The 144179-nt window shown below is 36.0% G+C and overlaps 2 protein-coding genes across 2 annotated transcripts; one reads left to right on the forward strand and one right to left on the reverse strand.

The window, feature by feature from the left end:
* Positions 1 to 10119: 10119 nt before the first annotated feature.
* LOC145665682 (uncharacterized) lies at positions 10120 to 19336 on the reverse strand. The gene is made up of 2 exons (XM_081732861.1): positions 18383 to 19336; positions 10120 to 10182 (listed from the first exon to the last, which is right to left on the reverse strand). The coding sequence occupies exons 1-2, from the start codon at positions 19334 to 19336 to the stop codon at positions 10120 to 10122; spliced, it is 1017 nt and encodes a 338-aa protein (XP_081588987.1).
* A 390-nt stretch (positions 19337 to 19726) lies between these two features.
* On the forward strand, positions 19727 to 62560 carry LOC145665785 (uncharacterized). Its single transcript, XM_081732925.1, has 2 exons — positions 19727 to 20939; positions 62334 to 62560. The coding sequence occupies exons 1-2, from the start codon at positions 19727 to 19729 to the stop codon at positions 62558 to 62560; spliced, it is 1440 nt and encodes a 479-aa protein (XP_081589051.1).
* Positions 62561 to 144179: the final 81619 nt, after the last annotated feature.

Below are 144179 nucleotides of genomic sequence, written 5' to 3' on the forward strand. Positions count from 1 at the left end.
TAAACGGAAAGTGAAAGTTAGCAATTCATTTTCTATTTTCTTTTTTAATTTTTTAAAAGAAAAAAATGCTTACAAATATATAGGAAAGGGGGGCAAGAGTACGCAAATTTTAATTAAACTTATATATTTTGGTAAAAAATAGTCACAACGGAAAACTTTTACATGGAACACAAAACTTGAACTCTCCTTTACAAAATGTGAACTCAACTTTTATATACCTCTATTCTTAGAGGAACTAGAACTCATAAAATGAAAACATTCAAATTCGTACTCTTGCCCCTATATGTGGGGCAAGAGTACGAAATCAAAGGGGCAAGAGCACGCACCCAAAAGAGCATTAACTATTATCACAGATGAAGGTGCTTACTCCTTTACATGATGTGCATTGTTCATGCCACCATTCATGGCATCATGCGCACTTGATCCAGTCTTCTATTGGTGGATCACTGTAGATGATATTACATAATGGACACTTGTACACTACTTCCTCACTGACCTGAGGAGTTGTAGCTACAAATTCGGTTGTAGCTTTCCTGGTGCAAGATGATGTTTGCCTTTGCTCGGCGCCGTTTCGGAAGTAAGTTCTGCTTGAAAGGAGATGATGTCAGAATTTCTGACTTCGAGAAGATCAAGATCTACTGGTTGAGTGCTTGGTAGCAGTTGGAGGAGGACTGACAACTACCAAAGGAGTTCATGATGTAGATGGTCCACACGGGCCCCTGCTTACCTCCAGTAAAGATCAGTTTACTGGTTGAAGGTTTGGTAACCGATGAACGAGCAGCCAGCAGAGAAGTGTTTGATGTGGACAATCTGCATGAGCTCCTGCTTGCTTCTAGTGAGAATCCAGTGTTACTGGTTGAAGGTTTGATAACAGATGAATGAGAACGAGCAACGGGCAGAAGAGTATTTGAAGTGGACAGTCCGCATGAGCTCTTGCTTGCTTCTAGTGAGGATCTAGCGTTACTGTTTCAAGGTTTGGTAACAGATGGAGGAGGACGAGCAACTGGCAAAGGAGTGTTTGATCTGGATGCACCGCATGGGTCCCTTTTTACTTCCAGTGAATCATCCGATGAACAATTTTGGGCTCTATTCAGGTCTGATGCTTGATTTGTTGCTTCAGGAATGCTTTCGTCTTCAGATCTGACTTCTACATTTAAGTCTACCACATCCACAATGTGAACACATCTGGATTTAGTAGGACAACTCCAGATTCTTGAAGGCTCGATACCGATGATTGCAGCTTTGTAGTAAGCCTCAGTAAACAAGCTCGCAACTCGGAATTATGTGGGATGGATGATTCCTCATTCATTTATCACACGCTGTTGAATACCAGGATTTCAGCGGGTCAAAAAAGGAGCGATCTAATGGTTTCAAATTATGACTGGGATTTGGCGGTAAACTCAACATCACTATCCCATTTTGCCTGCAGAAATCAATCGCTTCGATTGAAATGTGAGAGGTCTGATTGTCAACAAGTAAAAACACCTTTCTCGTAACCAAATTTGATCGTACATGTTGGTGTAAATAATATAACCATTCTACGAAAAGTTGTGAGTTGATGAACCAGAATTAGATATTCCCACAGAACCTGGCGGCGAGCCATCGAATAATTCTTGTGTCATTTGTTTTGTGGGAAATATCTTGGGAATAAAGGAACCAGATGCACTCCATGAAACAGCTGTTATGTTAACTCCAAAATCACTAGATACAGTTTTATTCACAACTGATTTTTAGTCGACTTTTGAAACTTTTTGAGGAACCGTATTTATGCCAGTTTCGTAGATGTTGTAGATATCCCGTGGATAAAAGCCGTTTTGTCTTACAAGATTTTTAGACAATTAAAAGCATTCAACTTGTGGCTTCTAAAACCACGAGCTCTCCCTAGACCAGTCTTTGAAGGCTGTTGCAAAGCAATTGTTAAATGTCTACGACGGAAAGACTCTGTCCAACCTCTTTCTGCCATTCGATTCACATGGCTAAAGGATATGGGGTAACTAGTTACGTTCAGCAAAATTGTATGCCATTCTTCTTAGATCTTTTAAAGTTAATTCATAGAAGAGTTGATTCAGTAATGTGATATATTCTTCGTTCTCCATTTCTTCGGTAAATAGGCCTACTGGCTTTATTGTACCTAAAGACGTTGCAGATTCTCATTCAAAAAAAAAAAGAAAAAAAAAGAAAGAAAGAAAGAAAAAGAAAAGAAAAGACAAATCCTTAATTCACCTCATATCAGTAATGAGAATGCATAGGATACAAAAAAAAAAATCAGATAATATTTAGACCCTTTATAAAAATATATTTCCAAATTCAGCTTATTCCATCAGTTACAGAATGCTTGTCACCTACGAGGGTAACTCGAGAACTTCTCGACCAATCTTTGATGAAGCTACATATTGTCAAATGTTACGTTAGCTTCATATATCTTTATAGGATCCCATACCAATCATTGGACTGATACCGCTTTATGCAGAGTCGTTTTAACGTATGATTACTAAAGGACTGACTACTACAGGAAACATACGGTAGTCGAACTTTTTAGTATGGCACTAATCACGCGTCAGAACGACTCTGCATAAGGCCCATTGAACTTTCTTACTGAAGACTACTGACATTTAAAATAAAAGAGGATAAAGCATAGCATTTCTGAAACCTGAATAAAATAAGCAAGCGTAACGTTATTCAATAACTGCAGATGTCACTATCTCACACGTTTATCTATTTCGAAAATAAACACCACCTTAGATACTGTTATGTAAGGAATGGTATTTAGAATAAAAATGTATCCCTCGTACATAAGAAAATATCAGGATTCTTCAGAATTAACGTTAGAGGCTACATATGGGAACCAGTATTCGTAAAGTTTGCCGTCAATCTCTATTACAACGGAATCTACATTCTTTTTTGATTGTTAGATCTAAATAAAATTTGATTCTTTTTCATAGAACAGAAGGGGCAAGAGTACGCACGCGTACCCTTGCCCCGTAGGTGTCTGCGTACCCTTGCCCCCTCACTACACAATTGACTTTCCCGTGATGTTGTACAGCCAACTGTTGGAAGAAAGGCAATTTACTCCATCCTGTCAAACAATGGATATGTTAGAAACTAACGCTTTATAGTACTTTGAAATCGTTGTAAAATTGTGTAAGTTATTCATTAACTACTTATGTCCCAATATTATATCAAACTATTAGAAAAACATAAATAATTACCTAGATAGCTTGTAGTTTGCCGCAGCACACTCAAACTTGTTTAGGTTCTAGACGCCATTAACATCAAACTCCACGTGACGCATTATTGCCATACGCGAATATATTCACTTGATTTCAGGGAATCGTATCCTTACCCCCCACGTACTCTTGCCCCCCTCTACTCTACATACGAATGTGATATTTTACTTGCTGCAACTGAGTATATTATTGATCACTAGCATCACTCATGTAGATTTCCCAAAGCAGTCGTACATCATCCAAAGCGATGTCTAGACTGTTAACATTAAGTCTCAGTTGGGATTTGACAGAATAAGGTCTAATGTACGTACATCTCGTACCAAGACCTTGAAAAAGAGTCACAACGGAAGCAGCCACCTATTGTTAAAGCCCTTCTCCACCATTTTATTTTGCGAAGTGTAGTATTGAACGCTACTCAGATTACTGTTTGCATCTATTCCCTATATCTTTCAGTATCATCAGGGAGAGAGAGATAAAGACGTATCTGGGATCTTTTCCATTATAAGATAATTTTATTCTAAGCAGATAAATTAAGCTCTGTGTTGGGTTAAAAATAATTATAATGGATTAAACTAGTTAACTTTTGTATAAACTTCATCTATTCCATAATATTGTATTGAACCCTTTTCCTTAGCGGTATATCTTAGTTGTTTCAATTATACTTTTACCTTAAAACTAGCTGTTAACTAACCATATATAATTAACAACATTTCAGATTATGCTCTAATAAACTTTCATAGTAACTATTCTAGCATTACAGTTGACATTAAGCAACAACTTCAATACATGAATGCTCCCACAACATCCTTTAAACTTCTGCACGAAACTCCGAAAAACTATATACTAATATACTGTATCTACAAACTATCAAGACGCACGGCAGTGCATCAAGCCGAGTTCTCTGAGTAAAGCATGCCATGTGTGTATTATAGTCCGGGGGAGAAGAGGTAATTTTTAGCCTACCATGATTTTTATGTATATAAGAGCAGTTTATATGTATATATATATATATATATATATATATATATATATATATATATATATATATATATATATATATATATATATATATATATATATATATAAAGTTTTTCAGCTGCTCTTATATAATTTTGGGGTGATGATTTCGAATCCGATGAGTGCCACTCTGTAAACCTTGGGAAAACTTCGCAAACGGGGGGTAAAGATGGGTAATGTTCTCTTACTTTTCATGTCTTAAATTACTGGATTATCCCAGCATAGTTTCATTTTCCTCATATCCTATTGACAGTAGAATGCCAATTCATGCATATGTTATAAGCAATCATACCAGTAACCAATTAACGGAATTTGATAATTTTCTCACAAATGTCAGGGTTGCCAACTATCAATAAAATTTACAAAAAATATTTTTACAGAATATTTTATTTTACAAATTTTTCACGTAGAAAATGTTAAGAACAAGAGAAGTATCATATATATTCCAAATATACACTCATTAAACTCTCATATGAGCTATGAATAAAAGCAAGACAATCACTATCTAGAAGGGAAATTGGAAGTACAACTTTTGACTTCTAAATATAATTAGTACAAAAATAACACATTCGGAACAATTCAAATATATATATTTCTTGTAAACTATTTCCAGTTTGTCTCTTTATCATTTGTGAATAGCCTTAAATGTGTTCATTGTGTAGAAATTATACTTCCTCTCTTGAACGTCATAGTTGCCAACTATGACGGAATTATGTTTCTTCGTATTTTTGTCGAGTTTTTTTTAGTGATAAAAACGTAAAAGTTAACGAGATCTACGCAAAGTATATGCAATATTTTTATTTACTCTTCATATAATTTCAGACGAGCAAGGGAGATAAGAAGTTTTGCTTCATTAGAAATTTTGCTTCATCAACGTAGGATTGTTTTTTCTTCTCATGTAGTAACAGAACAATACTAACTTTTTACACATTAAAGCAAACGAAAAGTTTTCAAATTACGAACATGCGAACTTATGTGTTATCTATACGAGATCGTAAACTAATTTATATCTGAGTAGAATCAGATTGGTTCAAAATTCATTGCTGCTGAACACATAGTAAGGCACAAAAAGAGTGTCTGGAATGGGATATGAACTAATCAATTTATCGAAAGTACGTACATGAGATATGGTCATGGACTTGCTGGTGTAACTGGATTTACTGTACAGTCGAAAACGTTAGCCGTATGAGTTCTTTCCTTGACGTGTTTGGTCAAATTCAGAAAGATGTAGAATCTGGAAATGAGGACTTGCTTTTCCATCACAAGGAGGAGATAGGTCCACTATCAAAGCTGACTGTGCAGATCGCGAGACGATTCGTGGATTTTTGTCAACATGTATCGAACCCCTTGATAGCAAAAGCCATCCACTTACGGTCTTAGTTAATATTCTCAGTGTCAAACTTTGTGTAAAAGTGCGCTAAACGTATTGGGCGCTGTTAAAGTGGGAACACAGTAGCTGACTGACTTTGTGTGTAGATGGTCTGGAAGTTTTCACCAAAGTATTTCCAAGAGAACTAAAACAATGTTAGACGTTACGAAGTTAGGCTAAACTGATAATTATAATTGACCACAGTGTTATTTATGCTCGTACAATGGGCATGCTCGTATCATGTCATGATATTAATGGAGATGATATGCTTTACCATAAATTAGCTCCAGTTCCAACTGCTCTGTTTAATAAGGGCGAAATGTGAGAAACCCCAAAAAGTGTGCTTCAACACAAACTTGCCGTAATGAAATCAGCAAGATCGCTAATAAGCACCCATCAAGCTGTCATTCTTGACGGTTCTACAATGCCCTAGCACGTATCATGGCCAACACATCTGGCTAGAGTAGAATCATATGTAGAGACATTTCACAGCAATGGTGGAAAGTGAACTCAAACAAATCCATATTCTGCAAGTAGTATTCGACAGATAGTATGAGAACAGCATCAAAGCAGCAACGCGAAGGAAGCGACAACAAGGAAATTCAAAACTTACATTATCAACTCTTTTCCCCAAAAGAGCGTTCGTATTGACGTCAATGAATACGAAAAAGAACTTACTTCATTGATTACAGAATCGCTAATGGACAATAGCATATTGAACCTCATAGATTGCTTATCACTGGACCACAACAATTCCCCATTGAAGTGGAGGCAGGGCTACAACACAAGAAGAAGGTGACGTAAATATGGTACATATAGTTCTTAGGGAGGCTAAACGTGCTCCTGCCCAATCTATTGGGTGAAGTATGACGATACGGATGAACTAGTTCTGTTTACCTATCATGTATATGTTCAAAAGCTAACTATACCAATCGTAATGAAAAAATGCGCTAGATCCAGAGAAGTAATTGACATAAATGAAGTTGTAAGAGTGCACAGCCCATATATGGTGATTATTATGCAGCCCATACTCGCATGCTCTAACTGTCTGTGATACTACTTCATCTCTTGCTTGCATTGATAAAGGCTGAATGCTGAACATTCTATCGAAGTTTCGAGGCACACTTGAAGCAATTGGAGATCCTCAAGTTGAAGAAAGTCTAATAGCAGAGCAGAGTGATACATTTAGTACTCAGTTATACAGCCCTAGAGAAAAGGTTACCAAAGGATTACGAACTAGACTATGGAAGAAAAACATGGCTAACAAGACATTGTGAGCTAGTGGTCTACTATGCCACGCTTAGTTGCATGCATGGAGAGCATGCCCGCGACCGTTCGGTCTATTTAATGGACGGGTTCCGCAAGAATGGACGGGTTCCCCCACCCGTAGTTCCACAATATACGCTATTGTTGCTCGTGCACGAAGTGCACCGTCAAGATTTGTCCCTTAACCTTGACACCTAAGTGTGTAACCCCCATTCACTGAGGGAGTGGGATATGCCCACTGCGCGGCCAGACCGAAGTCCTGAGTGCCTACCAGTTAACCTACTGGTTGAGGCAGACTGCTAGCGAGTCAGTCCTACCATGCTCTGCAGGCGTGGCGCCCGAGAGTTATAAGGCGAGCTCACCTCCCGCCCGTGTTCACCGTTACCCAGATTCCTGGGATTGGCTCCCACAAGCTACCGAATCCCACGGTATGACCACAGCCCGGCAGAGTCCAACCCAATTCCGGGGCCCCAGGCAATGCCCGAGGGGGCTTGTTTAATCCCGGCCCTGCCTACCTCTATCGTTCAACTGGCAACCGCCTTGTCGTGTAGAGGTACCACGCACACGTCGAGATACTCCCGTATCTCATCCCAGACCCAATGGTACGTGTTGAGTCACCATTTGAGTTTGGTGCCGGCCCATATCCTACAGTTTTTCCTCCCTTTGGCAGGATTAGAACCGTTACCCAGATTCCTGGGATTGGCCCCTCCCCCCACCTCCGTTTGGTCCCACTGCAAGCAGGAGTCCAACACTCCCCTCCCGGTAGGGTCGTCCAAACAATACGGGACTTCCTCTAATTACGGTAGAGGTACACCGTACATTACCAGAGCCAATGACTGACGTAGACCGTTTGCCCAAGGCAGACATTGTCATTTGGTAGCCGTGTCTCCCCTGGTAGGCCAGCCCAAACAATACGGGGCTACCTATCTTTAACGTGTTTAGGTACCACGTACACGTTGTAGTAAAGCTACCTGTCCGAATCCCAATGGTACGTGTAAGCCACCATTAGAAGGGACACCCACACCCTTCCTTCGGTAGGGTCGTCCAAACAATACGGGACTACCTCTTCTTACGAGAGAGGTGAACCGTACATTACCAGACCCAATGGATGATGTAGAATGTCTACCTTTAAAGACAATGTTGTCTGCAAATACACCAATAACGCCTGATGTAGTAATGAACTCAATTAGCTGCTCATGCACAACAGGATGCTATCGTGGTTGTGGTTGCCTTCAAAGGTAATCGAAGTGCACATCGTTCTGTATCTGCCAAAGTGAGTGTATGAATGGACCAGAACAAACACAAGAGAGTGATCAAGAGGAGTCCACTACTTTCCCCGTGCGTTGATTCTGATAAAGTTTTGTACTGTGTTTCTCTTTTCTCCAAACAACACATGTTTATGCTTTCAACATGTAAGTATACAGATACTGCTGATAAAACGTACTTTGGTTTTCGTTTGCTGTACTGCGTGAAAAAAATATACTGTAGGAAAAATATTACTCCATTTTACAAAAGAAACCTTTCTTATATCGCTGTCTCAATTTTAGCTTTCCCGAATAACCAGTTTTCCTACAGTACTTGAAGTGACATGAAGAGTAATAAAAATGTTGCACGTACTTTGCGTAGATCTCGTTAACTTTTACGCTTTTGTCACTAAAAAATCGTCAAAAATAAGAAAAAACATAATTCCGTCATAGTTGGCAACTATGATGTTCAAGAGAGGAAGTATAATTTCTACACAACGAACACATTTAAGGCTATTCACAAATGATAAAGAGACAAACTGAAAATAGTTTACAAGAAATATATATATTTGAATTGTTCCGAATGTGTTATTTTTGTACTAACTATATTTAGAAGTCAAAAGTTGTGCTTCCAATTTCCCTTCTAGATAGTGATTATCTTGCTTTTATTCATAGCTCATATGAGAGTTTAAGGAGTATATTTGGAATATATATGATACTTCTCATGGTCTTAACATTTTCTACGTGAAAAATTTGTAAAATAAAATATTCTGTATAAAAATTATTTTTGTAAATTTTATTAATAGTTGGCAACCGTGACATTTGTGAGAAAATTATCAAATTCCGTTAATTGGTTACTAGTATGGTTACTTATAACATATGCAGGAATTGGCATTCTAGTGTCTATAGGATATGAGGAAAATGAAACTATGCTGAGATAAACCAGTAATTTAAGACATGGAAAGTAAGAGAACACTACCCCTCTTTACCCCCGTTTGCGAAGTTTCCCCAAAGTTTACAGAGTAGCACTTGTCGGATTCGAAATCATCACCACAAAATTATATAAGATCAGCAGAAAAACCTTATATATGTAAAAATCATGGTTCATCAGCTTCTCCCATGGACTATTACACGAAACAACTCAGCCATTGTTCGAACACCCATAATTGAGACGCTTTCTGTTAAAAGGGCGGATGTGCAATAAACAAAATTTTCGGGAAATGACGAAAAAACTGTTTCCCCACGAGTAGGTTTGGTTGATGAAAAAAAAGAAAAATATGTGTAAATGTACATGGTTACTGATTGTTTAGAAGCTATATAGGATGCAACTGAGAATTATTGTTTAATTTACAAAAAAAAAAAAAAAAAAAAAAAAAAAAAAAAAAAAAAACATTAAACTTTGGACACAGTCCTTTTAACAGAAAACATGTTGACAAAATGTGAAACCAGGGGTTTTTCTTAAATATATCTAAATTTTTAGACACTGTTACATTGGTAGTATGTTGAAGAAAGACAGAGATACTAATAATAGTAATTAGTAATAATAATAATTTGAAAGCAAAAATTTTTTTCTCCCAAGAATAATTAAAAAAAATATTTAATCTTTGTCATGATTAAGTTCTGAATTAACAGCTGTCGTCACTGTTTGTCTTACTCCGACTCGTAAAGTAGTTTGAGTTCCATGTTTACCGATATCGAAAAATGCTGAGGTTATTGCTGGAATTTACCTTGACCACTTTCATGCTAAATAAAAATCCTGCATGCAAACCTTAATATTGTGCTAGTATAAAAGGTGAAATTTTCTCACGGTAACTGTGGCGACAAAGCAGAGACTGATCTTCAGCTGGTCTAACACCAAAGTACGCAATTAAAAATTTAAAAGGTTTTTACTTTTGTTGTGCGACGAGACATAGTTGGGAATGCAAGTAAGTAGCATTGCATAATAAAATATTATTTTAATGATAAAATTCTTATTTTTAAACCAAGCGAGTTTTTTTTAAGTTTTATTCCCCAAATTCGAGAGCGTGTGTTCATATTCCAATACAGCTGATAGACCGACCTACAAGGCACATTAATATATTATAATATTATAATAATATAATCATTACATTTAATACTGTGCTTTGCAGAAAGATGTAGTACTAGTACAAACCAGCAGAATACAATATTTTAGGAAGAACAAACAATGCAGTATTCTGAAAGTGCCAACACCTTATAACATAATGTATTTTTTATAAGTCACTCTCCTTAATGTGACTGATTGGAGGGGTAGAATGGCTTACTTAAGTCATATAAATTTTTATGATCATCCAGTATTTAATCCATGCACTTTTCCAAGTCTGGTCTCGTTCATCTTCAAAGGGACAGCTCATGTTCTGTTCAGTTTAGTTTTAGGAAGTAATACAGTTTTCGTAGTGTTGCGTGACATGATGAAAGTGTATTCCATTAGTCCATTAACACTTGGAAAAATCTGTTCATACTCATGAATAGTTTCTAGTATAGAAAAGTGGTGAAGGCTGCTGATCCCAAAAGCTATTTTATTTTATCCTTTCTCTGTTTGTTCCTTGTCTCCAGAGTGGCCACCATGACCTGAAATCTAAAACATCTTCACCACTGAATTGAACAACAGTGAAGTTGTCAGACCAACTACTGTGAATAATCAACTCCGTCAATTCATGTACTACTATGAGCAAAATAAATGACGCGTCTCTTTATTTTGAAGTTTTCTCAAAATATCTCCGTTTTCTTTATATGTTCGAAATTTTGGAAGGTTTCCCCAGCAGGAAACGTTAATAACAAACTCGTTTTTAATATTTGTGTTAGATATTAGCTTAAAATAAATAAATTAGAAGCGAAAAACATTAAATCGACCGAAATTACGGGAATTACCAACTCTGCTAAAGTGGGAATTTTTCAAGAACGCGAGGGAATTCTGCAGTTCAACACGAAGCAACGACATCTATGTCATTGAGAGAAATGTGGATTAGATCTACAAACAAAACTTTTAAAGGAACATTTCTAATATGTCCTATTACGTGCATTATCTCCAAACTCCAAATATATGAATCTATACTAAGTATTAACGTATAGATAGAGCATATAGTGCCTATGGAAAAGGATGAATTGGTAGCACGATCGTAATGAAAAATAATCTTTACCGTAGAACATGTTCAGTTTGCGTAAGAAAACAAATAGCTCAGTTAGTTAAAGCAACGAGTCTGTATGCCGGCAGTAGGTGGTTCGAACCCCACAGAGGTACAGCTGTCATTTTTATCACTGTGGTTGTTTTATTTATTTTTTATGTGGGAAAGAATCAAATTGTAAAACTCATGACGATAAAAAAAAGAAAAAAATGTTGTTGCACTTGCATTAGTGTCCCTAATTTTGTTTGCAAACAGTTTCGTAATTATTTTCCCTGTGCTCACTGCTCACAATATGCTCGCTGGTGCATAATGAATGTTTCCCAGTAAATGCTAATTCTAATTTGGAGATTTTTATAAACTTTCCTGTTTATCATTAAATAGTCTTCTATCTACTTTTTTGGACACTTTGATACCAGATTTCCCTATTAAATGTTTAATTTTCAGAAGATGGTTCATTACGGAAAAGTTTTAGAATGTATTTGTCTTGAATTGAAATTGTTTTGAATTTAGCACATGAGGTAAGTAGCCCGAAGGAACAAAACTGAAATAACTGATATTCTACGTAAAAGCTACCAATTTTAGGTTGATGATGCTTCTTACCTTCAGTACATAATCTTTACGATAGAGAGTCAGAGAGAAAAACCCTTCTCTTTCCTCCCCTTTGACCACTCATCTTAAAGCTCTACATGTAATGATTCGTGTCACATAATTTCGTCTCTCCAAAGACATTCATATAATAATAATAATAATAATAATAATAATAATAATAATAATAATAATAATAATAATAATAATAATAATAATAATAATAATAATAATAATAATAATAATATTTTAATAATAATAATAATAATAATAATATTTTAATAATAATAATAATAATAATAATAATAATAATAATAATAATAAATATTATTATTCCTGAATATGCCACCCTTACATAATGTAGTAACCTTAGACATCTTAGTTTAAAGTGCTTTCTTTAGTAATAATTTGAGCAACTACGTAACAAAAGGACCCCGCACCTATCTTATGGAAAGTGGCTTTCGGCTAATGTTGTTGAAACTTCGGTGGTTGATAGTTCTTAACATGTGGATCAAAAGTCTCAATGGGCACAAAGACCGAAATCCACTCCTTCCCCCCCAAAAACCGCCTCCAAGTAGCTGGGGGGATTGAACTGATTTCAGCATGTAAAACAATTTGTTGTTTTAATCAACTCAACAAGGACCCCAAACAACCACATGTTAGACTATCAAACTACCCCACTTGACACCGCCCTTTTCCCCCCACATATCCCCCCTGCGAATTACGTTACGGATGTTCCATATTATTGTAGTTTATAGTTGCGCGTATCTGTTGAAATACCTACAGTTTTGGTCTCACCGACGATATAATGGGTTTCACGTATCGCTGATTACGAATCTGAGGTGAGAGTTCTAGAATTCAAGATGGAGGATCAATATGGCGGATCAAAAACACGAAACTCCTGAATGTAGCCACAAATAGCTGTTTACTAGGGTATTTTGGATCGTTGGTTACGAATCTGAGGTCAAAATTCTTGAATTCAAGATCGCAGATCCAATATGGTGGATAAAAACGTCGAAGCCACAAATCGTAGTAGACTAGAGTGTTTTTAGATCGCTGTTTAAGTACGCAACATTCCTTGATACTTCAGCCACCATGTAGAATTATTCTGCACCCTTACCAAAACCCACCACAGATATCTTAATGCTGAACGGTGTTAAAATAATTCATCAATTTTCTGTTCATTATTTTCATCATTTCGGTTTGCAGCATATAATGTGGTACTTAGCAATGAGTCATCGGGATATCTAATATTCTGTAAATGTCGTGCATGGCCTAAATACCGCAAGACACTTGCAAGTACGCAACATTCCTTGATACTTCAGCCATCATGTAGAATTATTCTGCACCCTTGCCCTTTACCAAACCCACCACAGATATCTTAATGCTGAACGGTGTTAAAATAATTCATCAATTATCTGTTTATTATTTTCATCATTTCGGTTTGCAGCAGCTAATGTGGTACTTTGCAATGAGTCATCGGGATATCTAATATTCTGTAAATGTCGTGCATGGCCTAAATACCGCAAGACACTTGCAAGTGCACACATGTACCTAATGTACGAGCACCGCTTTGACATATACAGTAGTAACCTTGATTAACATTTTGATCATAATCCTGGTCATCTTCATCATTGGCTACATATGCTATGAAAACTTGATCCTTAGTTGCATTGCGGAACCTTGAGTAGAGAAGTATGCGCAGGAATCCCGGTTCAGTTACGTTTTCGTCAAGCTGGAATTGCTCATCCTTATCTCGTATTAGTTTATCTTGGACGTAAGAGGATGAGAGATCTACTTGATATGTGCCTACAGTCAAATCTCGTAAGTAGTTTAAGTTAAGTACAGAGAAATCAATTAGGCTTTGATCATTCAGCGGTACCCATTGACCGTTACTTCTAATAAGATTATCTACCTCCACTCTTGCTTTAACAACGTTCGGCATGATTGACCTATTTCCCATTTCTCTAGCTAATTCAATGGTTGCATCTTGCATGAAAATAACGGGATGGTATCTGTTCAAAATAGCTCCAGCTATGCGATAGAAACTATTCAGTTTCTTTGCATGTTGCAGATTCAATTTTTGTGCTAGAAACTTAAAAACAGATCTTAGATGCCCGTTTCTTGCCTCGACTATCCATAGACTTTTAGTAACTAGTCGAGAAGTATTCGCATCTTCTGTTGATAGTTGTCTTTCACGTGGTAGTAGGAGTGCGGGCATTCTATGATCAATTCCTAAATATCCCAGTAAAGGAATTGCATCGCGGTATCCTCTGTCTACTAACACAATGACCAGGATTATGATCAAAATGTTATTCAAGGTTACTACTGTACATGTCAAAGCGGTGCTCTTACATTAGGTACATGTGCGCACGCTGCAAATGTCTTGTGCTATTTAGGCCATGCACGACATTTACAGAATATTAGATATCCCGATGACTCATTGCTAAGTACCACATTAGATGCTGCAAACCGAAATGATGAAAATAATGAACAGATAATTGATGAATTATTTTAACACCGTTCAGCATTAAGATATCTGTGGTGGGTTTGGTAAAGGGCAAGGGTGCAGAATAATTCTACATGATGGCTGAAGTATCAAGGAATGTTGCGTACTTAAACAGCGATCTAAAAACACTCTAGTCTACTACGATTTGTGGCTTCGACGTTTTTATCCACCATATTGGATCTGCAATCTTAAATTCAAGAATTTTGACCTCAGATTCGTAACCAACGATCCAAAATACCCTAGTAAACAGCTATTTGTGGCTACATTCAGGAGTTTCGTGTTTTTGATCCGCCATATTGATCCTCCATCTTGAATTCTAGAACTCTCACCTCAGATTCGTAATCAGCGATACGTGAAACCCATTATATCGTCGGTGAGACCAAAACTGTAGGTATTTCAACAGATACGCGCAACTATAAACTACAGTAATATGGAACATCCGTAAGGTAATTCGCGGGGGGGATATGTGGGGGGAAAAGGATGGTGTCAAGTGGGGTAGTTTGATAGTCTAACATGTGGTTGTTTCGGGTCCTTGTTGAGTTGATTAAAACAACAAATTGTTTTACATGCTGAAATCGTTCAATCCCCCCAGCTACTTGGAGGCGGTTTTTGGGGGGAAGGAGTGGATTTCGGTCTTTGTGCCCATTGAGACTTTTGATCCAGATGCTAAGAACTATCAACCAGCGAAGTTTCAATAACATTAGCCGGAAGCCACTTTCCGGGGTCCTTTAAACTGTATGAGGGGCACGACGTTTTATTTTGCCCCTCTATTTTCAGCACCCTCCCAAAAGAAAGTATTTAATTTCTGACAAGCAGGGCAGACAAAATGAATAAGAAATATATTTAGAGCATCCTTTCCTCCGTGAGTGGAATATCACGTAGCATCTTTTATTCTACCGAAGATGACTCTAGACGATTATGATTAGGTAACAAAAAAAAAAAATACGTAATATATTTATAGCGCCCTTTGGCTGTAATATTACCGCTTCTTTATTTGTTCGAAGGCGCCCTACACAACCAAGGGTGACAAAAAGAATAGGAAACGTGTGTAAAGATTATAAAACACTTTATATTTTGTCAGAAGCATGGCAGTGTATGCACAGCATTGCTTTCGTTAACAAGTGTTTCACCCTTGAGTCGCTTATAAAATTAGCCAGAATAAACTTTTGCCGATCGTTGCTCTAGAGGGATTTGTCCAGGATGGTTTGGTATCGGGCTAATAACAATGAGTATGTTCATTTACAACACCGTTAAAGAAATATCAAACTTTCTGAAAGTAACTTACTTAGGAAATATCAAATCCTCCTTATACTTAGCCAGAGCCCATTCTGAAATATTGCATCTGGTGTTCTGGGTGAAAGTTCTATGGGACTATTAGAAAAATATATATTCCCGTTTCCACGCTGACGGTAGAATTTCTGAAAAAGTTATTGAATTACGTTCGAAGCATTGGCGTAAATAGCGTCCCCACAACCCTGTGGCGTGGGGACCGCACAAGCTGCAAAGCCAAAAAATATATAGAAAGTACGCAGGGACGGACCAGGCCAAATTTTGACTTGGGCAAAGTGACTTTATGGCGCCCTCCCCCCTAGTATAAGCCTATATTTTACATTTTATCCTAGTATTTTTAATAGTTTAAACCCATTTTTCAAAAAGACATTCATTACCTAGGAAAACTTCACAAAGAATATGGCCTGCTATAAACAATACGAACACCGCCCCCCAGCTTGGTCTAGTGGCTAGCACGCCTGCCTTCTGTGGTATTTGCACGTATTTGGTTAGAATTATCAGTGACCTGGATCTTTTGCTGACGAACAGAAGATTCTATTACTTCCAAATCCTTTTTTACACAATTGACTTCTTGGATTACATGGTTGTAATTATCCTGGCAATCTTCAGATAATCTTTTTAGCTTTTCATCAAACTGTAATGTGATGTCTCTCACCGCCTGAATAACAGATTGTTTCGTCTCTTCTGATTTTTGATCTATTTGCTCTAATCCTCTACTCAATTCTTCTGACTTTTGATCTATATGCTCTAATCTTCTATTCAATTCTTCTGACTTTTGATCTATGTGCTCCAATCGTCTACTTAATTCTTCATATTGTCTACTTGATTCTTCGGATTTCTGCTGTACCGTCTGTTTTAATTCGTTGGACATCTGAGTCAAATTTTGCTTCATGGCTTCTAAATCGTCTTTTCGGCTTTGTTCCTGTCGCTGTAGTGCCATTAAAATTTTGTCTTCTAATGTCAACATTTCGGGTGTAATGGGAGCTATATTTTGCTCGTTGTTAACACTGTCAACAGTTTCATTTTCTACTATCTCACCGATCATAATTTTTCTTGTGATTACTCTGCCACTTCTGAGAATAGTTGAGTTCGTATTCATGAACCTTCTTACAGAGGTAAATTCACCCTTACTTTAGACTTCGGGATATGAATTTACAAGACTCCCGGGTTTCGGCACCAAAAATTTTACAACGACTCACCAAAGGTAGTCATCAACCCTGGTTCGGCTAATAATATAAGTAAATCTTTAGTGGCAGTAATCGTTTACACCTTAAAATACCTTCCGTAATTATATTCACTAGTATTTATCACCTTTTCTACGGAAATTACAAGTCCATGATAAGTGTTAGATAATTTATTCGTTGATTTCTTTTAACGTATATTCACACAAACTGTCTTGCAATCATACATGTTAATTATATATCCATAAACAACTACATAGCAACCAACTATACAATAATAATGTATATTTCTTACATCTTAAAAACATTCTTCTTTTGTTATTTTTAGTTAACATTTGAATGCCACTCATTCTAGCTTTGGAACTTCTTGTATAAAATAACAGACAAATTCTGACCAAAGCATATATTAACTAATAAATAATAGCGTTACAGTTTCGGCAAATTAACTTTGCCTTCATCAGACACATTATGAAATACAATTTCTAAGATTACAGCTTATATACTTCTTAAAGTGAGAGGAGGTATTCCATGAACCAATCATATTCGTCCTTTCCTTTAGCAATTTTTAATTAATACAAATGCAACTTTTAAAGATCAACTTTCACTTAAGAGCTAAACTTTTAATTGGCACACCTGTGTATGAATAACTTTCACTTTTGAAAAACATAAACTCTTAATTGTCTATCCGTTGTTCAACACACCTGTTTTAACCTCTTCTTTCTTCTCTGTTTTATCCAATATCTTTCTCCATACATCATGTATATTTAGTCCGCTATTCCAATTCATAAGTTTCTCGCTTCCTTCCTTTCTTATCCATTCTGCCTCTTTCCATTTTCTTATAATGCTTCTTTTCTCCTTTTCCAGCCCCTCTACGCCTTCCCAGTCTATTTCATGTCCTGTCTCCCTTACATGTTTATATATAGCGTTACTATCTCTCTTCAATCGAACGTCGTCCTTGTGCTGTTTAATCCTTTCTTGTAACCTCTTTCCTGTTTCTTCTACATAACTCATATCACATTCTTTGCATTTAATTCTATATACAACCCCTTCATCACTTATTTGAATCTCTGTAACCTTCCTTTTCCTCGTTCGCAACGCATTTAACATTCTTCTGCTGCCTTTTCTGTACGTTCTTACTCCTCCTTTTCTCAATAAGTTTTTTAAGACTTCCGTTTTTTCTCCTATGCTCTCTATCCCGAACCATCTTTTCTTTTCTTCTTCTCTATCTTCTCTCACTTCCTTCTGCCTTCTGCCCTCTTCTTTCTTGCTATTCTTCTTCAATATATCCTCACTATATCCATTCTGCATTAATAAAGTGTGAAATTGCTCTATGTCTTCTTTTCTCTTCTCGTCATCACTGTCTATCATTCTTATCCTTCTTTCCATGTTTCTAATAAAGTTCCTTTTAGTTCCTTCATCTACATCACTTCTTCTATGGCAATAAACACCTGCTGAACATTGTTTTCTATACCATGTTGTTTCAAATTTCCCTCCTACTTTCCTTATTGTCATATCTAAAAAGTTTATTTTCCCCTCTTCCTCTAATTCTACCTCCAGGCTTATTCCTTTCTCTTTATCTTCTATCCTTCTCACAAATTGCTCGAATTGTTTCTTCGTTCCTTTCCAAATACCTAAACAATCATCCACATACCTGCAAAACATAATCAGTCTTTCGCCTCCTTCTTCTTTAACTTTCTCTTCCCATTTATTCATCACAATTTCTGATAACACTGGGCTTAGTTTCGATCCTATACTTAGTCCTTCCTTTATTTTCACTAATTTTTCTCCTATCGTACACACACTGTTCTCCCATATCAGTTTTAATGCTTTTATCACTTTATCTTTCTTCCATTTCCTTACTGTTCTATTCTCCATTTCTTCTTCCAATACCTTCAAAATATAATCCCTTCTTAAGCTGGGAAACATTGCTTTGACATCCACGCTGAACATCAGTGTTTTCTCATTTCTTCTTCCTACTTTCTCTATCATCCTCTTGACTTCTTCTGTATTCTTAACTCTATTACTTACTTGTTCTCCCCTTATTTCCTCTGCTATTATCTTTATTTCCTCTTCTAATGGTTGAAAAATATTCTTTCTGCAATCCATTACTGGTCTCAGCTTTACCTCTTTTTTGTGTATCTTTGGGAATAGTTTCATATCCGGAATTCTTCCTTTTTCATCTAATAACTTTCTAAAGCCTGCCTTCTTCGCATTCTTTATTATCTCCTCTTTAACTTCTTCTTTCATCTTTCTCTCACCTATCACCTCGTATGTCTCGTCGCATAATTCATCTAATTTCTCTTTGTACCATTTTTCTTCCATTACTACTACTGCTCCTCCTTTATCGGCTTGTTGTATAACAATATCTTTCCTTCGTCTTAAGCTCTTAAATCCTTCTTTCTCTTCCTTTGTAAGATTCCCTATTTGTTTGTTCATATTCTGCTTGACTATAGCAGCAGCTTTTCTTCTTATCGTGTTCCTTTCTTCCTCTTCTTTTATGTCCATAATTGCTTGTTCCACTGAAAAAACTAATTCCCTTGTATTCGTCTTTTCTTCCTTCACTTTGAACTTGTATCCCAAATCAAGGCACTTTTCTTCTTCTTCCTTTAGTATTACGTTTCCTATCTTCACAACTCTATTTGCTTTTCCGTTTTTTCTTTCTCTCCATCCTAAATTCTTCCCTTTGAGAAGAAAGAATGGCAAAGATTGGAAACGAAAGGGAAGAATTTAGGATGGAGAGAAAGAAAAAACGGAAAAGCAAATAGAGTTGTGAAGATAGGAAACGTAATACTAAAGGAAGAAGAAGAAAAGTGCCTTGATTTGGGATACAAGTTCAAAGTGAAGGAAGAAAAGACGAATACAAGGGAATTAGTTTTTTCAGTGGAACAAGCAATTATGGACATAAAAGAAGAGGAAGAAAGAAACACGATAAGAAGAAAAGCTGCTGCTATAGTCAAGCAGAATATGAACAAACAAATAGGGAATCTTACAAAGGAAGAGAAAGAAGGATTTAAGAGCTTAAGACGAAGGAAAGATATTGTTATACAACAAGCCGATAAAGGAGGAGCAGTAGTAGTAATGGAAGAAAAATGGTACAAAGAGAAATTAGATGAATTATGCGATGAGACATACGAGGTGATAGGTGAGAGAAAGATGAAAGAAGAAGTTAAAGAGGAGATAATAAAGAATGCGAAGAAGGCAGGCTTTAGAAAGTTATTAGATGAAAAAGGAAGAATTCCGGATATGAAACTATTCCCAAAGATACACAAAAAAGAGGTAAAGCTGAGACCAGTAATGGATTGCAGAAAGAATATTTTTCAACCATTAGAAGAGGAAATAAAGATAATAGCAGAGGAAATAAGGGGAGAACAAGTAAGTAATAGAGTTAAGAATACAGAAGAAGTCAAGAGGATGATAGAGAAAGTAGGAAGAAGAAATGAGAAAACACTGATGTTCAGCGTGGATGTCAAAGCAATGTTTCCCAGCTTAAGAAGGGATTATATTTTGAAGGTATTGGAAGAAGAAATGGAGAATAGAACAGTAAGGAAATGGAAGAAAGATAAAGTGATAAAAGCATTAAAACTGATATGGGAGAACAGTGTGTGTACGATAGGAGAAAAATTAGTGAAAATAAAGGAAGGACTAAGTATAGGATCGAAACTAAGCCCAGTGTTATCAGAAATTGTGATGAATAAATGGGAAGAGAAAGTTAAAGAAGAAGGAGGCGAAAGACTGATTATGTTTTGCAGGTATGTGGATGATTGTTTAGGTATTTGGAAAGGAACGAAGAGACAATTCGAGCAATTTGTGAGAAGGATAGAAGATAAAGAGAAAGGAATAAGCCTGGAGGTAGAATTAGAGGAAGAGGGGAAAATAAACTTTTTAGATATGACAATAAGGAAAGTAGGAGGGAAATTTGGAACAACATGGTATAGAAAACAATGTTCAGCAGGTGTTTATTGCCATAGAAGAAGTGATGTAGATGAAGGAACTAAAAGGAACTTTATTAGAAACATGGAAAGAAGGATAAGAATGATAGACAGTGATGACGAGAAGAGAAAAGAAGACATAGAGCAATTTCACACTTTATTAATGCAGAATGGATATAGTGAGGATATATTGAAGAAGAATAGCAAGAAAGAAGAGGGCAGAAGGCAGAAGGAAGTGAGAGAAGATAGAGAAGAAGAAAAGAAAAGATGGTTCGGGATAGAGAGCATAGGAGAAAAAACGGAAGTCTTAAAAAACTTATTGAGAAAAGGAGGAGTAAGAACGTACAGAAAAGGTAGCAGAAGAATGTTAAATGCGTTGCGAACGAGGAAAAGGAAGGTTACAGAGATTCAAATAAGTGATGAAGGGGTTGTATATAGAATTAAATGCAAAGAATGTGATATGAGTTATGTAGGAGAAACAGGAAGGAGGTTACAAGAAAGGATTAAACAGCACAAGGACGACGTTCGATTGAAGAGAGATAGTAACGCTATATATAAACATGTAAGGGAGACAGGACATGAAATAGACTGGGAAGGCGTAGAGGGGCTGGAAAAGGAGAAAAGAAGCATTATAAGAAAATGGAAAGAGGCAGAATGGATAAGAAAGGAAGGAAGCGAGAAACTTATGAATTGGAATAGCGGACTAAATATACATGATGTATGGAGAAAGATATTGGATAAAACAGAGAAGAAAGAAGAGGTTAAAACAGGTGTGTTGAACAACGGATAGACAATTAAGAGTTTATGTTTTTCAAAAGTGAAAGTTATTCATACACAGGTGTGCCAATTAAAAGTTTAGCTCTTAAGTGAAAGTTGATCATTAAAAGTTGCATTTGTATTAATTAAAAATTGCTAAAGGAAAGGACGAATATGATTGGTTCATGGAATACCTCCTCTCACTTTAAGAAGTATATAAGCTGTAATCTTAGAAATTGTATTTCATAATGTGTCTGATGAAGGCAAAGTTAATTTGCCGAAACTGTAACGCTATTATTTATTAGTTAATATATGCTTTGGTCAGAATTTGTCTGTTATTTTAGTTAACATTATATCAGGTATAGTGCTTGTGTAAAAGCACTTTCTGCCCAAGATACAAGTAATTATCAACCGATACAAAGTATCTCGTTGTACGTGGTTCGGATTTCACTATAATCAGTATCCACATTTCCTTTGGCCATTAAGGCATAACCGTGGAACGCTAAACTCAAGCAAACAAACAAACAATACTTACTCCCCCTCCACTCTTTATTCTACATGCCATCTCTCCATTTGTCGATACAGTCCCCTTAGTGCTATGAAACTCTCTTCTTCCATGGTGAAATGGAAAAAGATTATGTAATTGCCGCTACTTTACAAGAATATAAACCTAAAAAGTCAGTAGGAACACATTATAAAATTTACTTTTTGAGGCTCGCTTTGGCGTCCCTCTGACTCTGGTGCCCCGGGCAGTCGCCCGAGTTGCCCGGCCCAAGGTCCGACCTTGAAAGTATGGACGCATAACTAAGGACGGCGGACGTGAGGTTAACCTTCATGTTATGACACTGGTGTTTGAAATGTTCAGTAACTGATCGGTTAGTGAAATAATTTCGACGGTTACTGATATTTAAAGTTTAGCTAAGACAAAGTTACCTAACCAAGTACATTTGATGTCGCGATGTTACAATTTGATTTCTCCTCACATAAAAAAGAGAAAAACAATAGTAATAAAAACTCTTACTCCTATTAGGCTCGAACTAACAACCTAATTGGTACAGACTAGTTGCTCTGACCAACTGAGTTTCGATTTCTTACGCGAAAGAAGTCTGTTATATAACGAGGCATGCTTTTCATTATGATCGTGCTGTTAATTTATTCTTTCGAGAGGTAATTTCCACTCTTTGCTTTACCTATATAAATAAATGTATGGATTCATATATTAAGTGTCTTTGGGTAATGTGTGTAATAATTTCGCGACAAATATACTTGCTTAAATTTATTGTATGCTATGATTTGCCCTGATTGTCTGTTCATATGGTGGTTGGAAAACACAGGTCAAAACTGTTCGAAGTAATACAAACACAGCTTAAGAACAGGGACTGAACTGAATCATCACTCGATTGACCTTGATGGCAAAAAACACCAAAGGGTAGCTATAAACGAAAGTTCAGCATGCATTTCTGTGGAGCTCTGTTCAGTATCACGGTTCTCTGGCAAACACGTTTGTTCTTAGGAGTATATATTACAAACCTAATCTTTCGATAGAACGCATTGGCAGAGAACCAAAGTAAATAAATTCTTGTCCTGGTTAAGTTGGGGTACCACCATGTGCACTAAAAAAATATTGCGTCTCCTTGAAGTGATACTTTATCGAAAATAACTCGTTTTCCTTTACATATTCGAAGTTTCTGAGGGTTTCAAAATGAGGAAACATTACTGAAAATAAGGACGCATTTAGGGGTGGGTTCAGGGGGTCCGGACCCCCTCTGAAATCCCAACTTTTCTGTAAATTTAACCTAATTTTGGGGGTTATCTTTTAAAAAGTATTATAATTTATCCTAATATTGAAGTCGGACTCCCCAGATAACTTTGGACCCCTCTCGAAATAAATTCCTGCATACGTGCCTGCTGACAAATATATTTTCAATATATTCGTTAAATAATAAAGTAAAATAACTAAATAAGGAGCAAAAAGCTTGAACACGGTCCAACTTCTGTCCACTGCCAATATTGTTAGAAGGGATATTAATAGCAAAAACTCCTAGTCAATGCTGGACCTTGGAACTTCATCCCGAACACAAGCATATTTTCGAAACACACTAAGGCCTAGCCAGAAAGCATTGTAAGCGAGTTACGTTTGGCAACATCGCACGGAAACAAATGAATGCTGAATCGCATTGTAACCCGTTCGTACTACTACTATTTTTACTACTAACTTTGCTATGGATCTGTATAGTACAAGGGCAAACTTATTTTAATGAAAGAAGTTTAATGAAATTTTTTTTAAAAAAAATAATTGTTTAATCACTTTTTGAATATTATTTTAAATCTTTCTTTTAACGAAAGAAGTGTTATAAACTTTTTTAAAAATAGTAAAAATAATTCTCCTTAGGAAGGATTTGAACCCACGCCAAAACCAATCTTTCTTACTAGCATGCTGCGCTAGCTCCCTCAGGAACGAGAGCCGAAAGCATTTAGCGTTTACTTTGTGCTATATTCACGTCATGACTCGTGATGTCACCAACAGGATCACGATATAGACGTCATTATTTTTCCTACATTGCAGAGTCCCCCGAGATTCGATCATTGTCTACTCGGACTGGAATTGTCATTTGGAACAAACACTTGAATATGAAGCCGAAAATTCCTTTAAAATAGACAAAAACTTCGAAAGTTTTAAGAATTTTAATATTTTTGCCTTTTCCCATAAGGGGGTCATAGCCTCTAGACCGAAAAGCCCCCCGAGATTTGATCATTGACCACTCGGACTGAAATTCCCATTTGAAACCAAAACTTTAATATGAAGTAAAAAATTAAACTTTTACATCAATTTGAACTGACTGGGTTCCGGTTAACCACACTATTATGTTTAGTTTAGTTAAGTGGTAATTGGTGACAGCTTCACATCATCAAAAGAATCCTTCACTTCCCCCCCCCCCCTCAGGAATCCGTGCTGGATCAGCCACTAGAATCAATAGACACTTTTCTTATTCTTTTTGTCACCCTTGGTTGTGTAGGAGCTCGAACAAATAAAGAAGCGGTAATATTACAATCAAGGGGAGCTATGTATTAGGTATCTCTTTAGTTACCTACCCCTAACCGCACAGGGTTATCTTCGGTAGAATTAAAAATGCTACGTGATATTCCAATCATGAAGGGGAAAGGGTGATATAAATATATTTCTTATTCATTTTGTCTGCCCTGCTTATCAGAAATTACGTAACGTTGTCTCTGTTTGTCAGTAACGTTGTCGTTGTCTGCTGGGAGGGTACTGAAATGAGAAGGGGCAAAAAAACGTCGTGCCGCCTCCCACATGGTTGCTCAAATTATTACAAAAGAAAGCATTTTAAACTAAGATGTCTAAGGTTATTAAATTAGGTAAGTATGGCATATTCAGGATTATTATTATTATTATTATTATTATTATTATTATTATTATTATTATTATTATTATTATTATATGAATGTCTTTGGAGCACCTAAATTGTGTAAGACGAACCATGGTATGTAGAGGTTTAAGATGGGTGGTCATAGGGGAGGAAAAAACAGGATTTTTCTTCATCTGACCCTAACGAAAAGATTATGTGCTGAAGGTAAGAAGCATCACCATTCTACAATAGGTTGCTTTAACGTAGAATATCAGCTACTTAAGTTCTCCTCCTTCGGGCTACTTACCTCATGTGCTAAATTCAAAACAATTTCAATTTAAAACAAATACATTCTAAAACTTTTCCGTAATTAAACATCTAGGGAAAATTAAACATTTAATAGGAAAATCTGTTATCAAAATGTCCAAACAAGTAGATAGAAGATTATTTAATGATAAACATTGTAAAAATTTATAAAATTCTCCAAATTACAATTAACGTTTACTGGAAAACATTCGTTATACACCAGCGAGCATATTGTGAGCAGTGAGCACAGGCAAAATAATTACGAAACTGTTTGCAAACAAAAATTAGGGACACTAATGCAAGTGCAACAACATTTTTTTTCTTTTTTTGGTATCATCATGAGTTTTACACATATGTTACAATTTGATTTTTTCCCACATAAAAAAATGAATAAAATAACCATAATAATAAAAGTGACAATTGCACTTCTATGGGGTTCGAACCAACTACCTCCAGCATACAGACTCGTTGATTTAACTTACTAAGCTATTTGTTTTCTTACAACTGAATCTGTTCTACGGTAAAAATGATTTTTCATTACGATCGTGCTACCAATTCATCCTTTTCCATAGGTAATTTCAACTATTTGCTCTATCTATACGTTAATACTTGGCATAGATTCATATATTTGGAGTTTGCAGATAATGCACGTAATAGGACATATTAGAAATGTTTCGTTAAAGGTTTCGTTTGTAGATCTAATCCACATTTCTCTCAATGACATAGATGTCGCTGCTTCGTGTTGAACTGCAGAATTCCCTCGCGTTCTTGAAAAATTCCCACTTTAGCAGAGTTGGTAATTCCCGTAATTTCGGTCGATTTAATGTTTGTTGCTTCTAATTTATTTATTTTAAGCTAATATCTAACACAAATATTTAAAACGGGCTTGTTATTAACGTTTCCTGCTGGGGAATCCTTCCGAAATTTTGAACATATAAAGAAAACGGGGACATTTTCAAAAAAACTTCAAAATAAAGAGACGCGTCATTTATTTTGCTCATAGTAGGACAGTGTAAAGGCGTTTATGTTTCCTAAGAGTTCGTTTGATGTTGGCGAAACCCCCGTCACATGGAAGGTCGCTGGAATCGCGACCAGGAAAGAATTTTATCACATGTTTCCTTGTGTAACGCTCTTCATTATTATACTCCTGCTTGTCTGATTTTCAGTTAAAAGGTCATATTTGTGGAATTACGCTCTTTTAACAGAAAACACGGATTTTAATGTCCTATATTTTCAAAACGTTTCAAGGAATATACTTCATTTTAACACAAATCGTTGTGTCTACTTCTAAAATACTCAGTTTTGTAAAAAGAAAAGTGAAAATCGTAAAAACATGTTACATACGCCCTATAAAGGTAGTGCAACAAAAAATAGGCTGCATTACTAACTTGCACCGGGTCAGATTCTTTATAAAATTTCAATATTTTTATTTTTTATCATTTACAAGATAGAGGGTCATGAAATTTCCAAAACACCAAATTTTGATATTCACTTATTAAACTCTATGGGCCACTTCATGTAAACATGGAAACTTGAATTTGATTCAAATGTAGTAGAAGTGATACCAGTAAAGAAAAAAATTGAAATTCCCCCTCCAAGGAAGTAAATTAGGGGCAGAGAAAAAATTTGATATAGTTATGTTACTTGTTTCAAAACCTATAAGAAATGGAAATGGAACCTGTGCAAACGGAATCTTTGAAATTTGGCATAAACATATTACTGGTGATACAGATAAAGGGAAAATCCCAAAACTTGAAATTTCCCCCTCCAACTTGGAATATTAGAACGCGAGATCACAATTACATATAGTTACGTTACTTGATTCAAAACCTATAGGGCACTACCAGTAGCTATGGGAACTTGAAATTTGGCATAAATGTAGGATTTGTGGTATAAAGAGAAAAGACAATCCGAAAATTGGAAATTTTCTCTTTTAAGAAGAAACAATAGGTAAAAGGGCAGAATTGCATATTATCCCGTCAATTATAGCAACGATTGTAAAGTTAGATAATATTTTGGCTCCCAAATTGCACATGACGATATTTGCAGAACAGAAAACTTATTTGGTCAAAGTACCAAAAGAGTTTCCACTAACCCTCTGTAAATCGTATGCTAACGGTGGATAGTTTATACCATTCACAGAGTGCCATATGAAATAGTTCACGGGTTTCTGTTCTCGAATAACCATATCATTTTAATTAAATTTTCAGTGAAAAATTCTATCCCATTAAACAGCCTGTTCCCTCTATCTGTTTTACTGAAGTTTCACAGTAAATGGTTCATACTGAATAGTTTATTATTGTTAATAAAGTGTATTAGAAGTTGATAGTGTTTGGAACGCAGAATTAGAGAATATTTTCGAATGGTGAGAATATATTCATCAAACATTGAAATGAAATGAAATTTTTTAGTTTTACGTCCCATGGTTATGCAGGTTAGGCCAAAGGAGACGGTGATGATGAGTAATGACTGAAAACGGTGGAATGAAGAAAGTGGGAGGAAACGGGAGAACTCCGAGAAAACCTACGCACACGGTGTTTTGTCCACCACAAAGTTCACTTGGCGTGAGCAGGGTTTGAACCCGAGACCCCTAGCACCAGAGGCGAACGCTCTACCACTGAGCCACCGCGGCCCCCTCTCATCAAACATTGTCGAGTTGTAATCACCCTCTAGAGAAGACAAAGTGTTACATGAAATTGTAAAATAATTGTAGAGAAAAAAAAATCATATTTGTCGAAATATTTCAATCTCCCTTCCACAAAGAAAATTCAGAACAATCAAATGTTGAGAAAACAAAATTTATCAATTTTGATGAAAGATTTTCCTAGTATCAAAAATTACTCGTACAATGAATTGATAAATAAGATGAAATCTTTTATTTTAATGTACCACGGTATGAATGTGTATGATTATGAAAAAAAAAATGGTGAAATCAGAATATCGGCGAGCAGGATGGGACGAGAGAATAGCGAAGAAAGCGACCACAAATGCATATGACCCCCTCCCACCAGAATTAAACGCTCTACAACTGAACCTCCGTGTCCCTCAATCGGTAAATGAGATATGTTTATTATTTATGAATGAACTTCTGTATATGAGGCATTCAAAGCAGAAGGAAATCAAGTCGAATAAACTAAATTGTTAGAAAAAGAAACTTTAATGTTCGCACTTAATTCTTTAAGTACACGGAATATTTATTTTTTTTTCTCATTACAGGAGTTATTTACAATAGACCTATGTGGATATGAATCTTTTAAGCTCTAACAGGAGCTTAATATACAGATCTTAAATATGTTCACAATTATCAAGTGGACTTGATTCTTTTGTTTAGTGAACGCTTACAAACAAAAGAGTATTTTACACTAGGAACATTCACTAATGAGAGATAACAGGACTATTTCTAAAAAAGCAGAATTCAGTCAGAGCATATGTTCTCATGGTATTCTTCATTTTATTGATTTATTTCTGGAATAAGATAGTTAGAAACCAACACTGTTCCCATTTTCTCTCTAAATTTTAAGAGTTCTATTTTACGAGTTTTCAGCGGACCGGTGGCTCATACTGTTTACATTGTTAGTTTCTGATCGCAATTCAAAGCTAGGAAAAGTTAAACTTTGAGGTTTCTCTGTCGAATGTTCTGGTGAAACTCATTCAGTGGCTGAGAATCAATATCCTCTCTCGTAATCTCCTGTGTTGAACTTCACACGCATATACCTACCGTATGTTTTTCTCTCTAGAAAATGAAATATCCGAAAATTCTTCTCAAGTAACAAAGTTTACGTGTTCCTCCCATACTAGTTTTCTTCACACCAACAGATTTACAGCCAGAGATTCTTCAACCAGTTGAACAACATCATTCAGGCAAATGCATGACAGTGTGATGCTTTGGTTTCGAGAATTTAATTTAAGATAGAACGTGTGAATGAAAATTTTTAAACTCTAGGTTTGCAAGGGTCAGTAGATCAATATGTCTAGTTATTGGAAACTATTTCTTAAGACTGAAACGGATCTAATTTTACTGTAAACATTTGGATTACCTTGTACTAATAAAATGAGAGATATGGTCGAAAAACTTTGTAACTCTCATTGTATTTATCTCATAGGCCTACACTTTTCTCAAGACTCTTCGCTTAGATCACTGTCACTGTTTTGATTTTTCAACGAATAACTTAAAAACACTGAAGAGTATGATAATGTACAATGAGAAAAAACGTATATGGCACACGTAGATTACATTCGTAAATCGTGTAGTTTTTGGACTTAATGAATAACCCTATGTTTCATCCTGCAGTAAATGTAATTCTGTTCTATACACACTTTCCGTATAAGTGATCCGAATAAGGATATTTTCCGTACGAACGAAAGAACACTGGTCAGGATCTCGCCTACAGATGAACGTATATAACTTATACATGTATAGCTAATGTATGTAATATACGGACTGTTGTCAGACATCCTGTAACGGCATGATATAACATCTAAGCGGAAAAGGGCAGTATGTATGTAGCAAATGGATAACGTATGCTCCAAGCAGATTTCCGTAGTGAACATAACCGCTGTCCGGATATACCGCTGTCCGGATAACGGATTTTTCTCAGTGTAGAAAATAAGTCAGATTCAAAATGCTATTATATGAACTAATAATAGCTTTTGAGACCTTTTGTATGGTGTCTAAATTTAGGTGCCCAATACTTATGACGTCATAGACTGCACACTTAAATTTCTGGTCTATAAGAAATGATTTGGAAACTGTTATTAGCTTATTTTTGACAGTGTTTTGTACATATTTCCTGTCCTTACGTTTTACGCATTTCATGTTCTTTGTTGTCACTAAAATTAAAGAAAAGTGAGGGAGGGGAGTTAGTGAACAGGTTTATTAATCATTAATAATTTAAACATGACAAGTTCCTGAGTAAAGGGTATTTAAAGCGGAAAATTCGATCAGGTTGTTAGAAAATTAGATTTTGCAATTACATTTATAATCTCAAACGCCTCTATCCAACACTTTGGTTCTTGTAGGTTATGAACTTTTTCGACCGCATTCCTTAAATTAAATACTTTACCTGAAGAGTGGAAGCCATTTTAAGATCTATATATGGCAGCTATTTTCAATAGACCGATGTATGGTGTAGGAACTCGGTTTTACATTCTGAGAAATACAATGAGGAAAGGGAAGCCAGTGTTGACAGTGTTGACAATGTATGCACAGTCATGGATTCACGAATGATCTGTACCGCAAAACCACGACTACGTAACGTATGTTCTTGATTCTTTGGCACCACTGTCTTTTGTCAGTGTCAGTTTACCTGCCAGTTTCTTCCACCGCTCACTGAGAAGATTAGCAGGAAACTGTGACGTCACAGAGCATTCAGTTGGAAGATGTGATTTTGAGTTTAGCATCCTTTTCAGCAACGAGGTTACATGAGATGTGGGTCTACAGCTTAATGTGTGGTCCGAGCTAAATAAGCTCCCACCTGTAATTGAAACCTGTGTCAAAAGCGCGCAGGCTAAGGATTGAGTTGGAAATACTTGCTCTATAGGAAGATCTTGATACTATTTGAAATTCTATTCTTCACTTGAATATTTGTGTTATCAAACGTCAGGGGGGACAATTATTTTCCTTCCTTGTGTGAACTGCACAACTATGCAAAGAACCAATCAATGTTACTGACTCATATTTTTCTTGTTTGTTGAAATTTAACCTTTCCTTTCAGCACTGAGAGTATGTGAGATTGGACCTACATTTTAAGCTGGAACCACCTCGATGCTTCAAATTTTAATACTCTCCCATCGGAATTAAATCTGGGACTACGTACACCAAAGGAGCACGCATAAGCCATTAGACCAGCGAGGAGGCTTCTTCGTCATTATAATAGGATATTTACGATTACTTATTTAGCAATTGTGATATGCATTGCTGAATCATTCTTGGGGAGTTTGATGTAGCAAAACTCTTTTATATGTTTACCTTGTCTGTCCGTGTGTCTGTCTGTCTGGCCGGGAGACAAACATCTCAAAAACTACTTGATGAATCACCATCAATTTTGGCCAGAATATACAGCGCCAAACGTTGCGAATCGAGTTCGTTAATGATCATACTCAAACCGGAAGTGGTAGAAATCAACCATTGATCACTATAGGACAGAAGCTATAATAGATAGCTAGAAGTGCTTTCCTGCAATCGATTAAGCGTCCCAATAATATATATTATCTCCACTCTAATGTCTCTACTAAATGCAGAAGTTTTAGAAATCTACTACCACTTCCGGTTTCAATACTAATTGAGGAAAAAACATCACCCACACAAAACAAATTCCTCCACGTGGTGTACACGTGACACTTCTGCCTGTTTAACGTATACTCAAAGAAGTGAATTAGTTAGGAGAATTACATAGCAAATGACAGAAGTATGGTGACGGTGCAAACTTTTGGTATTATTATTATTATTATTATTATTATTATTATTATTATTATTATTATTATTATTATTATTATTATTATTATTATTATTATTATTATTAGTTATACAGTTTACAACGAACACTGTTGAATTGTATGTGGATGTGACAGTTCAAATGTTCTAATTGTAAGATAAATAATAAACTATAATGCATCTTTTAAACTAGATGAAGAAATTTCTCCCTATAACTTCTACTTTCAGTTGATATTCGAACGAAGAAGAAACGTTATCAAGATACCGCATTTCTTACAAATTCAAAACCCAAAATAATCTTTAACGCAAACACACATACTGCTCGTGTCACTACAAACACATTAGCAGCTGCAAAGTACTCGTATATGTAGAAAAGTTAAGGAAGATAATAATAATTGTTGCTATCATGAACTTCATAGTTTATTCTAACCATACGTAATTAGTGGAATTTGGAATACCACAACATGCATTTCTGTCACGGAAAAAAGGGAGAAACCACAAACCACAATATTTAGTCTCTCTACAGTTGAAATTTACGCTTTGTGTAACCGCAGGAACGCGTCAACTCTTTTCTATAATGTGAAAGTATGTATGTGTGTGTTTGCGTTTATGTGGGTACATTGTTAAAACATACTTGATCTCTAACCCACATTCTGTAATTATGCAAAAATTTTCATTTTTCATTGCAAGAATTTCTGCGTTAAAACGTATACTTCGAAATCAACGTGATCCTTTCATAAGGTATAAGTTATTTCTCTGTTTTATTTGTAAATGATACGAACTTATGCACAGGTTCTTTGTGGCTATATGATTAGAGTACGCATCTGTGGCGTGAGAGAGTTGAGTTCGATTCTCGGTAGGAGCTCATGAGCTTTGAATCCTATGTTAAGCTGTAAATCCACGTATTATATAATCTCAGTGTTGAACGGAATGCTAAACTTCAAATAAACTAACCAACCAATGGAATACCATGAATAATAGCAGAATGGAAGAGCATTCACTTATGGCCACAGGCTCGACAACAAGCTATGAGAGTTTTGTGCTGAGAAAATATCATTTCAATGCATTTTCTAGAGAGTGTCCATTTTTTGCTACATTAAAATAAGAATGAACTTTTCCATCACCGTCTTTTAACATTCACAGTTACAATTATAGGATTTCGTTTCTAAATTTTATCTTATGTTCATTAAAGCATGATTGAATTACTGTCAGACTGAATCAAGAATAAATTCAGTAAGAATACCGAAAAAAACTACTGCAAAATATTGCTAAATTTCGAGATGCTCGTAATAATGGTGTTGGAATTTGCTGTTAATGTGCATACACGGTAGAATCTCGATGATTTAAGTTGAATAGGACTGATGCTATCTCAGATTATTGAAAACTCAAGTTACGAGAGTCATTTAATGAATAACAAGCAACATTGTTTAGTGAATTGTGCATTCGCAGTAAACGTTGCACATTTCAACTTCATGTTTTGAAACAGGAGGATGTGTGTTTGTGAGGTCTGTAGTGTAACAAGTATTAGAAATGGAGGCTGCAGGTGTTTTGGATATTATGTCTGTTGACGATTAGAGAGTATAGATTGAGACTGAAATTTTATGTGACAAAAACTGACAGAAATACTGTGAGTTTTGCGAGAAGTTTGCTAGAAGCTAACAGAAGAAATAATCCAGTTTTGCGTTGGGCCAGTCGTTTCTTAGTGACCGTATAAGTATAAAGGACGATGCAAGAGCATCATGTTCCCCATGACAACACACTGTAGACAAGCTCAATCACAGGTCAAACAAATTATGACTTTTGCTTATGACCGCTACCGAACCATCGCAACAGAGTTCCATACAGAAGAATTGTTACAGTAGTCCATTACTGTAACTTCGTGCAAGAACTGTGCAGAAAAAAAATACACAAAACACGACAGTCTTTTAAATAATTTCACATATTTTATACAAGTGCAGTGTAGTGTAAAGAAGCTACACTATGTTTATTTTTAAACCAACCGATATTGGAATTTATACATAGCATACCGTTATTCTAAATTCAGTATTGATTTTAAGATATTTGAGATGCCCAATATTATCATAAGGAATATTGAAATGTCGCAGATTTAGAATACACATAATTGATAAGCAGGAGCTCAGTATGTTATAGCATTTATTTAGAGTAGCGTTGTTAGAATAAATTTAAAAAATGAATGTTTCTTTTCGCAATGTTACGCAATATAAAACAAACTTTTAATCCTTGTATCAAAGTCTGTAAGACTCAAGAGGAGCATTAATTTAAGCGTTTATTGCCGAAATGCTTTCATACCTGAAACTACATATATACACTCTTAAAAATTTCCTTGCTCAGAAATGAGAAAAATGCAAGTTCAAAACAAAATAAGTAATGTTTACTCATATTTGAGAGAAAATGCCTCATTATTTTCAAACGCGTTTTCATTTGTGAGCTCAAGGCAAATTTTCAGGTTCCCATTTATGAGATTTTCTCACTTCTTAAAAATGAGAATGGAATAGTGCGTGATTTGCAATATCATAGATGATTAAAAAATATCGGTAACAAACTTACCGAAATAATATTACTATGTTTTACTAAGAAGTAATATTGCTAGGGCTCAATTACTATTCATGAAACGAGATAAAGGATTTCAGCTGTAGCAGAGTGCGAATGGATATGAGTACGCAGTAGGTGATTCAGCTGAGCTGGCGTATGGATACATGCCATGTGACAGCGGCGAGGAGCAGCATACATATCAACATTCGAACGTAAGTTTGGGTAAATTGTAAACATACTACCATAGACTAAAAGTTACTGTAGTACGTTCGTTGGGGTGTAGAACCCTGACCCCCTCATATAGGTTATATAGGCTATAGCAGTCAGGTTGGTTCCTTTATGTATCAAAGCTCAGTACTCAATTCACATAATAGCGAATGCAGCAATAACAAGTGAAGGCGGGTTAAAGCCCCCTAGGGCACGTTGTTTTCTATATTACAATAGAACGAGGAGGCATGTCAATGTTTTACACCCTTCGCCATTCGTTATAATGTGCAAAATAGCTTATGTGCGGAAACAAAGAATACATAAGTCATCTGTGTAGTTAGAAACAGCGTTACAAAACAACGTACGATTTATTATTATGGAATTGTAATACAAAGGTACTTTGTACTGATCACCAGCATAGATTGGCGCCTCCTTTTTTTTCACCACCAATAATCGTTTTAATGACACACGTTTGCAGGTTATTTGTGGCATAATACTGTACGAATTGGCTCTTAATTTTACGTAGAGGCTGCGGTAGCTCAGTGGTAGAGCGTTCACCTCTGGTGCGATGAGGCCCTTGTTTTGATCCCAGGATTCTCAGCTTGCGGCAAGTGGTCTTTCTGGTGGATAAACACAGTGTGCATGGGTTTTCTCGGGGTTCTCCCATTTCTTCCCACTTTTTTCATTCCATTATCTTTTTCATTCTCATCATCATCCTCTCCTTTAGCCTACCCAACACAACTGTGGGAAGTAGAACTCAAAGATTTCATTTATTTTTTAATCCAAAGTCTCACGATTGTGCTCCAAGACTAAGAGTGATAGTGATAGTGATGGATAGTAATGGTGTAATGAAAATGTGGACGTACGTTTCTTGGCAGTTTTCGCATGGCTTTGTGACCTTGTTTCTAATCTGAACTGAATCCTTAGCAGTGGAGTTTCAGCACATTTATGAGGGGAAGAAATGTCGCATGCCCCTGCCGTAATGGAGAAGGTGGAAGGTAGGGGTTGAGTCCTGGAACTCCGGACCTTCCCCTAAATCGCTACTTTTATGTAAATTTTATTTAATTTTAGGGGCAATTTTACATATTTTAATACAATTTGACCTCGTATTGAACTTGGAACCCCTCCGAAATAACTTCCTATGTACGTTTCTTGTAGGAGGAAACTGGAGAATCCTGGAAAATCCCATAAATACGGTGTTTTCTCATGTAGGCATTTTTTTTATGGCAGATAAGTAGGCATATTGGACTGCGATGACTCAGTGGTAGAACTAGCCTCCGATGCATGGGGTTCCTAATTTGATTCCACCTCCGTCAAGTGGGCAGTGTGAGTAAACATCTTATGTGTGTTTTCTCGGGATTCCCTCACTTTTTCATTACACCATTTTCACTCATTATCATAATAACGTCTCCCTGATCTTCGTAGCATAAGCGTGGGACGTTACACTCCAGCAGAAATTGTTGCCGTTATTCTGAAGTAGACAAATTATTCTTGAATCTGACAAGAAGTTGGTACAATCTTGGAGGAAACGGGAGAATCTTGAGTAAACCATGTCGATGAAAAAGAAAAGTATTGAGAAAGTGGACAGTGATAAAAAGGAAAATGTTCAACTGTCTGATGCAGTAGGAATAAGTAACGCACCTAAAATACAAGTCATCGTAGTATTCGTGGAATTTTCTTGAGTTGGAGTGAAGATTTAAATGTGTTATGTTATAAACAATATCTATAACTATAGATGTTTATTTAATATAAATTCTGGGTGTACTAATAGTTTGAATTTTTTTTTCATGTTTATATTTTGTTTATATCCTTTTCCGTTTTCTTGTATATGAGATCTTCGTTTCTGTGCACCGTTTCTCGCTTTTGAGGTAGATATTTCTCAAATATTTTTGAGAAATGTGTTTCTTGAAATTGGGGTTATACGTCTTATTTCCTCAAATGTCACTTTCTCAATTTTAAGAAAAAATACACTTTTTCTCAAATTTGAGAAAGCATTTGCACCCTCAGAAATGAGACGTAATTCCTCGCATTTGAGTCATTATTTCTCAAAATGATTTGAGAAAATCGAAATCTCACTTTTAAGAATGTATTACTCGGTGCACAGGTAAGAAACGGATGTTCTCAAATACAAAGATTTTTTTCTCGAATTTAAGAAACCATTTTTAACAGTGTATATTCCTTTTCAGTGTACACCGAGCAGAAGAACTGTTATGTAATCAAGATCTGTTTGGAGCTTGAAGCAGTATAGTGTGGAATGATAGATAACGTGATGTTTGATCTCTCACGATAGCTTTGTATCCACCAACTGGATCGAATTGAATCTCCGGTCTTGGTTCGGAGTACGTTAACAGTAGGTCCCGTCCTTCATAACCAGTGTTGCATAAAGAGGAAAAACCCAAAAAATCAAATCCAATTTTTAAGAAGTTTCGTCTAGGAAAAAAAAATACTCTTTTATATACTTCGGGCACACCGTATCTCAATGGTAGAACGCTTACCTCTGGTGTGTGGGGTTCCTGATTCGATCTCCGGCCAAGAAAGTTTGAAGTGGACATCATTGTACCTGTGAGTTTTCTCGGAGTACTCCCGTTTGCTCCCAATTTCTCATTCCACCAATTCTTCCATAATTAGCCTAAAGGGGATAATGGTGGGACGTTAAACTGAAGTATTTCATTTTATTTTTCTTTTATATACTTTGTCTGTGCATTCGTGCGTCTGGGAGATAAACAAAACTCAAGAACTACTTTAATAGATTACAATCAATTTTGGTCAAAATATAGTGGGCCAAAGTAAGGGATCACATTCTTAATGGATGTTATTTAAACCGGAAGTAGTAGAAATCAATCATTCCGGTTATAATGATCACTATATAAAACAAAAACGGTAATAGATAGCGAGAAACAATTACTGGATCCGATTAAGTATCCCAAGAACACATACGATCTCCATCCTTAACACTCTACTAAAACCGGAAGTTTACATAAATCCAGTACAAATTCCGGTTTCAATATTGCTGTACACAGAGCAAAAACGATACGCAAAGAGCAAGAAGCTTTTCTCTGTAATCAGTTTAGCGTTTTGAGTATATGTATTATCTTCTATTTTAGCTCCCTATTGAAATCGAAAGGGGCAGAAATGAACAAGTTCTGGTTTTAACGTTGATCGCTATAGACTAAAGGCAGTAATAGGTAGCGAGAAGAGGTTTTGTGCATTCAATTAATTATTCCAGAAATATATTCCATTTCCACTCTAACCTCTCTACTAAAACAGGAGTGTTTAAATCTTCAACCATTTCCAGTTTCCATAGTAATTGAGAAAATATCACGCCATACAGAGCAAACTCCTTCACGTGGATCACATAGGACTTTCAAAAAGCACTTTCACTTGTTTATTGATGTATTTCTTTCCATATTGACCGAAGAACTTCTACTATCCGAAATACTTTGCATGTACTCCTTATATACTGAATGCGTTAGTAAAGAATTTTTCAATAAATTTCCCCATAAGTTTCACAATAAAAATCGAATCTTTACAAATAGCTGCACTCGATATTCATAATAATTATGCGCATTTTTTTCTCTACACCATCTCGTAATGATATCTTACTTTTTGGGAACTCTGACAATATTTTCTATAAAGGTTTATCTTTGTTTCTTCATTACCTTCTCTTAGTATTTCTAATGCACTTTTTTTCTATTTTCTCCTGGTTTCTTGTTTTATACTTCTAATAGAATATGTAAGTTCTCTCCTTACAGAATGGAGGTACATTTTGCTTCTTTATATCTTTTAATTTAATCTCTCGGCTCCTTCCATACTAGATTATACGTACATTGCTGCAGAACTGTTAAACCTTCTGTAGTATTTCTTCGTGTTTTTAATGGTTATAGACTTATAGTAACGTCCACTTCTAAGGTCTACTTCAACATTTTATATTATACATTGTGTTGAATTTTATATCATGATGCTGTTGTTAAATATCCTTATATAGAAAATACAAGGATATTATTTTCTTATGATTCTTTTCTCATCTTGTAAAATTGAAAAAAGAGAAACTTAGGTTATATATTTCAGTCCGCATTCTCCTTCTTTCTTTTTTCTTTTTTCTTTTTTAATCTTACGAAGTACAGTGCTTTTATGATACTTTCTTCTTACTCTCCTTATTCGTACTAGTTCCAATTCGTTTTAGCTATAGCCATCAAGACCTTCCACTTTTTTTTATTATTATTATTAGATGATGCAGATGCTGTAAGCATCTGCAGAAAGTTCAGCTCATACATTCCTCATGTCATTTTCAAAGCACTTTGTACAGACAGTTGTTCACAAACAAAGCATTGACATGACATGTCAAGTCACTGACATTGACAAGACATAATTGACAAACAAACACTTACACAATGGTGTTGACCAAGGATTCCGTAATAAGAGTTTTCACTACATACAGTGTGGTTCGGAAGTGGGCGTATCCCTAATTGGTGTTTTCTGACGGTTTTACATTTTACCCACATTTGTTTGGTAACATTGCTTGGCATTGTCTGGCATAGGCGCCGACTTGAAGAAAATATTGGGGGGGCCAAAACAATGAATAAATATATAATCATATTCAGCCGTTTGCTACCAACTGCTGGATAAAGGCTTCCTTCCCTCCACATCTCGGTCTGCTGCATCGGCTCCGCTGCTAAATTTATGACCTAAGTTAAATTTGTGTGAACGCATTAAAACAAATTCAAGTTCAAATTCTGGGAACTTCACTGCATCAAATTGATCTTCACTTCTCATATCAGTGTTACCATAGTGTTGATTGAAGCTTCAGTGCTCTATTAACTCTTTTAGGATTTTTGGTAACTTTTGTTATCATGGCGTACTGTGGTCTTTGACCTCTTATTTAGGTTCTATAACAGGTACTTAAGTCGTTTTTTTATTAGTCAAGTCAAGGATGGATCAATAAGCACCACAGATGCGTTTTGAACCAGATGATCAACTTGGCTGCGTCAAGTGGGTGCGGAAGGGCGTGACTTTTTAATTTTTCTTAAGTCAAATTTCAAAAATTTTTCACGCCTGTAGTTTTCACGATATCAGATTGGATTTGTATGTACTTTGGATATTTTTCAAAATTTTCTCAGATCTCTACGTGAAGCCGAGTCCGGGCACGAGGGCCGCAAATGTTCCGAGGGGCTGATTTTTTAAAGAAAAAAATCAGTTTTCCCGATTTTTCCCGTTCAGGAATGCGATACGTACCTGTGTGTGGCGCCGTTGGAAAGGGCTTGTTATACTAAAGAAAATAAAGTTTAAGCCATGACTCTAGTTTAAATAGTAATGACGCAGTAAATTTTTATAATAAGTATATACGTATGTGTGTGTATAAAGAGAGAGCCTAAATTCAGACTTTCAACAATTTTTCTGCCCTTTGTTTTTAAGATACAAGATTGGAATTTGCACACGTATTATGTACATAACAATGTATTTTTAGAAAAGAATTCAGATCCCTACGTCAACCCAGGCCTAGGCCAGAGGGGCAAAATGTTTTGGTTGGATTTGCAAAAATACTTCCGAGTTTTTTCCTAATTATCTGGTTTAGGTGTATGATACGGACATGTGAGTGATACCGTTGGAAAGGGCTTATTATGCTGAAAAAAAAATGGCGTTTGAACCATGACTCTAGGCTAAATAGGAATGACGCAGTACATTTTTAAAAATATTTTATATCTAGGTATATATAGAGGAAGTTCTGGTATTATGGAATACCATTTTTGTTTCGCTTGTAACTCAGTTAATAATTGCACATTGAAACAAAAAGGAAAACAAGTACACGCCTTACATATTTGGCTTTATTTATGTATATCTTGATAAAGAAGTTTCGTTACAGGGGTGGGTAAAATGTATAATTTATAAAGAAAGAACTTTGGAGAGTAATATGAAATAGTCGGGTAATATGGAATACAAATGCTATATAGAAAAGAAAAAAAAATTCTGTTGAACATACAATGAATATAGTGACAATATATGAAAATTCTGAATGCCAAGCCATAACTGATTGTGATTACTTGCAAAAGTCATAAATATAATACTCTGCTTCAGGATCGGCACAGTCATTGTGTGCTCACATTAACATTAAACATGATGAACGCTGGACCCAAGCTAACCCCTTGTATCATCAGACAATTTGCTGTAATAAAAAATACACTTAGCATTGTTGTCATCATAAATGTATGTTTAATTGCCCAATACCGATAGATATTTTTGTAATTGGAATACCATAAGGAATACGGAATACCATGCTTTTCTTGCGGGCATTCCATATTGACCTCCACCCCAGCTTGGAAACGAAAGAGCTGTTAAACGCATTCGAAGGCGTATAGGATAATGGCGCTTATCAAACTACCACTCTGTATATCCAACGTCATAGTAAATAAAGAATTGTTGTTCTATTACATTTCAATAGGAAAATACAGGTTGTAAACCACTTACCTGTAAAAGTATTCCTGAATAAGAAATCAGATTTTCACGTCTACCAACACAACGAATGTCACAATCACATGGAGACTGACTGTAGAGCATCATGGGGACGTAAGGTAGTAGTTTCTTTCCCCTCCGTTTGGAAGCAACACATCACAGGCGAGCTAATGAGGTATTTCATATTATCCAACTATTCCATAATACCCGAACTTCCTCTATTTATATACATATATGAAAAGATGGGTCACCTTCAGACTTCCAAAAATTTCTCCCGACCTGTTTTAAAGATACAAGAACGACATTTTGCGCACGTATTATGTATATAACAAGATTTTTTTTAAAGATTCAGATCCCTACGTGAACCCAGACCCGGGCCAGAGGGGCACAAAAATTTCGATTTTTTCGAAAAATCTCGTTTTTTTTTTAAATTTTCTTATTTCTAGTATGCGGACAAGAGAGTGGTACCGTTGGAAAGTATGATCTATCCTGAGAAAAACGAGGTATGAACCACGATCCTACGATAAATAGTAAGGAAGCAGTAGCTGTTTGAGTGAAAGTCTAAAATTTACCTCAAAAAGTGGAAATCCTAAAAAGTTTAAACGCCGATTTGAAACGGTGCTTTTTATCGAATAAGAAGGCTGTTCCTAATATTGAATTAAAGGCACAACGTAATTTACGACAGAAATTCTTGCTCCTCTTTGGTAATTCTTCCTCAACTGGATTATATTGGGGGGGCGACGACCCCACCTTTAAATATTGGGGGGCCAAAAGTGCCCTGCCCCCCCAAAGTCGGCGCCTATGTTGTCTGGCATAGGATGGAGCACCAGCGTACTTCGCGATTCACGTGCACAATTACGCGAATCAGATGTTTCCTGGCCGCTGGATTGAAAGAGGTTGTACCACCAGCTCCCTTTGCCTGGCCTCCAAGAAGTCCCGATCAGACGACACCCGACAATGCTCTCTGGGGTTTCATAAGCAACAAGTAAGAAACACTCCACATCTCACAACGCAGGAATTATGAGCAGCTGTGGAATACGCCTTCACCCTCGTGACTTCGGAGTATCTCCGCAAAACATCTGCGAGAACTTGGCGCAGAATTCAGCTGTGTTACGACATGGATGGTGACCATACCGATGTTTATGACTCTTAAGACTTCAAGGTAACTGTGTACAGACATTCTACCATAACTGTTGAAACTAAAGGGAGGGTACGCTCACTTCCGGACCACACTGTAGATAGGATATATTGTGAAATTTGAAACCTTGACGGTTTTTAGCGGCTATATATATGATACAACATTGCAAATTTTATAATAGGCTATATTGGAAGGCATCACTCATTGCCGTATTATTTTAAGTACCGTATGTTTATGCCAGGAAGTGATTCCAACGTATGATGTACAATAATGTCCTCTGTAAATAACAGTTGCAAAACAGAATGGCGATCGTTCTCATTTGCGCACAAATAACATTGAAAAGAAAAAAATTAAATCGCGACACTTCCAACGAGACTAATCCAAATTTTTGATTTTTGCAGGTGTCTTATGTTCATGGCATTGGGATGATTCTAACGTATGATGTATTCTAATGTTTTCTGCGAATAATAGTAGTAAACCAGAATGGTGACCGCTCTCTTTTGCGCTTGTACGACATTGCTAGAAATAAAATACTGTACTGAATGCATGTATGAGATTACTCACTGGTAACTTTCCTTAATAACGTTCGGTTCGTGCCAATTATCTGCCTACTACATATGCTATATGAATATCTTGAAATTGAATTATATAATTAACAAGTTATAATTGATAAAAATGGTAAATAATAAAAATTATTGAAAGGTCTAGATTATAGTGTAGATATCAGATTTCCACTAATATCCTAGTCAAGGACAGGATCGTTACCTACACAGATTTGGTGATGTAAACGAAAATATGGCTTAAGCAAGTGACAGCAAAAGAGAGTTACGTGCAGTTGTAAATCGCCAAATACCGAAATAAAAAAGGCAACATGGGTACAGCACCCAAAATACTTTTTTTGCAATGTTATTTGTGTGCAAACGAGAACTTTCACCATTCTGGTTTGCAACTATTATTGGTAGATGACATCTTTATACATCACACGTTGGAATCAGCAAGCACCTTGGCATGAACATAACGTACCTCAAATATTTCGGTAATGAATGATGGGTTCCCATTTACTCCATTATAAAATTTGCAATGATTTTGCACTCTATGCCATGGTGAGCTTTGCAATTTGGAAATTTCATTTTTCCAAAGGAATTGTCTTCAGATCTAAATGATTGCACCGAATTTTGGAAATAATTCCAAATTTCACTTTCCGCTGAAAACCACCAAGGTTTTTTTTTTTTTTTAAACCAAATAGTAGTATCTTCAAATGGTGAACTGTGTAACAAAGTGATAGAAATTCATAGAAGTTCCATACCTTTAAAAAGTGCTTTTACTCAACTATAGTATATTATTGTACAGCGGGAGCACAGAAACAGTGCCTGATTTTAAAGTGCCATATAATTAACATTTAATTGAATATTTACATGAAATTTTGTACAGAGCTCAGTAAACTCAAAGTATTTTCCCATTTATCTTTTCAGAATCCTAGTTCTGACCAGGGCAGCTAGAGGGCAGTTCACCCCACAGCAACGAAGGTGGTGCGTTTTACAATTTGCAAAAAAAACAAGCAGTTTTGTGAGAGTGCAGCGTGATTTCAAACGACAATTTAATGCTGATCCACCCACACACAAATCCATTGTGAAGTGGCATAGAACGTTTATTGAGACTGGGTGCATTTGTGATCAAAGAAAAGGACATTCAGGGTGACGTCCAGTCTCCGAGGAAACTGTGGAGCGCGTAAGCGCAGCCTTCGTACACAGCCTACAGAAGTCTACACGTAAAGCTAGCAGAGAGTTGCAGATGCCACAAGCAACACTAAGCAAGATCTTATGCAAGCGTTTGCGGTGTTACCCGTACCGACTGCAGTTGGTTCAGAAGTTATACCCACAAGACAAGGTAAAGCGCCGTGAGTTCTGTGAGACTATGCAAAATTTCATGGAGGACGACGAAAACTTTCTGACGAAGATCATTTTCAGCGATGAGGCGACATTTCACTTAAGTGGAAAGGTGAATAGACACAATGTAAGGATATGGGAAACCCAGAATCCTCATGCAACTGTAAATGTGGAACGTAACTCACCGAAAATCAATGTTTTTTGTGCAGTATCAGAGCGTCGGGTGTACGGCCCGCTCTTTCCTTCAGGAACAAACAATTACAGGTGAAAGTTACTTAGCATTGCTACGTAACTGGTTGATTCCGCAACTTAGTAATGCAGAGATAGACAACTTCGTTCTACAACAAGATGGAGCGCCGCCACACTGGCATCGTGCTGTACGCAGGTTTCTAAACGAGAACCTTCCAAACCGATGGATAGGGCGCTCTGGAGTCAATGATCAAGTTCTTTGCAAGTGGTCTTCAAGATCACTTGACCTCACTGTTTGTGACTTCTTTCTGTGGGGATTTGTGAAGGACAAAGTGTATGCACCTCCACTACCCGCAACTCTGAACGATCTCCAAGAACGCATCAGTGATGCTGTCAACTTCATCACACTGGATATGCTTCACAACGTGTGGTTGGAGCTAGATTACCGCCTCGATATTTCCTGCGTTACAGGTGGCGAGCAAATCGAGTGTTTGTGATTTCAATTATTGCTACAAAAACTTTTTGAGTTTATGTATCACTGTTCAAAATTTCAGCAAAATATTCCTTCGCATATTAAATTTACACTAATTTGAAACCTGGGACTGTTTCTGTGGTCACCCTGTATATTAGGATTGTTTATCGCACTAGGCAACATATAGAATAGAAAGATCCCTTGATTAGGAATTAGAAAGTGGAATGAAAGTGAAATGATAAAAAATTACAGAAGAACGGACTCGTACATAGCATTAGCATTGTTACAACTTTTGCTTGTAGATTTCGTGTTGTGTTATGTACCATTAATTCTCGAGAGAATTCGGGGATGAGGTTTTGTAACCAATGCACATAATGAAACAGGGTAGTAGTTAGTTTCTGGAATGAACTGCAGAGAAATAAATTTAAAAAAAAAAAAAAAGAAATATATATGAGGGCAGTAATTGCCTTCATTCCGGTTACCTGACTTTGTGTATCCCTTGTGAATCATCAAGCAAACATACGGCCTTTATATTTTTTTGTGTGTATTTTCTGTTTGTTTGCGCTATGGTAAAATCAGAGGTAACAAATAAACAACACACTGCATGAACAAAACAGAATGAAACAAGAAAAATCAAATCGCATTTCATTTACTGCTTAATTGCTAATTTGTTTGTTGTACAATGACTGTATAGTAGCTGATTTACATTTCTTCTTTCATTTACCTCCATATAGCTAGTTATTTAATATATGATTTTAATGAATGCGATTTGCTTTGATCAGCATTTCCAAACACGTAAAAAGCAGATATGAAGCTTATTGCCAGTTATGTAATCAAAGATATCGGACGGTATAGGCCATACACCATCTGCTTTATTCTAGTCATTAAAGTGAACCGTCTCCTTCAAGGCGTATAGTACTTTTGTTTCTTTTGTATTTATTTAATTAATCAGGGTCATGATTCCAGTTGTACTGCCTCTTCCCATGTTCCCTATGTCAGTGTACGATCCTTGATCCGGTGTAAAATGCGCGGCAGTAAACACACAACGGATATCTTGACAATTTCAACTCCTCGGACGCCTTTTCATACTAAACACAACAAATTTTAGTCTACAACTATATATACATTTCCAAGTTCGGCGGGAGGCAGGTTTGTGTCATCATCACATTACATGGTGCCGGTTATAAGCCATGTCTGACGACATACGTAAGTCAATCTTAGAATAAATATTAATGTGACTTCTAGCTTAACTTGATAGGTCTAAATAAATTTTAATTTTAAAATTATTTTGAACACAAAACAACTTCAGAACATCTATTGTCTGAATAGGGTTAGTAATAAGGACAGAAAAGAAGTAGAAAATTGAAAAATAAATGAAGAGGATTATATCAGCGATTTCAGTGCTTGTGTTACATGAATATGTTCACAGATGAGGATATAAAGAACAGGCTCACAATAGCGAATATCGGTTATATCACAAGATTAACACAGTATGAAGTTATCATTGATTTGAAATATCTTCTCCATGTGAATTATAGCTGGAATTTCTTGAGCCAGAATTCTCTGATAAACTGTGACTTTCAGAGAATATTCCTAATTTTATAAATAGAAGTATGTTAGAAAATTGTGTTAATTCCAGACTCGAGGTAGGTTAAGTTTAGTTCTAGAAAACAGGTACGTATAGACAGCCGCGGATCAAGGATATGATCAAGAGAGGGACTAAACCATTGTTTGCTGCTTTATCCAGTGTAAAGAAAATAGGATTGAAGCTCATTTTATTCAGTGTATATCTGAGCGTCAATGAGAGGGCTATAGCTCCTATAGTCCTCCCTTTGGATAGGCTCCTGCGTATAGATATGACAAATTGGTTCCAAAAGTATGTAAGTATCGGTGTGTTAAATTTAGGTTCAGAAGCAGGTATGTAGAATTAGGTTAGGTTAGCTATATATTAGATGTGGTTTAGAATCAGGTAAGCATGATTAGATTAAGTTACTTTAGCTATTTATTTTACAGTAGTAGTAATATTCATGTACCTTTAAATGTGAAATAAATATAGTCATAATGGATGCTTTTGTGTAAATCATTGTTATCTCTTGCTTCCATTTATTAATGAATACTATTTCCTTACTTCCCAGGTTCTAGTTCGATTCTTTCATGTGACGTCACGTAAGCTTTTACTTATTTACCGATCTTCAGATATGTATCACACTAATAACATATTTCAATTACCCATTTATTACTTCAAAACAGTTACGACACTCGACATTTGAGTGATATTTAGTAATTTTACTCACTTTTAGGCAGGGCTGGATTAACCTATCTGGAAGCCCGGGACTAGAAAAAATATGTGGGCCTGCTGACTTCACCTAGTACATTTCTGTGAAAGTACAGTAGGAAAGTTACGGAAATATACAGTAGGAAAGTTTCATATTTTTGGTCATATTTTATTTTATGATGTTGATTGTATGTTCATGATTCTTTTTAGATAACCAATTGAGATTTTGATAAGAATGGAGGCTCCTGTCCACGTAGAGGCCCGGGACTATAGCCCCCTAAGCCCCTCCCTTTGTTTGGCCCTACTTTTAGGTGTGACGATTTTCAACAATGAGAAGATCGTTACCTTAATTCCATAAAATGAATTTCGCTTTATGCATTTCATAGTCCAAGTACATACATACATATATATATGAAATCAGACTATTAGACCCTACTACCTCACTTAAATCTCAACATTGCTTTTAACTGCATTCTATTACTTGCAACTCCAGGTAGTATACCAGTATAAAATCATTATGGATTCCGATGATTGCGATCTTGAAGAACTGACTTATTTGAACAATTTCCTACATCAAATATATTGTACAGTTATATTGTACGGATCTATCTTAAATTCATTGCATATATACTTATTTTTCAGTGATTGAATTCTCTGTATCTTAAACAATCATTTTCGGGATGTGGACTTGCATTCTTCTGCTCCGATTCACTTTAGGAAGGCTTCAGTATAGTACACGATAAGAAGTATTGTGCAAAAGACACTGATGAACTCATACTAGGTGGCTACTAAAAAGAATGAATGTTATCTAACCGAATCAGTGCAGGATCGCAGATGTATAACCTGCCGCGCACCAGCGCGGGATTGCATCCGTAGGGAACAGGAGCGACAGCGACAGTGAGTATACACATAAAAGAGAATAGTGCAGAACTTTGTATATGGCATAAAAAACACCTTGCGTGTTGGATAATGTATTTGTACGTTACTAAGGACGTTATACGTAATATTCCGATATGTTTTCATTGCTTGCACATTTGTGTTCCAAAATAACACGTTACTAATAAATTTCACAAATATGTGGATCCATTAACTCTCACAATTGTCAGACACATCTATGGTTGCGCGTCATGTTACCACACTGACTTCAGACACTTCACTTCACTTCACTTTGCATACTGTGGTTAATGGCTACATTATGGGTGAATCCGTGCTTAACAGATCAATCAGACTTTCGTTAATATGTTTCTACTTAAATACGCATCTCACAGATAAGAGCACAACATACTTTCAGTTATTTACACACTAGTCTATTAAATTTTATTCTGTAAATATTTCAAATTTGTGGATCCGTGGAGTAAATATACATGGAATGTATTTTCTAGGTTTCTGTTAAACATATCTGTATTGTAAATTTTTGGATAAAGATAAGCTTTCACAAAGGTTTCATAAAGGTTCAAAGGTTTCATACAAAGGTTTCAAAGGTACGAAGTGGAATGATAGATGGTGTGGGAAGAAAAGAGAGTTCAACGAAATGGAAATATACTTCTCGTTCACTATCAATTTGTAATTGCCAGTTCCAAAATACCAATATCCGTAATTGTTGATTAGACAAAATGTTGTCTAAGGTGTACTTTTAACAGTACCCGACATTTATTTCTGCATTAAAAACGTAAATATCTACACTATTTACTTGTGAACGTAGTTCCAAAATGTGTAAACTATAATTCTTTTTAATTACGTATCACAATTTTTTTAAAAACAAAATGTTATTCTAGGTTAAAATCTAAAGTAAGCGCGACTTGCCAAAGATGTTCAGATAACACAGGGTGAATCAAAAGTACCTTACAATGATTTATAAAATTAAAGTGAGTGTATATAGTCGGAATTGGTAATTGTAGGAACACGTAGGGCCGAGGGAGAATCTTTACGGTAAACTTCGCATTAAAATATTGGGACAGCAAACGCCGTGCATCTAGGCCATCCAAATGACACCTTCTTATCTTAGTGCCTAGTGCCTGTTAAAGAGACCACCTCTCTTTCTTCCCCTCGTATCTCCAATACTAAAATCAGCGGTACGGTGGCTCATTGATATAGCACTTAACTCTGGTGTGTGAGGTTCCTGGTTCGATCTCCGGCCAAGTATGTTTGTGGTGGACAACATCGTATTCGTGGGTTCTCTCGAGGTACTCCCGTTTCCTTCCACTTTCTCATTCCACCAATTCTTCCATTGTCATTAACTTGCTTTAGTCAACGTCTCTCTTAGTCTAACAGGCATAATCGTGGGATGTTAAACTCAATTCCATTCAATTTTTTAAACTAGGTCTACTAAAATCAGTGAAAAAATGAGCACAATTTTAATTTCAAAATATACATGTATTAGTATGGATAAAATGAAAAAAAAAATAAAATCGAGATGGAACAAGATTCATAAATTGATGGAGGAAGAAATTTAAACACACATATTGAAAAACTAAAACGATGGATGGCTGTTAGACAGAGGTACAAAATTGAGAGAGAGAGAGAGAGAGAGAGAGAGAGAGAGAGAGAGAGAGAGAGAGAGAGAGAGAGAAAGGGAGAGAGAAAGGGAGAGAAGAAGAAGAAAATGGGAGTACAGAACAGCATATGGAATTTAAACGTAGTAAAAAGAAGAACTTAACATTATAAAATCCCATTTCCAGAAATCCAACAGCAATATAAAAGTAACGTTTGGATATTTTTTCCCCACTGCTATTCGAATACATAGAGCATACTTGAAAAATTCATTTAGTCACTTTCAAAATGAAGACCAAACTTGGCGGTCACATTAAATACTCAATTTCCAGTAGAATTCTATCCTAGATATGTCTTAGAACTCTAATGTCAAAAGTGTTACGCACATGCTTTGTTTGCGCATATTCTGGTTGCAAATTCACATGGTGTGAATTGAACGTACTGATCCGAAATTCATTATAATAAACCCAGTAGGTAGATAGGTCATACCTTCCATTCGATACTACTAATACAAACTGAACAAAAAACATAAAATAAAGTAAAATAAATAAATAAAATAAATAAATGTGCTATTTTTCTGCTAAATTTCTATCAGAAAGAGCCAATATTAGAAGGCCAACTTTTATTATAATGAAAAGTTACAAATCTTCAAAAGCAAAATTAGATGTTGTTTTTATAGACGTAGCAAATTTTCATGTTTCACATTTCAACCGTCAAGAAAACACACTGAATTATACGATGTTGCGACAAATATAGGATGGAAACGTATTTTGTGTCTTGGTCGTGTGACTGCGATTCAAGTGATTGAGGAGCTTAAGGAGCACGTCCTACAGCTTGTGTCGACAATCGTAATCCGTTGTGAACTAAATGACATGGACATACGGGTTCAAGTTTCACGGACGAAATCGCTAAAAAGAGTTCTATCGCTTTAGCACAACGCCAATGGTGCAGCGAACATGCAACATAGACTGCTGATGGCTGAAACGAGTGATATGTTCGAATGAGTCATCATTCGCCTTATTTGAAACAGGTTGTATTTATGCTTAGCGAATACATACACTCCGCAGTGTCTCTGCCGTACTGTGCAACACGCCTACGGCTCTGTGGTGCTGTGTGCCGTAATATCCTAGTTTTCAGTGAGTTGTCACTGTTAGCGATTATGTCATCATTTTATGAAACCACGTGCATCGTCTAGTCCAGATGTTCTTTGTGGACAATGATGCCCAGATGGTAATACGCCCATTCACAAAGCTAGTGTTGTAAAAAAACGGTTTTTTTTCTGTGAAGTTTTTTTTCAATAAAAAACATCGTTCTTTTTCATGTTTTTTTCAAATGTCTGTTTTTTTTCTGGCAACTATTATTTATTGATTTATGTTGCAGATTATTGAAATAATCAACAGAACTTGAGTCAGAGCCCTCGTAACTTAAAAATCGGTTGTTTCTTTGTACCTATACGAGCAAAATTGTGTGATTATTCCTTCCGGACCCAGGTCATTTTTGGCGTTTTCCTACATTTTCAGTTAGTGACTTATTGCTCAAAAACCATTCATTCGATTGATATAGTTAAGGCCTTGTTTTTAAGAAAATGGATGTGGCTATTTTTGGTGTAAGTTACATTGCAGTCTTGCCAACGGGTGGGAAATTATTGAGGGAAATGTAGGAGTGAAAATTTACAAAAAAATCCCTAACCGAATTTCATTTTTTTTTTGTATCTAGCACCACTGCTGCTATATGGGTTCAAGTCACTTAAAAAAATTCTTTGGTGTGTTGACAAGGTCTAGTGAAATCCTGAAGTTGCTGGCTTCAATTCAAAGAGGGAAAGAAAAAATTCTCTGTCATCATACACATGAAATTTTGACACTTTTTACGCCTCAGAAGCAAAAATCAACAGATATCCCGTTGCTACAGCTTCTCTAATTATCCTATTGAAACTTTTTATGGTGCGTTCTGTTGGCCAAAGAGGAAGCTTTCAGGTAGTGGTACATTTGATTCAATGTAGCCAGCAAGAGGGTAATAATAAAGGGAAAAGGGGAAAATTTCCGAATTTCTCACCTAAAATCGGGAATTAATTGTTTTGGCTAGAAACACTGCTATCAGACAGACAAAAACTATCTGAGAATAAACCTTGGTACTCCAAAAACATATCCTACAAGTATCATGGCGATATCTAACAAAGTAAGCATGAAATTTAAAAAAAAAATCTCTTTCTATCTCAGAAATTCGCCATTTTCTTACCATTTCCAGAAAATGGTTTATTATAAACCTCAACTGTACTTCTTCTAATTATTCTAGTGAAACTTTTTATGGTGCGCTGTGTAGGTTAAGTACGAAGCTTTTAGACACTGGTACGTTTGTTCGAGTGTAGCCAACAAGAGGGAAATAATAGAAACAAAAAAGGGATTTTTTTTCAAAATTTGCCCCCAAAGTCTGGAATTAAAATTTTCTGTAGCTTGTAACACTGCTATCAGACACACATAAATTATCTTAAAATAAGCTTTGGTATCCCTGTAATATATCCTACAAGTATTGTGACGATATATAATAAAGTAAGCATGTCAATAAAAAATCTCATTCTACCTATAAAAATCAGTTATCGTTCCAATTAGAGAACAAGGTCTAGTGTAAACCTCAACTGTACTTCCCCTAATTATCCTACTAAAATTTCTATAGTGCGTTGTGTAGGGCAAAGACAAGACTTCCAGATACTGGTACGTTTGTTTCGATGTAGCCAACAAGAGGGAAATAATAGAGACAAAACAGATAATTTTCCCAAAGTTTCCCTCTAAAATCTGGAATTAAAATTTTCTGTATCTGGCAACACTGCTACCAGACAGACGCAAACTATCTTAAATTAAACATTGGTACACCGCTAATATATCCTACAAGTATTAGGGCGATATTTAAGGAACAAAGCTTCTAATTACCAAAAATATATTATGGTAAACATAAAAGGGAAAAACTAGAAAAATCAACGGTTAGAACCTAAATACGAATTTTTCGTGCGCCCCCTAATTACCCATTGTAAAGATCTGTACTTGCATTTGTTAAGTAAGGACAAATGTTCGATTGGCGTAAGTTGACTTGCACTCGGACGTATAGGTACGGATTTATAAACAAAATCTCGAATTTTTCCCAAATTTAGGTAAGTTTTAATTTCCCTAATTGGCAACACTACGCGCAGGCCCGTCCAATTGATGTCAACAGTTAGGTATCCATCCGAGGTATCTATCCGGCAAGAATTAAAGAGGTCTTTCTACAACGAAGGAAGCTACAGGGGAAAAAAGAAGTAAAGGAAATTTGAAATTAGAAAATTCTCGAATTTTTGACTGGCGTGAAATTTGAGAAGGAAATTCGACACTAGAAGAAAAATAAATTAATATAATAAACTATGGTCCAACCATATTTGGCAAGAATAATATCCCGATATCTTAAATAGTGTCCACACAGGAGCGGATTAAAAACATGACACACCCGTGTGCCACTTTGGCCACCTGGTGTACATTTGATTACATTACTAAACCGTGTTGTTGTAGTTATAATCTCGACTAATAATAATATCTTTGTTGTAAACAATAAATTTATAAGGAAAATTTTCTCTCCTTTTACATCTTAGTTCTAACACTGTTGGTGAGAAATGCAGGGTGTTTCAAAAGGAATATCGGGGTTTTAAGTCTTCGTAGTACTTATTACATTTTACGTACAATTATAAGCAATGCATCTAGTAAAAGAGCACCTCAAACAGTCTTTGCTACAAGTGTTCGATGTGAGATTCATTCGTCACACGGTACACATCTAGTCGATAGGCGAGAAAGGCCCATAAACTTTCCGCCATATGGCACAAAACACATTCAATTTAGGGGAGTCTCGTTTCAACTGTACCATCTCCTGAGGATTTGCTGACGGCCAGATGCAAACATTATGAGTGTTCACATTAGCTCCTAGGTGAAATATCGATTTATCACTGAAGATGACACGATCCAGAAAATCTTTATTGTTATGCAGCAATATTTCACTTGCGAAATTGGCACGTAAACCGTAGTCTGTAGGCTTTAGACCTGTAGCAACTACAAACGATAAGGACGTAGTTGCAAGCGTCTTCTTAATATTCTTCACACCGACGGTTGCACTGTACAGATTCAACCTTTATTAAAACACAAAAAACTTTCTGCTCTCTAGTCTCCATCTTTGCTACTTGCTCCTTCTAACGGCAGACAGAAGAAACAATGTATGTACATGCGTGCGTACAAAACTGTTTGAGTTGCTCTTTCATTTGATATAATATTTATAATTGTAAGTTAATTGTAATAGATACTACAAAGTTTCAAAACCCTAATATTATTTTGAAACGCCCTGCATTACTTCAAATTGTGTCATCATACATTCATGTCTTGTATATACATATACAAGAAGTGCCATTATTATCAACTACCAACTTTCATCATCATACACACGGTCGGCCCTAGGCAATTTGTGCTTGGCACAATTTGCCGCCTCCCCCTTTCTCCAGAAAAGAAATCTTAAAAGTCATCATCTTGAGTATGCTACTTCAGCATGAACAATGAAGGGGAGGGTAAGTGCAGTTGCACTCAGAAAGGCTTAAATACTTACTAAAAATGCAATCCCGTTTTGTCTATTTTTTTCTTTTAAATATAAATCTATTATGTTAGTGAAAGATAAAGCAAACACACCTGAAGAGGAAAGATGGTAATCCTTTTTATAGAATTCAATATCGAGCTTCAATCTGAATGTATCAGTTTGCAATTTCAGTGCAACTAGCTCTTTTATCTTTATTTCTTGATTTTTCTTCTACATCTGTTAACATTTTTTAAAAAGCTTGTTTCTATCTTCAATGATAAGGAAGTTGCTTCTGACAAAAACAAGACTAGTTGTCATATCAAAACTGTGATAACTTACTAAGTGGAACAGATATTCGCTACTATTCGAGAATTGGATTCTTGCATTTGAAAACAATCAAGCCATTGTGCTCGGATTGATTCGACTATTTGCTTTAACATTGTCCATGTGACCTTAAACTAATGCAACCTAAACAAACGAAGGTAGTATTCAAATAGGTCAACTTAGTAAGTGTAACTATCATCATCATGAACTCTGTTTCCAACAAGAAATATTTAATTTAAATAATATACTTATAACTAGAGACCGGATGTTAGGCAAAATGTTTTTTAATGTTCTTTAATGCTAAAGATATGATCAAAAATAACATTTTAAATTTTATATCGGGAATTATAGTTTCGATTTAAGCCAACTTCATTTTGCTTATTTTGCCTATTTCGGCCCTCACTGCCTAAATAATTGCTTTAGTGCCTAATGTTGCGTGTTCTATGCATTTTCTTTGAAATAAGACTTAATTGGGAAATACATATAATTTATATACTGTAAATAACACAAGCACATGGTACATTACAATCTCTCTCTCTCTCTCTCTAGCTTCGTTTTTTACATATAGAATGAAAGAAGACATTAACAAACAGGTATGTTGCTATATTCTTTGAACACTATTTATGACGAATCTATTTTTAAATTGTATTGAGTATTTATCTTCATTATTTCGAGTTACATTTTAGTGCCTATTTTACTGCTTTTTTTTTAGAATTTTAAGTGCCTATTTGCCTGCCCATTTTCCAAGTTTTTAATCCCTAAACATCCGGTTTCTACTTATAACAGATTTTGCCGGACCCTCCAAACTTGCCGCTCTATGCAAATGCATGTGTTACAGATATGGTAGAGCCGGCTTTGCATATCATATATATCTAGTCGACAAATTATTTATATATGATATTTAGAAAAATACTATTAGGCAAATTAGTGTTAGTTTTTACCTTTACACAAGTTATTTGAATTTTATACTGTTTGTGACATTATTTTCGTACATATTAAAGGCCTGCTTTCACTAAAAAACAACATTTCATTTCTACTTTTATTTCTTAGTTGATATTGATGAAAACTGCTGAAACCCGAATTGTTAATAGGTATGGTATTCATGTAAATTGTAAAATATTTGTAGCGTATCAGTGTCTAGCGTTTAATTTATGTTGCATTTTACGGTGATTACACCTACAAAAAAATATTTCATATTTAAATAGACGTAAGATGCATTACAAATGACTATTTGAAAAAAAAAACGAAATTTAGAAAAAAAACGAGGGGCAATGTTTTTTTTTTCTAAAAAAAAACGTACATTTCTGAAAAAAAAACGAACGGTTTTTTTTCTATTTACAACACTACACAAAGCTGAAGCTGTTGCAGCTTGGTTTGAGAAACATAGGGTTGAAGTCAGTGTGCGAATTAGATAATCTATGTTGGGGGGATAAAATAGAAAGGACATAGTCTGAAGGTTCAAATTTCAAAATGAGACAATAAATGCCTTACCCCCCATATATATATATATATATATATATATATATATATATATATATATATATATATATATATGTGTGTGTGTGTGTGTGTGTGTGTGTGATATCTGTAATAAATAAGAGATTTATTAATTTAATAAATCTACCGACAATAACTATGCACATATATATTGTCTGACATACACACACCTCACTAAACCTTTCTGAACGTGTTTTAATGTTGTACTCACTCTTGTCCCCGTAGCTCTCTAAGGTTTATTTAGTTAATAATTTGGCTCGAGCGATAGCCAGATCACAAGCATATGTTAATTTTTCCACTCATATTGAAAGCTTCCACTTTGCATTAATACATACAGGTTGCGAAAAGAAACCTACTTCAGTCTTGTGAAAACCACTAAAATTATCAGTTAAACCGGACTTTTTTTTAAGAAAATCTAGATATTAGCCTATCAAATAAGAAATGGGTTGTTGCTGGTCCCGATTTCTCACATCAAGGTCAAATCGAAGGACAAATATTTAAAATATCTCAATTCAAATTTCGAGCTTGTGCTTCTACTTCCCGTTAAAGCTGTGCTCATCACGACTTTTTTTTTCTCCAAATATCGATTCCGTGATGGGCACGGAAAGCCAACACTTAAAAATTACTTTACTGTTAGGTTGAAGATGAGTTGATTCACTATGGGCTACGTTATTCATATAAAGTAAAACATTACACTGAAGTTTTTCAGACAACATTAATTGCGTGGACAGCAAACTGTACAGCGAAAAGATGGAAAAATGAAGGGTTAACTTTAACCCTTTCAGACCTGATTTTTTGTTTACTCTCCGGTGTTATTGTTATTTTGAATTATTATTATTTATGACTTAACAAATGAAATACAATGGTCAATTCGTTTGCGGATGTCATATTTAGAGAATTATGGACGAAACATTTTGCGTGCATTAGGGTTGAAATACGTATGTAAAATAAAAATGGGATTAATCGAACACATCATTGTGATCTATATAGTTTAGAAACTCAAAATACATCACTAAAACAAAAGGAGAATTTATTGCAAATAGCTTGTTTCGCCAAGAATAAAACAGCCTACGTGGGTGAGCTTTGTCCATTGTCATAGCTCCTGCAAGTAGTCTACAAAAAATGTGCATTGCTTCCTGACAACAGATTAAAACACCACAGAAATAGTGGAAAGTGATTTAGAAAAGTTCAAAGAATTCTGACATAAAAACCCAGCCATTTAGAATCCTCCAGAGTAATTATATTAAGCTTAAAACTTAATGAACACAAATGTAACCACCAGGTCTGAAAGGGTTTTAAAAAACCCGCTCCAGTTGAAATGCTTATACAGACACGGACAATGACACGGAGAACCAGTCGTATTAACAAATGCTGAAACAAATCTTGAATTATTCGCTTATTCACCTAAAAAATCACCTTCATTAACATGTCTGCTCACTAGGAGCGTATCCCCCAGCGTGTACGTTAACATATGCTTACGAGAGAATACCTATATCTCAGATTTTGAGTACAGTGTCAAAAGTTCATTTCCGTAAACTGTAAAAGCAGTGATTACTATGCTAATTATCACAAATTAAATGCAACTTCTGAGATGCATACTCACAACCTACTAGGGAATGAAGACCATGTGCTAACAAAGAGTACACTGGAAAATGAAATAACATGTTATAACAAAAATTAAAATAAGATGATAATCGATACAAATATAGAGGATGAATATGACATATCCGAACTTCGCCAAGTATGGTAGAAGAAGCTATTTGTTTACTTCTTCTTGGCCAACCGCTAAGAACATTATATATATATATATATATATATATATATATATATATATATATATATATATGGCTTTGTTATACGCAATTAGTACATTCAAATTCACAAACGATGACGAACTGAAGGGTACGAAGGTACAGTTGCAAGTAACAACCGTAGTCATAATAATATAGTTCTACTAAACAACGTTAAAAATAGTGGGTAATTAGGTGGTAAGTAGAAATGACCAAAACTGAACAGTTTACATCGATCATTTCGAAATACAGCTAGAAGATTAAATTTACAAGAAACAACAAAAATCAGTGAAATTTGGAGTTATACTAAGCATAGTTTGAGGGGGAAAGCGAGCATCCCCGGTGGGGATACTTCAGCTGACTTCTTTGGGGGGGAACAAAATGTGATTGAGGGGGAAAATCCCCCTCATCCCCCCCGGTAATTCGTACCCTGGTTGAAGTTGAACATCTGCTCTGGTGTGCCGAATTCCCGGCCCTAAACATAATTAAATATCTGTAATCCGTTTTGGAGTCATGAATCCGATGCAGATTTCCACTTTCATCACCTTCATGGAGCTGGGTGACACACTTCTCGCGGAATGATATAATATTCAACTTGCTACCAGCTACCATTCACGATCTCTATGACTCGATTCCATGTCGCATCAAAGTTGTTCTGAAGACGAAAGAAGGTCCAATGCCATATTAATATGATAAAGTGCATTTCTTCTAGAGGTTTACATTCTTCTGATAACCATTTGTATGCCACAAAGTCTCCTTGCTGGTCTAGTGGCTAGGGTGCACGCCTCTGGCACACGCAGTCTAGGGTTCGGTTCCCAATGGGAAAGCATTGAACTAAGGCCGCATTACGATGGTTCCAGTTTTACCTTAAACTATAGATCGACGTCTTAGTGCTGAAAAGAAACACTGGATTTTCAGAAACAAACAACAAAATGTTTCATAATTATTGATTTCTATTAACCATCCGTTTCTTTTCCTAAAGGACAAAACCAGAAAAATAAACGCATTGAATAGCTATCGCGATTTTTTTTAAAAAGAAAAGTTCGTTTGATTTAGTACTGTCATTGTAAAAAATATGTACATACTCATAAAGAGAAATAATCTGAAGTCGTAGCGCTTTTTTTTTTTTAAAAAAAAGTTTATTTACCGTTGCTATCATATTTTATTTCTCAAATAAGACATAAGCAAATTCCAGAAATTATAGGTATTGGAAGATATAGATCCTAACACCACAAACGAAGTATAAATGATTGGTAAACGTGTGTTTTATCAAATGCATTGTAGAAACCTATTAATACCAAAGGCTGAAATATTGTCTCCTGAGTCCTATTTATTGGACCGCAGTTTCAACGGAGAAAATCCAACTGAGATCTCGCAATTACATGGTTTAACAACAACCGATAAGCCTCGCCGAACATAAGTTGTGTTAAACCGTGATGAGACATTTCGTGTTTCCACAATCACCGTGTTGAAGCTCATCGACTGGGCAATTTCTCTTGATTTACTGCAATGGCACCAACAACAGCGTCAGGATATACCAGAGCACATTCTCCAATAGTCAGTACTGATAGATAAAAGGTATTTAAAAATAGATAACCTTATAATATCTATATTACAACATAACTCAATATTTAAACTCTTATATCCCGGACACACATACACGCAACACACATGACTATATATCTTGTTCGTTATTCGTTTAAGTGGTTAAAATACGGTTCCGTTAAGTTGATTTATATATATAATAAAACAATACACCAGTTTGGACCTTTTTAGCTGGCTATACTATTTTTCAGAGGATGCGTCTTTTATTCTTCCACTATATATAAATCACCAAGAATATATGTACTGATAATAATAACTGTCTGCTTTGAACGTTAGTGTACAACATTTAAGTGGTGATAAAGTTATAAAACGATATCTTCACTTTCTAAAAAAAAAAATACATTTCCTTGTACGTTGCTTATCTAGTTATCTTCTGTATCATTTATTTACAGTTTTTTGTTTCACCACTGTATCACTCATTATTCTGCAAGTCGAGCGTAGGAAAATTTACTAAACAGGATAGATTCTTTTTATCTTTGCATTCTTTCTGAAATATATTAAATCTTAATTCAGTGTTAAGCCTTCACACTAAAGGAGATGGATATTTAACGCAGCTGAATGATTATATGAAAGAATTGGTGTGATAGAAAGTGAGAGGGAACGGCAGAAATCACAAACACGATACTCACTCCACTACAAACTCATTTGGTCTGGGAGCGAACCACGAACCTTGCTGAGAAAAAGTTCTAAATCTTTAAATATACACGCACAAATTTAATATTCATAAATGTTATCATAGACGTGTAACAAATACCAAAAGATTAAAAATTAAAGGTACAGTATGTCGTTGAGTGAAACAGCTGCCAATTCTACAATATTGGTACTGTTTATTATTATTATTATTATTATTATTATTATTATTATTATTATTATTATTATTATTATTATTATTATTATTATTTTATTATTATTATTATTATTAATAATAATAATAATAATAACTGAGATGAGCCAAATACCAATGGATATATCTTATTAAGCTATATAAAATTATATAGGTGAGTGTACTTTCTCATGCATAGTTTTTATCTCTCAAAATTTATGCTTTTCAATTACGCTACCTGCTCAAGTACAGGTGTGGCGCAGGGAAACGGGAAATTTTGAATCTAAAGTTAGCAACAATGTATGGTCGGCATTTGTTTGGGACATCGTTTAAGACAACATTGAAAACTTTGCCATTTAGTAATAATGAAGCATTGAAGGCAATGATGCCAACCAGTGGGAAAAACTCCCATTAATTATTTGTATTTGATAAAGGGAATTTTCGTCGAAATTGCAACATATATTTTTTCTATGGGATTTTTCACTATATATTTAAATCACACCAACAAAATTCTCTACAAGCGAGTAGACATAATGAGTCTTCAACAAGCATGTCAGTGTTGTCAACTTTTAGTCTCAAGTCTTTACTTTGTTATCGGCAGCGTCCATGCTAGTGAAGAGTGACTTAATCATGTGTCGTTCTTAAAAATCAAGAACCAAGAAGCAAAATTTATATTTGAAGAAAGAAAAAAAAAAGCAATGAGGGAACGAAAGAAAGAAGAAAACAAATCAATGAACGAATAAAATAAAATAAAATAAAATATCAAACGACAAACAAGGAATTTGCAAACGTTCTGCAAGAAATATATGGAGAACAAAGCTACTGTATCATTCAGCTCAGTATAAGATGATTGTACATACAAACGTGTGATGGAGTCACTCCATTTTTGTCAAAATAAAAATATGATTGTTCTCAATTAAGGAAAATAGTTATTCATTAACTATTTTATAGACGTAGAAGATCGAAATTTATTGATAATACATCCTGAAATTAGAAAAAGTAGCACATGTCATGTATACATTTCAACTGTATATTTTATTATTATTTGGGAAATTCAGATATAAAATGGATTTTTTTTTTTCGAACTGCATTGAAGCAGTTCGGAGTGTGTGTGTTCTCTGTAAATGTATTTGATAAGAACGGTGACGTTCTATGGCCTCCGAGATCCCCTGAACTCAGTGTGTGTGATTTTTTTTTTTTTTTGTGTCCAATCAATGGGGACATCTCGAAAGCAAAGAGTACAGTACACGTCCTGCAAACATCGTTGAACTGAAACTGATGGTTAAAGAAGACTCACTGACGTCCTTCAAGACGTAATACACTGAACATTGCAGCGATTACTATCATAATATGTATGCTGAAATGTGGCACATCTTTCCAATATCGTTATTAATGCGATAGCTAATGTCGTTATTAATGACATACTCTCTACACGAATCTGAATTATTAATGTGCATTTCACATGAATTAGTGAATTAAAATTTCCCTGGTTTCCTGCGCCACCTTGTAAAACTGATACCAATATATAAACTAATCAATCTCTTTATTACACGTATAACGGTAGCACCTTGGCATAATGCAATATGGTTAATGGGATATAGCCCCAAATTATGATTAAAATCCGTAACTTTTTAGATTTTTTATTTAACTTTAAGTATTATCGAAAAATAATACAAAGATCAATCGATAGATCACATCGAACTAGATAAAATGTCATGCTTCAGGGAAAATTCTTATGTGTTGTTGACTAGAAAAAATGAAAATAAAATAATTTTTTTTTTATGATGTTCAAAAGTAAGTCGTTCATTGCTACTCTTACACAGTTGATAGTTTGTATTCTGCTGGAACACATTATTTATGTACGTTGTATGTAAAATATACATAGTTAAACAACATAGTGTATTTCTTATTGCTCGATTTCTTTTAAGAATGACATAGATACTTCTAATAGTGACTTATATACTTCTTGTAGGCAAGTGTTAAAAGTAGTAGAGGAAAGTAGAACAATACTGATGATACCGATAATGAAAACGAGGAAAAGAGACTGGTTAGAACGTGTTTGAGAAGAAATTGACACCACAGAAACAAAGAACATAGTTAATGGAAGTTTCTCGAAAGAATATACCAACTTTCGGAAAGTGACCTATCGAAATGGCATAATACGAGGGTCATTTCATAAATAACTATGGCAACACTGCGGACTGGGTGATGAAATCGAGGTAAACATTTCATCAGTTGAAACTGAGACCGTGAGGCAGCAGGATATCGGTTTGTGCGCTCTCTAGTGAATACATGTGGCTCTGACAAATATTGGAAATGGAGGCGACAGGTATCTCGGGTAACGTGTCTATTTAAGATCAGGGATCGTACGTAAAGACTAAAACAACAACCCCATAGAAATTCACAGTACCTTACATGAAGTTTGTGTTGAGACAACAGTGGACCGTAGTACAGTTTCTCGTTGGGTTACTCGTTTCCGCAGCGATCATGTGAGCGTAAAGGATGATGCAATACTAGGAACTCCGAAACCATCAACCGATAAAAGAAGCGTTCAACTTGTGATAGATGCACCTGAAAAAGTTCCCCGTGTGATATGGGAGAAACTTTCTGACATCACAGGTATTCCATCTGCGTCAATATACCAAATTCTGACAAATGATTTATAGAAGAGAAACACTTCTGTCCGATGGGTCCCTCACTTTTTGACTGCTGAACAGAAGCAGACACGCCTGGACAATGAAACGGTTGTGAAACAAAGATTCAGCGTTGAAGGCGAGGGCTTTCTGCGTGGCATTATTGTTATTGATGAAACGTGGATCAGGGTCTTTGAGCTGGAATTGAAATCAGAATCCAACGAGTGGAAAGCTCCATCTTCTCGAAGACCAGAAAACTGTCGCCAATCTCAATCAAAGGTTAAGCAAGTGGAAGAAGTTCCACAGCAGCGTAATATTGTTAATTCCCGCTGAAACTGCGTAGAAAAATGCATAAACCTCGACCGTAGTTACTCAAGACATGACCAGCGATTCTTCACGTCAACGCTCGCCCGTACAACGCTAGTGCTGTGCGTCAAAAGCTTCGCAAATACGATTGGCAAATGTTATTTCATGCTCCCTATGTCCGGACGTGAGTCCACCAGACTATGACCTGTTCCCAAAGTTGAAAAACGTATGCGTGGACGTTGGTTTCAATGTTTGGAGTAGCTTTCTTCAGTCGTTACTCGAACCATTCGACAGCTTCACAAAGATGGCGTCCATGACGGAATACAGAAGCTACCTAGGCATTGGGATTCCGTCATTCCCAAGTAGAGAAATTATATTGAAGAAATGTAAAGAGATCCTCTTCGAACAATAACCGTGTAGGACAAAAAAAAAAGTATGCATTATTTATGAAATACTTATGATGACAATAATAATGATGATAACATGACTACCTTTTCATTTCCCTGTTCCTTTACACAAGTTATTGATAGAACATAATATATGATATTGGTATGTGCTTGGACTCTGACAACTTTTTAATACATGTTAATTTGCTTTTGTTTGTTTCATACGGACTATACATTCATGGACGATTGATAACAGTGAAAAATATTTGAATAAGACGACAAATGCACTTCGTCTCATCTATATTTAGTGTATACTTATTCGAGTCGAGTTGAGTGCAGTCAATTTACTTTCTCCAATGAAGGAAGGAAAGGGCTTTTAGCAATTGCTCCTTTAGTCTAAAGAGAGCAATAATTCAAATATATATATATATATATATATATATATATATATATATATATATATATATATATATATATATATATATATATAAAGTTGTGTAGATGCATTTTACGCAGCTGAGCAATGAGTCTTCTACCTTGCTTCAGTACTGCTATGCCATCCAAGGGCATTGGTATGATTTTCCTGATCGTGAGTAATAGCTCGTATGATTAAAGCAGTATTTAGAAAAATACAAAATAATAATTTATTTCCACAAAACTTGTGTGTTGACTTAGCATATGCATTTCTCGGAAGGTTAAGGTGACGAGGAAGAGTTTTTTTTCTTCAGTATCGAATTGAACTCAGAGCTCCCACATGACTAAGCGGTTAGCGTACGCGCCTTTAGCGTGGGAAATCCAAGTTTAATTTCCGCCGGGAGCTCATGTGGTTCAGATCCCATGTTAAGCTGTAGGCCCGCGTCTCATGTTACCTTGCTGCTGAAAATGAAGCTAAACTCAAAGTCAAAACAAATTACAAATGAATTCATTGTTATTTGAAGGTAGAAGATCAAGGAAGATGTAAATGAACTAGTTGGAAACGTTTCAAGAAGTTCTGCCCAACCAGAAAATGCTTCTACTAGCTACAAACTCCACCTCCAAATTGCTGCCATAATAATAATCCGTAATATAAGGAACATTACAGTTTACAATTGAGTTTTTAGTATACCTAAGTACTTATCTTTATTCCATACTTGCAAAGCCCATACAAATAAAATGCTAATAATTTAACCATTTAGAATGTATGAATACAAAGATATAGCAGTAGTAAATCTTTTACCACATGAAATTTATTCTTGCTGCCTTGCTTTTGACCGCAAGATGCAAATGTAATTCTTTAGCGTTTGGCTTTAGTCCCAAACTGACGGAAGAGCATCTGGATTCTCACAACAAGCAACGAAATGATGAAGAGAATACAAAGGAAAGAAACTCCTCTTCTCACAACTAACTAAGATGAATGAAGAAGTAGACATTACTCTTTCAGATGCTCTTTTGCTTTTATTTAAAAGAAACAAAAAAACGGGCTTAAGAACGAAACAGATGACAGTCTGACTGGCACCTACAATTAATACCGAGGAAAAAGGAGACCGAAGCTTTCTTAACGAATTTTAAACATTACACATCATCCCCCTTTCGCGTAATCATGTCAATGAATTTTTCCCATTTACTTGATTAGATCTTTTTAAAAGTAAGAAACAAATTAAATAAGTAAAAGAAAAAGCAATGATGCAAAATTGAGGAAAAAGAAACTGATGTGCAAGAAATAATTTAATATTTTTCCCCTAGTATGCTTCTATTTTCTCTATCTTACTTTAGTTCGAGTAAAGTATGGAGAGACATATATCTTCTAGCTGGCCGTCTGTCTTATTCACAGGTATGGGAGCAATAAGAATAACGTAAGTATAAAGACCGAGTGAGTTTCGTTTCACAGTGTGGAGGCAGGGTGGCTCAGTGGTAGGGTGCCTACCCCTGATGCCTGTAGCCCCTGGTTCGATTCCGCCCAAGTTTGTAGTTGACAACATCATGTCCATGGGTTTTCTCTGGGTACTCACCGTTTCCTCCTAATTTCTCAAGCTACCAATTCTTCCATTATCATTCACTTGCTGTAATAATGTACACTTAAAAAATAATACTATACTCGTTTAGCAGAGAAGTGATTGATGCAACATAAAGATTTGACCTTACACTTGATCTTTACTCTTTCTTTCCTTATAAGAAAAATTTAGTTCCATCATTTTTTACTGAGAATTAGATAGCAATACTTATAGTAACAATTACTTATCATCTTCTTGGGTGTGGAACAACACGTCTTGTAGTCTTGTAGTATTGGATCCCCCAGAAAATTTGAACTCCTTTCACCAATAAATTTTGGGTGCGCGCCTACACAGTAGACTTTAAAACTATAGAAGTCGAAGATTCAGATTAGAAATGATAAATTTATCTTTTCCGATTACTATAGGTGGATAACAGGGCCGGATGAATTTACTGTAGGTATGATGAATTTATCTAAGAAAAACAAACTCACTTTTTTCTTACTGTTTCCATTTTACGTTATATATAGAAGGGGCATTTTTTCAACCTCCATTAAGCCAGGCGGATCCAGGGGGGTGGGCGTTCGGAGCGACCGCCCTCCCCAGAAGAGGAAAATTTCTTATTTTATATATATAACTAAAACCCATCCCAAAGTTTGGAGCCCTTAAAAGTAGCAGTATGATAACCCACCGCCCCCCCCCAGAAATCGATCCTGGATCCGCCCCTGCATTAAGCCACCAAAGAAGAATCTCGTGAAATTACGAAATGCGGATAACTAAATCTGTTGGAAGTCGTATACCCCACACGGTGGTAGACAGACTCTGTCGTTTGAATCATTGGGGAGTTATGAGCGTCTTAACATATCGAGTTGAATCAGAGCGCCCACCAGGTGTGAACTACATGTATATATTTCAAATTTTCTAGTCGGAAGGGCATGATAAGCTGCAATTCATTGTCGAATGAGTAAAGATTATGGCGAGAACTTTATAAGTGATTGCTGTGTACAAACACTACAGAGAAATTTATCAGTGTACACTACGAGAGTAGCCAACGGTGGGAATCTGTGGGCAAAGATGACATTAATGAGAGCGTTTTACATGTGATTCGTGAAAGGGGATAGAATACAGTTTTGATTTTAGGATTTCAAAGAACTCAGCAGCCGCCTGGAGAAATCTAATTACATCACATAGTTCACGCTTGGCTGGCGCTTCCATTCAACTCGATATTTTTAGACTGTCGCTACTCTACCACGATTGAACGACAGAGTCTGTTTGTTGTTTGGGGGTTATGCGACCTCCAATGAACATATTTGACTTATCTACGTTTCACAACCTCACGTTGTTCTCCTTTAGTAGCTAAACGTAGTTTGAACTATTACTTTTTTGACTATGACATTAATATTGAAACTTTCAATAGATGTATTAAACCGAGATGAAATCTATTCTTATTACAGTCAGTAGCAAAAATATCTCTTCCCTGACTGTTATAATTCCATTACATCGGAGCTCCTTCGTGGCTAAGCGATTAGCATACGTACCTTTGGCGTGAGAGACCCGGGTTCGATTCCCGGCCGGAGTTCATGTGGTTCGGATTCCAGGTTAATCAGTAGGCCCCGTCTCATATAGCCTCGCTACTGAAAGAGACGTTACTCAAAATCAACTCAACTCAACTCCATTACATCGGGTCCAGTTTTAGCTCCTATCACAAAACGGTTAGACAGATGGAAACCAATTTACACCTAGCATTTCGACCAGCGGATAGCTGTTGGTAAGCCTGTGGACCACTAGTTAGAGTTTTCGCTATGAATTTGATGCACAAGAAAACAGCTTTAAGATTAATTTATCATTTAGATGGTTGTGCAATAAGTGTCATACCTATATCATTGATAAAATTCTTTATGAGTATAATGTATTATTTTACTACCTTCTTTATATGAGAAGAGACAAACACTAATCATACGTATATGAGATAGAAAATAGTTGAAATTAAAAAACAAGTTAGTAAATCTTCGTCTACATTCATGGACCTACTGTATTTCACATTTTTTTTTTGTCATTCTAATGTCTGTCTCCTCCACAGGAGAAGATCTCGCAAATCATAGGGTATGGATGATTGAAATAGACCTAGAACCACGTTAAACATTTCGTATCTGGCCACCGTGGTAGAAAAACGATGGGGTAACAACTTGCCTATTCCTACCACCTACCTGATGTTGCACAAAAACTGGTAATTACTTGAAAATTTTAATGCAAGACTAATCTAGATATTAAGTCCTGTATGAAGAGACGAGTATTAGTTGGGTTACTCATCATTTTCTTCTTAAACTCCGAAATAGGTCAAATAGACCTTTCTCAATGAAGAAAATGACTCTAAACGTTCTTCAGGTTGAAGCTAAAGTTTTAGTGTTGGCTCCGCAGCGTAAAAAAGAAAAGATAATAGACGTTATTGTGTAATTTTTAAATTATATCAAGACATTCAGGAATTTAGTTACGTTTCGAGATATTTGAAACTAAAACAAACTTACAAGGAAGGTCCACAGCGAGGAACACTCAGATCCGACTCAAACTTCGCCCAGAGGACACATAATGGAAAAGAAGAAAAAATGCCAAATTGGAGCTGCCCAATACCAGAAACGCCGGAGTTATGCTCCCCAACATAACGCACCACGCGCCAATATGATATAAGATAAACGTCGCAAGATACCCGTTTAGGTCGAAATCGGAAAGGACGAGAAGCACCGAGATGATACCAAGATACCTGATATGGTATAACACAGACTTGGCCGCCATCTTGAAAGCCGTTATCTATATATATAAAAGAGAACGTACAAAAATTTGTCCGCTCATCACGCTAATACGGCTGAACCAATTTCTTTCATTTTTGGGGGGTTATTAGGATTTGGACCCTAGATGGTTTTTATCATATCACTTTAATTTTTAATTACCAGTGTCTTGAGATAATTGACCATTCAAGTGTCCATAACGTACAAATCCTTTGTTATTAGTTCATCATAGGTAAAAATAAACGTATTTATATGCAACCCGCATGACCGTGTCACTCGGCGGGTTAACATAAATGACAGGCGATATACAGCGGAAAATAGCTTGAATCTTCTGTTTAAAATTTTTTAATTGATTTGCTTATTTTTACAGACACTGTTACAATATGCCAGCACCGGGATGACCGCAGCGAAGCGGGGCGGGTTAACATAAATGACAGGCGATATACAGCGGAAAATAGCTTGAATCTTCTGTTTAAAATTTTTTAATTGATTTGCTTATTTTTACAGACACTTTTACAATATGCCAGCACCGGGATGACCGCAGCGAAGCGGGGCGGGTTAACATAAATGACAGGCGATATAATGTTAAGATTTACTGCAATCTTCTATGGTTTTTATCATATCACTTGAAAGCGAAAAAGTAAAAATTATCTAAGTAACAAAGTTTATTGCGTTCCGGGGTGACCGCAGCGAAGCGGGGTGAACGCTGCTAGTCGTGAATATATCGTAAGGTATTGAAATGTGAAGGATGTCTTGTGAAAGATCGATGTCGGGTAAAATTAGAAACTGAAACCAATGCCCAAACTCTAATAACTTATCGAGCATGGTATTAACATGAAGAGGAATTCATGCGAGCAGAGTATGGAAAAACAGCTGAAGTTATGTTGTTAACGTGATGAAACAGAAACGGCCAAAGGAACCCAGAACACATGGATGATGTGACAAAGAAACACCACGCACACACATAGAGAGAAACATATACATTTGAGTTGGAATGCTACATACACACACAGATATATATATACACAGATACAGATATATAAGATTGTACCTATTGTTGAAAATCTCGGCAGTAGTGGTAGTGAGTAAAGAAATGGGTGACACACAGCTCCCGCAAACACCAAGCACATTTGATCACAGAAAGTTCAGGGCACTCGTCTTTACAACATTCACGCTGTCGTAGATTGAAACAAAAGTCAGTTGTTTTGTACTGGAAAGCAACGTCCTCTGCTAATCCAGCTAGTTTCCACCCGCATTGATGTGTCATATGAAATCGTGGACAACAAAATTGGTTGTGTACCAGTGAATGCAGTTTAAGGACGGTGTCTCGCTGGTGAAGGTTCACGTTGGTATGGTCACGGAATGCCTCCGAAATCCGTCGTACCATGTGTTTATACATACGAAAGTAATACAGATCCAACAGTTGGCACTGCGAAGTAGTTTTTTCAGGTATAATATGGATGCGAATATGATCGGCGGTGAAACCACTTTCATGAAGTAGCCTTGCAAATGTGTCTCTGTCCTTGTGAAGTCCATATGAATCTAGCAACAGAAGGCTTTGTGTGTTGGGAGCATCTGCTGCTACTTGTGGTATTACGCATTCTTTGATGAAAACCGAATACGCTTCCCTTGTCATTTTACCAGAAGGCGTCCAGAATACCACTAAATTTGGCGCGGCGAACATATTGTCCTGAACCCTAGTACTTAAAGCTACGGGTTCCTGGAGAATGACAAAGAGTTTATCCGCCACCACCCCCTGCTTTCGACAACAACGGCACCACAGTGTACGTATGCGTCGTTGCATGCACAGACTGGACACAGCCCTGAATGTGCGATTATCCTCTTCTGGCTAATGTGCGCCCACTTGTCAACTCTTTCGCAAAACCGGATTCATCAGCATTCCATATGTTTGCATTCTCAAACCCCTCCATGATGGTCTTGGTTTCGTCACGCCACCCAGCAATAACCAAATCAATATCCTCCTTGTCGCGTACATACTTCATTGTGACATATGACGTGATTTTACGGCTCACGATATTGTTTTGTTATTTGAGTGCCCCAATCCATCCGTGACTAGCATTGAACGTACGGAGACTACACTTCAGAGCCTGCTCCTTTGCCCATAAATTAAGGTCACTGTCATGGACAATGCGGTTATCACGTCCCGCAGCTATAAATTGTTGCATGGGCGGTGATTAGGGGGGGCAAGAGGGGGCAGTTGCCCCCCCACTTTTTTGAATTGACCACTTAACTCTTTTAAATTATATCATCTATTTTTCGGTGATAGGCTAGAATCTTCATTATTCAATTTAAAAAAGTTATCAAAAAAGCTTTTTACTTCTTTTTTTTCTCAAGTCTGGAGGCATTGTAGAACACGTTACGTATGGTTTCACGCCTTTCTGCGTCGAGACGTAGAGTGTGATGACGTCATAACAAAAATATTTTTATGACTTTATTACTTTTTGCAGGCCTTACTTTTGTACCTAGAAGATTGAAATTTTGCACACACATTCAGTGCACCCCTTAATATTTTCCAGATTCTTTTCAGATTTCTGCGATAAAACAGGGGTGTCCAGAGGAGACAAAAGGTAAAAAAAGGATATATTTTTAACAAAGTTCCCTTTTTACGCGATTTTCCCTCCTCAGATACATGATGGAGACATGTGAATGGTGCCGTTTTAAAGGCTGTTCTGTTCCAAAAAGAATGATGTACGAACCATGATTTTAGTATAAATAGGGATTTCTCAGGGAATTGTTACCTGAGATCCTTTTTAAAGGCCTACGGGAATCTGGAGTATTGTAGAGATACTATTTTTGGCGGGCTTACTTTTGCACCTAGAAGATTGAAATTTTGCACACACATTTAGTACACCCCTTAGTATTTTTCAGATTTATTTCAGATCTCTGCATTAAAACAGGGGGTACAGAGTGTCAAGAAAGTACAAAGAAGGAATATTTTTTAAACAAATAATCCATTTTTTCATGATTTTCCCACCTCAGGTACATGATGGAGACATGTGAGTGGTACCGTTTGAAAGTATTTTCTATTCTAAAGGGAATGATGTACGAACAATGATCATAGGATAAATAGGGATGTTTCAGAAAAATTCTATCCGGGTCATCTGGGGCATTGTGGGAATGTTCTTAGCTCATTTGTAAACATTTTCCCGCACTTAGTTTTCAAGATAAAAGCTTGAATTTTTTTTATACACATTTAGTACACCCCTTCGTATTTTTCAGTTGATTTTGAGATCTGTGCATTAACAAAGGGGGTCCAGAGGGGATCAAAGTTTGAAAAAATCCAGATTTCCCTCAAAATTTCCCATTGTTAGGGACACGATAGGAAAACGTAAATGGAACCGTTTGAAAGGTTGTTCTATTCTGAAGAGAATGAGGTACTAACCATGATACTAGGATAAAAAGGGATGATGCTGTAGCTGATTGACTGAAATTCAATAATTTACCTTTAAAAAGCAATAATTTAAAATGGTTAATGTATATAGTTTCATTTGGAAATGTAAATTTTTTGCATATATTACTGGTTCATAGAAAAAAGATGGTACAATATAATATTTGTCGTTGCGTAAGTGTGTATTGGTTATTTGTCTTCCCGTGGAGTTAAGACAGCTACAGGAATTGCGTTTTAATTGCAATTCAAAGGAATTAATATCACAATTGCATCGTAGCATATGCTTGTAGTATTTACTGTCTTTCATTTTCTAGGAGTAATAGCATACCTTTAATGACAAGTGTGGAATTAAAAATGTAAGTTGTTCATTAATCCCCAGTTTCAATATAACTTCTACAGAACAAGCCTCATTATTCATGAGTGTGATTAATAGTATCCTTTCTATTTATATGTTTTACAAATATATTATTAAATAATTTGATCAACAATTTTTCTGGCAGAATTTTAAGATGTTCATGAGCAAGGAATCAAGGGTTAGTACCTATGTGCGTTGCTCTTGTCAATTTACCTAATTAAATATGAAACACGATATACGGTGTTTAAACTGAAAAAAGATGGTATCCTATTAGTTATACAACCTTTCGTCAAACAAAGTGTTAGAAACAACCAGGAACAGTAACATTAATATACACATATTCAGATCATATCTTGCCCCCCCACTTTAAACGTCCAATCGCCGCCACTGGCAGCACATGTTCTGTGATTTCGCGATACACTTCGCGTTTTGTTTTCAATAAGCCTTGGTTGCGTTGTTCTTTCCATTGAAACAGTGGTCTCACCGAGGGACAGTTGCAGAATCTGTATTTCATCGAGCGATATGAACGATGTGCGAATGTTTGACGCCCTTTGCCTTTTACATCAAGCCAGTAGTGTAACATGTTAACTTTGTCCTCTAGCGTATAATATTTTGTATTACCTTCGTTTCCATTCGGCTCACAGTCACTGTCGGACGAGAACGGTGTTGCCTGTGGTTCGGGCGAAGAATCACTCCAAGGCAGCGTGCTGTCACCACTATCCGTGGCATCCTCTTCACCTGTTTGGGCCGGACCGGGTTCGCATTCATCAATGTCGAGAGTTTCATCCACATTTACTTCTGTTACATCGTAGTTGTTCAAAAACTCCAGTATGTGTTCAGCTGCTTTTCGTTCCGCCACTGTCGGTTCTGTCGATTGAACGTACCCTTGTTTTGAAAGCTCCCTTTGCATAACTAACACCACCTTGAGAGGGTTTATATTGCAGGTCTACACTGGCGTTTTTAGATGAAGAATAGTGCGGACACATTCACTATACAGAATATTGCGCGTTTTGACTCGCGTATGCCACAAACACACTATCACTTCTCACGGGCTAGCACCTGCTGTCACGCTCACTTCGTTCCATCTGTGCCAGTGAAACCCGTAAACACAATTCGAGTGGTCTCACTGTGTGGGAAATTAGCCCTCTCGTAGGAGATTGCAACAACTCATGGAACTCGATCCCGCAGTGCTGCCTTTCACTGATATTGTGATTATGTTTGGGACCGTCGAAAAATGAAATGAAATCTTCGAGCTTTACGTCCCACGGTTATGCCGGTTAGGCTAAAGGAGACAGTGATGATGAGAGATGAGTGAAATGGTGGAATGAAGAAAGTGGGAGGAAACGGGAGAACCCCGAGAAAACCCACGAGCACGGTGTTTGTCCACCACGAAGTCCACACGGCACGAGCTGGGATCGAACTAGGGACCCCAAGCACCAGAGGTGGACGCTCTACCACAGTGTCACCGCGTCTCCCGTCGAAAAACAGTGTAGCACATTGCGCAAAAGAAAAGAAACATTCGTAAAGAAATGTCAGCTAGAACATGGTTGGGCCTTATCACCCATGCATACTTTGTTTCAAATATTGTTGTTTAAACAAACGTAGGCCGAAATGTCCTTTGTTCTCACGAAACAGCAGGAAAAGTGAATAAGAAACGTACAAAACGTTGCCCAGGAGTGAGTTTCGATCCCAGGTAGGTCCTGCTTTTGGTAACCAATCCAATATTATATTACCTACTCTCCCGATCGAGCTGCCTTCATGCTGTTTCACAATAGATAGCCCTTTGTAGTCCCTGTAGTCTTCAAACGAACGCTCGTATCGCGGGTGCAACTGTGGTTTTTACTGTATCAAGCCGGGTCCCAATATCCTTGAAAGACATAATGCGCCAATGCGGAGACACTTCCATGTACAGACACTGTTACGTTTACTTGTCGCGTACCATTGCCGTGGCATGTTACCCAGTGCCGTGGCGTCTTCTGTCCTTCGCATACACGTTTGTTTTACCCGAGTCTTCTACACTTTCATCATTCCAACATTTCATTCATTTCTCATAATCACCGTCTCCTTTAGCCTGGTCGGCATAACCGCGGGACGTAAAACTAAAAAATTTCATTTTTTCTTCTACACTTCATCACATCCTCACCATTACACATATGTTTTTCGCGATTACATCATTGATTTTCATTTTGCATTTTACCTTACATTGTTATATCATACATCCCACTTCTCATTTCAATACCTTACGCTATATCCAAGATAGTGGCTTTCAAGATGGCCGCCAAAACATTGTTATAACGTATCAGGTATCTTTTTGATATCATCCCGGTGCTTCTCGCCCTTTCCGTTTTCGACATAAACGGGTATCTTGCGACATTTACCTTAGATCATATTGTCGCGTGGTGCGTTATGTTGAGGAGCATAACTCCGGTGTTTCTGGCATTGGGCAGCTCCAATTTGGCATTTTTTCTTCTTTTCCATTATGTGTCCTCTGGGCGAAGTTTGAGTCGGATCTGAGTGTGCCTCGTTGTGAACCTTGCTTGTTAGCAAATGTATTATCGCGTAACTAGTACTTTAATTTTTCTTATTATTAACAATCATTCTAAACCTCTTATAAGTTCATTAATTCCGTTTTACATAAATTATTGTGACGTAAAGTGAAAAGTGACTTGAACGTAAACTTCGTTTATACGGTGCTCATGAGCTTAAAAATTCAATCGAGCAGTGAATGAATTTAAGAAACATTTATTAGAGTCTTACTTTCAGTTTTCAATCTCATGTAAATCGTTGAATTTCCTAAAAGTTCAGTACAGTTCTTTTGTGGAAGGGTGCAGGAGTGGAAATCGAGAATGGACCGCCAATTGATTTTATTAAAATTTTATTAAACTAACGTCTCCTTATAATTTATCAATTGTCATTACCAAGAACGTAGTAAGTTTTACTTAAAAAAGTGCGCTTTACTTCTTGAAAGCAAATGCAATAGCGTATTCAGTAAGACGTCTGAACACAATGGTTCGATCGTAGACTTAAGCTTAATAATGTTTTGTTCTTATATAGTTGTTCCATTGCGAATCTGGTATTCAACCAGCTCTCTTTAAAATAAAAACCTCCAAAAATCAAGAGAAGTAAAGGAGGAGGAGGAAGATGTTGACTACATGAATTAGAAAGCCTGAAAGATATTTTGAACTGGTCGAGCTACGACGATTATTTTCTATAACTAGAGCCCGGATTATATGTACTTACATATTTCCCCCCTTGCATGTAGTCCCGAAAAAGTTAAAATCTTCACGAATCACGTGAACAAGATCATTATACCTAGGTTTTATTTGACATATTTTTTTAAATATTTTACTCAATATTACATAGTTTCAGGCATTTTACATAAAATCAAATATTTTAGTAGTTTCTTGTAATTCCTGAGCATTCTCTACTTCTGGATGTTATAAAGGAACACAAAACAACTTGCAGAAAATGTTACAGGAATTTCTGGGAAATTTACCCTGTCCTGCACTGCATTCCAAGTTTTAGGAGGGGAGAGGAACAGAAGGTCAAATCTAATTTTAGATATCTGGCATTGAAGATTTCACTGCTTGAGGCAGTTCATTCCGTTACTCTTTCAAGGAACGTCCCCTGCCAGTTTCACCCTTCCGTGTTGTCTAACACAAAAGTAGTCATACTATGGAAAATTTCTTCATACGAACAGATGTTGTCTTGTGGAGTTTTTTTTTTATCGTGGATTGAGGTTTTTGTATTGATATTACGTCATGGCACAGGTTGCACCATCACTAGCATTTAAGGGTAAATACATACCGAAGAGACCTCGCGATCGAGGTCGAGGTTTAAGTCGCGGTCCCTACTTCGATACTGGCACAAACACATGTATTCAAATGGGTAAGCGCATGCCGAAGATGTAAGCTACATTGCGACCTAGAGGTCGACCGCGCGGGTAAATAAATGGTCACGATGATAAACAACCAAGTTTGTTTTTACATCGATGTTCAGCGGAAGCATCGCTGTGGCTCGTGTTCTCATTGGTTCTCCCTGAAATGCTGCACGGAATAGTCTTCATTTGTTTAGAATTTCGTCTGCAGAGGATAGTGTGTGTCTATGCTGCACACACTGCTCAGACGTTCTGCTGCACTATTAAATTTGATTATGAAAGATGTATTAATAGAATTAGTGAGGAATATTCCAGCAAAACGGGATAAGAAACACAAACAACATCATAATAGACGCGTTTTAAATAGAGAATAGAAGAAAATAGCAACTGAAATGGGAATATCAGATAAGTTATTCATATTTATTTAAGAATTATACTGTAGCTTTTTATTATATACGGTTATAGGGAGGGGGCTTTCGGGCTGAAGTCCGCAAATTGTGGAATTTCTAAAGAAAAACAGAAGTTGCTGTTAATCATATCTATGGTTAAAAAGTCCACGTCCTCTTCCCCAATTCCGCGATTAATAAAGAAAAGGTTTCTTCTAAGTTCGTTACTGATATAAGATAAAGAAATACTTGTAAAGACAGACACGTATCCACAGGGAGGAAACGTCTATTAATGGAATCGCAGTGACGAAACTTCATTTACTGAAGTTAATACCCCTCCTCCTCTAAACCTGAAGACATACCTTTTTTGTAATTTTACTGAGTGCTGAAAGACGGCATTTGTTCACAAAAAAATTGAAAGAAAATGTACCTTTGAATGAGACAAATATTTTTGCGAAACAAGATACGAGATTTTGGTATTGTTTGGCCCTTTCAATTTCAAAATGTGGTTTCGTACTGATTTTTATGCACTGACGGAATAATTTCACACGCGTCACAGTAATGTTTCTCCTCACACTGAGATCTTACAGTGAGGGTGCGACCTTCTCGCTATGTGCGCCCTTCATCCATCTAGACTTAGACATCGAGTTAGCGACCGTGACTTAAGCTTCGACCTTGATCGCGAGGTCTCTTCAGTATGTCTTTACGCTAAGTTCTGGACTCTTGCTTCAGGAATCTCTGAGTGTCCTGGAGGATGCGAGAAAGAAGTTAGATGTTGTTCGAGGAGAAGCTGGTGTGAATGTTGCCGCTAAGTTCCAAAGGGGGCTGGAAAGGAACCCTGGGTTCGTCACATTTCTCAGTGCGCGTAAATCCCGAGTGAAGAAGTTACAGGAGAGCTGCATGATATTTTCCCCGAGAAAATTCACTTCATGAAATACGCCCCAGTAACATGTGACGTAGAAAGGTCATTCTCTTCTTATAAGAATGTAATGTCACACAAGAGTCTTTCTATGTCTTTTGAAAACGTCGCCAAATATATCGTGGTGCATTGTTTTTCTGAATAAGTGCCTCAGATAGTGTTTGGATTGTATTTGAATATTAGAAAAATTAGATTTCTTAAACTGGCATACAACAAGTAATTTTTTAGAAATAAACAACGAACTACTTTAACTGAGTGTGGTGTATATATTAGTGCTATGTTTTTAAATCCATTCACGAATAGTTTTGGTAAGTACATTGTGAAAACTTTCTATTATATTTGATATGCCCTCTACTAATATTCCAAAATATATTTTTTTCTCAGTTGAACTGCGTTTCGTTTCATGCTTAATGAATGGCCTAATTATTGGAAAGCTTAGCAAATTCATTTTCAAATTTGCTTAATTAAATTAAATATCACACGTACAGTATAGGTATACAATATGAAGTATTCAAATTGCATAAAAACAAAATTATATATATAGCAAAACATATACAGGGTTATTCAGAAAGAAAGAACAGATTTCAAACATTTATTTCTTCCAAACTACAAAAGATAGAAACATGATTCGAACGTTACTTGATTAAGAAAACTTTACAATTTAAACAGCCCAGATAGAAGTTCCAATCACGGCCGCATTGGCGCTGTTGTTTGTTGTTTGTTTGTAGTGAAATGGTGGCGTCACCACAGGAGAAGTCTTTTTGTGTGCTATAATTGGCAAAACTTGAGTCCATTGTTGCAGTTCAGCGAGCATTTCGCCGTCAATTTAATAAACAACCGCCGCACAGTGGGGCGAAAACGCAAAAAGCTGGCCAAAATATGATAACTATATTAAAATTGAATGAAATTTAGTATTAAGGGGTTACTGAGGTTGCTGATTACGATTCTTCAACTAAAGTTGAAAAAAACAAAATGGCGAGTCCAAAATGGCGGAATAAAATTTGCAAAACTCGAAAAAGTGGTAGAAATGTACTCAAAAGTGGCGATAAAGGGGCTATTGAGGTTGCTGATTACGATTCTGCAACTAAAGTTAAAAATAATAAAATGGAGGATCCAAAATGGCGGTTTAAAAAGAATGTCAACATACTTCGTAATTTTCACAATTTATCTTTAACAACATTCACTTTTTTCACATATTTTGATGAACAATTACTTGTTACTTACGTTCTTATTTATTAGAAATGTATTATTTCTTAAATGACACAAATTATTGGTATTTGATTCCGTTATGATAACTGCAACGGCTTGTCACTGTAACATTAAATGAACAATAATTAACATCAACACGCTTCGCAATTGGCACGTTTTGGCAGCTACATTTTTGTCGACAGCATTAATTAATATTCAGACTACCATTCTACAAAATATGAACGTGGTGCACGAGGGTGCACATAATGTTTTCAACGCTTTAAGTTCATAAAATATATAAACAATGTGAAAATTTTGCCTGACTTGCGATTCAAATTATAAATTATTACATCATTATTATTAATTTTTCACTTCATACACTTATTCTGCTTACCAATACGATATAGGAAAACTTTACAGATTTAAAAACTATGAACGCATTCGAAAGTTACAACCGTTTCAACGGACGCGTCACAATTCTTCTATTGTTCTCTACGCATTTGACCTGCTGAAGGGTCTACTTAAGAGTGGCTCAGGTAGTCGGAATAAAGTAAAAACCCTATTCTATTTATGGATTTGGGCCCTTCTAACATCACTCTAGCCAACTACATAAAAATTCCTATATTACTAACTTTCGTTTTTTTACTTTTGGCCAGTTTTTTGCGTTTTCGCCACACTGTGCGCCGCATCATAAGTAAATTTACGAGTGGCATCGAAAATTCGTAGAAGATGGTTGCATCTGTAAAGGGAAAAGCACGGGACGTCCACGCACATCGAACGAGAATGTCGAGCGTATTCGTACACTTTACGAAAGGAGCCCAAAGAAATCCACATCACGACCAAGCAAAGAACTTAACATTCCTCAACCCTCCCTCATCCCTCCTATGCCTAACACTCTTGAAGGTTTACGACATCGATTTGTTGAAGCTGTGAATTCGATAACTAGAGACCAGCTGATTCGTGTGTGGCAAGAAATGAGCCACCGTTCTGACATTTGTCGTGTAACACACGGTGCTCATATTGAATGCACAGCATAATTACTAACAATAAATTGTAAACTTTTCTTAATCAAGTAACATTCGAATCATGTTTCTATCTTTTGTAGTTTGGAAGAAATAAATGTTTGAAATCTGTTCTTTCTTTTTGAATAACCCTGTATTTCAGCGATATTTTGATATTACATATTTGAATGATGTTACATATTTTACTTTTTTCCTTACACATTTATGTACATATTTGGCAAAATGATATTATATATAATCCGGGCTCTAAATATAACCAAGATAGAGCGAACTTCTTGTGCAAGAAAAGGGGGAAGGCAGATAGAATAAAACTCGCGTTGCCAAGGTGCCGTTTCTCGCGAAGACTCGAGCAGTGAATCTTGAAAGCCAAGACAACGATTTGTATGTCAATAACCACTGTCTTGAATCAACGCTACGTTTGGTCTCTTGTGTGTGGTTTACTGCGAATACGACGAGCGAACCGGGAATTTCAGAGCATCCAGTCGATAATGACTAGATGTGGAGAGAATATAAAATAATACTTTCATTCATTATCATGAATACTATTGTTACCTTCTGAAATAAAAAAAAAAGTGTTTAACACGGAATAAAAAATGGATTGTAGCTTTTCAACTTTCCATAATTGAAGTTAAGGAATATAGTGAAAATAAGTTAAAGTTTCATATGACTTCAAGAAAAATAAATGAAAAGTTACTAAACTTCCCTCCTCCTATTCCTTACATTAAATCATGATATGCTGCAGTTGATTAGAAAAACATTTTCCTATGAAATAAAAAAATAAATTATAAGACATTTTCGGAAAACTTCTTACGAAGTAAAAATGCATTTTCAAAATTAAACAGCCTCTTTTGGATTATTCATAAGAGATGACTCACGTCATTTCTTACAGTTATTTAACCCTTTCACAGAGGAAGTCGACTTTTGTCGACAGAACCAAATTTCCTTAACGTGCGAATGTCGACTATAATCGACGTGTTAAAATTTGTTTGTCCGTATCTTGGCTTTGTCGAGAGTAGTCGCCAAAGGTGTACCGTTCATTTTTGTTTGTGTTCTATTGTTTTCGATAAACAATAGAAATCACACAGAAAACCTTTGGCGACTACAATCGACAAAACCAAGATACAGACAAATTTTAACACGTCGACTATAATCGACATTCGCAGGTTAGGGATTTTTTTTTTTTCCCGTCGCCTTCCACAGTGAAAGGGTTAAGGAAATATTCGTTTATCCAATATTAACAAATTCGTAGGAGTCGTAGCTGAAAAAAACTAACTGACAGAAACCATCTCCTCGAAGAGTAAATTAGCCGTTGTGGATATATACGTAGGTAGTAATTTATTTATCATTATAGAGTTATTAATTGAATATTTATTTATGAAATATTAACAAAACTTCCTTAGTTGTTTCCGAGGAAATCACCCGAGAAAACTCGTCACTAAAAATAAAATTCCAAGACTTCTAAACTACATCAAATGTTGCAACCGGAAGTGGTAGGTCAACGGAGAACTGTAAGTTGAACCAGGAGGAGATGGATTCTATTCTTGAGACATTGAATCTGTATATTAAAAAATAGATTACCGAACTGTTGGAACGACTATGTCAGTTAGTCTATCGACAAGTATCAGTTGGTTAGTTGGATTGGAGTTTAGAGTCATTTTCAGCACCAAGGCTATTTGTAACGTGGGCATAGAGCTTAACGTAAGATCCGGACTACATGAACTTCCATTGGAGATCTAAGCAAAGCAATACTATAAAAGGTAGCGAGAAAGAGTTTTTGCTATGGATTGAGCGTCCGAAGAAGTTCAATTTCAGTTCTTATCGCTTTATTTCAACCAGAAGTGACTGTAACTTCCTGTTTCAAGGTTAAATGCAATAGAGCAAAAACAATGAAAAAAATTGATAGCAAGAAACCACTTCTATTATTGAAAAAAAAAAAAAAGCAAGAAATGGTGTTTCTATATGGATTCAACAATTCAAATACAATATAGAATATTTCTCTGACCTTATAAAGATATTGAAAGTGGAAATGCTTGAAACCCACTCCAATTTCCGGTTCAATATTATTCCTCATAGAGCAAAAATGGTGATAAAAAGCGAGAAACTAATTTATATGAATTTATAGTACCAAGAATAGATTCTATCTCCGTACTTAACTCCTATCTAAAAATTTACCATTTCAGTTTTGAATGTTATCTTAATACAGTGAATACGATCAAAACTAAAGAGAAATGATTTCTTTTTTTTTTTGCTGTGAATTTACTGCTATAAAATTTAATTAACCCTTAGCTCTAATCCCTCTATTGTAGCTGGAAATGACGAAATGCGCGTTATTCGGTTTCAATATTTATCGCTATAGAGGAACAGCATTAAGAGATATTAGAAAATCATTTTATATGTTCATTGCAAGATTATATGACTTCTCCGTCCCTAACCATCTACTGAAATTCGAAAAGAGAAATCTACTAGGACTTCTAGATTCAATATCGATCCCCATAAACGGAGGTGCTTTTCTGTGGACTTGATGCACGAAGAAATTTCCTCATTTTGAAATTAATCTCTATTATTTGCAGCGTGTTGTCCAGTGACTACTATATAATATTGATATAATTCGTTTCTTTTTCCGCTGCGTAGGAAAAACAAAAGATGAGCCACATTGTTTTGTAATATTTAAATTGTATCAAGACGTCCAGGGATATTAGTTACATTGAGAGATATTTGAAAGTAAAATATGCTTATTAAACGTTAGCGCAGTGATATCGCACGAAACTATCATGCAACAGACGCGGATTCGAATTCTCTCGTGTCATTTAATATTCGTCATTAAAGTTTATTGTTTAGGTAATTTATATTGTACTTCTAATCTTGATTTATTATTATTATTATTATTATTATTATTATTATTATTATTATTATTATTATTATTATTATTATTATTATTATTATTATTATTATTATTATTATTATTATTATTATTAACGATCATTCGAAATCCCTATTAGTTCACGGGTTCAGTTTTACACAAATTGCAGTGACGTTAAATAAAATGTGACTTGGCAAAATCTACATTAATACGTTGCAAGAGCTGTAACCCTCAAATATTCGCCGCAAACTCAGTTGTGTCTCACTGACAAAACCTAGTGTGAAGCAGGAGAGAAGGAAGTATGGTGACGTTTACACGTTTCATGTCCTCTATATTTTGAATATCCATTCATCCGTCCCAATCTAACGTACCCATTTGCCTAGAAATACGAGTAATATAGTTCAACGAATCCCCACCCAATATTGAACTTAAGGCTCCTTAAGAGAGTTTCTTGAACTTTCTTCCTATCTTTCAAATAAGGGAAACTACCGAAGGGTGAAAGTAAAAAATGTGATTTTATCAAAAAAGGCTCTAACGATTTTATTATATTTCATATACTAATATTGAATTAACAACTTTATACTGTGATATTAGCCATTTATCTGGGAGAAATCTATAAGTGGTAGTTTATTCATGGCGGTGAGTACTCTGAGGACGATTTTCTCAAAACTTACTCAGATAATTTTGTTTATCTTTCATAAATATATATTTCACTAATAATTTGACAATGTATAATTTATTTGCTCTGAATAAATCTACAAGGGCTAATAGTTTTTCTCTATTTTCTCAAAGATGATTCAGGTAATTTTCTTCACATTTTCATAAACAAAGCATTCATTAACACCCTGAAAATACGACATAACTCATCTCATTTGTCCTTAAAAGAAAGTTCACGAAGGGTATTTTATTCTTAGTGACGAGTTTTCTCGGGTGATTTCCTCGGAAACAACTAAGGAAGTTTTGATAATATTTCATAAATAAATATTTAATTAATAACTCTATAATGATAAATAAATTACTTCCTACGAATATATCCACAACGGCTAGTTTACTCTTCGAGGAGATTGTTTCTGTGAGTTAGTTTTCTCAGCTACGACTCCTACAAATTTGTTAATATTGGATAAAGGAATATTTCCTTAAATAACTGTAACAAATGACATGAGTCATCTCTTATGAATAAGTTTTCTAGGCGATTTATAGTTGTTTCATTTGACATTTTGTTTCATGTTGCCACTTAGGATAGGCCTACAACACTATTGTGCAAATGTTCATCATATAAATATAAGATTTGTCTTCTGCTGGAGGGATGGGATAGGAATAGGAGTAAGATTGACGTGAATCATTGAGTTGATTTCTTGACGAGTCCTTCGAGGTGTGTTGAAAATGTGAGTTTGCGGTCTAGTTTATACCAAGGTAATTTCCTGTTGGCAGAACTGGAAGTTCCAACTGACGATCGATGTTCTGTTTGGTTTTGCACTGGTAGTTTTGTGTGAAGTCCATCACTTTGTTTTCCGTGTACTAACAATGATTTTCCATTTACTCTCTCATCCAATTGTGTAGGTGCCATCCGAGATATACGGTGTATGAGAAATGTATTTGATGCTTCCTTAGTTGGAGAAAACACCAGTGTCATTCGCGAAGGTAGCAAGTAAGGTGTTTGGTTTGGTTGGGTTTCCTGTTGCATATGCAACGTCGAAGACTCCTGCTTGGACTGATCTATGTGTGGTTGTGTGTCTTGCGTCTGTAACTCGGAATTGTCTCTCTTGCAAATAGGGATGATTCAAAATGTATAGGTACATGAATATGCGCTTTCTGGCAAGATCATCGACTATGTGCTGCCTGACTTCAATGCACGTCTCGGCAGACCAGCCTCTCTGAGGAGGATAATACTGCGTTGGGAAGGGAACACAAACAATTTCTGACAGGACACATATCGAGGAGAGGACGGACTTCCACATGTGCGGAGATGGAGGCATCTGTGCTACGGTCACCCAAGAAGTCATCACGATTGAATGAATGTCAGCAGTCAGTGAATGACAATGACAGTGACCAACTAAATCCGATACATGTGTCTGCCATTATTCTATTGTTCTTTCCCCGTCAGTGACATGAGACTGACAAGACATTTGATTCACTTTATATTCAAATTGAAACACCTAGGAAGGATCTAACCATTTTGGAAAGGATTTGTGAGTTTGTCATAGACAATTTGGGTTCTCCCGTTTCTTCGATATTTTGATCCTACCAATTCTTAGCCTAACATAATCATATCACATTCATTAACCATTCGGCTCCCTTAGCCTACAGAGGGTAGGCCTACCAGAAGAAGGTAGGCTTGAAATTAAATTTCAATTTTTGCTAATTGTTTAACCAAGAGGAAGCTCTGCATCCTGTATGTTACAACAAATAAAAAAAATACAACACGTATCTAAAACATGATGTCTGGGTACCAAAAGTACTCAATGAATAGAGAAATAATATTGAAATTATGCGGATATTCGTTAAATTAAAATACCTAGCCGAAATCGTTAAAAAAATGATGTTTAAAGAAAAAAAATTGAACCCAGGTTTTAAAGTTTCAACAAATCTGATTAACTGTATTTTCCTGCGGTCTACTGAGTATGTTGAGAATGCCTACATATGGACTACATAACGATGTATAGAAGGCCTTTTTTTAAATGAAAAAGCGGAAGTGATTCATAGCTTCGCATTACACAAAAAGATGTACTTAGTTGGAGGGTCACCCATGTGAAGCTTAATATTAGTTGCCAACAATGACTATATATATATAATGTGTTATATGAATGTGTGTGTGTATGTGTTGACGCACTGAACTCATCATATGAAATCGACCATTTTAATTTATGGTCTCTGACACGGGGTTCTGTGTCGTTATTTCATGAGCTAGGTTCCCTCTCCCGTTCAGCACATACAGTACACTTGCGAAAGAAAAGTTAATTTTCATTTTTTTCAGTCCCTGGAAAAGCCATTACTCGAATGTGGTAGTTTCTGTTAATACCGTTTATTTTTTTTTATTTTTCTTTTCTGGTCCCTCTAGGATCAAAACGGTTACACAATGTAGCGAGCCTGACTGAAAATCAACAACATTTGTTGCCCTTTTAGTATATATCTATCCTTTTTTGTTCATGTTAACGTTCTGGTTTTCCTCTTCTTTTGTTACTTTTTTAAAAACAAAACGTTTCAGTTTTTGTTTGTAAACAGCTGATTGCTTCTGGTTATAAAGAAGAGCGTATATAGGCATTTCAGTTTCGAAATTTGTAATGAGTATGTTACAGAAAAGAAGATGGTTACATATTTGTTTAGTCAGTTGGATTGAGTCTTCAAGTATTATTATTATTATTATTATTATTATTATTATTATTATTATTATTATTATTATTATTATTATTATTATTATTACAAAACATAAACTCTCTATTTTAAGGTCTTTCAGCTAGACTACTACGCTAATAATATTTATGAAACTAATTAAATGAAAATGTCTAAAGATGACACATCTCAATCAATAGGCCTCATTGATCTGAATAAAGTGGAGTGTGAGGAGGTTCTAATGCTTAGTTTTCGAGCAAATCTTCCCAAAACGAATTTTTATGCCTCTAAATGATATATTACATTGTTCAACATTTTTTCGAAATTGTATTTTTTACAGAAACGAAAATAGCCGTTCTTTATTGATTTTTGACCACAGAACGCGAAAACGCAATTAAAAATCTCTCCTGGCTCAGGTTTCTGAGTAATTTAGCGTTTTATATTTTGCATATAACGCTATGGGACATTTTAAGTACATGATTTGAAATTATTGTTTTACACAGTACAAAGTGTCGTTTTTGACAAGTATTTGCTGCATATTCGACTTGTCAACGTTGTACGTTTTGAACAGCTAGGGCGAGCGTCTCATGAGTCCCGTGAGGCAATGATTGCAAGGGGTACCATAAATAGGAGATTTTTTAAAGATTATTCTTTCAATATCTCGCACCGTTTGCAAGATTAAGCCTACTTCCAGTTGGAGTTTCTAATTCATGTATGATCAGTGTTCTCTTTCTTCTTGCATGCAGTATGTAATAAGCAAATACATTACATAAATTATAATGTCAGTGATACCTACATGGTGTTCATTGGACAAGACACCCCAAACAATAAAGATTCATCTTAACCTGGAGAAATGGTTATCCTTCGTTTTTCATTATCATTTGGCCATGAAACAAACACCTGAGAGATATACAAGCCACGTATACAACTATGTTGAGTTGGAATGATATGATGCTTTACTTTTATAAAATTTAAACACTTCCAGTGTACTATGAAAATTGTAATAAAGAAATAACGGTCATGTTTTTAAATATTCAATCAGAACTGGACAATCTACACAAAATTTGGAATCGACCAGTGAAAACGGCACATTTCTAGCACTCGTAATTTTCGAGATGTCATTGTCCAAAGGATTGGAGACAAACATATAAAATTTTCTTTGGACACAAACCAGGCCGGTAGCCAGCCCAAAAATGTAGGAAGGCCCGACTGAAGTTAGGAGGGGGACTGATCCAACCATTTATAGTTCATCACCATATTATAGTGCAATTGCAAGTCTACCGTGAAAATTTTAGGGGGCAGCGAAAATTTAGGGGGGGACTGCTTCCCTAGACCCCCCTGGATACGGGCCTGATACAAACATACAAACCTAACTTTTCTTTGGATACAAACATACAAACCTAGCATTTTAATATATAGATTAAACTTCAACGTATGAAATAACTCATATGGACGATAGTTATTTGCTTCAAAGAAGGGATTTCTTTATGATAGCCCACTTTCTTCATTGCACCATTTCATTCATTACTCATCATCACTGTCTCCTTTAGCCTAATCGGCATAACTGTGGGACGTAAAACTCAAAGATTTCATTTCATTTCTTTATGATACTCCCTGAAACCCATTCTGCGAAATGAATACTGTTGCTTCTTTGATGAAAATGAAACTACTTTCTTATTTCAAACAAACTTAGAAACGGGAAAATGTTTCTTTTGCTTTTGTTTAATAGAGAGGAAAAAGGAACACGCTGTTGTACTCGAAAACTTTCTTCCTTTAATTTTTTCTTACTTAATGTGAAAGCAGACCGAAATTCCGAATAAAAGAGAGAGAAGGCAAAAAAATATATTTACAAACCCTTTAACTCTAACCCTCTTTTGTTGTACTGTGAACGCTCTCTCAATTGCACTGAAGGGTGTTTTGGTATGTCACCATAAAAAACAAGTTAAAACTCATAATTCATCGAGAGCTAAAAACTGTTTGGAGCATTGCCAAACACACATAAAGCAACTACCGTACCTTCGGAATCACAACCACCCCTTTATTTCCTTAACTATTTCACCCGTAGTGGTTTTTCGGAAAACATTTTTCACATACTTTTTGTACCTCTTTGCAAAACCAATACATGACATGTAGTTTTTTTTTCCTTTTTTGAAAATAAATGCTGCATAAACTCAATATTTTATATTGGGTATGATATGAACGTAACTATCGAATTTTCCAGATAATTTCTTCGTCCTAAGAAACCGTGCACATTTTTGTTGTAATTTTATGGTGGATGTTCAGTTATATCTTTGCAACCGTAAGGAAATGTCTATGAGTAGAAACTAGTTATACAAGTATCTCATTCCTTTAGACAAGAGTTTGAGCCACATAAGAAGGTTCTACAGCAAATCTGAAATGGAATTCCTCAAAGTGTACGAACAGATTATTTTATTGTTAGCATACCGAAACACCAGGTGGGGAGGAACGCTCACTAAAGGTTTTTCTGTTGAATCATCCACATATTTCCTTGCCGAGGTTATACCCACCCGACTTATGGCCAGTTTACCCAATATGCTGTGTCAGACAACTATTACAACTTTAATTTTTGAATATACTGCGTATTTGTTGTATTCAAGCTTTCAACCCTCTGTACACTATAGGATAAAGTCGTGTTTAATTCATTATCATACATCATCATCATCATCATCATCATCGCAATATATATTTTGCCATCATTGACAGGTCACTTGCCGCAGCTGAGAAGCTTCCATGCCCACGGTCTTCCGCTAATCTCTTCGTCTTCACGTACGATTTCTCTGTTTTGATATGGTTCATTAATTGTAGTATCCTTCGCCCCCTTCCTCTCTTTCCTGCCACCATATCCTCTAAAACGCCCCTCATGGCACAGTTCCTTCTTATCCAATGTCCCAACCAGTTTCTCTTCCTCTTCTTAATATCTAAAATTGTCCTTTTCTTCCCCTCATCATTTTTCATTTTTAACACCCTCTCATTCGTTTTCCGCTCGACCCAGCTAATTCTCTCCATTCTTCTCCATATCCGCATTTTCAAAGCTTCCAGTCGTTTTTCATCATTTTTGCGTAATGTCCGTGTTTCTGACCTATACAGTACAACACTACACACGAAACACTTTACGAGTCTTTTTCTCAACTCTATTCAAAGTCCCACAAAATAATACTTTCTTCCTCCTAAAGGCTTCTTTCGCCATTCCTATCCTTACTTTTATTTCACGTTCACATTCGCTTTTATTTAGTTAAAACCTCTTAATTCTTTACTTGCCCTAATAATAAAAGCAAACTATATTCATGTTCACTATCATCGATTTTCAATTTCAAATAATTAAATTGAAACAATGCAATTTAAGCTGCAATTAATAAATTATCACAATATATTAATGTAAAAATACACAAATATTAATGTTCAACACTAAATATGCTTATTTTGTCCTATTTTGGCCCTTGTCCTATATTGAGGTGACAAAATTAAAACAATACAATTTTTATGTTGCAATTAAATCACTGCAATAGCTTGCATCAGAACCTTTTGTTGTTTTGCATCATATTCAGTTCAAAATCTTTGTCGTCACGAATTCTGTCGAGGAATTTGAAGCTTATATATATATATATATATATATATATATATATATATATATATATATATATATATATATATATATATATATATTGAGTTTTGTGTTATATGGTTGCGAAACATGGTCGCTTACTCTGAGGGAAGAACACAAAGTGAAAATATTTGAGAATAAAATCCTGAGACAAATATTTGAACCCAAGAGCAACAAGAATGGAGAATGGCAGGAACCTCATAACAAGGATCTGCATAATTTATACCGTTTACAAAACATTATTAGGGTCATCAAGTCTAGGAGGCTCAGGTGGGCAGGTCACATAGCTAGAATGTAAGAAACTAGGAACGCTTTTAAAGTTTTTACTGGAAATTCAATTCGGAAACTTTCATTAGGGAGACCTAGACTCAGATGGGAGAACAGTATTAAGATGAATCTCGCAGAAATAGGGGTACAAATAAAAAGTGGATCCAGTTTTCTAAGGACAGGAGTCAGTCGAGAACTTTTGTGAATGTAGCATTGAATCTCCGGGTCCCATAGGCCATAGAGTTTGTTAGTTTGCATCAGACTGGCAATTGGCACATGTAATGATACCTATTAATCTTTTAGTGTTAGGAGTTAGCATTACGCACAGTCTAACATGTTTTTTCTTCTATAAATAGGATTGTCTTAATTGTGATACACATTCTCTTAGTGATTCATTAAAGTTCTATTGATTATTGTTCTAAATACGTAGTTTATTGCCCACATATTTATAGTGCGTTTTAATCCGTCATAGCACACTTCCAAGATTTTACAGAATAACAAACAGTTCTACCAGAATACCAAGACTATATCTTGATTCTTCTACTAAATGAATCATATCCTTACAATAAATTTTAATTACAACAAAGAGAGATCATTACATTTTTTCTTAATTTAAAGCAATTCCTTTATAATCATCCAGTTCTATTGATCATTTATCTTCTTTAGCCTACGTTTAACAAGAAATCTTTCTTTTTATTTGAGACAAATATGAATATAGTGTGCGTGAATTAATTTAAATATCATTTAGAACATAGTTACGTAAAATAAAGGGGGAAAATTTAATTTACATGCATAAATAGGGGTAGAAAACATAAAATGTGTATTACTGTAGGACAGGAACAAATAAACAAAAGACAAAAAATAAAGAAATGGATGGTAAAGTGGAAGAAAATTCTAAGATATGACAAAACAATAATCGGGGTTCCGAGAACAAGCAGGAGTGAATAAGGAAAAGAAGAAAAGTTAAATATGTGTATGAACGAAGTCAGAAGAAAAACTGTAGATGTGAGTTATGAGCTATTATTTTTTTAAATTAAATTTTTTTATTGTACAGTTTTAATTAATGCTATTGTTAATGAAGTCTTTGTATCAAAATAACGAGAAAGATTAGTGAGGAGAGCAATTTAAGAAATTTCTTCTGCTCTGAGAAGGGTTTAAGCTTATGAAGTGGATATACGTTGTTGATTCCCCAGAATTATATATGTAATCTCACACAAAAGAAGATAACCGGGTTCAAACCCCCTTCTAAAGATATTATGGAAAAATAGAGGTCTGTATTCAGATATGAACACAAGAATCACAAGTGTTATGAAGAGATATGAACTTCTCTTCCTTTTGATAAAATTCTGTGTACGCCACGCTGCACAAAAATGCATAAATATGTAGTAGAAACCAGATATAGCTCTTTTACAATCGAGATTCACTCAGACAAGCGAGGGCGCAGGCTCACTAGCCTCACAAGTAAAGGGTCCAAATGGATGAATCGAGTTGCGGGATGATATTTAGTGCACTTGATAGAGGATGTGAAAATATGTATATGTGGAAAGTTATAGCGGCTGAGTGCCATAAGAAACCGAGGGGCAGAGTTCAAAGTTAGTGAGAGAAGGGCTATGCTATGTTATTGAAATACATCAAATAAAGTGTTGAACCGCAAAAATAGTGAAATATAGATAACACAAACACTGATAGTTTCATACATTGGCAAAGGAAGAACGGACAAAGTAGATCATGAACCTCCGCTGCCATCTTGAAATCCAGCATTTTGAAATCTGTGATATTTATGAAATAGAAAGGTAGTCATGTGATATATCAATTAGGGCCAGCATGTTCTCAAAAAGTTAATTATGAACTTTAGTGATCGATATCTGCACTTATTTGGAAGGTTTAGGATCATCTTTATAGTTATTTACGAAAATCTAGGAGACTGCTACACGTATGTTGAAAGTTTAGATTATCCAAGAAAACTAACAGTGAAATTTGATATCCAAATTACAACTTCGATATCAAATTTCACTGTTAGTTTTCTTGAGTTGTAGATATGTTTAACTTACAATGTGTTTTCGTGATAATCTAGACTTTCAACAAACGAGTATCAGTCTCCTAGATTTTCATAAATAACTATAAAGATGATCCTAAATCTTCCAAATAAGTGCAGATAACGATCACTAAAGTTCATAATTGACCTTTTCGAGAACATGCTGGCCCTAATTGATATATCACATGACTACCTTTCCATTTCAAAAATATCACAGATTTCAAACTGACGGATTTCAAGATGACGGCAGAGATTCGTGATCTACTCTGCCCATTCTTCTTATGCCAATATGTGAAACTACCACCGTTTATGTTGTCTATCTTTCACTATTTTTGCGATTCAACAGTTTATTTGATGTATTTCAATAACATAGCATAGCCCTTCTCCCACCAACTTTGACCCCTTCCGTTTCTTATGGCGCTCAGCCGCTATAACTTTGCACATATACATATTTTCACATCCTCTATCAAGAGCACTATGTCTTATCTCGCAACTCTATTCATCCATTTGGAACCTTTAGTGGATACAGTGTACTCGGACTCTTTCTGGCATGCTACCTCAATAAGTTTAGCACTACCCCGAACTTGAACTCTGGCTTGCTTCCTTAATGAGGTTAGCGCTATTCCAGACTACCACTTTATCTGCCTTGCTATCTTGAATGGAAAAATAAAATTATATCTTTAACTTCTCACGACTATACCCCTTAGGCTAAAGGACACAATGGTTAAGGCAAGAGAATGATGATGGAAGAATTGATGGAATGGGAATGTGGAAGGAAATATGAGTAGCCCGAGGAAATCGATATAAATGATATTGTCCACCACAAACTTACTTCGCCGGGAATCGAACTAGGGACACCACGCACCAGAGGTAAGCGCTCTACTACTGAGCCACCTTGCCCCTATCTGCAATGAAGCTCGTGCTTCCTATTCAATATCATGCTTGGCTTCATGCTTACTACGTGCATTGGAATTTGAGCTTGCTAGGGATAGGGCTTCTTAGCTTGCTACTCACTTACGTATAGGGCTCGGAGCCCAAGTCCCCATGGAACGTTCCTTCCTGTGTGATAATTATATTCGGTAACACGTAATTTTAATACTAATAAATCAAACTTAATTTAAGTATCATTTTTATATGTATTTTGACAATGCTAGGAAAGGTCATGGGTGGATAAGTATAGCAAAATAGCCCCAGATGAATTTTGAGACGACAAGTGGGTGGTATGTAGGTACCCCCAGGATACATTAAGCCCTCACGTTTTAAACCTCAACTCTCATTGGTTCATGAGAAATGGCGCAAAATCGAAAAAGTGGGATTAATTTATTTCTCAAGAATGGCTTTATCGCTTTTGTTCAAACCTTGATGTATGTATACGCGTATACAAGAGCTTTGTCTAAAAAAATTAACAGCCCCCCGACCATTTGCCCCCTCAAAAAATTCGATTCAATATTTTGAGCCCCCTTTGACCTATAATGGTCTGCGACCACAATTATGAAAAAATAAATTATACCGGTTGATATCGCTTTAACCCTACAACCACATTTTTAAAAAATTGTATCAGGGGCACGCCATGGTCAAAATTAGCCAAACCCAACCATACCGCACCTATAATGGAGCAATTGCAAAACCAATATCTATTGATGTAGCTTTAGCATATTTGCTAAGTGAATGAATAAGAAATCACACCTGAAGTGCCAAATTCACTGAGACCTCATTTGATGGCCTGTAGCGCCGCCATTCCTAGATTGGGATATAGTGAAACTGTTTATGTTAACAATTTATTTCGGAATGAACACTCTTATCACTTTAAAACAAACGTGAAACAATGAATCTTTGTGGTTGTGTGAATTTGTCGCGAGAAAAGGAATAATGACAGCCAGAAGCGTCTGTTGCGATTTTTCTTTGGGGCGCAACACCCCTCATCTAGATAAGAATTGTACATTTTACATTAGTAAATTAGTAGTCAATGGATTAAAATATAGACCCTGTGAAACTTTTGAGGATAAAGATTATGAAGTTCCTATGTCTGCGTTTAAAAGCAAAAAATCAAAATTGTTCACTGCAGAAGCAAATGATCCAGGTTTACTACAAGAAATCGTTGGGCAGTTGAAGCTACACATGGAAAGCTGAAAGAAAAGTATTGTCTGTTGGCTGAAATATTTGACAATGAAATGATAGCTAGTATCGGCCCGTATTATAGAATTGCTAGTTCTCTACACAATAAATTTTCCATACGTATGACACCAGGTGACGCAATCAAGAAATCTGCGAAAACTTCAGGAAACGAAAACACTTTTGCAGCTTTTGCTGAACAGAATAAGTTGCGAACAAGAGAACTTCCGTTTACATCTTTTTCTTCACAGGATCTTGAGGATTTTCCTCAAATGACCTAAAAATATTTGAAAGGATTGTTTTGTAGATCCTTCCAATATAACCAGGCAATACTTTATTTGGCTGAAAAGTTGGATGGAAGAGGTAATATTAATATGCAGTATATTAAAGATAACGGCAAGATATTGAAAACTACAGTGCATTCAAGACATGCGCAAAGCGAGACATACAAATGCTTAGTCTAAAAGCAAATACAGAAGGTTACAAAAGTGTCATTAGGTATTGTTGTGACTGTGCAAATGGATTACGAACAGTTGGCTCTTTCTCTTCTCCCATGTTGCAGCCATTATTTATTACCTAAGTTATGGAAGATATTTGTTGAGAATCCCAAAGCCAGCACAAATATTGAGCAAAGTATTCGATCACGGCAACATTTGTTGGTCGTAAATGAACACAGTGACAAGGACTGAAGTACGTACTACAATGTTCCTGTCATCCTTATTTGTTGCACACATTGAAATACTTGTACTTCTTAGATGTGACTTACTTTCCGTTTGCATTATATTTTCTTCTATTTCTTGGGTGAAATGTACCTTTTATTCAAATGTTGCAGTCTTCCACTACTCTACTTCTTATCCCCATCCCCCTTCTCAGGATCTGTGGGAGACACTACAACAGAAGTTGCATTACATTATGGTGTTGTTGATGGTTAATCTCTTTCCAGCTGAGGTTATTTCGCTTTGATTGGACCCTGTAGGTATATATAACATTGATTTTTTATATGAACACTCACACTGAAACTTCAGGCATCCTCTAATTTGGTACTTACAGGCGTCTAATGGCAAGTTTAATCTCATACTTATATTCAGGCTGATTGATTCATATGAAATAAACACCAATATCAACAGTTTCACTTTGGCTCAATTGGGGATAAGGACGCCACAGGCCATCAAATGGAGCCTCAGTGAGTTTGCAGATGTGATTTCTTATTCATTTCACTTAGCAAATATGCTAAAGCTACATCAATAGCTGTTCGTTTTGCAATTGCCCCCTTATAGACGTGGTATGGTTAGTTTTGGCTAATTTTGACCATGGCGTACCTATGATATAATTTTGAAAAAAAAATGTGATTCTAGGGTTAAAGCGACATCTAAAATTAATTATTTCGTAATTGCGCTCGCAAACCATTATAGGTCAAAAGGGGACCTATAATATTGAATCGAATTTTTTGAGGGGGGGGAGGGGAAATGGTCGAGAGGAGCTGCTAATTTTTTCAGACAAAGCCCTTGTATACACCTATACATACATTCAAGTTTGAACAAAATCGATAAAGCCATTCTTGAGAAATAAATTAATCCCACTTTTCCGATTTTGCGCCATTTCTCATGAACCAATGAGAGTTGAGGTTTGAAACAAGAGGGATTAATGTATCTTGGGGGTACCTACGTGCGACCTGCTTCTCGTCTCAAGATTCATCTGGGCCATTTCACTATACTTATCCACCCACACCCTTTTCAATTAAACTTGTATTGAAGAAGAAACAAGTTAAATAAAACTATTAAAACATCCTTGTTTATCTCAAATAAAAAAAGAAGAATACTTCTACATACAAAAGATGGTTTCATTTCACAGTTTGAAACTACGATAGACTTCCAAACTATGCAAAAATCGCTATCGAAACGCCTATAACTTCTGGTTGTAACAGAGGGATAAGATCAAATATGTAACTTTTTCCTCGGACGCTGAATTCAAATCATAAAGGTAATACTAGTTATCGGTTACTATGTTTCCGCTACGAAGATCAAAATTGAAACCGGAAGTAGTAGTATATTTCTAATATTTCTGGTTTCAGTAGAAAGATGTGGGTAGAAATAGTATATTTTCACCAAACACTGAATAGATTCCAAAAAACATTCTACAGCGAACGACATTGGGAATCAGAATTTCTCAATTTCTACCACTTCTGGTGTGATTCGAGCGTTAACTGAGTAGACGAAAGCTGTTGTTGGGATACCGAATCCATTCCAAAAATACCGCTCATTGCTATTTCTTATCCTTTCTGCTCTATAGATGTTAATATTGAAACCGAAAGTAGTACTATATTTCTATTACTTTCGGTTCAGACGCTCAATCAAGTGAAAAAAAAAAAAAAAAAAAAAAAACACACACACACACACACACTTGTCACTGTTCCGTTATTGTTCTATCAATCAACATTCAAGCCGCATGTGGTTAATTTCTATCACTTTCGAGTTGAATAGAGGATTATTGGTTAAGATGAAACCTAATGTTGGGACGCTGAATCGATTAAAAAAAAGAAATGAAATGAAATATTTCAGTTTAACGTCCCACGGTTATGTGAGACGATGATGATGAGAAATGAATGAAATGGTGGAAGGAAAATGGGAGGAAACGTGAGAACCCCGAGAAAATCCACGAGCACAGTGTTTGTCCAGAACAGGTAACTTTTTGCGAAACAGCTTGAAACTAACCCTCCCCGTTGGTCTAGTAGATAGTTTACGCACCTTTGTTGTATGGTGTCACGTTCGATTCTTGATGGGAGAGCATTGAACACATTACAAGTGGTTCGGATTCCATGTTAAGTCTGCGCCTCATATAGTCTCGGCGTAAAATGCGATGCTAAACTTTAATAAATAAAGAAGCAATTTGAAACTGATCATAACAAAAACTTTAAGCATATGGAAAGAGATAAGAGGAAGGCAGGTCATAAGTTAATGCATGAATAAAAATAGGAAAGAAAATAGTTAAGTGTTAAAGAGACAAAGACGGAAAGAGAGAGGAAGAGAGAGTAAGGGAAGGAAGATGGAACCTTTCAACGTAATATCTGACACACATTGTAATACAATCACTCATTACGAAGTGCCGTAACCTTTCCCCATTAATCACGAAACGTCAAATTAATGCATCTACAACACTTTGAGAACGTCTTCCAGAAAAGACGGTCTTTTTGTTTCCTATAAAAAATTCTTCCTCAGCGCTGACATGATTCTCTTAGACATCGCTTCTCTGTTTTAACTTTTTGCTACATATTTCATCTCCTCCAAAACATTCCATCATCTTCTATACGGAATATAACATTGTTTCCTCTTTCACATCATTTTGTTCTTACGTATAGTATCAATTAAAATCCCTTGTTGGTACTTTCGCTTACGCACACTTTTTCTTTCTTTCTTTTTACTTTTTTGTAGGTGTATGGTCTTTGCAGTAGAATCATTTCATAGTTTCTTTGGGAGAGCAAGGCTCTCCTCAGTATGAGAGTTTTACGTGTTTTATTAGTATACAATTGAGTGAAACATACGTATACTCAAACTCAGAGAAGAAGGCAAATAACCTCTCTGCCCTCCCCAAACGACGCTCCTGGTTCTTTGTACAAAACTTTTTTCATCAACTTCTCTTCTTACGTACATTACACTTTTTAGTGGTGAGGTATGGGTTTGATTCAAGAGCTAGCCAAACAAAGTCATCTTATTCACTCAAATCAACTTAAAAATTAGAGTTAAATTGTAAAGAGAGATGAATATACACAGGGCTGTACGTGACGCCATATATTTAGTCTACCATGAAAGTATCAAAGTTGCCAATATTTTACAGTGAAAAAATACTATTGAATCGTACTTTAAAGAAAACATACATTATTATCTTTGAAAATAACCGGAAATAATACTACCTATCTCTAATATCGTCACTGTTTAAACTTACTAATTAATATTACAGTACTTTTGCATTATCATTAGAAAAAGTCGTCAAGAATTTACATTTTAACTAATAGTTTGGAATTGAAATTTCAATTGTATTCACACTGTATATATACAATTCATAGTACCATGCTCTCAAAGCCTGTAGATATGTATGTACTGAAATAAAAGGCCATCTTGAATCATAATTTAGGATTCGACATAAGGGTGCTCAAGGGTCTTTGAAGGTACCAGTTATTGTTTTGTTTTGAATCTGTGCTCTGAGTATAACTCTCAAATTCATATCGTTATCCACTTCCAGCAAAGCCCTTTTGAAAATAGTGTCCGAGTGCAGCCTCTTCACATTTGGATTTTCTTCATCCTCCTGAGAAATAAATTTGGAAAAAAAAAAAAAAAAAAAACTTGTGCTAATATACTCGTGACTGCTGCCGTTAATAGTTGATAAACGTCGTTTAATGAAGCACAAATTTAGTTACAGCATTATATTTTGTTTATGTTTACTGGTAAAGGTTGTACTAGTATGGATGATTAAAGCGATCCACGACTGAGTGGTTTTATGCCTCTAATTATTTTTGTTGAAATTTCTTCTTCAACACTTTCATGACAACTTCGCTCAGCAGACAACTTCGTCATTTGCATGGCAAACAGATCAAGACAAGTCTTTCAAACTCTAGTGCAGTTCTCGACTACGGCAGATTTTTTTTAAAACATTACGTCTGTGTAGATGTGACTTCACATTGGCATTTTATTTCAGCCAATATGTTTTCATTTCATGCCTTTTATGCTATGTAAAGTCATTGGTGCTGATGAGCAATACTACATGGTTAGTTAATGAACTTCAGAGATAGACCATACCGGTACTCATGAAAATGTAAGAATAACGTGTATCTAACCACCACAGGTAGAGCATAAGAATTATTTGGAATTATATTAATTATATGAGAAGCAAACCGAACTTAAATCAAAATTATAGGGGAATAGATTCCTCAATATATCGCATTCTAATCCAGTCTTTTAATTCAATCATTGATAGATTAAAACTATTTCTAATCTTATTTTTCTTTTAATATTAAATTGAGTATAGTTAGTACACCTATATATATACAAACATTGCTTTGGCTGATCGGCTAATTCGTATTTATTAAGCATGACCACATACTATGTCTCCATATATGCACACATTCGTTGTAATGACTTCCAGTTGCTTTGTGGTTAGTCCAGAAATAGTACATTCTCATTATGACCTAATATTATTTTTGCGGAATTTGAATTCAATGTTGCTGATTCGCTATCAAAAAAAAAAAAAAAAAAAAAAGGCAACAAAATGTCTGAAAATAACAATGGCAGTGGTATTCGATTATTATGTAAGACACGCGCTACATGTTTACGTGTGTCAGTCGGTGTGTAACAGTACGGTATATCCAATCTAATGTATGTTGCTAGTGTGTATGTGTGTTCACAAACTCATGAACGCCTCTCTGACGTATTCCATGGAAATGCAAATGTTATGTCCTTATCAGTTTTCCACCTGCCGTTATACATGGCAAGATTTGCATATAATTTGCATCGATTTTGAACCTCTTCTCCCCTCACTCTGAATAGGGGACTTGTGTGTGAATAATTTGGCCAGAAACAGAGACACTGACACACATACACACACATAAAGGAAAACACTCACCTAAACACAATTTTTGTTTCTTGTGGTCAACATCAGCGCCAAAGGCCTCAGCTAACACTGTAAGCCTCGTCTTTGTTGTAGCTATCTGCTGTGGAACTAGGTTTATTTGTAGTAGATTTTAATACTATGCATGCCCTTCAATAAATAAAACATTGAAAATATCTGTAAGAGAAAAAGTAAACATTTCTCTAATTTCTTATTGCTCTTGTTCTAGTGTTTATTTCACAAAATACGTAATAATGTTTTTGTAGTGCAACTCTCACATTGAATCTGTTAGTTAGACTCTACCTAGACTGATTCTTATCTGCTTGGATCTTAGTCATATTCTCTCAACTGGGATCAACAAGAAAAAAACAATTTCAACTTCTATTTCTTATATTTACAAATAAGATTAATAGCTCAAAATTATATTTAGCGGCGAAATACCCGTTCTTTGGGCAGGAAGAAAGAGATGTATTGAAAAAAAAAATGAAAGGTATAGGCCTATCTACATGAACGAACTTCAAAATACTTCTTAATATAAGTTTCCCCTTCTTTTTTCCTTCAGAATCGAATGCTAAAATATCTGTATGTGCTCATTTATGTTTAACAAAGATGCTGTATTCTTGGTAATAAATAAATAAACAGTATCTCTTTTCCTTAGGATGTCATCATCATTATCGTCATCTTCTTCTTCATCATCATCCTTTCCCTTTTCCGGCTGCCGTCTGGTTAGGGCGTTGAATCAGAAACATCGTCACAACCCGCAACTCTCTACCAAAACCAAAAGAAGTTCTAATTTACTACTACTTGTGATTTCAATACTTATTTTCATAGGGAAAAACTGGTAACATATATCGATATACAGTTTCTTGCAATTAATTCAGCGTTCCAAGAGCAGGTTATATCTCCTCTCTTAACACTTTAACCGAAACATGGGTCTCTGAGACCCAGTGGTAAATTTTAAAACACAATGGTGGTATCCCTGGTTGTTCGTGAAAGTTTATTTAACTCATGAAAGTACAAAATATAACAGTCAAATAACCTTAAACTTCCACGAGCAACCAGAGGTGCGACCATCGTGTTTTAAAATTTGTTATACCCCGTGCTTACGGGTTCCTTTATTTCTTACTATTGGGCAACACATTTATTTTTAATACAGTCCCGCGACGGGCGACATGGGCTAACGTCATGGAACTGTAGGCCCGTGGTCGCCATTGAGATGTGTCCTCAATACAGATAACGCATTCCAAGCCCGTTGAATAATAGGTAGGCATGATGGAAACCACATAATCACAACGCCCGGTCAGTTAACTGAGTATTACCGTGACGTAATAGATGGAGAGCAGCAGCAACGAGTATATATTAATTATGTTGTATCGAATACGAATACGAATAAATCAATTCCTGAGAGTATGCTTCTATTAAGCAAAATTGTGATACATCAATAATCATACCAGGACAATATAGAGCATGAAATGGTTATTAAATACAAAATTCATTAACAAATGAGCAGCAATGAAGAAGGAATAAACCATGGGTTAGATGTAGTTAGGTTGTCTAAGACTGGATAATAAAAGTTTGTCTTGAACCAGTAATTAATATAAGCTTGCGTCATGAGTAGAATACCTTGGATGTTTAGTTAAATGAATTGTCTTCGAACCTTGATATGTGATATATAAATAAACACAGGTAAGCTAAATCGTCTTCGTATAATTCTTTTAATAAACATTATTATCTTAATAATTCACTAATTCTAACTCATCCATCACTCATATTTTTATTTCATTTATAGTAATAGCTTATTTTTATCATAAATATTCTTAAATTATTTTATATTCATAATAGTAATTGTAGTACAGTTAATATTATTACCTATGTTACCAAATCATGAATGTTCTTTCTTTCAGGTCAAGAGATGATGCTGTAAAAACTAACTATTGGGGAGCTTTGCTCTCAGTTTATATTCAATTTTTACTATTTACATTTCAATATTTTTGACAATTTTGTGATTTGTTACAATTTTAATATACTGTTATTTAAATTCAATATGTTCATGCGCCGCTAATCCTTCCATATTACTTTAAAAGTGTAAAAAAATAATTATAATTAAAACAGGCTAATTCGGTCATTTTGACACGAGCCATCTTAATATATAATTTTATTTCAAACAATTTTCATTTAAAACAAGATTAGTGAAGCAGTACCGGGACTTCCTTTATAATAAATCTCCCGTAAGGGAGGTAACTGGAACTGGAACTTTCAGGTACGAGACGTTAGCAACCGGTATCCTGGTATTTTAGTGCAAAGCTTCTATGTAAAAATTATATACCATAATGTTAGTAAATGACGAATGGTAATTTTCATGTTTCATTGATTATTTGCTCAATCCTACACTCTTTAATATATGTATTTCTACAGACATGTTAAATGACGCGAACTGTATGATAACTAAATCTTTGGTCTTGATTTGCTTAGTTGCAGTATTGAACAGTCGTAATGTTTAGAAAATTGAATTTTGTAAGTATAGATTTTATAGGTTCATGTTATTTATGTACAATTCGATCTCAAAATACCAAAATATACAGATCAGAAAATAATATATATTCTCTAATTTTATCTTCAACCTATAGTTAATATTATTTTGAAGTTACGAAATAAGTAAATTGTGCTTAAAATGATCCGAATTACTCAATAGGAGGCACAATTATATATTTAAAAGATTAATTTTCAAAACTTCAGAGAATCCTGTCCATTATCTTGTATCGGTGCAGTTAAGTATCAAGGATGTTATAAATAGAGGATCTGCCCATATGTATCGTCATCCTATTAAATCGATGAAGCCAAAAAACAACCGAGCATCGGCACGTCTGATTGGCTACTCTCGTTTTCACCATCGTCTGATTGGCTACTTTCGTTTCCGCCACGATTGTTGGCTCAAAACGTTGCGATCCTATTGGGCGGAGTGGGCAGAGTAGGGGTGGCGAAACTGTGACGTATGGCTTCAAGATATTGTTGTAAGGGCAGATCCTCTATTTTATAAGATCCTTGTTAAGTATATTATTTTCTTATTTAGTTTCAAGAGATTCAGACCAAATTTCAAGTTATCTTTACACAGTCACCTGGTTTAGATAAAGAATAACGTCATCTTAAAGAACTAACGACAAACATAATAACTTAAACGAACAATGAGCAAAACATTAACACATTTATGTCGGTGTAAGATTGTAATGCGTACACCATCTGGTGGAGCATTACAAATTTACCACTGAGTCTCAGAGACCCATGTTTCGGTTAAAATGTTAACCACCTATTGAAACCAGTAGTGGTCCAAATTTCTTTTTTTAACCTTTTATCGCTATAGAACAAAATCAGTAAAGTTTAGCGAGCAATGCCTTTTTGGTATGGATTTAGAGTCCAAGGAACAGTTTCTTTACTTGATCTTATTGATCTATTGCAACCAGTAGTTATACATGTGCTTCTTCAAGAGTTAATGAAATTCCGCATCAAAATTTAGAAAGATACTGTTTTCGTGAGAAATGCTGAGATCTGTTAGTTTTCTTTTCCAACCTGTAAAATCTTCCAAGTTACTCAACAAGATGGTTTAACGCCAAACTTACAAGTTTTAAGATGCAATAGTTGGTCTTGTGCACTGGGAGATACATAAGAAAGACGATGGGAATGTTCAATCCCCAAATATATGTACGTTCCTTTATTCTGATTTTATATAAAACTCCGTATTTCAAGCCTACACTAATCCTCTAGGAGGTACTATCCGCCTTCAAACAACCCTCCTGGTTCCGCTAGAGGCATAGGTTGTATCGTTTAGCTTCAAAAATGTATTTACTGTATTTATCAAACAATTCTTTCCTTCTTCCTTTTTGGTTGGAGGATATGAACACAACTGTATTTTAAACCATTATTACCGGAGGATATATCCAACATTGCTCGAGGATATTCTCGTTATGAACGTTGTTTATTTGTTCATCAGTTTGTTTATTTATTTAGAATTAAACAGAACAAAGAGGCGGAAAAAGTAGAGGGCTTAGTGCTCATAGTGTACTTTTTCTCGCTTCAGAAGAATATCACATAAACCAAATACATAATAAAATCGCTTTAGTTTTTGTCTCTCTAAACTTTTTAAGTGAATATTTCAAGCACAACAAACTGAAATCAACACAGATAAACTCTTCAAATTCGCCATGGTTAGAATTCAGCAAGTGATTACTTAGATGAAGCAAACAAACAAACGTACATAGATTCTAAAAGCTAATACCCAAACTTATATATTTTTATATAAGCATGATGAAGTCACAAAGCCAGTCACTTTTATTTTTACTTTTTTTTACACATATATCTCCCCTCCCCTTCGTTGCACTGTAAAAGTGAAATGAAGAAGACATCCCAGGCCCGAACCTTATCTATGTTGAAAGTTCGATCGAGATCGGTCGGGTGGTTCAAGAGCTATTAGGTTTTTATTCATTTTCATATATTTCCCCTCCTTCCCTCCCCCTCCCCTAAGATCTACTGTCAAAACGAAATGATAAAAAAATTCCCAGGTTTGAACTTCATATATGTTGAAAATTTGATTGAGATCGATTGGGTGGTTCAAAAGTAATTAATTCACTTATAGTCACTTTTATTTTTATATTTATTGATTTTTGTACGTATATCTCCCCTGCGTTGCTCCATCAAAGTAATTAGCTGAAAACACTTCCAGGCCAGAACCGAATCTACGTTGAAAATTTGATCGAGATCGGTGGGGCGGTTCAAGAGATTAAGAGTCACAAACAGTCATTTTCAATTTTATAATATAGATTGTAATATTAATGACGTCTCGTGTTCAAAGGCGAAAACGTTTACCACTTGTTACCAGAGAAACAAAAAGAGATGTGGCTGGTAACCCTTCCATTTACTCCAGGTGTGTATGAATTATTACGATAATGAGATATGATAAGATGCACAGGATGCAAATACTGTGACAAAATCGTCGCAAGCAACACGAAAATTGAGTCGTGGCAAACAACAAGTTACCACCAGATTCTACTTTCGGCGGTGGGTAACTTGCTTCGAATACAAATCTGAGTGGATCGGATCCCACGTTATACAGCACGTCTAGTCTCATAGAGATCTAGTGCTAAAGCGTGGGAAACAATCGATGGTGTTGTAGGCTATGACGCGACGTTACCATGTGGCAAAAATACATTTGTAAATAATTAAATACACTACAGCGCAACCAGGTGACAGAAGCATCTTGTTCTTTCCTCTAGCCGGGTAGACAATGATGTGGTAACGCCACAGTCTTCCTATTTGCCAATAGCGCTTAAAGGAAACTGGGAGCACCACATTCAAACTCACATAAACCTTGTCTCTTAGCATAAGAACAGAAAATAAATTTCGATCTACTAACCAATTTAAATATTTGCACAAGTGCTGACCAAGAATCAGAACTCTTACAATGACATTTTTCTTACAGCCGGTAGTGATTTATTCCTACTCCTAGTGAGTCCCTGAAACTCGAAAGATCTTCTTTCAACATTTATGTCACAACGTTATAAAGTTATGCATAGAGTATAGCTATTTCCAATCTGGAATGGTGAGTGGAAAAGAAAGTGAAAGGATGTAGTCCACATGCACTGGTTTTCAGTGCGTTCTAAAATTTTGCCAAGAAGTGTGCACAATGCCATTAAAATATACAATATATACTATATTATTAGCGTATAACGAAAATAAACCCAAAGATGAGACATATGTAATCTATAGATCTTATTGAACTAAACAAAATGATATGAGTGAGTCAACCCTATGCGTAGTTTTGGAGAAAATCGAGAAAATACATTTTTTAAAACTTACAATCTGTATTGTACGATAACTACGACTGTTACGACTAAAATGGCACTGAAATACACTTTTATCAGGCCTATTATTTTGATATTAGCAAGATGACACTATACAGTTGGGTTCATGAGATATAGCCCCAAATTGTGATTAACACATGAACTGCTTACTGCAGGAAGCAAACATGTCCAACATTTATACATTTCCTTTTTTGTGACTATAATGTTGCCCCCTCTATCTTCTTACGCCATACACAAATTTTGCATGTGTATTTTAATCACCTATACTTCTATCATTAAAGGGAAAAAAAGTGTTATATTGGAAACATCGTATAGTTTTCTTCAGTTTTTGCCCCTCCTGCAAACATTAAGAAATGTGGACATGTTTACTTTCTGCAGTAAGAGGTTCACTTACACTTTAATCTTTGTTTAACTGTAATATTGTGTACAGATGAGGATATATGGTACATGAATACTAACTAATGCATCCCTTCAGATTCAACAAAATTACATAGTTAAAGTTAAATTTGTGCGTGTATTTTTCGAGTAAATATTAAAAGCTATCTTTTATGGTATTGAAAGAGCATGTCATTTATTCCCATAATAACAATTGACACCTTTTATTATTCTGCTTGAACAGATTGTTTATTTCTGTATCGTAGGTATTAAACAAAATCCACTGTTAATTAGAAGATTATATGTATGTACTTTTCTTCCACTAACCCTGTTATGCATATTTCTTACAGTGACACATCTACTTCCTCATGCCGTAAACGTCGCCAACACCTAGTGGCCCACTTGCCGGTAAATGTCGATCATCGATATAGCGACGCGTCGAAGGATTGCCGCAAGTGTGCCAGTAGCGGTAGGGTTTTGTCCAGTCGAAACAGCTATCTAGAGTCGGAGTGTTGACGTTAGTAGTGCATACCAGTGAGGGCTTCATTTTGGCCCGCGCTCCTTCGATTCGTCATAGAGAATCGCGAAGTGTCAAACACGAACTATTGCCAGTCATCTGAATACGGTTGCTAGATATGCATCTACATACATCTGCATGATGCAGATGTTATGATGATGCATAATACATCTGCATCTATTAAAATAGCAACAAAAGCCTTTTTTGCTAGCCGGGGGGCTAGCTATCCGCTCGCGGGGTGCGCCCTCTATGGGAAGATAGGTGTCAGTAGAACGAGGGAAGAAAATACTGAGGGTTGGTCAATGGGATATTTTAATACTAACTGTAAGGAAGAAGTGGTAAAATAGGGAAGGAAAATTTGTGATTGACGGCTTTATTTCAGTGATGTGCCGTAAACTATAATTTTACGTCTACACGATTGTCTACTGTAATCTATACGTAATCTACATTGCTCCTTTTCCTGTGTAGACTATGTAGACAACCACACTATCAAATGTAAGGAACCATTTCGTTGCTCGTTTGTTCATATTTCCTCATTCAGTTGTTTTGATTCGGTGCAGCGAGCATTTTTGCCGATCCCAAACGTTTCAGCATTCTTGCCAATTTGATGTCGAGAACAGAACCCAAACAACCCCTGCGGGGCTTCTAACCCGTTCCTACTACTACAACTACTACTACATTAGCTGTGGATCTATATAGTACAAGGGCAAACTTATTTTAATCAAAGAAGTTTAATGAAAATTTTTAAAAATGATCGTTAAATCACTTTTTGAATATTATTTTTAATCTTATTTTAACGAAAGAAGTGTTATAAAAAATTTTAAAAGTAGTAAAAAACTGTCCGTATGCAGGATTTGAACCCACGCCAAAAACATTTTCTTTACTAGCACGTTGCGCTAGCCCACTCGGCTACCCGAGCCCACATTTACCGTTTACTTTGTGCTATATGTAGATCATGTTTCGTGATATCGTATCTGTATCGACCAATCAGATAAGAGGATATCTGAAACCTTTCGGATCCGCAAATATGCGTGCAGCGAAAGGTTAGGGAAACGACTAACATATAAAAAGTAGGGGGAACTAACTAATCTGTATGTTTACTCTGTCTGCACATACCACTTCCTTAGATTTTCCACTTCGAGCACTGCTTTTATAATGAAATTTACAAAACTAATTCTCACCCGTGGGCTTTCAGTCTTGAATCTGCTGTATTTGCCAATTTTTTCTTGCATATTTTACAAAATACATAATATTTTTCATTTTCCTTCATCAAGAAGAAACTAAGTATTCGAAAGTTACTATTCGCTGGTCTAGGCATTTCATTTTATACGCAATTTCGCAAGGTAACGACAAAATAAAGCTCCTTTATTGACGTGTGGTGATATACCTGATACGGAGAGACTCAAGATGGAAGAGAATATGTGGAAAGGGCATACGTTGATAAAGTTCATGTGTCGGACTAGGTAGTTTGATTCTGTAGGCAATGCGGAGTGCACGTCGTTCCAATATCTTCAGTTTATTGTAGAACTGAACTTGTATTGAAAAATACTTTATAGGTATTTAGTACAGTGGTTGGACTAAGACCCCAAGTAGTGCCTGTAAGACGTTTGAATAAATTAAGACGATTGTAAGCTTTGGTTGTGATATGCTGCAAATGAGCCTTCCAGGTAAGATGTGTGTCTAAGGTAAGCCCTAGGTATATAACAGTTTTGCTGAGTGGAAGACGCATGTTGCTTACCGTGATATGAAGGAGATTGGGATTTCTCTGCACCTTAGTGCGCTTTTTAGGCGATAAGAAAACTATAGTTTGTGTTTCGAGATCGTTGATCTTTAGACGCCACTGTTAACACCAATCGACAAATAAATCTATAGCAGATTGCCGTGAGACATTCAGCTGGTGGATGGTTTTACCTAATGCTAAAAAGGCGGTGTCATCTGCGTATTTTAAGACATGGATATTAGTGAGCAGAGTTAGAAGGTCAGCTACATAAAGAAGATAGAGCAATGGAGAAAGAGATGATCCTTAGGGTGCTCCAGAGTGAAGAAATAATGGATGGAAGAAGTTATGATTAATGGTAACATATGCTAGACGACAGAACAAAAAAAAAATATATATATGAATTGAATGTAAGTAAGAGGGAGACGAAAGTTAACAAGTTTGTATATAAGCCCGTGATGCCAAACCTTGTCAAAAACTTTTACCAGATCGAAGAGAGTTAAACAAGACGGACGGGAAGTATTATAGTGATTGGTGATGTAGTTACGAAGGCGTAACAATTGATCATTAATGCTGAAATTGGGGAGAAATCCTGCTTGATAAAATTGCAATAGATTATATCGGGTGAGATGTGTATGTTGTCGTTGCACTAGGATTTTTTCTAAGATCTTGCTGAAAACTAGAGTCAATTGGATGGGTCGATATGAAGAGACATTGTCAGCGGGTTTGTTGGGTTGGAGGAACATAAGTATTTTTGAAGTCTTCCATTGTAATGGTATATAGCCAGTGCGAAGAATGAACGTAAATATGAGAGAAAGAATGTAGAAAACTGCGTAGGGACATTCTTTAATATGATGATATGAGATATTGTCGGTGCCAGGTGCGATGTTACGTTTCCGTGCAATGCCTGTGCTGATATCTTCTGGAATGATGGGTTTTGTGAGAGGGTGATTTGTGTTGAGAGGGTGAGCAATGTCTGGCTGAAGGTGACAGGAGGAGAAGTCAAAGCGATCCACTGGGTGATTTCGAACAGAATGTGAGCGGTGTGAAGATATCTTGTAGGTAGGTGGCGAAGGCATTCTCTTTGTCGAGATCAGACTGATTTGGAGAGTCATTAATGATGAGTGGGTATGTAGTTTTAGTAAATTTGCCAGAAAGAGCGTTAAGCCGTTTCCTATATCGAGTAGGATGAGAAGTTTCGGAGATTGAATTGCAAATTTTGATCCACTGTCGTAACCTAAAGGCTTTCACATAATTTTGAACAGTGCGCTGAAATTCTCGATGGTGGCGAAGTGCTCCACGATTGCCAGAATGGATATATTCACGGAAGAACTGTCGGGATTCCTGAACCATAGCAAGATATTGTGGTGGAAGTTTAGGCTTGTGGGGTGTATACTGAGATTGAGGTATACATAGTGCAGATAGTTGATTGATGTGGTAATTGATAGTCTCCAACGAACAACATAGCTATGGTTCTGTTGTAGGAGGCTCAGGACCTTCTAAATGTTCACCGAGATATGATCGGTCTTTCTCCCAATCTGCTCTGTCATAGCGAGGAATCATACGAGGTGGGGGAGCATCGAGATGTCGAGTTTTCCGACATTGGATACTAAATTTTATCGGCATATGATCTCTCCCAAATGGATCGAGGATGTCTATGGTGGAGCGTGACGTTAATGAAGCTGACGTGATAGCTGTATCAGGTGTAGTGTTTGATTCTGGTCGTGTAGGTTTTGGAAGATGATGAAATGTACCCGTCGTATGGGTAGTAATGAAATTAAGAAAACATCTTCGATCTCTGTTAGATCGACTATGGAAATTTATATAAGCGAGAATAACGTAACGTTGAAAGGTGTTTGAGATGGTGTTTGTCCTGGTGGACTTAGATGGTGGCTATTGTTATGTAATCAGATTTGTAGTAAAGAGTGAGTACAAGTTATTCTGGCAGGTTCTGAAGTGCTGGATTGTGGATACGATATGGTATGTGTGGTAAAAACCAAATAGCTACCCCGCCATTTGCCTGACGTGCTTGTAAAGTATTGTCTTTGCGAATGATCATATACCCTGGTATTTTGCATCTCAGTTTTGGGGTAAGATGTGTTTCGTTAAGTAGAAAAGCATTGACTTTCTCTTCGAGCAACAGTTGTTCAAATAGTATTTTGTGGGTGTAGAGACAGAGTATGTTAACAAACGAAAAAAAATACCCATAATGTCCATACTGTGATGATATTTAGTAGGTTTGTGAAGATGGGAATGTATGAAAATAGGCAGTTGGACCATTGTAAGTAGCTTGGAACTGTAGATGAAAGACTGATTGAGCAGCATACTGGACGTACTGCAAAAATTAAGGACGTGCAAACGGATGGATGTTTATTAGAGTAAGAATATGAAAACAAGAAGTTTGATCGGAAAACAAGAATATGAAAACAAGTATTGATTGATCAGATGGGCTGGGATCAGAAGTTTGATTTGTGCGTCATGCATGCGAAGTGCAACTACTAGTTCAGGTTTTGCTTCTTCTGGAGTAGGTTTGGTTTGCATTTGTAGCTAAAGACTGGATGACGTTAATGGCAGGTTGAGCACTCAGGTGGTCGTTGCATATTTGGACAAGAGAGAGTGTGATGAGGGCCACCGCAGTAGCCGCATTTGAACGGATTTACGCATTTTGGTGTAGGATAAGTATATTCCTGGCAACGATCGCAGCGTATAGGTAGAGGAGGTGATGTTTTTGATGGTTCCACTCTATGTCTTTTCTTATATATGAATGCCCCATGTTCAAGCAATTCATCAATAGTTTTCTGCGATTCTGTCAGTACCCTGACCATATAAGTAGCTCCTTGACTGCTTCTAATGCGACTGCATTCTTTGAAGGTGTATCCCTCCTGATGTAGTTCCTTTTCGAATTTTTCATCACTGTAAGATAGATCTACACAGTGGATGACTACGGATAGAGTAGAAGTTCATCTGGGTAGTGGCATTTGTTTCTTGCGTTGGTCGTTCAGTTTTGTGAGTTTTGCTGTTTTGCCGAAAATCTCAAATCTATTTTTGTCGCGAACTATTGTTGCAAAGTTAGGTAATGGCGATTTAATGATGTACCATTTTGAGTTTGTACAATCTGTGTTATTTCAGATCGTGGTCTGTATTTAAGAAATTGCTGTAGTAGAAGTTTGGTGTTTCGGAATTTCGGATCAAAATCCTGAAGTAGAAAGTTGTGAGTTGCAATCTGCGGTTTCTGAGGAAATTGTTGGATACCATCAACAATCATAAGGCGAGAGCTATCGTCTGAACTGGCGATGCTGATATTATCATCATGATATTTCTTATGAGGTGGGGATTTTGGATTAGATGCAGGGTCACCGTGAATAGGATTACTCTCTGATCCCTGATCATTATCTGATGAGACAAAGGCGTCCTTGTAACTCTTGCGCTTCTCTACCTTCGTAGAGTTAATGGAAAGTATAGGAAATGCAACTGGAAGACTAGGATGTTGTCCACTGGCCATAGTAGCCGACAAGATGATTGCTAGAACTCTGTGTATGTGTGTGTAGTAGATGTCTGTTGCAGTAGAGATGATGTGATGAATGATGAAGCAAAAGCTTCCAAAAATTAGTACACTAATGTTTACGGTAGTGCAGTCTCCACTCAGGTGAAACCCTTGATGTCTCTCATTCTATCGCCATAAACTGAAAACTGTCAAAGCCTGTGTATTTTAATAAGCCTTTTCCAAAATCTATGGAAATTAATTGTGCTGCTATCTCTGGATTCTTTTAAACTATACGTTTGTGGACGTTTATATCTTTGTGGCCAATCCTTTCGACAATGAGATCTCGGAAACCATAAGTTCTAGAACGACGACGTTTTCACTGATTGATTGCAAATTTTATGTAGATTGTCCAGTTCTAATCGAATATTTAAAAACGTGGCCATCATTTCTTTATTACATTTTTACGGATACTCTGGAAGTGTTGAAATTAGAAAGAAAAACTAAAGCATCATATGCTACGCATTATACATTCCAACACCACATAATTGTATATGTAGGCTGCATAACTCTCAGGCGTTTGTTTCATGGCCAAATAATAATGAAAAAACTAATAATAAACATTTCTCCACTCTAAGTTGAATTTTTATTGTTTGGAGTGTTTCGCCCAATGAACACCATATGTCACTGACATTATAATTAATTATGTGTGTAATGTATTTGCTTATTACATACTGCATGCAAGAAGAAGGAAAACACTGATCATACATGAATTAAAATCTCCAACCGGAAGTAGGTTCAAATCTTGTAAACGATATTGAAAAAGTAATTGAAAAAATATCCCCTTTATGATATCTCTTGACAATTTTTATCAAGACTTCTTTCACTTGTGTCTGCAAAGGGACATGTACAGATGTGAGGAATAACAAGGAGATTCATGCTCATATGTGAAAGATGCGCTGTGTAGAGAGCGCAGGTTCAGCTAGTCTCTATATTAAAATGCTAGGTTTATATATTTGTCCCCAATGCTTTCGTGAGATCTCGAAAGCAACAAGTGCAAGAAACGTTCCGTTTTCACTCGTCGATTCCAAATTTTGTGTAGATTGTCCAGTTCTCATTCAAATTTTCAAAAACTGTGTCGTTATTGTTCAATTAAACATTTTAGGAGCCGTTTTGAGCCCATAAGATTAACATTGTTGCATTCCGAAACTATGATGTTTTCCAATCAGTAGAGAAGTTACGTATGGCGGGTTGACGGACATTGCAGGCACTTTGCTTAAATCTGAATAGCAAAACCTATTGCATTCTAGCAACTTCAAAGGCTTCAAGAAACTCAATGAGGCGTACTCGGACGGATATGGGTTTATTAGAAAAAATATTTTCACTTGATATCGTGTTACTTCTACAAATTTGCTACAAACTCACTCCAACATCTATACATAGCAATTCACTTCCTTTGTGAGTCTCCTTTACTTTGAATAAGGAGGCACGCACAGTGGGAAGGAGATTCGTGGTCATAACATAACGATGCGTTGAGTAGACAATGCAGGTTCAGCAAGTTATATAATTTTTTTTCCTGACGAATTGTTCCTAAAGTGAACTCCAGGGCAAGAGTAATCTTTGCCTCTATATCATGAAGTGAAAAATCTTGAGATGAGTGCGTATAATTGTGTGAATTTAGATGGTAACTTTCGCCGATCATTGAAAAGTGAATATGAGAGAATCATGAAATAAATTAAATAGACACGAGTCATTTTGTTATAAAATTACATGGTGAACGCATTGTATCTGATCCCAAATGATTGTCGTCGAATATACACGGTTAAACGAGCACTCTGATTGCCCAAATTAAAAAGACGTCAACGGTTTATCACTCTAAAAGCAAGGTTTTCTTCATCGCCTCCGTGGCGAACTCGGAAGAACACGCAACTGGTAATCGTAAGGTTGATAGTTTGTGCCCACCCCGGCGTAATTTTTCTAGTGTTTTTTAAGACTCACCTTAATGTAAAGAAATCACTCATATACGCGATTTAACATATTTTGGGAGAGTAATTTTGTAGTTCATTGGCGTTTCATCGCGTCTCTGCCGCTGGTGGTATAATTTTCAAAACGGAAGTGAAGCCACCGCGGAAATTTTGGGCGAGATGTCGCTAGTTGCCCATCGGTGGTCCACCGACGCTTACGGCATTAGGTTATTTATTCTAAATTAATGTTTAATATACTTTTTCCGATGAAAATCAAGAATCCTCGAATGAACCTACTTTACTAAGTAGGCTTAGTCATCATATTTACCAGGACTAAGGAATTCGCATATACTTATAACATGCAGGAACTATACAGTTTCCATAAACTGTCTTACATACGTGTTTGACTTATGTATAAAGAAGTAAAAGAGATTATCTGGTTGAATCGCATACGCATAAGTTTATGAATACGACTGAAGGAAACGAAATATAGCACATCCAGTTCTATTATTTTACAATTTATTATTATTAAAAATAATAATAATAGCGGAAAGCCAGTAAAATTGAAGTATAGTGTCCCAGATGAAGAAACGTAAGCTATTTCTGTAAGTTGATCCTATGAATATTTAGGAACGTTATATTTCAGAATCTCTTTCTCTCTCTTTCTCGTGCTTTTATAGCTTTGAACGGTGAATCGAGATAAATTTTAGACACCAATCCTGAAGAGGAGAGAAAGAGAAAAAAATGGAAATCATAAATTTAAATATTTTATGTAGCAATTTCACCTATTCAGCATTCAATAATTTATATATATGAGTTAATGTCTCTTTTCAGTATTGTATAAAAGAGCTATGACTACAATGTTATAAAATAAAACACAAATGTAATTTTAAATAAATAAAATTCACAGTTGAATAAATTTAAATAAATGTAAAAAATATTTTTTGTGTTAGAAGGGAGAAAACCGCAGTTGAGTCGAAATAATTTATTCATTGGAAAAGTACTAAAAAAAAAAAAAAAAAAAAAAACTTGATAGCTACCCTAGGTAAGAAAAAGTTTCAGAATTCTGTTTTTTTTTTTGTAATACTGTGTTTTAGCACCTAATATAAAATATAAGTTTAATAGTGTTTCCATATTGTTGAATTAGTAATATTTAGGTATATGAAATCTAGCTTTTAAGACGTCGTATCTCTTAGAAAGTTCTTTCTTGATAGTTATGGAAGAGAGGAATGAAATAAATAAAAAAAATCTCTAAAATACACAGTGTGATTCAAAAGTTGTCGAATTCTGAGTTTAAAATGCAATAATTGGAAAACATGAAAATGTTCACGAATACTGTTGTTTGTGACTGGTGAGGAACCTTGGAAAATGTTTTTGACATCACAAGAGAGTAGCATCAAGAGACAGCCTATGCGCTGGAGTTCGAATCCATGAATTTCCCACAAGAATAGAGTAGCTTTTGTATAAGCGTAATTTGCAACAAAATAGTATGAACATTGTCTCTTCCCTGCTTTCCTACAACACATATGGCATAATATAAAGTTTACACGAGTCAGGTAGTGTTATAGATAAACTTGGAAGCGGCAATCCATCTGCATTTTCTAGACGGAAAATTTGTATGGTTAGTTTTTCTCAACACAACTATGAATTCAGATATGTTCGCTGATATTATTACTTAGATCGTAACAATGCTTTTGAAAGTTGTATACTATTAATAATTCTAACAGGACGAGAAGAAGGTTCATATTTCGAACACGAGCATGGACATGCTCTGCAAATTCTTGCAACAACAACTGATATCAAAAGATTTATTCCTCCCTTGCTCACACGATTTGCATCCACCGGATTTTTATATATGTAGTTATCTGAAGAATACGGTATCCTTACCTCCACGAACCTTTAAGGCTTGCGGTACAACATAATCAAGGCCGTGAGAGGCTTTCCAGCTGACATACAGAAAAAAGATTAGCCACCATGTATCACCAGATCGTATTGTGCCTTGATGTTAATAGAGAGGATTCTGAAACATATTTCGTAAAATAAATATAAGGCTTTCGTAGTACAAATGAAAGTAAATGTGTTTCATGACAAAGGAAGATATAAAATGTATATCACTACTTTCTTTGATTATATCTAAAAAATTTCAATTCAGAGTTCCGGTACCTTTGAATCACACTCTAAATTGCAGAGAAAGTGGAAAAAATAATTTGTACTCGTATTCAATTGAATTATTTACTTTAGTATTATCAAGCTCGTACGAACTGATTTCGGAATAGGCTCATTTGTAGTCGCATGACCAAAATACTCGATTCGATGTGAATGAGTGAAAGTTCATATCCTGCTCAGCGTAGGCCTACATCGGCTCAGACAGAAACATGAGCAATAATTCAGATAAGATTTTAATAGCCTCCACCCTTCATAATTTCTGTATTGCTTAACAATCATTGTTGACAGAGTTATATGTGCAAGACTGCGTATTAGTCCTTTCTTTAGTGGTTTGTGCTGCTAAAGTTCTAAAATACTTCGTATCTAATATTTTTAGCTACTTTTATTCTATAGTCCAGACAATAGTACAGGAAAAATAATAAACTGGATTGCTCATAAATAATGCTGTTCACATCTCATAGCATTTTTTGAAAAATCAAATAAAATAAAATCGATTTTCGATTTCAAACATCGAAATTGATTTTTTATTTTTCAATTTCCGGTGGGAGCTCATGTGGTTCGGATCCCACAGTAAGCTGTAAATGCTCGTTTTGTATAGCCTCGATGCTGAGCAGAACGCTAATCTGCAAATCATCAAATCAATATTGTAATGTCCCACGTGGTGTTGTATACAAACAACCTCACGCTTATGTTTAAAAACACCACCACATGATTTTACAAGAGAATTCCACACACCAGGTGGATCCACTACCACCTGCAGACGACGGACTTTTGGCTCCTCTCACTAAGCAGACGATGACAACGGAGCAGGAGCGCCACCGTCGTCCGTGGATCCCTATAAATTTGAAGGCTGACAGCAGACCTGTACCAGTTCTCTGGTGCCCCTCCTACTGTTTGCATCGGAACATTAGGGGTAACCTAACCCCAGGTCTCTAGTCTGCTACGGGACTCTTGGCCTATCTTTTGCCCTGGCTCAGCCTGCTACGGGGCTCTGTGGTCACCTAACCAACCCTCTGCTTGCCACGGAGCATTGGAATCCCTAACACCACTCTGATTAGCCTGCTACGGAGCTCTGTAGAGATCCTGTCTGCGACCTTACGGTCAAAGACTACCTATATATATATCCTTGCAAACTTATAGAAATTATCATTGTAGTGTTTTTTTTTGTAAAATACTGTTTATAGTGGAATCTTATAATAAAAACCGGCAGTGGGAGTCGATTCCGAACGTTCTTTTTATTAACGCTCTACCCACAACCTATATGGGACAGAGTTTTACAATAAATTTTTATAGACAAAAGTCAAGGCAACGTTTTCTTTTTTTCTGTTCTTTCTTTTTTAGGAAAGTGGGGCGAAGCAAGACATTTTGAATTACACAAATCGAAGGTTAATACATATGTAAACATTATAATTGTGCTTGTACTTGTAATGGTTTGTAATGTTGTAGATGGAGATAAAATACTTATCAATCGACAATTTATTATGGGCTATATCCTGATGGGATATGTATGTTTATCTAGCTTCCTACAAGTAACGTTTATATAGGAGTTAATCTTCCATTCGGTTATTTCAGAATTTCTTGCTTCGTTCCCAATCTCCTATAAAAGAATTAAGAAAACCATGACCTTTGCGGTAACCTCGAAGATGAATATGAACGTAACTTATCTTGAAACAATTTGGAAAGCTAGAAAGTAAAAGTATTTACTTGTACAGTACTATATGTCTCATTGCAGTGATTAAACTTGCATGAATTGCTAATATTCTTGATAATTTTGATTAGTATTTACCGTAAATATGAAAAGCTTGAACTGAATCTTAAGAAGTTTGAGTAACGTGAAGTATCTCCCTCAACTCTGTTCATGTAGTTTGCATACTAGCCAATTGTTCCTTAAGAAAAAGAGAGGTCTAAGGGTTGTAGTTTGTTATTTGCTTCACGGAAGGCGGTTGTATGAGAGCATAAGGAATATGTGAAAGAAGTGTGTACCGTAAACGCGGGCTACTTGAGCCCTGCAGGTTAACTTGAGCCCAAAACGGAAAAATGTTTGGCTCTCTGTGGGCTCTCAACATCAGTAGAACTACGTAGTTCAGTGCTTGGCTGGTAGGCAACAGTACTAGGAGGACCCGCGTGGAAGTCTAGAAAGTTTGTAAGTCGTAGCTAGTGGCAGGACTAGTTATGCAATCTACACCAAAGTTTGTTGTGGATTTCACGCTGCACACTTCCGTCTGGACAGATATTAGAAATAGCGTAAAACTGTAGATAAGTACATAACTTTCATATTTAGTTTAGTATCAAAGCCAATTGAGGACTGCTCATGTCCTACATAATTCATTAATTGAACAATTTGTGGTTAAGTACAACTAGTACATATTATGTGCAAACGCGGGTTACTTGAGCCCAACAGCAAACACCAGGAAAAAGTCCAAAAAAGGAGAGCATCTTCAAAACCAACCAAGACCACCATTCGAAAACGAAAGCAAGCTTTGGAAGACACACATCAGAAGATGACGCATTCAACTTGACATCAGGAGGTGACAACGACATCAGGATCAACAATCCTGATGAGGAACATGTAGGACACTTGACTATGAATTATGGCCAGACCGAAACCAAATCAGCACCAACTCTGGCATCTGTAACGAAAGAGAACCTCGCAATAGGCAATTTTGTTCTGGAAAAATGGAACGGGAAGGAATATCCAGGAGTCGTCCTCGCTATAGAAGCAGAAAGTGTTCGAGTCGACTGTATAGAGCCTATACGAAAGGCTTCGAGGTGGCCCAAAGACAAGGACGACGATACAACGGTATGTTGTATGTGTTGTACTGTTGTACTATTATTTATCTGTACCGGTCTTAGAAAGACGATCAGAGGTGCGACAACGGAGCATATTTTGTAAAGAAAAAGAAGAAAAAAAAAGAAATTGTAAAGATTATTATTGCTCCTTAGTTACAGTAATTGAATAATAAATAAGAGAGGTTGTAGAGTGAAAGATTACGAAGTTCTCAGAAGAATTGATGTTCAAGAAATTAATGGTTTGTAATAGGAATATTAAACGAAGGTATAAATAAATAATATTTACGTTTCCATGTTTTGTTATAGATATTGTGGCTCAAGAGATATTTATTAAGAACCAGCAGCTACATAATTAAATGGTGCCTTCATACCGGGAGTTAGTGTATCGTTCCGAAGTAGAGTAACAACGAACACAATTGAGCCCAATATTTATGTTACTATACTAAGAAGTGGTAAACGAATAAACCGAGGTATGTCGGAAACTGAAGGTATCCAAGACCGACCTATGCAAAGTGGTAGTCCTGCTCCTGAAACCGTGACAGATCTTTTAAAGCAGATATCATGCCAAATGAACCAACTTCAACAGAATCAACAGGAGTTCCAGCAGAAAATGGTTACTAAACAACAATTTGAGGATTCCTTAAAGCAATTGCAACTTAAAATTAAGGAACGCCTGGAAGATAAAATGGACCAATTACAATGCAAAATAGAAGGTCAATTGGAGGAACAAATTTCTACGAGATTTAAACAGTATGACCAAAAGATGGAACGAGTATCCCAAAATTATACTGAGATGCAGGATGTGGTTAAAGTAATGGAATCGGTAATTAACGAACACACCCTTCACATCCAAGAACTTCGAGAGGATATGAATTGTTTACAAGAGTGGTACCATGCTACTAAGGAAGAGCACGACGGTGGACATAGACATCAGTCCCACAGTGGACATAGAAATCAGGCTGCGTATAATGGATTAGAACCAGTAATCCCTCATGATGGTGGATATAGAAATCAGTCTCCTTATAAGGAACCAGAACCAGTAACACCTCATCGAGTTTTGGAGGATGGTGAGTCTTCGGGATATAGTGAAGTAAGTACCGAAGTTGGAAGAAGAAAGAAATATTCATCCTGTAGGAATTCAAAATATTACGGTAAATATTTAAAATCCCATAATAATGACAAACCTTTGCGATTTAGTGAGGTAAAATCATTGACCAAATTTAGTGGTGGACCTGATGATATTCCTGCACGGGTATTTATCGAGAAGTTTGAGGACGAATGTGAATTAATAGGAATAAAAGAGTCAAAATTCTTGAAGATACTTCCGCACGTCCTACAGCCTCCATGTTTAACGTGGTTCAAAGCAATCCGAGAAAATATTCATGCTTATTCAGATTTTAAAGCTGCCCAATTATCCAATTATGAAAACGACTTTATGCTTGCCAACAGAGATGCTTTATTACGTACCAAAGTTTTCGATCCCCGAAGCCATAAGAATGTCACGGAATTTGTAGTACCGACATATAATGAATTAAAAGCACTAAATCCTAATCATCCTGAATCACGTATAATTGCTTCTATTCGCATCCTATTGCCGTTCCGATTGCAACAAATGCTAATGTCTGCACAATGTGTCAATTTTAGTCATATGGTCATGCTAGTGCAGAACTTTGAGAGTCAATATTTGATGCAGAAGAACAATAAAAATCCCAATAGAGGTCAGGGTAATGTTAGCCGTAATCCTATTAATTATGCTCAGGTTCGCAATATAAGTGTACAGAATGGAAATAGCTCCCACACACAAGGAAATGACAATCGTCGTTATAATGAACGAGCGTGTAATCTAAATATTACCGGTAATTCAACTCAACCTAATGGTAGAAATAGTAATAGGAATTTCAGAAATAATCACCGGAATTATAATCGAAATAACAACAATTACCATAATTTTGCACAAAATCGTTTTGCAAATGGCAGGAGTTTTGTAAATAGGAATCAAAATATGGTAACATCCTATGAAAGACAAAGAAGTACTATAGATTGTGCTATCCAATGCTGCTTAAATGAGCCCTTTGAACGAATAACTTGAACCATTAAAAAGGCGTCCGACAGATTTGTATTAGATCGACCTTTGCTTACGTCTATGGTTAATTTGTTCTTTATTCAATTTATTATTAAAATGTACGTTAAAATTTTAGGTAATTTGTGAAATATTACGAAATGTCGATGAAATAAAGTTATGGTAGTCTACCGAAAATACTAGAAAGAAATGGATGGACTTAGTAAAAAATGTAGTCCCCCCAGAGATTATAAGTAAAATTAATATAAATAATGTATAAAAGAGGGAACTTAATCTCAAATGAGATAAACACAGTATTTTATAGTTATATAATTTAGTTATTGTATTTTTCCTCTTGTTATTTTATTTTCAACTATTTTTCTAGTGTAACAATTATTTTCTTCAATGTTAATGTATGCTATATTGTTTTATTGCGTTCATAACACTATAATTACTCTATAAGCTCTTTATGTGTTCTATATGTATATTTACGTAGAATGTTTATACACAGCGGTAGCAACATTCGCAGACGACACGGCAATCTTTGCCAGCCATGGAAACATCAGATACGCTGAACTATACCTCAGACGACACGCCGAACTTCTCCACCGATGGTCTGAAGAGTGGAAAATCAAAGTCAGCGAACAGAAGACCTCAGTAGTAAACTTCACAAGAAACAGAAGAAGGGTTCACGTCAGGATCACCATGGCTGGAACACCCCTCCAGAACCGAGATGATGCCAAATACCTCGGAATAATACTGGACAGGAAACTTACATTTGCTCACCACATACATTCCATCGCCAAGAAAGCCAGTCAACGCCATCAAGCCTTGCTACCGCTACTCCTCTCCCCATCCCTCACCCTGAAAACCAAACGCCATATATATCAGATGAGCATTCGTCCCATCCTGATGTATGCCCACCCTGCATGGCAACACGCAGCAAAAACGCACCTCAGCCAACTACAAGTCATCCAGAACAGAGTAGCCAGGGCTATCACTGGACACTCGAGAGACACTCGCCTCGAGCAAATACATGAAGATTTGGAACTCCCATTTCTACATGACTACAGAATTCACAGATCAGCCAACTTCTGGAGGACAATCAGAGCCTCGCCACACCAACACATAGCCACCATAGGAACGGCCAACCCAAGAAGACGAACTTACAAGATGCCGCACCCCTAAAACGCACAACCACTAAACTGACATAGGAACAGCAAAAGAGGAGCGCGACAGTTGCGTCCTCTCTCACAACAAATACGCACGCAAAACAAACGACAGTCAACAACACAAATGGAAGGCAAGGGCCCAAGCCCGGTACTTAAATCAACCACAAAAACCGCCAAGAAATCTCTGCTCTGCTCTGCTCCGTGTTTACATCCTAATGATGTTAAAGGAATTAAAAGAAAAAAATGGATTAATTTTAATAGAAAATATATTTATATTTAACTCTTAGCAGTTATGCTAAATTTCATGAATTAAACTATATACATTATATTAAATATATCCCAATGAATGTACAAATAATTGTGGACCGTATTATTATAGTTATTTTCTGTTGATGCACCTTGTTATTTATATTATAATGTGAGACAAAAGAATATGCTTAATTATGCGATTAATATATGATATTGATATAAAATGTAATCTTATATATATAAAGGGTTGTTCAAAATGTGTATTCTTGTACGGTCCAGGATTCTTTTAATTTATTGTTAATAAATAAATGAAATCCATGTTCGTGACGCCAGATACAACGGTGTGTTGTATGTGTTGTACTGTTGTACTATTATTTATATGTACCGGTCTTAGAAAGACGATCAGAGGTGCGACAACGGAGCATATTTTGTAAAGAAAAAGAAAAAAGAAATTGTAAAGATTATTATTGCTCCTTAGTAACAGTAATTGAATAATAAATACTGTAAGAGAGGTTGTAGAGTGAAAGATTACGAAGTTCTCAGAAGAATTGATGTTCAAGAAATTAATGGTTTGTAACAGGAATATTAAACGAAGGTATAAATAAATAATATTTACGTTTCCATGTTCTGTTATAGATATTGTGGCTCAAGAGATATTTAATAAGAACCAGCAGTTACAACTTGGTGTATAAATGTGAAAATGTGGTATAAAAATATAACCCCTAAAACTAATCAAGAGAAGTTTGCTTCCTTTTTCTGGACAGTAAATACTGTTATATGCCTACTAATGTTGGTACCTAGTACAATGTCTCACAAATTGTGTTCAACATTACTTTTTAAAATACATATTTATCATTGAAATCAACGTTTGGATGTCTGTGGGTGTGCATAAATTATGTTAATCTAATAACCACAAACTTATTTGCTCCCAAACTGCCTTCAAATGGTACTATTTATTGGACTTACAGTTTGGGCTCAAGTAATCCAACCGTAAGGTTAACTTGAGCCCAGATAAAAAAAAACACTAATATAAAATATTTACTACTTCACAAACATTGGGAATTGTAAGTTAACCTATCTATAATCAACTGTAGTTTCACAATATAATGTCATTATGTGAAAGAAAAATTTGTTCTGCACAATTTACACAAATTTATGTTAGAAGTTTCAAAATCTGGGCTCAAGTAGCCCTCGTTTACGGTAATTAATTTGAACACAGCCAAACAATTATAGAAGGTTGTTCACTGTGTATCCGACCATTTTCGATTCGGTGCTTCCACCTGGCGTATCATGCTGGAACTATGGATTTGCTGGCAGTGTTGTGTCTAACCTTGTAGGTGCGTGAGTGTTATCAAATGACGTTAAAAATCAACCGGTAATGGGAGGGTTACGTAATTGCCCTTTTCCATGGTAAGTTTTCGTACGTACGCAATGTGAACAGTGTTGGGAAAATAGGTTAACTTCGGGGTGACTGCTGCGAAAGCTATTGTGGCCCGTTACACACAACAGGCTCTCCTTGCGAAATATTCACCCACGAAAATCACTAGGAGAACGGCTGCAAGTAAAATGACACTCGTAGTAACTAAGAGGAATCCATCGATTATATAGGAGCACGTCTTTATTACAATCCAATGCAGTTTCGTCAACTAATCATATTTACAACACCATATTAATTTCTTTATAAGGTCTTTTGAAAGGAATACAGGAGATAACTCTTATTAAAGTTTAATATAGTTTCTGGGATAAGGACAGTGGGTTCATATTGCCATGTAATGAGTAGAAAATGAAGTGTTTTAATTATATAGTAAAATTTTGTATAAGATTATGAGAGTTTAACAATTTCAGGGTGAGTTTAACAACTAGAAGTGCTTGATGGGGTGAGCAGAAAGAGGCGGACCTAGTTGCTGGGTGGGCGGACAATGAAAATCAGAACTGGGCAATGTAGTTTTTTTCGACAATAATTCAGTTTCAATTTTTATACTCTTTAGTTAGCTAAGGCTCAGACCGAAATAGGGGAGGAACAAGGATGTAGAAAAAAGCTGACTTGGCCTTATAGAAGATACAATTCCGGCATTCGCATGGTGGGACTGAAGAAATGCAGGGCTTAGGATGGGCTGCGGGAGTTCGTGGCTATATGCTCGACCTACCGAATTCCGCGTGGCTGACACACTCACTACCTCTGCTTTTTTAAACAATAATAACGGTGTGTATTGTGTAGTCCATGATGTTCAAGACAGCTTTACCTCCTCTCCCTCAAAGAATGCACATGAATGCATAGAAATAAAAGGTTCAAACAACACCGACTAACAGACAATACTCTACCTTTCGTTAATAACATACAGTACACAATAACTAGGTAAAGTAAAACAAGGATAAAATAGGCTACTGCGAACATTTTTATCTTTGAAGGATTTATTACAAGCAAGCAAGAGACAAAAAATATAAATCATTTATATTTTCTTTTATATGTATATTCTTAATTAGTACACATTAGATTTTTTGACGTGATCTCTTTATGTAACAGCAAAGATTTATGTCGCTAAAAGAATAGGGAAATTCGACAACATGATTGTTTGATCATATTTGCCACAGAAATCTTTGAAATTGAAACTCAAGTTAGAAAAAAATTATAAAATGAATGAAGTAAATAGCAAATTAACAAAACTTCATCCTTTTACACAGAAACAACAATGTATTTTAAATTATGAAGGTCTGATCATGTGGTACGAACAAGCCTACAATAAACTTTTATACCTGCACTTTAATGAAGTGAAATGCGTCGATTTTTATGTTCAGCATCGAATGCGTTTACACCCTTTACAGCAATATTCATTACAAGTTTTCTTTCTACCGAAAGGAAACAAAGATCACTTAGGCGACCGTTTGCCATTCGATTTCTTAGATATGTTTTAACCTGTCTAAGACACGATAAAGAACGCTCACATGGTGAACTAGATACAGGAATGGTGACAACAATTACAGCTAATTTGTGAATTTCATGAAAAGTAGTTTTTAAACGATCCATCACTTCAGTAAATTGAGAAACGGAAGTAATTTTGCATTGCTTTTCCTCCTCATAACGTTTTAAAACTTTCGGGAGATGTTTCAGTTCCACCTCTACATTATCGACATCACATCCATAATGACGTGCAAGTGGTTCAAATTTTCTCAAATGAGAGGAAGTGTTCACTTTTAGGCTGGAGACTACTTATCGTACATAGAATACCTGTATTTTCTGTAAAACGCCTATTCATTTCTGTAAGTATTCTGTCAAGAACAGGAAGAAATATCCTAAGTCTGTAGTCTTCTTGGGATTGGATATCTTCTTCCTCAACCGATATTTGCTCAGTCATAATATACTGACGTAAATGATGAGGCAGTGATCGTGTTCTGGACGTTGGACCCGTTAGAGATATATCGTTATTTTCAGCAAGACTCAAAGACTCATTTCAATTTTTTTCGAACTTCTCGACTGTGTTTCAAATATCAGTAAAATAATGCACCACATCCTTCTTAACTAAAACAGCATCAGCCAGTGTGCTCTCCTTATTTTGTAGATAATTTGACAATCTTTTCAACTTTCCAAGAAAAAGTGTGAACAAGTTGAATTGGAACACAAACTGAAAATTCACTTCACTCAATAGAGGTCTTACTTCAGAAGAGCAACTGCGATTTTCATTACTTATCTCAGCAAGTGTTAGAATAACTGCCGTAAACGTACTCTTCATAGCCACACAAAGTGCAACCTAAGATAAACGGGTAAAAAATATTTCGTTAATGGTTCAGAAGATGCTTAATGCCATATATAATACTATATATTGAATACCATAAGAAGATAGTATATTAGAAGCCGTCATTTTGTGTATAATATTACTGACGACACGTCAGTAATATACAAAGGACACGATGACCGATTAGTGGAAGATCATTATGATGATGCAGTGTCATACCCGAAGGTCGATCTTTGACCCGAAAGTCCCTGGGCAAAGTGAACTCATGATGGCTTGCCATAGCTTTCTACGGAACGATGATAATGTCCTAAGAACGGGACCTAGAATGGGATCCAAATCACTTATGTTCCAACTGGGAATCGAATCCGGAACTCCGTGCTTACAAGGCAACCAGAGTATCCACTCATCTACCGGGGACACTGGAAGGTCAATAGGAGTAACATTGTTTTGCATTTGTTTATTTTCATGGTGACTGTGCGGACAAAATGTGGATTAGTAATAATCTTCGATAACTGCAGCGGGAAGCCCGCGTTAGTGCGAATATTTGCTTGAGCTGTTCGGATTATTAAATTGTTTGGCGTAAAAAGGGAGTGCTCAAAAGCCACAAATCCAGTTACAAACGAATATTTGTCAAAGTTTAGTTCTAATTTAAAACATGTACTGTACTGTATATGTAGTTAAGCATTCAAAGGTCATTTGAAACAGTCTTGTATTCAAGAAAAGTGACCTGATCTAGTCCAATAATTCACAACAATAAATAGGACAATAGACAATAGTGCTCAGTCATGTCCATTATTTAGTCGGCTTTTTAAAAAGTACTGCCTTTTTTTTTCAGCGCAGCACATACAAACACCGGCGTTTCAATAGCAGGACTGTATGTGTGTGTGTGTTAAACTTTAATTCATTAATCACGACTTTTGGCATCCTTATATTACTACAAGTATCTGTTTTAAAATCATTGTTCATTGCAGAGTTAAACAGAGTCCTAGAACCTATTGCATTACAATCAAAAGTAATACCTATTCCTTTTGAAGTGCAGGATGTCACCTTCATTATTCTACTTCTGTTGGGGTGGGTGAGGCCATCCATCGGGTAGGCGGTCGCCCAACCCCACTCACCCTTAATGGAATCCTTGAACAACTAAGAAAAATTCAAAGCTATACAAATGGCTAGATCCCATTTACCTGCTGATAGGAATGAGTGTAAATCACTATGCATAGTTTCTGAAAAATAAAACTGATAAAAACGAATTGTTTATAAACCTAAAATGTTATACTTGTGATAACCACACAAGTTATTAAGATGAAATAACGTCCTCATCAAGCTTTTCTTTTATGCCACTATTAATATGACAGTATACAGTGCGAGTAGTGAGATATATTCCAAAATTATGATTAGTTCTTAAACTTCAATTTTTGATTAACTATAACGTTGTTCTAAGTATCTGTATTTTGCAATATTTTGCTTGGTAGAATCTAATAAAAAAGTCTGGGAACTCTTCACCGTGCTTTTAAAATAAAAAAAATAGTGTCTTATTGAATTTATAAAGTTCTTGTAAATAATACAAAGTTTATAAGATGTTTTCCAGCGTGGAGACGGAACTTCAGCACGCAAAAAGTGGCTTCAGATTCTAAAGATAAAATTCCTAGCTGACAGTGGTGTCGGAATGTGATTCAAAGGATATCTCCCTTACTCATCGCAGTTTCAGGAGATAGTGTAGTTGAGGATTACCTCTTTGCTCATCCAGCCTCCAGCGTGGGTGGTTATTAGGAATATTCCTTTGCCCATGCTTCAGGAGTTGGATTGAAGGATATCTCCGTAACTCAAGGCGGTCTCGGAAAAATGTTTAGGTCAGCGATCAGGACTGGAACTGATGCTTCTGTCCACTTGAGATCCTCTTTTATATATGCTCTCTGAAAGGGAGGTCTGTGAGGAGAGGGTCGGCTAGCTTCGGTTTCCTTCAGAACCAACTTCGTATCTTCCTGGTATCCTCCTTCCATCTTCTGCTAGTGATTATGTTATGAATACAATAACACGTGTTCATGTTTGAAGAAAGTGTTTATAGTAGCTGCTTACACGTGACGGTATGAAACTTTACAATGTGTACATGTATTGACTGACCATAACATGTTAAACAAAAGAACATTCTTGAGGATAAATTCTCAGGCGTTATTATTATTATTATTATTATTATTTTTTTTACAAAATATTAAAAAAATATGTTTGGCTAGAAAGTATGTAGTTTGTTACTAATAATAACTTAGTTTTTATCTAGTAGAACAGATTATTAATTTAATAATTTAGTGTCTATGCACAAATGCAATGTTAATTAACAGATGGCATCTATTGTTCGTCTTCTGCTAATGGCACTGTTGCCACACTTGGTACAATTGTACCAAATTCAGCCCCTTTTGTCATTCATCGGCCCGTTGGTACCACGCTGGCATTTTCAGCCCCTTTTGTGAAAAAGTTGGTACAATTCTACCCAATTCAGCACCATTTAACAAATACTTGTCACATTTTCAAAAGTATCAGTAAGGCCTTTCCTACATCTCACGTTACTCATACTGTGTGATGTCATGAGGAGCGAACTCGGAGATGATTGATTTGTTTCTCGTTTTATGTATATATTTTCCATATATGGCCATAATACCGTTTTGGTTTATTGGTTACTTTGAAATAGAGCACGTTTGGTTTCCTTACAATACATACCGAAGACGATAACTGTTTTATCTTTTGATTTGCGGCCTCTTTCCTACTTCCTACGTGCGAGAAAAGTTTCATCTACTTCATGGTTGTTTGGGGTCCTCCGAGTGGCGTAGCAATAGGGTAGGCAGGGTAGGTATTGCCTACGGGCGCAGGACGTTTCGGTATATTAGGGGGCGCCCCAGGTTTTTAGTGAAAGAGAAGCAAATCATATAAATGTAGCCCAAAGTTTTCGTGGTCTTCATTTCCAAACATGGCAAGAAAAAAAATTCCTGCTCACTTCGCTCGCAGTTGCGTATCAAATTATTGGCATTACTGTTAACTCGTCGACGTTATAGCACTGTATGATTAAGAAATTAATCCTCCTATATTAATACGATACCAGTCCTATATTACATGTACTAAACTTATTAACTATAAATAAAATTCCTCTGCGCAACAGGCTTTCAACAATAACGACAAATTCTATGACCTATAAGATCTGAAGTAAAACGAGTTAAAAAGTGTTGTGATGAGGCACAGCACAATTGCCCCGTACTGCGGCTACACGAAACCAAGCATAAACACCAAAGGTTGGGCAAACCGGGCAACTGCCCAGGACGCTAACGTCAGGGGGCGCCCAAACGAGCACTCCAAAATAAATTTTCGAACGTATTTTCTAACATCACTGTAATAAAATGTAAAGTATAGGCTAGGACTAGGTGAGGTAGCAAAGACTCATTGGTAAGGTGAAAATTTTGCCTTCGTCTGCTCCTGACGTTGACTGAGATAACGTAGTGCTAAATGGATTAGGACGATACTGATCTATTTAGGCTCTAATCTCAACATTATTGGAGAGTAATCTAATAATTAGTTGATCTTCTTAAATATCGATTGCAATATTACTTACAGTATTTTTGTAGACGTGATAACTTTTTTTTTTTCAGTTAGCGAGATTTTAGCCTTGTTTTAGCGGAAAGAAAATCTCATGTTGGCAACACTGCCCAAAACTAGCCAAATGTGGGATGTGGCGCGTACGCGTAAGTTACAGATGGTCATACATTGGTCTATTAAATGGGTGAGGGGGGCACTACTAGGGATTTTGCCTAGGGGCGCCAAAGACCATTGTTACGCCACAGGGTCCTTCTATTTGGATGTTTTTTAAAAAATATATTTTTTTTAAAAAAAGCACTTTCTTGATTTGGACTCTTGGAAGAGGTGGGGGGAGTGTTCTAGAACTTTATCTCTTTTAGTTTCGTGCTATAGAGCCATGTATTACACTGGTATAAAATAATGGATTCAGCCCTTTTTGTTTCAATTTGGTACTATTTTTCAGCCCACTCCAGAGCAAGGATTGTGGCAACACTGGCTAATGGTAACAGACACACTCCTAACAGTCACACTCATATGACTTATAATAATAATATTAGCTGAAATATACGCGTAATATTAATGTTTTGCTTATGAAAGTGAAAGAAAACAGCTTCTTTAAAATAATTCCAGGAAAAGCGAAGTCTCTGGATTGAATTAATCCTATTCTTAGACGCGATTAAAACTTAATTATGCGAAATGTCACATGCAAATCACACCAAGCTGTCCTGCAGACATAAAACCGTAGTCTTAAAAAGTGACTCGAACACGATCACAAGACGTTTTTTTAACGTGTAGTGGTCCTTTTTATATATATCTATCTTTGCGGCACATAATCTGATATCCTGCGTCTCCTAGTATATTTTGACTGCTCTTGGTAAGTTTATGGAGTCATCTAACAGCTGGGTCCCAATTTCTTCTTCCCTTTTTTATGTCAGTGTTTCTTATTGACAGTCTGTATTTCGTAGTGTCACAGCTGTGAAGAAGTGAAAGGAAAAAAGTCACAGATTAGTTAGCATTCTGCGAAGCCAGAAAATTTTGAAAAGCAAACATTTCTCATTTTCGTACTGTATTTAAAGTTATAATAAAGATGTTTCAGAGCTTTCAGAATGTTACCTTTTATTTATTAATTCAACTGAACATTGCTGAAATCTTATTTCTGACAAAAAAAGCTCTTTTTTCATAACGAATAATTAACCCAAAGCAATGTATTCAAGTTCCACTATTATTCTTTATTCTGTTTTTAATCAACATTTTATTCTACAACATTTAAATTTTAATTGTAAAAAAATACCTTTCATTAATTAACTTTTACTAATACTAGATCAATCAGCAAGACATTTTAATATTTCTTTAAGACATCGGGAATTTTTAAAGCAAACAATCATGCCTTTTTCTTTTTTGAAAAAACGAAAATATATATTTATTTCAAACTGAAGTATATCTTCAGCTTCACATGAAGTAATGATTACCAAGTATTCCTTATGAAGTATATGATTATGAAGTATTCCTTAATCGTTACTACCAAGATATTAAAAATATATTCATAATAAATTCTATGCTAAAAGAAGGCTTTTCTGGTGTCCTACATTTTAAAGACCATTTATATTTGTCTGTTATACGCTGGACGTTGACCATGTAAACCATGTATACTAGAAATTTTCAGTGTTGGGTTTCACAATAAGTGTTGTATACTTTTCTGATTATGGACCCTGTTACTCTTAACAGTGACTGTAATTGTAACAGAAACTTAATATGAATATGTTCTATGCTAGAATACTATTTGTCCTCAACTAAGGGAATTTTCTAAGATAATTGATATATTTACATTTTTTCATCAGAACGAATACCTGAAGAAATGTACAGTACCTCTCCAATATAGTTTGTTGGTACATCATGAAGTCCATAAGTTAGTGGTACTAGTAAATTTTAGTCTCCGGTTTGACCAGTATAGTAACAACTTCTCTAGAGCAATAGTTTCTATGATACTGACAGTGTAACACTCTCTTGTAAGACGAAGTTGTTGTTAGAGCAAGTTTGTAATATTAGCTGGGAAGCAATGAATAACACACGATCTACAGATCAGCGAATTTTTCTACTGAAAATGTGTATGTGTATGACCGTAATTAAAGTTACGTTGAATTGTTTTCCAAACTTCACACCTCCATCTCGTTACGGTATTCGCAAACTGAATAAAAGATTTTAACGAAACTGGTTGATAGAGAAACTTCCTAGTGCTAGAGATCTGCACGGGCCGGGCTGGGACCGATTAATTGCAATTCTTTAATAATTATTGACTTTCGTTAAACGATAATTGGAATAAAGCCAAACGTTGAAGAAGTGTGCCCGTGAAAAATGTTACAAAGAATGCAATAGCTATTTACAGTTTGTTTTCCTTAGCGGCTCCGCTTTCACTATAGAGGATTGCAGGCATTGCGCGGTAAATAGAGCTCTGACCATGACCTTCACAGAACTCAAAATACGACAAGAAGGGGTGGGGAAAGTTTTGCCTGTCGCTAAAGAATATTGCCATCTTCACTTTATGCTAAAAATCAATTTACAGGTTACATTTTTGTTACAGGAAATGAGATGTTACACAGTTTTAGTTCTCTCGATGACAGGCAAAGTTGTAGGAGGCAGTGGTACACTCCGCATAAAAAAATTGCGACAGCTAACGCCGTGCAGTTAGGCCACCCAATATACACATTCTTATCCCATAATCATGTCAGGTAAAGAGACCCCCTCTCTTTCCTCCTTTCTTCTCTCCCATACTAAAATTAGCTAACAACATGAGCGCAATGCTAATTTCAAACTACACATGTATTAGCTTCGATAAAATGAAATAACAAAATCCGAGACGAAACAAGATTCATAAGTTGATGTAGGGAGAAACTGAAACACACACAATGAAAGTTGAAAACAATAGATGTATATTACACAAAGATTCCAAAATGAGGCTAAGAGAGAGAGAGAGAGAGAGAGAGAAGAGATAAGAAGAAGGAAAATAAAAGGGAGAACAAATAAAACTGTGGAATTCAAACGTAGTAAGAAAAGAACCTAACATTGTAAAGTTCCATTTCTAGAAATCCAACAGTAATATAGAAATAACGTATGTTTACACATATTTTTTCAGAACTATTGGAATATATAGAGGATGCTTTAAACATACATTATGTCACTTTCGTAATGGATAGCATACTCAATATCCAGTAGAACTGTATATCTTCGAGACACATCTAGGATAATGTCAAAAGTTTAACACACATGCTTTGTTTCAGCCAAGATTCGATTGCAAATTCGGTAGTGATCATTGGGCGTACTGATCCAAAAACACATTCTAATATACCCAGTAGATAGCCTTGGTATATTCATTTCAGACTACTAATGCAAACTGAACTAAAAAGAAAGAAAGAAAGAAAGCAAATGAAAGAAAGAAAGAAACAAAATTGAAGAGTGCTATTTTACTGTTAAATTTCTGTCAGAAATACCCTATATTAAAAGTCCAAACTGTATTGTAATGAAAAGTTACAAATGTTGGAAAGGAAAAGTTTATGTTCCTCTTAGATGTAGCATGTTTCAAATTTGAACGTGAATAAAACACACTGAATTATAGGATGGAAACAAATTTTGTGTCGAACTAGTATAAATAAAATTCTCTTTTCAAATAACCAAAGAGGTTACCATTTTCTAGTCTTTTCCGAAGATTAATCTGTTCCGAACTTCCACCATTGATTTCATCTCTTCCAGATATAACAAATTTGCACAAATAGAATGAACACGTTAAGAGCTCAAACGGATTATTGTGTCAGTCGGATGATGTAGACCACCACTGAGTCGAGGATTCAAATCCGTAGTGACCCGGTAATTTGACTGAGACTCGGTAACCCAAAGGATAAAAAAGAGATTTTACTTATTCCCTTGCATTTAATCAGTATTTCTGTCAGAGGTGACCAGGGCTGGAGATGTCATCCCCAGAGCACGAAAAACACGACGTCGAAGTTCCCAGTTAATTAGATTCTCCAGAACAGGTATATCGATTTCTTGCTCCGTTTTCACTTCGAAACATAAAGTGCGTGTGTGCGTGAGAGAGAGGCGGACAAGTGAAAGATGCAAAGAAAGGATAGGGAAACGTCAAGAAAGAGAGAGAGGGGGCCGAATATAAATATGAAACATACTTATCATTGTAGTGTATGATGTAGAACACACACACACTTTTGACTCAAATTATCGCCAGTGATGCTTTGTAAGTTCTCCATCACAAGATTTATCTCTGCAGCCATCATTTTATGCTAAAAATCTTACTATCTGATGGGGAATCAAACCAAGATTTTCTATTTGGAAGTCTAGCACGCTACCACTACACCCCCGATTGCTTTAGCCAAACTTTGTTTAACAAATGGTGTAGTGTTTCTTTCTGAGAACGATAACACGAAAAGTGTATACTGTAGATGAATGATGTCTTTGGAATAACCTTGTAATTCCCTTGCCCTTTCCCAACCAACATTCGTAAGTCGTTTCTATCATGATACAGGTGTTTGCTTCCACATTCTCATGTATTGCTCGTCCAGTATGATAAGTTGATTCTTCATAACCACTTTGTAGAAAAATTACCTTTTCCGTGAACAGGATTTGAACCTATGTTAGATAGCTGCATGATTCATAAGGCCATTACCTTACCCCTGCAATATGGGGCCACCTGAAATTAGAAGCCAAATACTACTAACTTTAACCCTGATGCTTGGAATGAACCAAAGTGCAGAACGAAATTGGTTTATTTGAAGGCCTAGAGAGAAATTAATGCCCACTAATAAAGGAAAAGCATACAATCCAGGAAGAAATAGATGTCTATTATTATTATTATTATTATTATTATTATTATTATTATTATTATTATTATTATTATTATTATTATTATTATTATTATTATTATTATTATTATTATTATTATTATCAATTACCCGCTTCGTTGGGTTAAATTGAGAGAAAATAGTAATATGTTCCGTTACTCAGTCACTGTTTAATATTACTAAAGTGCTCTTTGATATCGGTCATTTTCGATGAGTTTTACATATCCCCTCGCCACCCTATGTTGTGGGGCAAGGCATCTGGAGTGTCATTGTTGATTTCAGAGAGCCGGAAAACTATGAACTCGACACTGATATTGGTTATTTCAATCATTTTTATATGTCTCCTCTACCTCCAAGTTGCGGGGCTTAATTTGGATTTAAACAGCAACAGATGTGTCACTGTTAATCTCAGCGACTCCAAAAATTATAGTTTCGCGACTAATACTGGTCAATTTCGTTGTTCATGAAATGTCGCTTTCCCTCCCCATCTCTTAAGTTACATCGTCAAAGTGATATGACAGAAACCATTTCAGGTTCGAACTTCATTTCTGTTGAAATTCGATCCAGTTTTGTTTGGTTGTTCAGAGTCATTAAGTTTTATTTATTTTTATATATCTCACTCTCCCATTTCCCTCCCCAAGTTTTCCGGTGAAAGTGAAATGATAAAAATAATCTTAGGTTCGAACCTCACCTATGTAAAAAATTTGATCGAGATTGATCCTTTGTTTCACGAGTTATCAAGTTTTATTTATTCTTTTTAACTCCTCTCTCTCCTCAACCCTAAGCTATATCGTCAAAGTAAATAGATAAATACCATCTTAGTCCCGAACTTCATCTATGTTGAAAATTCGATTGAGATCGGTCGGGTTGTTCAAGAGTGATGAAGTCACAAAAACAGTCACTTTCATTTTTATTTTTTTTTACATATATATCTTCCTCTCTCCGACCCGTACGTTGCACCGTCAAACTGAAATCATAAAAGTCGTCTCAGATGTAAACCCTATATATGTTGAAAATTTGATAAAGATCGGTCTGGCGGTTCAACAGTTATTTCGTTTTATTCATTTTTATATATCAACTCTCCTTTCCACCTCCGCCCCCTAAGTTCTACCGTTAAAATGAAATGGTTAAAAAACTTTCCAGAACCGAACCTTATCAATGTTGAAAATTTTATCGAGATCGGTTAGATGGTTCAAGAGATTAGGAGCCACAAACATAGTTACTTTCAATTTTATAATATAGGTTATTATTATTATTATTATTATTATTATTATTATTATTATTATTACTTGCGTACTTTTGAACCTGCACGGCGAAATTACTGCAAAATGTGTTTTATTTCTCTATTTCTTCCTGGATTGTATGTTTTTCCTTTATTAGTGGGCATCAATTTCTCTCTAGCCGTCCAAGAAATCCATTTCGTTGTGCACTTTTATGTAAACAACGTCACAGGAAGAAACCATTCGTTCAAAGATCAGGGCTAAACTAAGTAATATTTGGTTCGTAATTTCAGGTGGCCTGATAATCATTTCGTGCTCGTGCCTTCGAACAGCTCCGGTCGCAAAGCCTGCTGGGAGCATAATTCATAAGATTTTTACACATTGGTAGTGTGGTGAACTTAGTGGCATCTTTTTTGCCTATTTGGGCTAGTACGTTTGATATTTGTGGTGATTCCAATTCCTGTGTCTAGAAAATTTGAGTGTCATGTCTTATAGGAAAGAATTACAATACAAATTCATGTTTGATAAGCGTTATCGAAGTTCACGACCTAATTCAAGTCAAGTTTACCAATGGCTGTTGGAGAAGTTTCCTCGCTTGTTTGATCAGATTTGAGCTCTTCAACTTGATAAAGAAAATTTTAGTATTTATATTAAGTTTAAATCACTCAAAGATTATGAAGTTTGCCTCGACAGTGTCTGAGACTGTGACCTTTAATCACATGGACGGTAACGTAAGTACAGTACGAATTTTACCGGCTGAGGATCCTGTAAAATTGGTGAGTGTTTATGATTTTCCATTGGAAGCTCCAGTGCAATTATTGGAAGAACATTTTCGTGCCTATGGATTGGTAAGGCGAGTAGAACGACAATTTTGCGCGGCCCCATTTCCTACAGGCATTGACAGTGGTGTGCGGGTCATACACATTGAACTAACTAAGCATATTCCGTCTAGATTGATCGTTCAAGGCTACAAAGTGAATATTTCATATGATGGTCAGCCAATTACTTGTTTTTCTGCCAGAGCACGTTACATACCGTGTCTAATTGTCATTTAAAGAAAAAGAATAGTGCTATGGGGGAAAACGCCCCCGCCGCCAGTGATTATGACTGAATTGGGGAAGGTATGGCGATCTAATCCGCTTCCGGCTTCTTCCGATCACGTAAGTGACGAACCAAGTTTATCTAAGACTGGGTTTGCAAAGGATAACAGTGTTCCCGACGAATCTCAGTTTCCTGCTTTACCAACGGGATCCGTCGCGCCTTTACCATTACCAACCATGTCGTCAGTATTGGTGGAGAAAAAATCTTGGTGTCTGAGCAACAGCCCTCAGAGTCGCCTCTGGTCTCTACGATACATTCGGAGAATCTCAAGAATGCAGATGTGACAATGTGTCCGAGTTAAGCCCCCCTCCCAGGGTCTTGATCCTCTTAGCAATTCTGTTATATCACCCAGTGCTACGATGATTACCGTTGATCCGACTTCCCAACAAAAACTCCGAAGGGTATCTAGATCGACTACAAAAAAGAAAGAACATACAGCTGTTGTTGGTGGTTCTCAAGGTGGGATACAGTCCAAGTCACGTGACCACAGCCTCAAAGGCCGTGCTACGTCTGATTCCGAGATATAGCGTGCCTGCATAGTATGTTTGTTTTTTCTTTTTTGCACCTTGAGTTCACGAGTGTTTTTCAGTTTCATTGAGTTATGTGTTTAGCAAAGTGTAGATTTCTTTTTCAAGTTTTTATGTGTCATACATTTCTTGTCTACTGCAGTGTTCTTCTAATGGCGCTACAAGTAAGTTTTTTTTGTACTGCTGTTAGTGTTTTTGTGTGGGAGTATGGAGCAGATCAATGTTTTTACTTTAATTACTCTCAACATTAATAGAATTAATTCTGCACAGAATTTAGCGTTATTACAACAATTTATTGAACGGAATCGTGCAGATTTATTGTTTAACTGAAGTCACTTTCCATACATTTGACTTTCTCTCTGACTATAATGCTATAGTGAATTCTGAAAAACCAAAGGTGTAGCGTTGTTAGTACGAAAGAGTCTACATTATGATAGGGTTATGCTATCTCCGGATGGGAGAGCCATCCGTTGCTATATTCATGGTATAATAATTATATGCTTATATTCCCTTAGTGGATTTCTTAAAACACGAGAGAGGGAAGATTTTTTCCAGTGTCATTCCATCGTTATTACCTCCAGGTCTTACTTCTTGTTTATTAGCCGGCGATTATAATGCGGTGATCGACGCCCGTGATTCTCTCACACCATCACCTCCCTGTCATGCCTTAGTTGAGTTGGTGAGAGTTCTTCAGCTCCACGATGCTCTTCTAGCATCTCACTCTAAGCATGCAATGACGTACACCTGTACTACGACACAGAGTCACTTGGATAGGATTTGCGTCGATGCTAGCTTAAGTAAGGCTGTCCTCGCTGTCCATACACGGCCTTTATCGTTCTCAAATCATGCAGCTGTATTAGTTCATTTTAAGCTGCCTTTTTTCTTCCGCCGGGAAGGGGACGTTCCTTCTGGGAGATCAACAACGAAGTGATGTTAAGAGACGACACTGTTGAAGAGTTTACCGAGCGTTTTAAGTACTGGCGTAAAATGCAACGTTATTTTCCAACGGATGTTGCGTGGTGGACTACTTATTGTAAACCTAAATTCCGTAGTTTCTTTCAATGGAGAGGGAAATTGTCCCAACAGCACGATCGTCAGCTATATGGGTTTTATTATAGGGCACTATGTGACCTTTGGGATTGTTGCGTAATGAAATACACATATAGAATTCCATGTATCCGCCAATTCCTAGTTATAGCTGTTTTACCCACTAGGAATATAAATAGCATTAAATTTCTTTACTGCAAAATAATTCCTGAAAATAAAACAACCAGCAATGACAATTAACGTCCACACATCGAGTGAGCGCGATAGTGACCATAGAATAGGTTCGTATCTGTTTCAAATTACTGCAAATCCCAATTTCAAATAACAACTAACAAACTTTATTTTGTGAAATTTAGTAACAAATAACATGAACGAAAAATAAAAATGAAAGTCTTGCAGTGAACTAAATCAAATCTCAAATACAACCTCCAATGAGAAAAGTAACACACATTAACTTTTTTTCCAAGATTTGTTTGACACTCGAATCTTTAGATATAAAATCCCCACTTTAAATGCAATAAAACACTTCTTATCGAAACTTCAAATGATATAGGAAAATTCTCTACCCAATACGAATGACCAATGGTTAGCTACTGAAACGAATTTATAGTTAAAAGCAAACATCCAAAAAGGGTTTTATTCATATAGCTTAACCAAGGCATTTAATGGTTACGAAAGTTGACTAAATTCAAAGTTTGTTTCCTTTATTTCCTTTTTTGTTTTTTATTTCAAACTAGACAATAAGGAAAGTGAAATGGAAGTTACTAATGCAAATAAGACTAATTACCATACATACCAGAAACTGTTTCATTCATTTTCATTCTTTTCTTTCTGTCTCCAAACCTGTTTTCCTTCCTGAGCAATTTAGTGGTTAGATTTCTGCTTCAGTCTCCTTACAGCCAAAATCCACTGGTTCCTGTCTTCGTAACTTCAAATATCAAACCCTCCATTTCACAATTCCCATTATCGTGTTTTCGAACTTCACTCTTGCAGTACCTAAGTGAAAATAATTTAGTCCGCTAGTTAAGCAGCAAGCAGCTGGCTGCAGCGACAACTAGCGATACAGAGCGGAAAGCTCGCGCACTTCCACCACAGGCATTGCCAAGGTCACCCAGTTACGAGAATCTCACGAAGCTATTGCTATTTTAAAACGGAGATTTTATTCACAAACATTTTACATATTTTTATTTTTCGACTAAACGTAACACAAATTTCCCCCTCCCCCGAAGAGGCCAAACAATATTATTATACTAGCAAGAGCAGAAAAATAAAAATAATTTGTACATTACCAAATTTTCTTCAAGATCAATATTATATGGTTAATCCTCTTACAAACTTTGATTATCCACTCCATTACATATTATCGACAATCACGCGACGAACACGATGATGATGATGGGCTCAACCACCACAGCTCCTAGCCCTTAACAATAATGAAGATTTTCCTGCAGGAAAAAACAATAAAACAAACACAACAAGGATTCCAACAACAATATACTAACGATAAATATATACAAATACCAAGCAATTCAAGTATATATAAAGGTATCTTAATTATTATTACCCTGAGCATTAGGAGGAACGTTAAAGATTTTACAAATGGATACATGGCGTTTCAACCTTATATTAGGATTCTCTACACTTCTTAACCACATTGTGTTCTGTGTAGGTTTACTTAACACCTCAAATGGACCATCCCAAGGAGGAGCAATTTTTGGGTTAAAGTGCTTTTCTGCTGACAATTTTAAAATTCTTTTAACTAAGACCAGATCTCCTACATGTATATTAACGGGAATATGTTTCTGAGAGTAAATTTTCTCACTACGTTTCCAGGAATTCTGTATATTATTACAAATAATGGCAAATTTCTCGTCTTTATTTAAATCATCGTCCAAAATTTCTAGGTCTAATAACCATTTAATGTCAAGAGGATGACAAAATTTTCTTCCCATATAAATCTCACTAGGTGAATAACCAGTAATTTCATTCATGCTAATGTTGATAGTGAACGCGATTTTAGTTAACAATTGGGCCCATTTTGTTTGTGACTTATCAACGTATGCACGAATTAAATTCTTCACCGACCTTATGGTTCTTTCCGCCTTATTCGGCGACGGGTTATAAGGGGATAGTTTTACATCCTGAATACCATAAGAGTACAAAAATTGTGAAAAGTACTCTGATACGAAATATGATGCGCCGTCATGCAAGACAGAACCTGGAAATCCGTATCTCAGACAAAGATCTAATAATTTATTACAAATAGTCTTAGAATTTGATTGTCTCAAAGGTTCTAAAAACACAAATCTACTGAAAGAATCAGTAACAATCAAAATAAACTCATATCCTGAACTGTTGGGAAGACGCCCAGCTACGTCAATGTGTTAAATGTAATTCGGATGTTTAAAATTTCTAGTATAGTAATTTCCAATAGGTTTCTTAGTTTTATCTTTACATTTCTGACATATTTCACAAATATTCACATAGTTCTTTATATCTGAATATATTGTTGACCATCTAAAGCGAGAAGCAACCTTCTGTATCGTTTTCTTAATTCCTATATGACCTCCCGGTACTAAAGAATTATGAGCATACTCTAGAATGCTGTTAATTAAAGAAGAAAGTACGACAGCTCTAAAACCTTGACCAGATTTACCTTTCGTTTGTTTTTTCAAGACGTTATTCTGTAATTTATAACCTCTTACCTCCTGCTTACTTTCGAGCTTGGCTATAATCTCTTGCAGCTCTGGGTCTTTCCTTTGATGTTCTTTCAAGGATATACTGAAATCAGGATACTTCCAAAAATTTACAAAAGACACATTTACACTTTTACCATGATCTTTAACAATTTCAACACTATCAGCGTCTTTCGTATAAAATTCCAAATGATTACCAACACGGCTGAGAAAATCAGCTATACAATTGACCTTAGTGCGGATATGGACTATTCTAAACCTAAAACGAGCAAGTTTCTCCAGAAGAGTTCCATACCGTCGTTGTCTTTCATGATTAGTAAGAAGCCAAGAGAGGCTTTTACTATCGCTGTATACAACAAATGGATTGAATAGATAAGATTCAAATCGTTCTAAGCAAAGAGTGAGAGCTTTAAGTTCCAACTCATAGACATTTTTACTCCAATCTGTAGGGGGAATTGCTTTAGAGAACATAGCAACAGGTCTTAAATTACCATGTTCATCATATTGACTCAAAACTCCTGAATAATGACGCAAACTACTATCCGAATGGACAATAAAGCTTGAGTTCATATCAGGAACTTTCAAAATTACATGAGTACAAAATTCGTCCTTCAATCTTTGAAGTGTAATATCATGATTTTTTGTCCACTTTAATACTCGTTTAGGAGATCGTAATTCCTGTATAGGAGCTATCAATTCCGAATAATTTCTTACAAATTTAGAGTAAAATGCAAAAAATGAGCATATTTTATTCACTCCCTTACGACTTTTGGGCTTAGGAATATCCAGATTTGCCTTAATTCTCTCAGAGTCAATACACATAGTTCCCTTTTCAAAACGAAACCCTAAGTACTTTATAGATTGTTGAAACAAAAATGTTTTCTTAGGGGAAATGGTTATACCCCATTTTCTTAAACGTGAGAGAAAATCCTCTAACAATTTCTTATGTTCTTCGACATCAGAGCTAAACAGGAGAATATCATCATAGAATATTTCCAAATTCTTTCCAATTAACAAATCAAGTACCTTATTCATTAAATTACTTAACACAAATGGACTATTTAGAAAACCCATCGGACAAACCTTAAATTGATAAATTTTATTTTTTGTGACAAAGACAGTATAAGGACGACTGTCTTTGGTCAAGGTCAACTGAAAGAATGAGGATCGCGTATCCAGTTTACTAAATATAGAGTGATTAGAAATACTTGATATAACATTCTCCATGTTAGGAAATGGAAAGTTATTACAAATCACACGATTGTTCATTTCCCCATGCGCTACGACCAAACGTTTACACTTATCGGAGTATTTTTTACTAAAAAGCATGGAGAAGTAAAAGGTGAAAAGTCTACCCTCTCTACTATATCATCTTTCTCAAGTTGTTCAATATATTGTTCTAATTCTTTTTGTTTAAAGGTAGGGAGATGATAAGGTAGTTGTCTAATAGGAGTATTATCAGTTACTTCTATTTTATATTCATAGTCCTTGACTCTACCAATTTTTTGCGAGATCACATCTTGATAATTATCTAAGATTTTATCAACATATTTTTGTAAACTAGGATCTATTTGTAAAAGTTCAGGCGAAACCTTATAATTACCTTGTAAATTTTCCTCGGCTATTGACTCTGGATGTAAAACCGAATGATCATAACAAAACTCCAACTCTGGGTCTGGCTCCTTTGGAACAGCTCCATGTGACGTGGATGCAGCAGCTTCTGGTAATTCATGCTGTTGTTGAAAACTCACAGAAGTACTAGGAGTAGAAGATGTTTCCAGCGAATGTAGGTTGCATGGTGGTTGCCTTCCACGATCCTTTCCCCTAGAAGTATAAAGGGAAGAGCGCACAGTTTCTGCCAATAACTGGGAAGCATCATGTATAGGTATGCTTAATCTTCGATTTTGTACTCTATATAAGTTATTTGGTAAGTCAATAACAGCACTATACTTTGTATGAAAACTGTTACCCAAAAGAATATCAAAGTCGTCCGACTGGATGATATAAAACAGTTCACAAAACTGCTGACGTCCCATGCGGAAGTAAATACAAACTCTCTGTTTGACGAGAATCTGAGTATTTCCAAGACCCGTAGTTGGTAAGTTCACATTCTCACTTTTAAAACGACACTTACTACTTAAATGTTGATAATAGCGCTGACTAATGAAATTGTTACTACTACCAGTGTCTGTTACACAAGGTACAGCTTCGCCTTTTATGTAAATTAACACCGAAATCAAATTCATTAACCTTTTGTCAGGCATATGAGATATACTCGATTCAGTAGATTCCCCAAATTCATTTATTTTCACATTAGACCGTGGTTGAGATTGAATACCCCGTACTCTATTGAATTTATCAAATTCTGAATGAGAACATTTACATTTTTGAGTATTATTACCTAATAATCTATTTACTTTTGTATCCTCACAAGTCTCCCTCATTTGCATTCCACTAATTGAGTCTTCTTCATAACCTAACTGGTGAACACTGGGATGATTAATGTAACATATTTGTTTCGGTACCTGTACCACTGAGCTACGAATGCCACGAGTCTTTAACATATTAGGTGACTTTTGTATTGTGACCTGATTTTGTTTGTCACCTAAGGTTCGTTTACTTATAATAATCCCTTTTATATCGGAACAAGGCATCATACCTAGCAGCTAAAGTTAACAAGTTTTCAAAAGTGGTAGGAAATCCGTGCTCAACTAAAAATTCATCCGTTCGAGGAGTAACCATATTTACAATTAGACTACAAATAGTATGTTCGTCAAAATTCATATCCAAAACCTTAATTATAGATAATTTAGAATCAATAAAGTCATAGAGTGTTTCCTATTCACTCATAGTAGTGTAAAAATATAACTTCATATATTGAGATCTAGCAATAGTAGAGATGAAACGCAACATTATTCGCCTACAAGCTGTCTCCCATTAGAGGGAACTTCCAATCAGAGATTGTACCATCTCCTGAATTTCCCCATTAGTTCGAGAAAGAAAGCGATTAGCACCAAATCTAACGGGAAATCCCGTCCCCTGAGAAAACTATCTAAACGAAGCAAAAACTTGAAGGTCAAATCTGTATTTCCTCCATCAATTATTGGTAAGCTATTAATTTCCTCTATTAAGACTTTATACATGCTATCTGAGGCATGCCTTGAAAAATTAAATTGAAATTGACGGGTTAGTGGAGGTACCATTCCGGTCCGACCACCCCCTCTCATATTACACGCTCCTCTTCCCATATTAGGAGAAGCACATTCATAATTAGGAATTTGTCTTCCGCTCAGGTCATTTTCAAATAAGGGATTTTCATATTGATACCCCACAAACTCATCGCCACTAGAGCTAGATTGATCATTATCGTGTACAAAACCAGCCCTTATATCATTAAACTGCTCCATATTACTCTTAAATACAAAACAATATAACGGGGAGAGAGGAATTACATATATACATATAAACAGTACAATATAAATTGGGAATTTTATATCTGTTATGTTTCTGTAATATACTTCCATCAAGTTTCCTCCCACATTAGCATGCGACTTCCATAACTATCAGTTTTACGCATTCAGCAACCTGCCATAAACAATGCAAGAGGTACGAACTCATTAACATCTTTCTCTAAATACAAATAGTACCAATAGCAAGAAACAAAATGCCAATGAAGCATTAAGCAGGAAATCTTTCCACAAAAACTCTGCTATACAGAAACTTTCAAAGAGAGAAAACCCATTCATGAAAACCCTTCAACTAATTTTTTCACTCGTATTTTCACTTAGGTACCTTATTTAAATTATATATGTGTGCGTAATGAAATACACATATATAATTCCATGTATCCGCCAATTCCCAGTTCTAGCTGTTTTACCCACTAGGAATATAAATAGCATTAAATTTCTTTACTGCAAAATAATTCCTGAAAATAAAACAACCAGCAATGACAATTAACGTCCACACATCGAGTGAGCGCGATAGTGACCATAGAAGGGTTGAATAGGTTCGTATCTGTTTCAAATTACTGCAAATCCCAATTTCAAATAACAACTAACAAACTTTATTTTGTGAAATTTAGTAACAAATAACATGAACGAAAAATAAAAATGAAAGTCTTGCAGTGAACTAAATCAAATCTCAAATACAACCTCCAATGAGAAA

This window comes from Thermobia domestica, chromosome 1, assembly GCF_964235325.1.
Source record: "Thermobia domestica chromosome 1, izTheDome1.hap1.1, whole genome shotgun sequence".
NCBI classification, from domain to species: Eukaryota; Metazoa; Arthropoda; class Insecta; order Zygentoma; family Lepismatidae; genus Thermobia; species Thermobia domestica.

What these genes read in the sequence shown, in the direction of transcription:
- LOC145665682 (XM_081732861.1), bottom strand. Translation starts at nt 19,336, where the DNA reads ATGGACATAAAAGAAGAGGAAGAAAGGAACACGATAAGAAGAAAAGCT. An exon ending in AGAAAGGAATAAGCCTGGAG is followed by an intron (nt 10,183 to 18,382) that starts GTAGAATTAGAG and finishes TGTGCCTTGTAG; the next exon opens with GTCGGTCTATCAGCTGTATT.
- LOC145665785 (XM_081732925.1), top strand. Translation starts at nt 19,727, where the DNA reads ATGGACATAAAAGAAGAGGAAGAAAGAAACACGATAAGAAGAAAAGCT. An exon ending in ATTAATGCAGAATGGATATA is followed by an intron (nt 20,940 to 62,333) that starts GTGAGGATATAT and finishes TTGAGACAACAG; the next exon opens with TGGACCGTAGTACAGTTTCT.